The 106,677-nt window shown below is 40.8% G+C and overlaps 19 protein-coding genes across 19 annotated transcripts; 11 read left to right on the top strand and 8 right to left on the bottom strand.

Moving 5' to 3' along the window:
* Positions 1 to 8,347: 8,347 nt before the first annotated feature.
* BCR41DRAFT_287779 (hypothetical protein) lies at positions 8,348 to 9,274 on the bottom strand (the record flags this gene model as incomplete). The annotated part of the gene is made up of 2 exons (XM_022020298.1): positions 8,348 to 8,658; positions 9,001 to 9,274. Coding segments are annotated over 2 exons (585 nt in total), but the record flags the coding sequence as incomplete, so codon positions are not given.
* Positions 9,275 to 10,610: 1,336 nt separating this feature from the next.
* On the top strand, positions 10,611 to 11,977 carry BCR41DRAFT_198942 (hypothetical protein). The gene is made up of 4 exons (XM_022019869.1): positions 10,611 to 11,079; positions 11,371 to 11,414; positions 11,679 to 11,690; positions 11,779 to 11,977. Exons 1-3 carry the CDS (start codon positions 10,683 to 10,685, stop codon positions 11,685 to 11,687), a joined length of 450 nt encoding a protein of 149 aa, XP_021876462.1. The 5' UTR covers positions 10,611 to 10,682; the 3' UTR covers positions 11,688 to 11,690; positions 11,779 to 11,977.
* Positions 11,749 to 13,602, top strand: BCR41DRAFT_198951 (hypothetical protein). The gene has a single exon (XM_022019870.1). It carries the CDS (start codon positions 12,180 to 12,182, stop codon positions 13,173 to 13,175), a length of 996 nt encoding a protein of 331 aa, XP_021876461.1. The 5' UTR covers positions 11,749 to 12,179; the 3' UTR covers positions 13,176 to 13,602.
* Positions 13,603 to 15,031: 1,429 nt separating this feature from the next.
* Positions 15,032 to 17,351, bottom strand: BCR41DRAFT_425973 (Metallo-dependent phosphatase-like protein). Its single transcript, XM_022030660.1, has 7 exons — positions 16,981 to 17,351; positions 16,573 to 16,663; positions 16,389 to 16,450; positions 15,887 to 16,111; positions 15,579 to 15,728; positions 15,330 to 15,451; positions 15,032 to 15,178 (listed from the first exon to the last, which is right to left on the bottom strand). The coding sequence occupies exons 1-7, from the start codon at positions 17,122 to 17,124 to the stop codon at positions 15,040 to 15,042; spliced, it is 933 nt and encodes a 310-aa protein (XP_021876460.1). The 5' UTR covers positions 17,125 to 17,351; the 3' UTR covers positions 15,032 to 15,039.
* A 2,261-nt stretch (positions 17,352 to 19,612) lies between these two features.
* On the top strand, positions 19,613 to 22,006 carry BCR41DRAFT_425972 (ceramidase; the record flags this gene model as incomplete). The annotated part of the gene is made up of 2 exons (XM_022030659.1): positions 19,613 to 19,985; positions 21,234 to 22,006. The coding sequence occupies exons 1-2, from the start codon at positions 19,895 to 19,897 to the stop codon at positions 22,004 to 22,006; spliced, it is 864 nt and encodes a 287-aa protein (XP_021876459.1). The 5' UTR covers positions 19,613 to 19,894.
* A 216-nt stretch (positions 22,007 to 22,222) lies between these two features.
* BCR41DRAFT_362878 (hypothetical protein) lies at positions 22,223 to 24,373 on the bottom strand. Its single transcript, XM_022025794.1, has one exon. It carries the CDS (start codon positions 24,335 to 24,337, stop codon positions 22,271 to 22,273), a length of 2,067 nt encoding a protein of 688 aa, XP_021876458.1. The 5' UTR covers positions 24,338 to 24,373; the 3' UTR covers positions 22,223 to 22,270.
* Positions 24,374 to 26,338: 1,965 nt separating this feature from the next.
* Positions 26,339 to 28,016, bottom strand: BCR41DRAFT_328398 (3,4-dihydroxy-2-butanone 4-phosphate synthase). The gene is made up of 3 exons (XM_022021696.1): positions 27,853 to 28,016; positions 27,324 to 27,441; positions 26,339 to 26,822 (listed from the first exon to the last, which is right to left on the bottom strand). The coding sequence occupies exons 1-3, from the start codon at positions 27,911 to 27,913 to the stop codon at positions 26,351 to 26,353; spliced, it is 651 nt and encodes a 216-aa protein (XP_021876457.1). The 5' UTR covers positions 27,914 to 28,016; the 3' UTR covers positions 26,339 to 26,350.
* Positions 28,017 to 29,755: 1,739 nt separating this feature from the next.
* On the top strand, positions 29,756 to 33,599 carry BCR41DRAFT_342118 (P-loop containing nucleoside triphosphate hydrolase protein). The gene is made up of 7 exons (XM_022022274.1): positions 29,756 to 30,017; positions 30,154 to 30,352; positions 30,455 to 30,720; positions 30,875 to 31,249; positions 31,376 to 32,426; positions 32,557 to 32,858; positions 32,995 to 33,599. The coding sequence occupies exons 1-7, from the start codon at positions 29,810 to 29,812 to the stop codon at positions 33,567 to 33,569; spliced, it is 2,976 nt and encodes a 991-aa protein (XP_021876456.1). The 5' UTR covers positions 29,756 to 29,809; the 3' UTR covers positions 33,570 to 33,599.
* Positions 33,600 to 39,731: 6,132 nt separating this feature from the next.
* Positions 39,732 to 40,117, top strand: BCR41DRAFT_401145 (hypothetical protein; the record flags this gene model as incomplete). The annotated part of the gene is made up of 3 exons (XM_022029196.1): positions 39,732 to 39,805; positions 39,890 to 39,966; positions 40,107 to 40,117. 3 exons carry the CDS (start codon positions 39,732 to 39,734, stop codon positions 40,115 to 40,117), a joined length of 162 nt encoding a protein of 53 aa, XP_021876455.1.
* An 8,301-nt stretch (positions 40,118 to 48,418) lies between these two features.
* Positions 48,419 to 49,461, top strand: BCR41DRAFT_198744 (hypothetical protein). The gene is made up of 2 exons (XM_022019868.1): positions 48,419 to 48,707; positions 48,829 to 49,461. Exons 1-2 carry the CDS (start codon positions 48,554 to 48,556, stop codon positions 49,143 to 49,145), a joined length of 471 nt encoding a protein of 156 aa, XP_021876454.1. The 5' UTR covers positions 48,419 to 48,553; the 3' UTR covers positions 49,146 to 49,461.
* Positions 49,462 to 50,985: 1,524 nt separating this feature from the next.
* On the top strand, positions 50,986 to 52,989 carry BCR41DRAFT_374955 (hypothetical protein; the record flags this gene model as incomplete). Its single annotated transcript, XM_022026906.1, has 3 exons — positions 50,986 to 51,188; positions 51,482 to 52,256; positions 52,966 to 52,989. 3 exons carry the CDS (start codon positions 50,986 to 50,988, stop codon positions 52,987 to 52,989), a joined length of 1,002 nt encoding a protein of 333 aa, XP_021876453.1.
* Positions 52,990 to 59,889: 6,900 nt separating this feature from the next.
* On the bottom strand, positions 59,890 to 60,965 carry BCR41DRAFT_198723 (hypothetical protein). Its single transcript, XM_022019867.1, has one exon. It carries the CDS (start codon positions 60,679 to 60,681, stop codon positions 59,962 to 59,964), a length of 720 nt encoding a protein of 239 aa, XP_021876452.1. The 5' UTR covers positions 60,682 to 60,965; the 3' UTR covers positions 59,890 to 59,961.
* A 5,014-nt stretch (positions 60,966 to 65,979) lies between these two features.
* On the bottom strand, positions 65,980 to 68,116 carry BCR41DRAFT_313271 (rab-GTPase-TBC domain-containing protein; the record flags this gene model as incomplete). The annotated part of the gene is made up of 5 exons (XM_022021120.1): positions 65,980 to 66,225; positions 66,310 to 66,888; positions 67,054 to 67,377; positions 67,435 to 67,602; positions 67,811 to 68,116. Coding segments are annotated over 5 exons (1,623 nt in total), but the record flags the coding sequence as incomplete, so codon positions are not given.
* A 4,100-nt stretch (positions 68,117 to 72,216) lies between these two features.
* BCR41DRAFT_198653 (hypothetical protein) lies at positions 72,217 to 72,798 on the top strand. Its single transcript, XM_022019866.1, has one exon. The coding sequence runs from the start codon at positions 72,434 to 72,436 to the stop codon at positions 72,758 to 72,760; it is 327 nt and encodes a 108-aa protein (XP_021876450.1). The 5' UTR covers positions 72,217 to 72,433; the 3' UTR covers positions 72,761 to 72,798.
* A 116-nt stretch (positions 72,799 to 72,914) lies between these two features.
* BCR41DRAFT_362856 (hypothetical protein) lies at positions 72,915 to 73,440 on the top strand. Its single transcript, XM_022025793.1, has one exon. It carries the CDS (start codon positions 72,970 to 72,972, stop codon positions 73,225 to 73,227), a length of 258 nt encoding a protein of 85 aa, XP_021876449.1. The 5' UTR covers positions 72,915 to 72,969; the 3' UTR covers positions 73,228 to 73,440.
* A 4,822-nt stretch (positions 73,441 to 78,262) lies between these two features.
* On the bottom strand, positions 78,263 to 79,724 carry BCR41DRAFT_362849 (hypothetical protein; the record flags this gene model as incomplete). The annotated part of the gene is made up of 3 exons (XM_022025792.1): positions 78,263 to 78,558; positions 78,642 to 78,781; positions 78,920 to 79,724. Coding segments are annotated over 3 exons (1,215 nt in total), but the record flags the coding sequence as incomplete, so codon positions are not given.
* Positions 79,725 to 80,060: 336 nt separating this feature from the next.
* On the bottom strand, positions 80,061 to 81,449 carry BCR41DRAFT_425963 (hypothetical protein; the record flags this gene model as incomplete). Its single annotated transcript, XM_022030658.1, has 3 exons — positions 80,061 to 80,205; positions 80,350 to 80,814; positions 80,899 to 81,449. Coding segments are annotated over 3 exons (1,161 nt in total), but the record flags the coding sequence as incomplete, so codon positions are not given.
* Positions 81,450 to 85,447: 3,998 nt separating this feature from the next.
* On the top strand, positions 85,448 to 86,420 carry BCR41DRAFT_362844 (hypothetical protein; the record flags this gene model as incomplete). Its single annotated transcript, XM_022025791.1, has 2 exons — positions 85,448 to 86,073; positions 86,209 to 86,420. Coding segments are annotated over exons 1-2 (616 nt in total), but the record flags the coding sequence as incomplete, so codon positions are not given.
* Positions 85,938 to 87,394, top strand: BCR41DRAFT_362842 (hypothetical protein). Its single transcript, XM_022025790.1, has 4 exons — positions 85,938 to 86,073; positions 86,209 to 86,515; positions 86,603 to 86,771; positions 86,901 to 87,394. The coding sequence occupies exons 2-4, from the start codon at positions 86,379 to 86,381 to the stop codon at positions 87,180 to 87,182; spliced, it is 588 nt and encodes a 195-aa protein (XP_021876445.1). The 5' UTR covers positions 85,938 to 86,073; positions 86,209 to 86,378; the 3' UTR covers positions 87,183 to 87,394.
* Positions 87,395 to 106,677: the final 19,283 nt, after the last annotated feature.

The following is a 106,677-nucleotide window of genomic DNA, read 5'->3' as shown; positions in this document are numbered from 1 at the left end:
AGCCTTCGCTCTTTGTGTTAGCTGGTCAACCTATTATGGGTAGTGTAAAGTTAAAAAAAAATTGAGGGGAGCCGATGGGGCATCATCGCCCCTGTTCAAAAACCCAATCCTGTGGAGAACAACAAAGCCAACTCCAAAGTCTGTAAAATGAACGGATGTTAGTGCAGTGGATTGTCTCTCTTCCTTCAACTTCTTCTTACTGCCCCTCTCTCCTTCCTCCACATCTCACAAACACATGCACCTGAACACAAGAACATGCATGCAACAAAGTTTTTTTCTTTTTCTTTTTCTCAGCATATGACTGGATGGATTTCCAGCATGTTAAATCCTAGATCAGTTGCAATGACTAACCCATAATAAAATTTATTCGTCACATCAGATTAGGGGCCATAAACAACAAACAACTGTGTTGCATGTATACTTTGATCCATTTAATTTACCTCGTGCATCACCAAAATTATTCTTACATCTTACATTTTAATAAAAACCAGCAATATGAAGATGATCAAGGCAGGAACAAAGAAACACATGAAATATTTATATACTTAATTTTGCTTTTATTATTATCACTATTTTCCCTTATGATGACATCTAATAAAAAATGAACAGCAGTTCAAGATGACTGTTCGTGTCTTTTTTTTTTTTTTTTCTGTTTTAAAAATAAAACGTCGGGAGCGACATGTTTGGCTTAGTGCAAGCCTATAAAAAAAAAAAAATAAAAAAGTAAAAAGGTTGATTGAACAGGGTCCTCTCACAGTGAGATGATTCGCCAGACGGTATGCTCACGTCTTCGAAATGGGGTCTAAGCTCAAAGGAGCAAATAGAGGACCATACCTCACTTTCATCACCCTATTTTTATGAGTAAAAAGTCATGTGCTCAGCACACGAAAAGGTAATGCAAAGGATGTCAGTGAATCATGAATGCCTATTTTGGTCTTTTACTATACTCCTGCCATCGTCTTTTTTTTTTTTAAAAAAAAAAAAAAAAAAAAAAAAAAAAGGCTCCTCATGACAGCAATTGAGCACCCCCTATTGTTATACTGTGCATATTTATAATATAGAGCAAAATGATCTGTAAAGTGCCCTTTTTACTATAGGCGACTGTTCGATGCTTGTTGGTTTTCCAAATCTGCTCTGATTTCACCATAGTTTAGCAGAATTGATTAGCATCCCCTGAATAGCTGCCATCCAAAGGGATTAACTTCGAATGGACAGGATTTACTGTGTTGTTCAAAACAATAAAACTTGACTGAAAGTCTGCTAATCCTCAAACTATGAGGCAAATAATGCCTCTGAACGCTTCAATAGGATTATGGCGAGCTTTTGGGGTGCAGAAAAGACAAGATTGTCTCTTTTGAGCAATGAAGGATATAGGATTTGTTCCTTGGAGGCAAACTTTTTTAAAACCACGCTTGTTGCTAGTAAAAACACAAATGGTTCCCGTTTTCCGCATACTTTCAGCGCTTCCACAATCCAAGGGCTGTGATGTAGCCATTAAATGTTACATGTTTGTCGAAGTGTTGACACATCCCTTGCAAAAGTTCAGATGTATGCTAAGAATATTGTTTAAGGGACGTAGAGTGGTCAATAGCATGTGGCAGTATTCAGGTGTTTATACAGTATCAGATGGAGTCCGAACAGTCGCCATAATGTGGTTCATGCGCTATTTAATATACCGACACTCCTACATTTCCAACATCGCTCACATCCAAGGTACATATGGAGGAGCCGTATTTAAAAAAAAAAAAAAAAAAAAAAAAAAAAAAAAACAAGCAACCAGAGCAAGGGTTCAAAGAGGCCATTTGTAAAGAAAAAAAATATATAACATAATAAAAAAAAAGTTGCCAGGTTACCTGTGCTCTTCGAGAAGCTCTCTTCCTATTTCCTATTTTCATTCCTCAAGTTTACACATTTTGTCTCTTGATTGAATACAGGTCAATATTGATTTGCTATCCTTTTGCCCGTGACATTTCTCTCTCTATCTCTTTTTTTTTTTTTTTTAAAAAAAAATTCGGCTTAAATTATTTTATTTACCCTAGTCTTTCACGAGAACTTTTTTATGATTGTCTGCAAGGATACTCAAATACACACATGAAAGAAGTTGCTAGATCAAGATGAAACACGCCTTCTCTCTCAACCACTCGGTCTTAAAAGTCTAGGGGAAAAGCATTAGCTAAAGCAACGACCTTCATGTGCCATCTTTCACATTTATTCAGTATGAGAATAAAAATAAAAGAGTCTTGATCTTTCATGAGTAATTGTCGTCATGAACCATCGACTAAAGTACACTAACATGCATGTAATATGTGTATTGTATTGGATGCATGAGTTTTTTTTTTTTTTTTTTTTTTTTTATTTTTCCCTTAATGTGCAGCTGTCAAAACTATGTCAGAACTTTACAAAGACAGCATGTGCTATTTTGCTACTTCATCAATCAACAAGATTTTTATTGGATGACTGATTCTCTAGTGCCCTAGTTTTAGAGATCCCGTTACTGCTTGATTACTTGATTTTCCCCCCGTTTTGACGCCTTTTTTTTTTTTTTTTTTTTTTGTCCCATGATAAATCGTGTACATGTACAGTCATTGGCTTGTTTGCTTTGTCAAACAACTTTCTCGGATTGATTCGACCACCGCATAAACAATAGAGTCTGAGACCGATTTTTTTTTTTTTTTAACCTCTAGGTTTTGGTGCACAGGTAAATATCCCTAATTGCATTTGGTGTAAAACAGCCTTGGGAGGGGGTTTGAAAGCCCTCCCGCCTTTGTGCCAAGTTTTATATGGTTATCAATGTGTTCAGCCCAATAGAAACAAAAGAACAATCTCTGTGTTCATGCAATGCAATGCGAATTACCATAATCCACTCTTTTTACACCGATGTGTTTGGTTTTTTTTCCCCACCATAAAATGGAATGTCTACGAATCATCAAGTATAAATTGATCAGCATAAAAAATGATAGAAAAGAAAGAAAGGAATATTATACATTGTTGTTAAATGAAGGATTGGTTTCTTTACAAAGTATTTAAATCTCTATAGCGGAATTGGGCACTGCACCGTTGGGTGCATATTGTAGATGTACGATCGATATCAATGATCATCTTGGATAGTCTCTCGAAGGCTTTCCCTCACCATCTTTGTCCCGGCAACTGGAGGTAGAGAGAGCTGAAGGGAAGGAAAGAAAAAGAATAGAGCGAGAGAAAAAGCTGCCGCTGGATTATCTAGACAGAATAGTAAGGTGATGGCGGATGTATGGAGGAGATTGGACTCTTTTGCAATTGATGCGAGCATAGCGCGACTTCCGCTTCGGGTAAGGCAAACTGTTACAGTAGCAGTCTAGGCCATAGCAGAAATGGTTAGAGAATAAAGCCCTGCCACTGTTTTTGAGATGAAGTTGTACTTACTGTACTCGTGCCAAAGTGATGGCATCATCAGCGAGCCATTTTTCTATGGTCTCATCAAAAATACTCATTTGTCGTCCAGCAGCGGGCATGATCTTCGGGTATACTTTCAGGATATTGACATCAATCAACCCCTCCCAGTTGTGCTTTTGGGACCACGTGATAAGTTCCTTTTTGTACATGTACACAGTTAAGGGAGCACTCAGTAGTTTCGTGTAATTTGTGTAACAAAGAAAAAGCAAAAGCGCTGTTATTAATGGGTCTTGAAAAAAGTGAATTCGTGGGTGGCGTCGAGCTATAAAATGAGGATTTTTCTTTTTAACTTCCAGCCATCCACTTGACATTTTAAAATGGACTCCACTTCACACGAACAAAAGCAGCAGCAATCCTCTCAACACTCTGACCATTCTCCTTCTCCATCACCACGATCTGTTGTTGCATCACTCCGATAATCCGATAAAATCACTACCAAATTTATCTGATCAGAGTGTATCGCGTGGTGAAAAGTCATCTGAAAGAAAGTTTGATCAAAATGGGGTTTTCTGACTTTTTTTTTTTTTTTTATTTTTTTTTTTATATATTTTGAACCTCTGACAAACAGCTCATATGTGACATACATAAAGACTTCATTAACCAAGATAAAAGTCTACATTTTTGTTATTGAGGTCAATGAGAGTAACCACTGAGGTTTTTGAGCAGTACTTCCTAAGGGAAAACGGCAAGGAAAAGGATTGAAGACAGTGCTTCTCTTCATAACCATTTCAAACTTTCTTTCAGGTGGGTGTACAATAAATATAATGGATATTTAATAACTTGCTTCATTTACTTATGACCATTTGCATGAGCCGCCGTCGTTTCTCTACTCTTTGCTTTAATATTTCTCTGTGCTCGAAACCAACTTGCCCTGATGATCTTGAATGAGCTCAACTATGAAGTTGAATTGCCGAGGCGTCACTCTCATAGCACTCACAAAGTCCTTTTCGTGGAGCCCCGAAAGCGTTTCATCACGATAGACTGGCGACCGAAAGGGGGGGGGGATGTCGTCGTCTGTCGGGACATTTGGATCGACCCCCAGCATTTCTTTGGTGCACTCCTCTCTCCAGGAGTCAGCTCTCTCCGGCATATCTTTATCAAAATTTTCCTCAATCCAAGGAAAGACCAGACGCTGGAGCTCTAAGGGCGGGGTGACCAAATCACGCTCGATAAAGTAAGGCTCATTCGGTCCAAACTGAGCCATACAAAAAGCGCCCCTGGTTGGGTTTTTTGGAGCATAGAAGTTCTCCATTTGCCCCATGACCCACCTTCCCAAGTGGCGAATATCATCCAGGCTTAAGCCTCTTTCATAGGCTTCCGAGACTCCCCGCATGCCAGAGTGTGTGATGTTTGGCCGAGTGTACGTCGCAGGTACGCATTACAGCCGCCGTGCTGCTCATTTGAGTTCGGCCAGCAAGCGCTTCATTTCGGTTCTCTGACCGTTCTTGGCTTGTGCCGCCTCCTGTTAGCGCCTTGATGCTGTACCACTCGTCAGGGTCCGCGAAATTGGGGAGAGGCTCTTCGAACACCTATAATAGAAAAAAAAAGAAAAAAAGAAAAGAAAAAAAGAAAAGAAAAGAAAAGAAAAGAAAAGGAAGGATACATATCACTTGCGTAATTGAATAAGAAAAAAATCATACGTTCGCGCCAAGACTAATGGCATCACTTACCTGGAGCCGTTCTAATAAACCCGCCTACGGTGCATCTTAAGAATAGCTTATGTCGATAAGCTGTCGCGTAGAGCTCGGCGCCTTTATGGTTTGTCTTTCCACGTGTAATGCAGAAGACAAGTCCCGACGCCAGCTTTGGCCCTGGCGCCCTCCATTAGGCGCTCTTCATCGTTTATTTATATTAGTCTATTTAAGGTGTTTACTCGACCAGTTAAGGGTGTCGGGTGACGGGTCTGAATATTGAATGTGTTTGCCAGGTTCAAGTTCCGGATGTCCTCATCTCGCAGCAGCAAATGATGGTACGCAAGGAGGCCTCATATACTGAAATCGCGCAACACTGTCATATGGTCGCCTGCCGCTTACTCCGATCGTCGGAAGCATGCGCCATGTAAAGGCCGCTGGATTCAAGAGATCTTGCAATAAATGTATCAATACTTTCATTTGCTACTTTAGCGTCATGAGCTCTGAGCTCATGGCAAACAACTGCGCCCTTTATCGCGCCTCTTGTCGAGTAATAGCTGCTTCAAGAGATGCATTTTGGTGGCTGAGGCTGTTTAGGGCATCGGAGACAACATGTGTGTCAATTGGGGACCAGCTATTATAGGAGTGATCTGCAACCCAACATTTTAACAAGTTAGGAAAAGTAAATATTCTTATTCATATTTCAATTACTCAATCACTATCTTAATGGTCTTAACCACTTGTTAGCTACCCTCAAGCGAGCTTCTTTCCTTCCATCATTTTCCTTTAAGGATGAGGAATGAAGAAATGAGAAATGGAGGAATGAAGAATTGAGCATGAAGCAATGTGTTGATTTGATCAGATTGCTTTGTGAGCGGCGTGCTACGCACGCGCTGTTTTTTTTTTTTTTTTTTTTTTTGGGTGAAAAGGGCATGTGCCTGAATTTTAGTCTGTGTCTGCACGTGAAACCTATGAAACATTTGCCCATTAATGGGCATGCATCGGAATTTGATTAAGTAAACTATTACAGTATCGAGGAAGTGAGACGGTATGCAAAAGTCTCCAGCCATGTTTTCAATAGGCCCTTGGATTGATTTAGCTAGCTAACATGGGGAGGGGGGGGGGGGGGGTTCAGAAAGGATCTATGTTTCTACAACTCAAGCACCCAACAGTATTTATAACTTCTTTGAGAGGTCGGTATGACTTCTGTAGTTGGTTCACCAGGGCCAGTATAAAGGGACTGTTAATGGATATGGATGTGAAAGTGTTAGGCTTGATAATGTCTAACTGAATAGCCTATATAGTATTGTCCAAGATCAATTGGCGAATACCTTCCATCTGTCTGATATTTCCCATGGTGGCGGCCTTAGCTGTTGACACTGGGATCAATCGAGGCAATGCTGATAAAATACTCGTAAAGTATTCGAATAGCAATTTGACGCTTCGCCTCCAATATCGAAATCAGACTGACAGGCGGGTACGTCTATCCATAAGCGATATTGATAATGGTCATATTTGAGAAGGCGCTTTTTATTGACTCATCACCGTAAGAATTGGCTTTTTCACATAGCAACCAAGGACACTTGAGGGGGTCCGTCCAGGTGACAGCTGTGGTAAAAAAAATAATAATAATTCGACTGTCAAATGACATCATGCATAAAATTTTAGAACAGGGCAAGCACACCGAGTGCATATAAATGAATTAAGCTTAATAAAAATATCACAAAGCGCGGAAAAAAAATAAATGTTGCGCATTTGCGATGCTGAAACACCTTGAGGAGTATATGGTGTGAGAGCACATGTCCTTGAGCAAAACTTTTAACATGCACATGCACTTTTACCATCTTTGCTAAAAGCAGCAGCTCCAATTCATAGTGATCATTCCTACAGAAAACCTACTATCTTAATCTGAGACCCTCGGTGGGGAATTTAAGGAAACGATCTCGGGCATTACAGATTCTGGTGAGTTTTTATTTTAATTTTTTCATTGTTTTTGGCGGCAGGGATAGCGTACTTAGTATCAGAGATTAACGAACTGTCTCAAGCGGCGTCATCTAGCTGAGCTTGATAACAATTTAGACAGAGCCAGATTTAGTGATGCTAGTGATAGTGAAGACAAAGAAAGTAAGTGCTACCAGGACTCAAACTTTGTATTAAACGTCAGAGACAACGGCGAGTAAGTAACTTCTAGACAAATAAGCTCAAATAGTTTACAAGATGAAATAAATATAAGGGATCGTTTATTATTATTCCAAAACCTCGTTGAATAAAAAAAGGCATATATAAACTGGATCTTGCATAGTGCATCATGGATGTAGTTCTGATTCTGGATGAGGTGTCATCTATCTTTGGTCAGATGACAAGTGTTACCGCCATGAGAGGTTTTCACAAGGCTAATAATGATATATTACGAGACTTCATTTATTTGTTTCTGTGGAGAAAATGAACCCTGAAATCAAAACAATCTCCTTTAAGCTTGAAAAACGAACTTCACTTTGTTCCAGCTCTCTTGAGAGCTACGAGAGTTCATTTGAAGTGGATCAGATTAGGCCCGATAAGAAGTTGGTCATCATTTTGTATCATAACCAAATCATCAATTTAATCAATGTTTTTTTACAACGCTAGAATGATAAAAGGCTCGATTGTCTTATATTAATATCTAGTTACTCTCATGAAACACAAGGAAAAAAGCACTATTGATTCATTGTTTGATAACACTTTTCCATATCGCCGTATTCCATATCGTCGTCCTCATCATCCTTCTCATCCGTATCACCCTCATCAGCTTCCATCGCGTCGCCTATAGCTATATTTCCATTTGCTGCCTCATGTGGACGTCTGACTGAAGCAGTAAATGTTTGAAGGTGCTTTGTTTCTTTCAGCTTGATAAGGCCTCTTGTGAAGAGATTTTCCACAGGGCTTGCGTTAGCGGTTTGCGAGTGAGATTTTGAAGGATTTTCTTTATCATAGAGGCTCAGATTATCGAACTCCTTGAGGGTTGCGAGGATTTCATTGATATCACCGCTTGGAGGTTTTACGGCATGTTTGGTGCCTGCGTAAGAAACATCAAACGCATTTCCCATCTGCTCTCCAACTTGTCCGAGAGAGTGGATGTTGACCGACAGCGACCCATCTAGCACGTCCCAATTTGCAGCCCTTGCTCTTGCCTGGTGCATCTTTTTGATGAGCAGGTTATTATGCTCTTGATAAAGATCAGTAGGTATCCAGCGGTTTTCTTGGCCTGTAGTATTTACCAACCATGAGGACATGACAGCTTTTACTGTCTGATCGGTCCAGGTGTATTTGAGACCGCGCTGTAATCGCAAAAGCTCATACGCATAGTTCTTTGTACCCCCAACCTGACAAAAAATAGTGACCCATACTAACATCTCATGTATGCGCCCAGTGTCTCCAGCCTTGATAGCAGATGATAGCTCTATATATATAAGCATATCCCTTATGAATAGAGCAGCGTTCATAGATACGGTCCCATTGAGCTGCTCCAGTTCGCTTAGCTCCATAAGCTTGTCCAGAACAATGTCTATACGCTGCTCGAGTTTTTCTTGCAGAATATAGTCGAGCATGCCCTGTACGCCTGCTTCTAGGTCATCGCTGAAAAATATTTAGACAGTAGTTATCAGAAGCTAAGATAAGTGAGAATAAGATGTGGGTCCACACACCACATCCATGGGGTATTTATTCATTTTCTGGTAGAGAGACTCGTACCAAGTAACTACATATCTATCTAGAAGCGACATGGGATTATTCAGGAACCATGTCGGTGTTTTGTCGCGTCTCTAGTGACGCGTTATTATTATTATATTTTTCTTAGCGTATTAATTTTAGGAATTCCCCTAGTATGTTCCTAGTGTGTTTTTAGTATTTTTCTTAATCTTATAGCTGGGCCGTTATTATCTTGTATATTGAAATATACAACAATCGCATCCTAGGTCAAGCCCCCACGCGCGGATTACCATGGCATCAAACGTATGTTGAAGAAGTTCATTTGTTGCGTAGAAATCAGGCCCATCAAGGGTGACACGATTCCTCCCTAGCATTGATGCATAGAAAGCTAGTGATCCTGGCACTCCTATGTCACCATAGTGGGTACGTAAAATCGTTGTAGCAAGCATCATCTGCAGATGAAAAAGCTCTATCACAGGAATCGCCCAATCAAATCTCTCGTAGGACGAAATGTCATCGCACCGTTGCTTCTGCAGTGAATGGATTCTGCTCACCGTAAGCTGATCACCGGAAATCAGGACCCTTTCCCCATTGAACCAATCAGAGCAAATTTAGGTGTACCTTTCATCACAGTCTCCAGAACATCCCTATTTGCATCAAACGGTTATAGATCCTCAACGCAAAGAAGCCGAGCAGGATTGGTATCTCGTTCTTCTTCTGCAGTCTCCTTTGAGATAATAACCGTTGCTGCGGTTCCACTCTCAAATAAGTCGCGGTTGTCGAGCCGTTGATCATGCTTACGACAGGCCATATTGATGTTGTCATAGACAACGTGAAAGGATTCGACCTTGACTTTACCTTGGACGCTTTTGAGAGTGTCTTCGGACAATGAACCCATAGCCTTGAGGATCGATTGATGAGAGATCGACATCCCCGCCTTCGATAATAGCGTGATGAGCTTCCGTGACGCGCCCTGATGGAACAGAATAGCCCAAGCATCATTTGAAAGTAATTACAGTTGCGATTGCGGAGAAACGCAAAGATTCTGACAACTACAGGCACGACTTTCGATGGGTCCCTCGAACATGTTTCATTTGCATGCGCAATACCTGACAAGAATGCGCAAAGAACAGGAGCTTTGGCCTTGAAAATCCTGTCAATAGACTCGAGCTCAAACTTTTCAATCTTCTCCAGTGTGATATCGCTAGCCGGGAATCGCAAGGCTTTAAACTGGGATGCCTGTTGCAGCTCGTCTTTGACATAGCTGAGGACAAAATTGGTGGCGGCACGAACTTCTCTCTTGGTGTTGGGAATCTGTCATCTGACCCCAGAGAGAGATAGTTTCAGCAGGTCCTTCACTGTCGTTATAGTAACGAACTCTCGTTTTGACAACATTATCTTCCGATGAGAAACACGCTTGCAAAAAGGTCTTGAGCGATAGTCTTTGTCTTTTCATTTCATCAAAGACTCGCGTCAATTGAGTATATATATATATTTATATTGTATATTTATTTTTTAAGGAGGTAGTGGTAATCGGGTGAATAAATGAGATTGTGAAATGAGAGCAAGAAAAACAGTAGCATGCTTCACACATAGGCTATTTTCCTGTGACCTGTAGGACTTTGCTTGAACAAAAAAAAAAAAAAAAAAAAGCTATCCCCTGTAAATGACTTAGAAAAAAAGAGCCTTTCCTAGCGGTGTGTTTGACTTAGAGAAGTGTCTGTAAGAACAAGCCACATTTGCCTTTCAGCATGTGCATGTGCACATGAACTTCGAGTGACGAGCGTTAGTGCAATGCACAAAAGCCACACAGGCTGGCGACAAACCTTTTTTTTTTTTTTTACCTAATTACATCCTTTAACACTTTGTCCCATTCCAAACTTCTCCTATTTTCTGTCTTCTGTCTATCTTTGTTTTAAACAGTTTGACATCACAATGCCATCACCTCCAACTGAATCGTATGAAAAGAAAGAAGGAGCGAATGAAGTGTCTTCAAGCACCAATGAGCCTAAAAGCCCCGAGCCAGCTGAGCTAAAGATTTTTTGTATTGTTGATGGAGAAGCAACATCTTTTCCTGTAAAGATTCTTTCCAATAGTTCAGTAGGTGAACTCAAGCAAGCAATCTATCCCAATATTACTGTGGATCCAAGCGTTAAGCCCAAGGACCTCACCCTCTATAAAGTTTCCATCCCTGACGAAGGCAAGACCGTCGTCGAGTCAGAAATCGAGTCAAAAGAGGCTCTTACAGTCGCATCAAGGGAGCTTGGGGACATATTCAACTCTGAACTTCCAAAGGAAACTATCCATGTTCTTGTCAAGCCACCACAGAAAGGTATGTATTTGGCTCTTGATGGACTGATTGTTGATATTTTCAGCCGATGGAGCTTATTTTCTGTCTCACCATGGTTATGTAATACCCCCAAAGCCATCCTTCCTCCACCTTGGATTGTCACAAGTTATCCGCAGTTGCGCGCCATCAAAACATTTCCTGCACTAAAATTGGTGGCAATTACAACTGCGCAGCACAACAATCCACTTTCGTATTATTTCAACTGATCTCATCAATGCCTCTTTTCAACTTTTTATAAACACTACTCTTCTTTCCCACTCATATGTATATCAGCTTTTTCCTTTATTGTGATACTGGCTCTTCCGCTGCTGCATCAGGTACGGCTCCGCTGACAGATTGAATGGATTAGGCTTTTAAAATGATATTCATTGTGTACATACCAAGAGGTCTTGACAACTTATTCTAATTCTACTTTTTATTTTTGTTCTTGTTATTATCTGGCTTGACTTGTTTATTTATGAATCAGGTATATCATCTTTGACTTTTACTTTTATTCTCTTGCTCGTGAGTTTGTTTTAATCTGCTATTTCTTTTTTTTTTGCAAATCAATTTTCCTGTACTTCTTTGATGGTGCATTTCAGGGCCGATAACTGGTGAGTGTCGATCGAGCAGCTATTGTTGTTATTCAACATACGACTTGATGTCTAATAATCTTGTCTTATTTGGAAACTTGAAACATAGTCGAGAATATCAAAAGGATTGTAAATACTTTCCTAGCGCCTAAATCGGAAGCAGCCATCAATCTTACCAAGTTTGTGAAAGGTCATTCCGACTTTGAATTGCCTCGTACGACTGGTAATACCGCTGGGTTACCGAGGGTTTGGCTTCGAGGCGAGAATAGGCCTGCCAACAATCGGCCGAACCTACTATTTCTGGATTTACCAGATCTCTCTCAGGTCAACATATTGGCGGAGCGACCTATTTTAAAGGGAATTAAAGATCTGATTAAGAATAATACTTCAGGAATCGTCCCCATTTTCGGAGTGAGTGGATGCGGCAAGACCCGTGGCGTGCTTGAGCTATTATCTTGTCAATGGGGATTTTACTTCAACGCTTCTGGAAATGACTTGGGGTCGGGTGACATGACTTTTCTACTTAACGAGATTCCGAATCAACTTACGGAAGATCGAAGCGCCAACAACCTTACAGCTAGGGCATTAACGTTCATACTATTGCTTGCACGACTAAAGATCCTCCAATACTGCTTGCAAGTTCCGGATAGTAAGAGTACGTTTACATGTGCAAGATGGACTATACTCCAAGCTTGTCCTTACATATTCGACTTGGATGTATTTGATACACTTTTTCGAGCATTTTACGAACTAGAGTGGAAAACAGGAACAACCTTATACAACATAGTAACATTTGAATTTGATGAGACCCAGAGACTTCTTGGTCTTTTTTCGGGTGCTTCAGGATCCACAAGGTTTTTAGTAGTATACGATGAGGCGCAGGTCCTTGGTGAAGCTTGCCTTAACAAATTTGGGTTGGCAGCGGAAATGTCTGCTCGGCCGTTGCTTTATCCTATTTTGCTTGGAATTCGAAGCATCGCAGGTAAGGAGGAACTCACGGCCGTCACTACTGGGACAAGACTCTGTATTTACACTCTTACATGGGTAGAGAAGAGTGGATCTATTCAGGAGGGATACAGGAATATAATCATTTCAGAATTGCTCGAATCATTCATGGAATATCTGAAGTTTGAGTGCATGGAGTTCCCTGGATGGGTTGGTTATGAGTCAGTCAGTACTTATATCACCAATCTTAAGGGCCTACTTAAGGACGAAGCCGCGAAAACTCGCCTAGATGAACTCCTACCACCACAGGCTGTTGAGTTGATGGTGAAAAAACTTGTTGGCCGTTTTCGTCCAATCACCAAAGCGATTGAGAGGACCATCGAATTCAACACGAAAGATGGATGGAAGCGAGCAGTCGATCTTGTAGAAAAGGATCTTGTCTCATACGATTTATGTAGAGAGAAAGCCAACCTCTGCTATGAACTTATTCGGTTGGAGAGAAAATTTACTCAAAATATTAAGCTAGCCAAGGATTTTAAGAATCCGATGCTCAGCTCATGAAATTTTAAAGCTACTACTCTTTCAGCGCTATATGTATGGAGATACGAGTATAGTACTTCCAAGGGCAGAGCCTTTGTTAGTGGAACACGCTCTAGGTAGGTTCAGTATTGTCGGGAAGAAAACAACTACTGTGGTAGACGAACCATTTGTGCTGGCCGCAGTAGAAAACTATTTCAAGGCGCAGGACCCTGAATTTGTAAATAGTTTAAAAGCATGGATGGAACAAACAGACAGTCCTCAAGCCCAAGGACGTGGGTGGGAGCCGATGATGATTGGAGTTTTCATGGATGTATTTCAATCAGGATCAGAGAATAAGAATCTTTGTAACTGGGATCACAGCCCAACGATCCGTTCTATGTGCGAAGAGCTCGATGGAGATGCAGAAATAGTTGGTTTGCGCGATAACGGCAACCAGGGGATCACGCATGAGCATATTTCAATGAAGGATTTCATGTCTGCCCATGTTAACAACAACTCAAGACACGAAGATATGACTGTTCCCCCGTTTTACTTCCCGTCAAATATGCCTTCAGGGCCGGATATAGTCTTTTACATTCGAATCCAGGAAAAAATCTTCCCTGTGTTTGTGCAGCTCAAGCTTCGACATGCTCTTACGACTTTTGAAGCTAATAAGGCCGTGGATACAGTATCGGAAAAGAGTATCAAGACGCATGTTGGGGAACTCAAGAATTACTGCCCTTGTAATACTTTTGTTAGTATAGTAGTTGCGTATCCTGCCAAACTATTAGACAGCGTGAGTCGCGTACAGGGGCTTTGTCCTAAGGAGGTTGAGGATAGGGAGAATATGCTTGCAAGGTTGCGCAAATCTAAAATGCCTGAAACGGACCAGGACCTAAAACAAGTGTTGATCAGGATCGATCAGAAAAATATTCGCAAGATTTTTCCAGCGGAGCATGTTGATTTTCTGGATACAATCAAACGCAAGTTGGAAGATGAAGATGCTGAAAACCAAGGCAGCCCTTTGAAAGTTATGAAAATATGAAAAACATCTGAACAGTTGTCTAGCTCAGTAAACTCATTCGCAAAATAAAAAGAGTGTGTGTAACGAATCGATAAACAATTCTTTGCACAAAAAAAACGTCAATACTTTTTTTTAAAAACGTAATGCTGCTAGGCATATTGTATATTGTATTCGCAATATTTGTCAGAAGCGCGCAACCCATCTACTTACTATATCTCTATGGAACTGTATACATCCGAACACTGCCACATGCGTTGTCTGCAGATGAAACAAATTATAACATGAGGCAAGAAATACACACCTTGCTGTGGCGTCTTGACAAGAATGAATGTTTTAGGGCCTAGTCAGCTCATCTAGTTCGGAAAAAATCGCTGTCTCGTCCTTGAACCCCGTCTTGTCCACGGTGAGATTAAAATTTACATTATCATTGCGGTCCCTTTTGAGATTGACTGTTCGCCAGAGAATGACTGAATATTTGGAAGAAATCGCCATTGGGAAAGATGGTTTTTTTTTTTTCCCCCATGACAGCGACAGATTAATATCGTTCTTGATTCGACTGGCTGAGCAGATCTGGTGTCCTTCTCAGTCTCTCTGTTTGGTAGGGGTATAGATTAGAAGTTGCCTCAGTAAATCCTTGTTCTTGCTTTCGCTCCTCTGATTTCTTATAAAAAGTCGAGTGATTCTCGTTGAAAATTCTAATGAAGGTTTATTATGAGCCTCTTGGTTTATTTTGAATATTACAGCTAACAGAAATACATGGTATGCTCTTTTTTTTTCTTTTCTGTTTAGTTTCCTGTATATATATATTTATATATATGTTTGTTGCATTTTGTTTGTGTTTTGAGTATGCTTTTTTTTTTTTTTTTTTCTTTTTCCTTGTATTCACAAAAAGTAATCTGGTGGTCCTTCTCTTTGAGGAGTTGCTCGTGAAGCCATTGAATTACGTTCAGAATCTCTGAAGATCGTATAACTCTTGTTGAGACTAGAATCTATCTCCAATATAGCCGCTACATTGCCACATCTAGTTTTTTTTTTTTTTTTTTTTTTTTTTTAAAAAAAAAAAAAAAAAAAAAGAGACCACCAACAACGCGATATGTATTAGTTAACAATTTAAAAAAAAAAACCTTGTGGAAGATGTAAGAGTATGTTTGAACATTGTGTTCTTTTTTTACCTATAACAATAGTTGGGTGCAGACCACACAGTGACTACTGTGTCATCAAACATCAATTTGTAGCCCTCCATGACCAGCTGATGTGCGCGAGCAATAAGTTCTAATCCGTTGTTATGTAAGAACTACAGAAAACAATACAATATGTATACCATAGAATAACATTGTCAGCGTACCATTGCAACCCAAACGAACATGATAATCAAAGAAAACAAACGCTTCCTGTTTACAAAGCTGTGATGAAATCCTTACAGGTTTAGCTACGCTTTCGCCAAACAAAAATCCTGCACCACGGGGACTAAGTCCCCATCCTGTACAAGAGTCTGGATCAGGGTCTGACCAAAGCAAGTCGCACATTGCACCATTATGAGGAACTTCTTGCATTCTATCAATCGTCCGGATCTACAATCATATCATCCGAGGAAAAAAAAAAAAAAAAAAGTTCAGCAAATAGTCTCATCAAAGAAACACTCACTCCTCACTACAATGATCTTCCTATTCCTGATTCTGATTGGTTCACAAGATAGCAGTAGCAATAATAGTAATAATATGCGCTATACCTGATCAATGGTGTTGATAGACGGTGAAAGACCTCCATGTACACAAAAGATACGATCATCAATGATAGCAGACAAGCTCAGGTAGTCAAAAATTTCACAGCAATATCTCCAGACGTTGGCGGATCCGAATTTTGTAAAACACTCGTCGTAAAATCCATAGACTTTAGTGATCTGTCGTGATTCATGATTGCCCCGAATAAGCGTAATCCGATCTGGATATCTGACCTTTATATTTAGATGAGGAGGAGGAAAAAGGATAGTGTGTTGATAAAAAAGGCAAAAAAAAAAGAAAAAGAAATGTCGTCAGTTATGAGAAATCGCCGACCAATATTCAACGCAGATCGTGATTCGATTCGCAAGCTCGGAGATACAGCTGCCAAGCATTTTTTTTTTTTTTTTTTTTTTTTTTAAAAAAAATATATATCACACGACAACGTAATCAAACTGGACTTGTAACGGTCCTCATGTAAGAAATTGTATGCTATTCTTTATGGTTTTTTACCTTGAGAGCCAACAGAAGTAAAAATGTCTCTACACTGTGATGTCCTCTGTCAACAAAATCGCCTGTTGAGTGTATGAAAGGCCAGAGGAAACAAAAAGTGTTTATGAGTGTTTCAATGCTAGTGTTTTTTTTTTTTTTTTTTTTTTTTTTTTTTTTTTTTTTTTGGAACAAGTTTTCTACATACCCATGAAAAGATAGTTAGTTTTTGGGCATTCACCACCAACTTCAAAGAGTTTCTTGAGATCCCAAAACTGACCGTGGATGTCACCGCAAACCTAATAGAGCAAAATTTGTAAAAAAAAAAAAAAAAAAAAAAAAAAAGGGTTGAATTTATGAGTGTCAATGGTGGTTCATCCTTCATCCCGATCAATTTTACGCTGCGATGCTCAGTTCTTCTTTGAAGCTTTGTGATGCTTTCATGTCATCATTCATTGTTCATTCTTCATTGAGGTCCAAGCAGCGAGAATTATTGCGCAGTAAAGCTCCATGTCTCGTTATGGCTATTGCTGTTACTGCTATCATTGTCATTGTTCTCTAATTTGCTATGCTTTTGTTTTTCTTTTTTTTTTTTTTTGTTCATTCTAGAACGTACAGTCACCGGTGCATCCACGCGTTGAACATTACTCTCTTCAACAAGGATCTCCCTGGCTTTTAAGCATAACTCCTTGACTTCAGCTTCTGTGATGATTTTGCATTGAAGCAGTGTCTGGATTTGACGATCTAAATCGGATCCCATTTAAAAAGGCTCTTTTTTAAGGAGGGAAAACTTATAAGGGAAAGGGGTATAAATAAGAAAGCTAAAAGAGGGAAGGAAGTATTGAGGATAAGGACAAGAAGATATCTATGCAAGGTAAAAAAGAGAAGGACAGAATGAATGAACGAACGAACGAATGAATAAATGAATGGATGGACAGATGAATATGTTACAGTGCGATGAGGATGCAATGAAGGAATGGGCAAAAAAAAAAAAAAGAGAGAAGACCCTTCAATCTAACATTCTTTTTGTTTTTTGACTCCTCAGGCACTCTTGGAATAGGCAATCTGCTAGATTTTATCACGTGCCAAAACACGTTTTAGTGATCTGAGGAAAGGATGTTCTACGCAGTGCTTCTATTTGAACTGAAGCTTTGTCAATTATGATGTTCCAGATTAAAAAAATAAGTATCAATTGACAAAGTTTCAGTTCGAATAGGAGCACTTGGTTCTACGCTCATTATCTGCCAGGCACAAAAGTCATCACAACTGATGGAAACTTACGGAGGCAATATGAGCGTCTTTTATACCATCGGAACTCAATAACGGGTTCACCCAACCGCCAATTAAACAACTAATTTGAGTGAGTGTCTCAATCCCAAGTGCATAGGAGCCGCACGGAATCGATCGATTTGTCTCCCACAAGAACACTCAACTTGCAAAATACATGTCATGCAAATACGCCCCGTTCGCTCCCAGCACAAAACGCATTCCCGCAACTGTAGAACAATCTGGGGCCGACTATACAAATGTTCGCCACGGAACTTGATTCTAAAATCCTGGACTCTCTAAAGAGAAAACTCTCCAAGGCGACATTGACTACATCCAATTGGACAAGGGCAATATAGTATCTGACCATCGGAACGATGTCAACAACGACACCACTCACGCTAACGCGGATAGTAGTGCGCTCATTGTCACCACAGAGCCCCGAGATCTTGAACAAGAGCCAGCATGACGCTTGCTGGCCCGGAACATCGATGGTGCCAGGACTTCTTGATCCAAGGCCTCAATAACGATGCCATGAAAGTAATACTGGGCTCGGCCTCAGAGCCCATAGAGGGTCTACGCTATCATCGGTGTCAAAAGAATCATGTGGACTCTATCAGAGCCAACCCAACAGTAGGGTAGGACAAATGAGCTAAAGGATAGTTAACCCAACTGATAGCATATCGTGCGCAGATCAAAAGTCTGTACCTAGATAAAAAGTCTTTGAAGGAACCCCTGTATTCAGCAATCTATTCAAGATCCTCAAGGCCAGTCAAGTCAGGTCAGTCAAGTCAGCCCAGCCAAAGACGCAGGAATCGACATTGCGTTGTCCCATGATCATTTCAGAGTAGAGCTTTGGGAAATAATGACACTAGTAGCTCTTTCATTTTCCGTCCTGAAACCCAAGTTTTTATATAGTCCTTTCTGCTTGCCATAAATGCAAACAATCTTCGTTCTTCATCTCCGTTTTAAGACGTCTGCTTGCTTAACATTATGTAATTGTCTAAGGGTTCAAAACTATAAAGTCCCCGCCGCGCAATGTTCAACACTTAGTCTCTGTCGATTGTTTTTGTTTCAGTAAAGTTGCTACATCCAATGACAGTCTGTGCGGGAGGAAAACCTTTCTTCTGTTTGTATGCAAATGTATAACTTTTTTGCTGTCAGCAAAACCGCTTAATCGAAGTTTTTGGGACGGACCATTAAAGACAGACCTTTTTTTGGAAATTGCTATGGGCGTGTGTCACATGGTGCCGGTTTGGGGCCCAGTATTTTTTTTTCCGTGAATAAAAAATAGTTGACGTCGTCATTGTCACAGTTCATGCACTTGTATATTATATAATCACTCCCCCACGTCCAAACAGTGGACTTGAAATCATTGGTTAAGACTAACACTATTTTAAATATCGGAATAACTTTATAACATCAGTAATAATAATAATAATAATAATAGCAATTTAATGAGCATACTTTACAACTTTTACAATAGTCCCTAGTCCTTCGTCCCCAGTCCTCCACTCCCCCCGCCCTCTCCCCTTCGCCGTAACTTTTGCTATTACTGTTGCCTCGGCATTTTTTATCATTTGTTTTTATTAGGAGAGGGATGGCGCAAGAGCGAATAAAAAACAAACAACTACGTGGTTAGCATTGGCATTGATCGGCGTTGGCGTTTACGTTTGTATCTACAGTGGTATAAGCTTATTACTTGCTTTGTGTGGTTGGCCTTTTTACATTCTCAAGCCCTTGTTGCGCAAGCTCAAAAAAATGCGCAATAAAAAAATAAATAAATAAATAAAAAAAAAACCATGCATACATCATTTGCTCGATTTACAGGTCCATTGACTTTTTTTTTTTTTTTTTTTTTTTTTTTTTTTTGGCTGAACCCATGTGGCCAACATCAGGTTCAATTGATACGTGAATCAGTATAAAAACAACTTTGCTTCTTTTCTCTTTCATCTTTTTCTTCTTATTCAACTCCTCCTTCAATTCCCTTCATTTTCATCTCTTCATATTTTTTGCTTTTTTCCCACCTGGATCGTTGTCGCCCCATATTCTTTAAAAAAAAAAACAAACAAACGATAATTAGTCTTCCTTACCACTCTATTCTTTCTAAAAATCCCCACCCTTCTTCCCTATTTCTTTTTTCCTTCCTTAGAGTCGATTTCTATCCTCTCTCTCATTGTAGAACAACATTCTTATTTTAACTGGATATATATAATACATATTCTTTATCCAATTCCTTTTATTTTTTTTAAGCCTTTCAAGCCATGATTACTTCGACATCGTACCATTCATTCAATAACATTACTGACTCAGGTTTGCCCCCCTCCGGATTCTGGGGTTATCCTACAGCTTCAGGTAAAGGAAAAGAAAATTTAATTAAAAAAAAATAAAAAATAAAAATAAAAAAAATTTTTTTTTAATATGAAATGTAATAAAAACAAAAATTCTTGTAGCACCTGAACCGTGCACTAACTGCGTCAACTATTTCTTTCGTCTCTCTTTCTCTCTTTTTCTCTATCTCTCTATTTCACTTTTTTTTGGAATCTTTAGTGGGTAAGAATCTATTCATTTGAAGAAAAAAAAAAAAAAAAAAACTACGAACTGCGGAAGTCTGAAGAAGAAAAAACCAAAAAAAAAAAAAAAAAAAAAAAAAAAAAGACACGCGATATCTTCATAATTGGACTCGTGTTCCTCTAACTGATGAAAATAGAAAAAGGAAAAAAAAAAAAAGGTCATGAGAAATGATCAAGAGTTGGGGAGGAAAGAGAAAGGGGCAGGGAGTTTGAGTAAAAAGTCGAGTGGTCGACTAGGTAATGATGATGACTGACCACAACAATCATATGCAGCCGATCATGGTGGTGAAGTGGGCGGAAGGATGACTAATTATTATTATTATTTTTTTTTTATTGTTACAAAGGAAAAAGCTGCGGAAGAAAGGAAAAAAGGAAAAAAAAAAAAAAAATCAGACAGTATGAGTTCAAACAAACAACTGGCACTTTTCTTGTTGGCTGATTGATAGCAATCATTGACATCAATCATGACAGGGATGATTTATGGATGATGTGAGGGTGGTGTGGGGGTGGTGTGGGGGGTGATGGGATATCTGACATTTATCAGGAAGCATGCGCATGACTCCGTGTTGTACAGGACATGTATTTGTATAAAGAATACTTTAACATTGCATTGGACAATGTCGAATTGTGCATGATCGGCCATTGTGTAACCGTCATTTTTTTTTTTTAGTTTAGTCCTAGTCATTTGGATTGGTGGCACATGTCCAGTCCAAAAGTATTTTTTACTAATGTGGACCTGAACCTGAATTTATTCATATTCTGTCATCATGCAGCAAAGAAAACACACACAGCAAAAGGGTACATTTCGTAATTTAAAAAAGAAAAAGAGAGATAGAGAGAGAGGGGGAAAAAAAAAGAGGTAACTCGAATCAAGATGCATGGATTGGGAGGAGGAAGATGGTCACAAGGATCAAAGTTAACGAAAAGTGCGACAAGCTTGCAATACGCATTCCAATTAGACATTAGACCATGTCAATTAACCTGGTTTTTTTTTTTTTTTTTTTTTCTTTTTCTACATCCTTATCCATAGATTGGTGTGAACAAAATTATGTAAAGTCACATTACATTGCAGAGTACTTCAACTCACTCTCCTCCTTCTCAATGATCCTTGTGGGTCTCGCCGGAATGTATCTCCATGCCTCATTCGAGAAACGATTCCTGTTCGCCTTTGGTTCCATCGTGGTGGTCGGCATTGGCTCCATTGCCTTTCACGGGACCTTGCTCTTCCCTCTACAAATGCTGGATGAAGTCCCTATGGTCTATTGCGCCCTAGCCGTTGTTTACTGCTGTGTCGAGAACAAGCCCTATCGTCGTTATGGCCCTTGGTTCCCTATCGCCCTCACCCTCTACGGCGCCTTGACCACCCTCATTATGCTCTATGCCAATGGTCCTGAGCATCATCTACTCGAATTCATTGTCTTTCAATCTTCTTTTGCCTCCGTCATCCTCGTCATCCTCTCCAATATCATCAAGATCTATGCCCGTCTACAGATCCATGAAGAGCCTATCAAGAAACTTTGGTGTCTCGCCGGTATCATTGGCGCAGTCGCTTATAGTTATTGGAACATCGACTTCAGGATGTGTGATCTTATGGGAAACCTGCCCTTTGGTCTTGCTAACCCTCAATTCCATGCTTGGTGGCATGTCGGCGCCTCCGCTAGCGCTTATATCGTTTGCCTGTTGATTTGCTATGACAGAGCGTCTAATCTTAATCGTCATCCAAGTATCGAATGGAAGGCTGGATTCCTACCCTATGTCACCGTCGACAAGCCCTTGGCACCAAGCAAGGCTAAACTTCATTAAAAAAAAAAAAAAAAAAAAAAAAAAAAGGGGGTTTTAAGTTAAGTAAGGCCTTCACAAGCGTGAATGTTGGTCCCAACATTCTGTTGTATCATATTCAGATAAAGATGTAAATTTGTTATATATATATAACTCTGAGAACATCGTCCATTGGATCTTACGCACAAGAGTGTCTTTGTTCAGTGTCTCCATAAAAGAAATAAATAGTATTATATTGTACAGATGTAAAAAAAAAAAATTATTTCTCTGATTTAAAATTATATACATCTACGATGACGGTCGTACAGCCGCTTTAGAAACTGTAGTGGCGGTAGTAGTAGTAGTGGTAGTGGTAACGGTAGGTGTAGTAATAGTTGCAGAGTTCGGCATGGTAGAGACGAGAGTTGCTCCTTGGACTGAAGTGATACTCACACTGGCAGACGGCGAACTCACAACGGCCGCTGCTGCTGTTGTTGCTGTTGTTGCTGTTGTTGCTGTTGTTGTTGTTGTCGATGTTACCGTTGGTGTTGTTGCTCCAACCGCAGAAGAAGAAGATTGAGGAGTGTCTGCAGCGGTAGTTGTAGAAGCCATAGTAGTGGCGACATCTGTCCCTGCTGAGACACTATTGCGCTGCTGCTGACTGTGGCTTGCTTCTCGATGGGCATTAGAACGGTTACTACTGCCATTACCATTATTGCCACTGCTATTGCTGGGTTTACTACCATTACCCTTACGATGTCGATCATGCTTTTCATGTTTCTCATGTCGTTCATGATGGTGGTGCTGTCCCAAAGATTTCGATACTGCCGTTGATGGTGTTGATGTTGCTGTTGCTGCTGAGGTATTAGAAGCAGCGGCCGACGCTTCTGCTCCAGCCTGGTCTCGTTCAATCTCCCTATTTAGTTCTTCTAATTGCCCTAAAACGAGTCCTACAAGATGATCCTGTCGCTCAACATCCCAACTAGCTCTTTCTAGATCAAACCGGCTCTTCCTTCGTGCTTCCATGAGTCTATCCTCCTCTGTTCTTAATCGCTTCAACTCTTCGCGATATCGCTGTACTTCTTGTTCTATCTCTGGTGCCCATGATAGTTTCGTTACATCGACAACTGTACTCATGATTTGTTGTTGCTGTTGCTGTAAACGCTGCTGTGGCGTCAGTTGTGTTGAGGATCCTTGGTTGGATCCTCCAACGTTGGCTGGTCCATTTGGATTGTTGTACAACGCAGAAGATGAAGATGAAGCGTTTCCTGACGAAGTTTTGTATGGGCTTCCATTATAATTGCTGCTAGGCCCCAGGTTGGAGGACGAATGTGACAGAGGAAGGCCGGATGAGGATGAGCCTGAGGCCGCTGGAGGTGGAGGTCCAGAGGAATGTCGTCCAGGATACGGCCCCGAAATACCACTGCCTCCACGACCCATTCCAGGCATAGAGTCACGATCCCTATCACGCTCTCGGTCGCGTTCACGATCACGATCCCGATCCCGCTCTCGCTCACGTTCTCGTAGCTCTCTGTCCCTATCCCTATCTCGCTCACGTTCTCTTTCTCGATCTCTCTCCCGATCACGATCTCGGCGATAATCAAGATCATATTCTGGAATTTGTCCCGGTTCTGGAACAGGCGAGAAGCTTTTCGCTGGCACAGCACTAGGACGCTCAGATGATGAGGCCGCTGATGATGATGACGATGATGCCGCTGCTGGTGGTGGTGGAGGGCCGTTTCTCCGTGGAGAGTCAGCTGCAGATGGCGAAGCGAGTCTCGAAGTGGAAGTTCCAGACCGTGAGGTTGATGAAGATGCTGGAGGAGGAGGCAATTGATGCGGTACAGGTCTTCGTGCAGGCGGTGGAGGTGGATGGGCATGTGGTAGACGTAATTGATTGTGGGGCGATGGGGACTGATATGCGGAAGATGATCCATAGTGGCGACTAGGAGGGGGTATTCCATGTCCTAGATGTCCTGGAGAGCCTCCGCTCAGATGTCTTGAGCGGGGAGGCGGTGGTGAAGGTCGATATGGATGATAAGGATCTCCTCTGGAATAATAATCCCGCTCACTCCGATAGTACGGGTGATGATCCCTGGAAGAATAATATGAAGACGACAAATGAGGTGGTGGCGAACGATGGGAACCGCCTCCAATGCGATAATGTGCATCGCGATGGTAATCAGATGAAGACATCCCGTACGGAAGGTCTCCCATGGGTGATCGTGATCGGGTTCTGCTTGCGCCATTACCATTGCCACCGCCACTGCCTAGTCCACCGGCAGGTCCTTGTCCAGTAGAGCCACTATACCTCTCCGTCGAGGATCCGCGATGAGATTCACCTGCTGAACGTGAGTATGGGCCGTGTCTGTCCATGGCGTAACGTCAGTTTTCTGGACTCAGGCTGGAGAGGGAATGAGGTGAACTGAAAAACAAGAGCATCCAGAAAATCCCTAACTAGTTTTGCTTAACAAATGCGCTAAAACTTCTTAACGTCATACTCGTGTCGCACGTGCCTAGTCTTGGGGTTTTTGTAAGAGGCTTTAGTGCAAATAGGGAGGGTCGAAAACTATGATATGGATGAATATGGATGAGCTCTTTATATATCGCAAACTACTGGGGCCTACAGATATCTGGATGATTCATAAAGAAGCATACTTAAAAGTCAACATCCAAACACTTGGTCTTAGCCAGCTATCAAGACGATATGAAACCTATGATATCCATTTTGAAAACAATCAAGGGGAAAATACCCCTAAAATGTTGCCAGAGCTGCGTGCCTGAGGCGGTGACCTTGGGAAAGGTTCATGATACTTGTAGAACATGAAGTCCCTGGCCTTTCCATCAACAGGATCCGCCATCATGGACGACTAGAATGACTGTGGCAAGCTTTGAACGACAGTATATGATAGATACGTTGCATAGCGAGGCACAAAGTCTCGTTATTCCAGAATCGGAGCAGTATTCATAGACCATTCTTAGAATGGAAGAAAGATTCGCACCGTTTCTTTTTTTTTTATTTTTTTTATTTTTTATTTTATTTTTTTTAGTGATATTGCGACTATATTCATTAGGAAACTTTAGATTCCGTTAAAAATTCGTGTAAGGATCCTGTGTGTGTTATGTTATCCATTACTCCATTGCTCATTCTTACTGTTGGAGAATGTGTTGTTCTTCACCGTCCACTTCAGAGTGCATCCTTTTGATTTCGCATGACATCAAATGCATAATCGTCCTTATTGACCGACCGTCGCGACTGAACTGAATTTCAGTTTTTTTTTTTTTTTTTTTTTTTACTATAGTCAAGGGAGTTTTTTTTTTTTTTTTCCTCATTTTATTTAAAGAAGATCCCTGGGATCATCTATTTTTTCATTCCCATTACTTACCATGATCCTGACATGTTCCGATCTTGGCATGTATAATTTTGATTTACAGTAGCGATAACAGTACTCATGCAGTATGGGCGCAGTCATCTCTCCAGGCATCCTTACGCATGGATTCGTGAAGCGATGTTTGACAGTGAGGACCTTGGGAGAGAGAGAGTTAGGGAGCGCGTTGTACTCACCCTGTACACACAGAATCCATGTGCCATCTTTGTAGATGGTATTGCGAGGAGGAAGGAGGAAGGGGAGGGGCGTTTATGGAAATAGTTGTTCATCTTGTGTAACAAAAAAGAAAAATATTTTTTATGGACTGTTGCGCGCAACCACATTCCGCGGCTTACGAAATACATCTTCAGCTTCAAACAGGTCGCGCTCTGACCATCGTGAGAGAAAAACATGGACTTGTCTATATTTTATAGGCATAGGCATTGGTGTTTTCATTGTCAATATCTCTATTCGAGACTCGTAGAAACACATCCTCATCTACGCTCCATATTGGCAAGAGCAAAACGTGATTTAATAAAAAAAAAAGCTGTTCGAGGAGTCCTTAAGATTACCAAATATAATGGAAAAATGGAGACACAACAAGCCATTGCTTGTGACACAACATCCTCATCGCTTAGCTGCTGTCCATACTCTTTTTCTCTTTGTTGCCTATGCCTTAGCAAAAAGAACCCTCCCTATGGACAAAAAAAAAAAAAAAAAAAATGATTATGAAATGAAGTGATATCTAAAAAATGGATCTAAGAAATAGATGGTAGACTTACTTTTTTCTTGTTACCTACCGCCCCTGGATACTGCATGTACATGGAAGAAGAAAGGAGGGCTCGTTACTGGTCTGTGTGGTTTTAATGCGTGCACGAACTCTTTTTTTTTTTTTTTTTTTTTTTTACCATTTTGTCATGCTGTCATTTGTCCGTTCTACATTTCTTCAAATCGTAGGCACAAATGCTCCAGGTATATATTTTACAACTCATTTCTTTATTAATTTATTGCTCCTCCTTGTCTAGAAATTCTCGACAAGACCATGATCCTGTCTATACTTGATGAGGTCTGCGATGGTAATCAGCTTGATACCGTGCTCTTGCGCAAATCTATAGCAATCGTCCCGACGAGCCATTGATCCATCTCTATCATTGACTAACTCGCAGATCACAGCGACAGGTTGCAGCTTTGCAAGTTTACACAGATCAACTGATGCTTCAGTATGTCCGAACCGTTTGATCGTACCACCCTCAGCATAACGAAGAGGTAGGATATGTCCGGGTCGGTTAAAGTCTTTTGCAGTCTTGGTAGGATCTGCGAGTGAGCGGCAAGTGAGCGCACGGTCATGGGCAGAGATACCTGTTGTGGTTCCATGTGCATAATCAACTGAGATAGTATAGGCCGTCTTCATCAATTCTTGATTATTAGGAACCATCAATGGCAAATCTAATTCCTTTAACCTCGCAGGTGCAGTCGGCACACAAACATATCCACTATAAAGTAATAGATAAGAAATATCCCCCCATGAGATCGCCATGAAAAATATGTTAGAAATGCAATTGAGGCGACGAATAAAATGCTCCGCCCTGCTCCGTTCTATCCAAAATGGGAAAGTGAAAAGTATGTCCTGCTCCGGTGTATTAGTAAGACATAAAGGGGTTACTTCTTTTTCCTATTTTTTTTCCTCCACTCGATAAATTTTCTTTACTCGATCCACTCTTTATGTCCAATCTCCTGATTGAATTAGTCGCTTCATTAGTCAGATGTAAAAGTCTATTGATGTATAATCATTAAAAATGTCGCCCTGTGTATTGATTGTCCTTGAGGGAAAAAAAATAAAATAAAAAAAATAGACTTTCAAGTAGTTGTCATGAGCTTATGATATTCAAAATTTTGATCTGAGCATGCAAGTTGGTGATCAGAACAAGATAACAGAGAATCACTCTCTGCTTTTATTATTGTTGGTATCGTTCTCATTGCCGTTGTTTTTTTACCTTGAATAGCGAATAAGAAAGGCCATCTGCTCTGTAGTAATCTTCTCAGCAGCAATAATCAGATCACCTTCGTTCTCACGATCCTCGTTATCGACAGCAATAACAAACTTTCCATCCGCTATAGCAATTTAATGAATTAGAGGAATCCAGCAAAGCTATTAGTCTATTAGTCTCATTAACGATCCAATATAGGCAATGTTGGGAAATAAAAAGAAAGAAAGAAAGAAAGAAAGAAAGAGAAGAGAGAAAAAAAAAAAAAAAAAAAAAAAATTCCTGATCACTTTCTGCGCAGCTGCATTGTTTTTTTGAACCAAATGTGCAAAAATAAAGTTGAAATGATCCACAATGTCAATGCCATTGAATTCTTGAACAAATAAAAAAGGGCATTCTGTTGCAATGAAAACAAGCTTGTTTTCTCCCCGATGCAAATGCCTAGATCCTCCATCTGGTTGTTGTGATGAAGTAAAAAAAAAAAAAAAAGGAATTCAGATGTAAAGGTAGAATATGCATTCTTTTTTTTTTTTTTTACCAATATCCTTAATGGCATCTTCGACAGAGTCAAAGCGAACTACTGTAGGGTCCTGAACCATTGTAAAAGAAGAGTATAGTATATTTGAAGGTGAGAATGAAGAGCGGAAAGAGGAGAGAGAGAGAGAAAGGAGGAAGAAGTAAACTGGACCTAAAAGGTTTACAAAGTTTTTTTTTTTTTTTTTTCGGTTTCAAGAAATTTTATTTTCATGTGCTTGTAGATTTAGGTTGCACGGGGGAAAGGAACAGATCGAGGTTCTCCAGAATGTCTGTGGCTTGTCGATCGAATAAAAACTCTCTGTCATCCGCATTGCATTTTTAAACTAGAAGAGTGAGTGAACTGCCAGAAAAAAAAAGAGAAGAAAAAAAAAAATTATGCAAACTATCCCTTATCCTGTAGAGAAAAAAAAAAAAAATTTTCAACCAAAAATGGTTGCAAATTGAAAAAAATTAGGGTAAATTTTTACATTTGGTTCGCACAGATTTTTTTTTTGTTGTGGCTTTTTTACTTGTTACCGTAGTAAATCACATGATATATGGCTTCAATCGTCCTTTCCTTTTTGATATGTCTAGTCAATTACAGGCCTCTTACTTAATAAAATTCTTGTAATTGACTAGTGCCTAAGCCACCCTTGACATGGGTGGCCGCATTTGAATGAGCATGTTGAAAGAATCATTCACAATGAAATCTACTTTTAATACATCCACAGATTCTAGAGATCAAGCTCTTTCAACTTAGCTTAGGAATAGGGGGAGTCGCAAATAATAGAATTTTGCATAATTGGAGCTTTAAGTAAAAAAAGACGTTTTTTTTTATAAAATTGCAACCAAAAATAGTCGGAATACAGGATAAGGGATAGGAGAACCAAGCTTTGCAGGATCTGTGCCTAGGCTTTGTCTCGATAAATTCTTGTGACTTCTATGGTTCCAATGATTCTTAAAGGGGGTGGAGGGCGAAGACCTTTCAACGTGTAATCTGCCCTGATTGTTTTTTGCTATGAAACCGTTTTTGAACGAAGGGAAAAATGCACCCCCCCCTGGCAAAATTAATTTTTCACTGTGATCATATTCCATCAGACATGAAAAGTCGTTTTTAATCAAAAGGAGTAGTTGCAGCTTGTTTCTATTTCGCAGTAATGGACCGAAAAAAAAAAAAAAAAAAAAAAAAAAAAAAGTATAGAAGACCATAGATTTAAAATAAAAGGAACATAAATGATAAAACACATTCTCCAAGCAGTAAAAGATACATACTTGGAAACAAAAACTTCTATCGGCAAGAAAAGGTGCGGAGATAAAACAATATTTGTGATAGCTATCAGTCCATTTTAAACATAACATTGCAACAAGAGACAACAATGTTTTCTACAGATGCTTACCCCACGAACCACATTTTATATCTTGACAGAGATAAGGAACGTAGTGAGTACTGGACAAGGTATCACTGACCTTTGGAACTACGAGCCAGAAGATATCAAGACTTCAGATCTACATTTGGGGCAGTATTTCGTCGTCGGGGCAAGTGCGTTGTTACCAAGTATTGAGCGCGCCAGCGTGGCAACCCAGACAACCAAACCTTACAACTTGGCTATCAAGCAAAAAGCAGCGTATCCGCCCACTCTCAAATACCGACATTGGATTGAGCAGTGGAAGGCAGCAGCAGTCTACAGCTCACAGTGTATTAGTGGCATCAGGGGGTAGCTCCCCTCCTTTTTATGGGAATGAGAAGCCCAGAGACAGCAAGACAGCAAGAGAATCCACATCGAGCATTTGTAGTTCACCTAGGTTTACCATAGTTTAGACAATTGTCTGATGCTAATCTAGCGTGACTGCTTCAGTGACGTCAAATAGGGCCAAAACTGTACTGTACTCGAATCAACTATTAAATAAATCCCTTTTTTTTTAGTAATCCTCACCTCCTCTCGACACTTGAGTACAGAAGCATATTTTAATTACCAGCCATGGACGGATCATTATATGATGACTTTGGAAACTACATTGGCCCCGATCTGTCCGATGAGGAGGAGGAGGAGGAAGAGGAGGAGTTGTTACAACAGCAACAACAAGGGCAACAGAATGACCAAAGTATGGATGTAGACGACGAAGACGAGGATCAGGAAATGCAGGAAACTAATGATAGGTCAAGCACAGCATTGTCGCGTCTTGGAGGTAAATAATCCGCTTTATAAGATGGCCCATAGCCATATATCTTAATTGATCTTTTTTTTTTTTTTTTTGTATTTTTTAATTTTTTTTTTTTCATTCTCAATTTATCTGACTCGTGTATCTCTTCTCGTTGATCTAGATATTGCTCATAATCAGATCGTCCTGCATGAGGATAAAAAATATTACCCAACAGCAGAGGAAGTTTATGGCGAGGATGTCGAGGCATTGGTTGAAGAGGAAGATACCCAACCATTGACTGAACCCATTATTCAGCCTATAAAATCCAAAAAGTTCCAACTCGAGGAAAAAGATCTGCCTTTGACCCGATTCCGTAAACAGTAAGCGGCGTCACCCTTTCGTATTCCATTGCGAAAAATAATTGTGCAACGCCATTTGTGTTCTCTAATCTAGTGTCGTCTTTTTTTATTTACTTATTACAGGTATATGTATGATCTTATGACCTTCCCTCCTCGCGTACGCAACGTTGCACTTGTGGGTCACCTTCATCATGGAAAGTCATCCATAATGGATATGCTTGTCAATGAGACACATGAGAAGAATCACAGTGTCGATGTTCCGGAATGTTATACAGATACACACCCACTGGAGAGGGCTCGTGGCGTCAGCATCAAGAGCATGCCTATGACTCTTGTCATGCAAGATACAAAAGATGTCTCATATTTACTCAATGTTATTGACACGCCAGGTAAAAATGAGATTAGGACTAAGTTTATTAGTCTATTACACGTGTATCGCTAGTACAGTCTTCCTGTCTGTAGGCTCTATATCGTGAAGGGATTTTTTTTTTCTTATTTTCCTCTTCATAATTTGTTATACGTTATATTCTTGTGTTTTTTTAGGTCATGTCGACTTTATTGATGAAGTATCGGCAGCATTGCGTATTTCAGATGGAGCAGTATTGGTTGTAGATGCTGTAGAGGGTGTTATGTGCAATACTGAACGTATCATTCGACACTGCATCCAGGAGAAAGTTGCACTCACCATGGTCGTCAACAAAGTTGATCGGCTCATTCTGGAATTAAAGCTTCCTCCCACGGATGCGTACTTTAAACTAAAGCATACAATCGAAGAAGTCAACACTATCATTTCACAAACTCCTGGTGGAGAGGGCATTAGACTTTCGCCCGAGCTTGGCAATGTCAGTTTTGGGTCCTCACAGATGGGCTGGTGTTTCACTCTCAAATCATTTGCCAAGCTCTACGCTGACTCTTATCGTAGGTTTATATACATTTTTATATATCTGTATATGACATGAATATGTGTGGAGCAATCAGCAAGTTAACTTTTTTTTTTTTTTTTTTTTTTTTTTTTTTTAACTCTCTCGAATATCAATTTGACAGCTGGAGTTGATGCAGACGGATTCGCGAAGCGTCTGTGGGGCGATGTGTACTTCAACAAAGAGACAAGGAAGTTTGGACGCAATGCTCCAGATTCAACTACAAAGCGCTCATTTGTTCACTTTATTTTAGAGCCTCTGTTTAAGATCTATGGTCAGGTTGTGGCAGAGGATGCAGCAACCCTCAAAAAAACACTTTCGAGTTTAAACATTTTCCTGAAACCGAAACAATATTCATTGGATGTGAAGCCAATTCTCAAACTAGTTCTTGACCAGTTCTTTGGACCACCAACTGGGTTTGTTGATATGATTTCACAGCACATCAAATCACCCGCAGAGAATGCGGCTCAAAAAGTTGAGCACATCTATACTGGACCCGTGGATGATGAGGCTGCTGTCGCTATGAAGGCATGTAACCCCAATGGACCATTGATGATTCACATTACTAAGCTCTACAACTCAGCAGATGGCGAAAGGTTTGAGGCCTTTGGTCGCGTCATGAGCGGCACTGTGCGCACGGGTCAGCGAGTCCGAGTTCTTGGAGAGGGGTATACGGTCGATGATGATGAAGACATGACTGTTCAGACGGTAGAGAGTGTGTCAATTTTTGAGTCGCGATACAGGATTGAAGCCCAATCTGTTGTAGCTGGTAATTGGGTTCTGCTGGGAGGAGTAGAACAGTCCATTACCAAGACAGCAACCATTACAAGTGCGGACCGCACAGAGGATTTGTTTATCTTTAGACCATTGCGCTTCATGACCTCGCCAGTCATGAAGATTGCCATTGAGCCAGTCAACCCGTCCGAATTACCCAAGATGTTAGAAGGTCTGAGAAACGTCAATAAGTCCTATCCGATTTTACAGACAAGGGTGGAAGAGAGTGGAGAACACATTATCCTTGCGCCAGGAGAACTGTATATGGACTCTGCGCTTCATGACCTGCGTAAGCTGTACTCGGAAATTGACTTGAAGGTAGCCGATCCTGTCGTCAGATTCTGTGAGACTGTACTAGAGACAAGTAGCCTCAAATGCTTTGCTGAGACACCCAACAAGAAGTAAGTTTTTTTTTTTTTTTTTTTTTTTCCGTTTTTCGACTGGTTGCACAGATTGCCATGATATGATGTCCTTTGAATTCTAACTGCATTGTCTTTTTTTTTTTTTTTTTTTCTTTATTTTGATTTACAGGAACAAATTAACCATGATTGCAGAGCCTCTAGAGAAAAAGATTGTTGATGATATTGAAGGATTGAAAGTATCAACAGAGTGGACAGCACGTCAACTTGGAAATTACTTTCAACAAAACTATGATTGGGATATTTTGGCGGCACGCAACATTTGGGCGTTTGGGCCAGATATGAATGGACCTAACATCTTGGTAGACGATACGTTGCCAAGTGAGGTTGATAAGACTCGCCTAAAGCAAGTCAAGGATAGTATTCGTCAAGGATTCCAATGGGGAACAAGAGAAGGGCCCCTGTGTGATGAACGTATGTATCGGAGCTTTTTTTTTTTTATTTTTTTTTTATGTGTTTATATTTTTTTATCAGCACGATTCATGCGTTCAAGAAAAAGGTGTGATCGCTAATTATATATATATATATTTCCCCATTCTTTTTTACGCAGCAATCAGAAGCGTCAAATTCCGAATCATTGGAGCAGACCTAGCAACAGAACCTATTTATCGAGGAAGTGGACAGATTATCCCTACAGCCCGTCGTGTGTGCTACTCTTCGTTCTTGATGGCAAGCCCAAGGTTGATGGAACCTGTATATACGGTGGAAGTGCAGGCGCCTGCGGACTGTGTTGCTGCAGTGTATACAGTTCTGGCACGTCGTCGTGGACATGTTTTGAAGGATATTCCCAAAGCAGGATCACCGTTGTACATTGTCCATGCAGTCATCCCTGTGATCGAATCATTTGGCTTTGAGACCGATCTCCGTACACACACGCAGGGTCAGGCTTTTGCTCAGCAAATGTTTGACCATTGGCAAAACGTGCCTGGCGATCCGTTGAACAAGAGCATTGTTCTGCGGCCGCTCGAGCCCAGTCCAATTCAGCATTTAGCCAGGGACTTTATGATCAAGACACGTAGACGTAAAGGTCTGAGTGAAGACGTCTCTGTCAACAAGTTCTTTGATCAGGACATGCTTCTCAACCTGGCACAACTTGACTCTGAAGGCTTCGGCTTTGGTTTGTAAGGAAGGTTTTCTTTTCATTTTCATTTCAACATTTTTTTTTTTTTTTTTTTTTTTTTATCCTCTCATTGTAGACTAGAGCGCTAAAATGGATGTAATGAAGATGGGACAACACAGATATTTACCATTCATGCGAAAAGAAAGGAAAAAAAAAAAAAAAAAAAAAAAAAAAGGGATTGCTATAATATTGATATGTTTTATGGCCTCATTTGAACAAACAAAAGAGAAAAATGAAGAATGCTAGTGACAATAGTAACGGTTATGACTATGACCATGACCATGACTTTGGCTCTAACTCTGACTCTGACTCTGACTGTACCAATGAGATCTAAGGCCTCTTTTTCTCAACAGTCCACTGCGAAGAAAAAGTTGGTCACCATTGTAGTTAGAAGAATGAAGGACAAGAGTGTAGGCCCCATCCGATCATAAAGCCATTCATTACTTTTTTTTTTTTTTTTTTTTTTCCCTCATACTCTGTTCCAAGATACAACATTTCATCAAAACTCTTTTTTGTCCTCTGGAAGGAAGAGGCGCAGGGAGAAGAAGAGAGATTTAATCCATAGGGATCATATAAACGTTCAAGTTAAGATGCTGATGAAGAAGCCCAATAGCGATAGTGTCTATCGTTTGGCGCCTTTACAGCCATCTATAGGATCTTTGTTGCATCATTGTTATTGCATCAATCCAGATCATGTGGACAACTAGAATGTTGTCAATGCAAAGCAAAAATAGCTGCGCAAAAAGAAAAAGAAAAAGAAAAAAAAAAAGAAAAGAGGGACAACCATCTATCCAAATTACTGTACAGTACATGTACTGCAAATGTATAACCCTTTATTCATTGGAGAATGAAAATAAACAATTGGATGAGGTAAACCTCATTGGGGCAAAACTATTGGACAACGGAAGAAAGCTGCGCCCAAGTTCGCAAAACTTGGATCCTCGCAACTCGCAAACGCATTTATTATTATATTTATATAAATATTTTTACGCCCCCGCCTTGCCTGCTCGCAAAAAAAAAAGAGAAAAAAAAAAAAAAAAAAAAAAAAAAAAAGCGCCATGCGATGCGCGCTTCATAATCTTTTCCCCGCATTAATCATTCATCTTCCTCTTCCTCTTCGTCTCACGTGGGGATGACCTTAATATAAATATTAACCTGTATTATATACACACAAACAACAGCCTTTGTATATATAATATACGAATGTATTAACAGTATAGATGTAGATATATATATATAAACAATTAACAAAAGCCCATTCTGCAATCACTTTTATTCTTCAAGTCAAGTAAAAAGTTGTGCGGCATAGAATTAATCGAAGGATAAATATATAAAAAATAAAAAAAAATAAAAATCGAGAAAACTATAGGTATGGCCATGCTATTAATCCGATCCTTCGATCTCGACACGATGTTCACTTTAATTACAACGTGACATGATCATAACACCAATGACAAGCAACAACAAACAGCAACAAACAGCAACAAACAGCAACAACAGACCGGGGGGCAGATCATCTCGGATCAATTGGAGGGCACTTTTGTTCTCTTTTCTTTCTCTTTTCTTTGCTTGCCAATAAAAGTTTTTTTTTATTTTTTTTTTACTGAACACTATCGATATAGCTAACCATGGAGGTCCACACTTTTTTTTTTCTCTTTCAAAAGTATGTATACAACAGAATGTCTTTGCTTCATTTTTGCTCTGAATATGTAAATGAAAGAAAGATTAGAATTGCTCATACTCAATGATTCAATATATATAACAAATCAATAAACGTATGTAGTCCAATTGATTGCTGCTGCTGTTGTTGTTAGGCGTAGTTTTGTGTATAATTAATGCTTGGCCCTGTCACCATTTAAGGTGTTTACACATCAATCACCCTTTTTTTTTTTTTTTTTTTTTTTTTTTCTGTTTCCTCATAAACAAATGACAAAGAAAGAAAGAAAAAAAAAAAGAAGAGAGAAGAGAGAAGAGAGAAGAGAAAAGAGAGAGGGAGAGAGAGAGAAAGAGAGAAAATGAAGGTCTGGCCCGATTAATGTTTTTCAAATGATCAAAAAAATTTTACATTTGCGCGATTTATGGTGCGAAAATGATTTATTTTTTCTTTTTTCTTTTTTTTTTTACTTGTCCATGGGTAACGTTTATATCTTGAACCACACAGGGGACAACAATAACAACAGCCTATGATCAATCTAAACAACAACAATAACAACAACATGGACAGAAAAGGACAAGATGGATGAACAACCATTGCATTTGATCCAAGGCTTTCCACGCTCAAGTAAAATATTGGATCGGTCAGCTGTCAGGAGGACAATCATCATAGGTTGTCCAAATCCTTTTTGTATATATGTATATATATATATATATATATAAACAATCATCAATAAACACAAGAAAGCTGTTTTGAATCTACACAAAAAAGTTATGGGAAACGTTCATGACCATATTTTTTTTTTTTTTATCAATAATATTCGGAAGCTGTAGAGCTGTAACATGGGAGACATGCACATGTACACAATCATCAACAAACACGCACAAACTCTTACTTATTAAAACTGTATGTTTGTATAGATATATATCTCAATATTAAAGAATACAGAAATGTATACATGTAGAACATGTTCATTTTATATACATGTATATATATATACAATAAGTTTTTCTTTTCTTTTCTTTTTCCTTCTTTCTTTCTTTTATCATTTCCGAGTTTTTCTATCTCTCAAGGACAGAGAAATGTATACATTTGTATACAAACATGCAGTCAGAATAAGGGACTGACTAATGCTTAATGCAATATGTGGATGTTCATCTTGACAAGAAAGACGAGAGCCGATGGATATAATATATAAAATTATAAACATGGCTGTGAGGATATAAATCTGTATACTTTTTTATCAACAAGGCTCCACTCCACATAGTCTCTACTCTATACACCACAAACACTCCCCACGTAAAGTGTACACAAAATCAAAAACCAAATCGCAACTCAGTGTTTGTGTCCATTTCTGGGCCCTGATTCTTTTCTTTTATTTTTTATTTTATTTTTTTTTGGTAGTTGCCTTTGAGCATGAACAACGATTAACGAGCTGGTTTTTTTTTTTTTTTTTTTTAAAAAAAAAAAAAAAAAAAAAAAAAAAAAGGGTATGGTGGAATGGTGGAACGAACATTCCTAAAGTCTTTATTATATTTTCTAAATGTACCATTTATCTTTTTGGATTTGACGCGAGGTAAATCTATAAACCAATGTTGATTTGTATAAATGTATATATATATTATTATGATACATATAAAGTATTTCCTACTGTAAAATAGTTCCGTAATATACAAATGTATAGTTGTGTACTGTGGCTGTTCCAAATCATTGATGCTGAATAAACAAAAAACAATAGCAGAAACGCGCAATGGTCCAGACGCCTTTTTTTTTTTTAAAAAAAAAAAAAAATTTCAACTCAGTCCAGGAAGGCTGGTCAGTCTGTTTACGAGAGTTCTGCATGGTCGTATAGATGAATCATGGTATAGATATATATACATGTATATATATATTATAAATGTCATGAAGGAAGGGGAAATCTTATGACTCTCATGGTTTAGATGTCAGGCACGTCATTCAGAAAAAAAAAAGGCCCTGTCACGATGCAAGGTCGAGCGGAGCCCAAAGAATTATCTCTCATAGATCTATATCTCTCTATCCTCCTCTTATTCTTTCATTCTCTCTGTCTCTTCCTTTCTCACACAATATACACTTTTGCCCTGGCTCTACTTGACTTTTTTTTTTTGTTTCTATTATCGAATTACAAGATCATTATCTCGTTACTACTTTATTTTATTTTATTTTAGTTTAGTTTAGTTAAGTTTCACTTGATGCTTTAATAAAGCTGTTGTTTATGCGTACAGATCCTTATTGTATATATATAAATATATATATATATATACAAAATATTTATATTTATTCATATTATAATGATAATGATAATGATCATGATCATGATCATGATCATGATCAATTGGCATGGCTTTCATGGTTACAATCGAGACAGGGCTTAATGTACTCAAGCTTGAGAACTAAAAAAAAAAAAAAAAAAAAAAAAAACAATGGGGTAAAGCAAAAGGCGAAAACTATGGTTTCGAGAGAATAAATGGGATAGAAGAGAACTAGAAGGACCAATTGCTTTCACATTTGCATACGTCTTGTATATACATATACATATGCATTTGTGTATATATATTTCCTCCGCCTCACCATCCACATACGAACGTTGGCATTACATTACAAATAATATTTACTAACAAAATAAAAAATGAAAAAAAAAAAGTGAGAAATGAAACTCTATCCTTTTCCTATCCTCTCCATCGATGTGCCTTCTGCTTTTCCTTTTCCTTTTTTTTTTTTTTTTTTTTTTTTTTTTTTTGTTTCTTTATATTTGGCTCTCAATCACAAATAAATGTTTATACATGTATATAATATATATATATTCAATAAGAATATGTATTAATTATTAAAAAAAAAAAACAATAACAAAAAGGAGTGAATGAGATTGCGAGTTTGCTTTGCATCGAACGTATTGTTGTCCAACAATAATTAACTTTAACTTTGCATTGCAATGCCGGAATGTCTATCCGATATTTTTTCTTTTGACAAATGCTTACATTTATATATACTTTATGGCCTTTGTCTCAATTTCACGTTCGCGGCATATACACATAAACATATACACACACACTCTCTCTCTCTGCCTTGCCTTTCTTTCTCCTTTCTCCTCTCTCCTTTCTCTTTTCTCTTTTCTATTTTCTCTTTTCTCTTTCCTTTTCTGATACATCACACAAGTGGAGAAGGAGGAACAAGGATTTCGTCAACATTTATGCATTGTTGGTCAGGGCTTCTGTGGATAATTTTTTTTTTTTTTTTTTTTTTTTTGCCTCCTTGACGAGTACCCGTCTGGCACATCTTGGACACAGAAAGATATGTAAATATTTTCTGCCCTGGCCGCATTATGCGCCTTCCGCACTGCACGTGCATTAATTATCCCCCCCCCTCCTCCCCCCAAAATCGTATTTACGCGTACACAAACTAAAATGATAACGGTTGTTCCTGGGAAAAAAAAAAAAAAAAAAAAAAAAAAAAACTATGCGAGGACACAAATGACACAGACAGCTCCTTAAACTGATCAAGGGATACACAATCTGACTTCTTTTACTATTCTAGAGTGATCAAGCGAGGATGCCCAGAGAGAAAAAAAAAAAAAAAAAAAAAAAAAAAGTTCGTCCAACGCATCATCATCACCTATCACCGTTGTCTGTTTTTTTTCCTTTTCCTTTTCCTTTTCCTTTTCTTTTTTTCTTTTATCTATATCTTTCCCTATCTTTTGTATTTCCCCTTCGAGATATATACAATCAAGTCTTCTTTTTCTCACTTTACTTTTTAGCTGTGTATTTGGAAGGATTGATTATTAGGACTTTGGTCTTTTGAAAACAAGTTGAGACATTAAAGCATTGAGGAGCAATCATATGATATTTAGTATAAAGAAAAAAGAAAAAAAAAACAAAACAAAACAAAAAACAACAACAACAACAACAACAACAAAATATTGGTTAGAATCTAGGAAGGACTCTTACTGTCGTTGTTGGTTTTTTTATTTTTTTTTTATTTTTATTTTTTTTCCTTTTCCTTTGATCAAGGCGCTTAGATTCTTTTTACTTGCCAAAAAATACATCCAATCTAGTTCTTATCTTTTGAGCGTGTTATATATTTTTATGAATATATATATATAAAATACATTCATGAGTCTCTGGCATTGATAGATAAATAGATATATAGATACATATATATCTTCTCGTCATTTTCACTAGAAAAAATCAATAAATATTATATACAATAATATATATTTGTATACATATAATAAAGTGTTTGTGTACAAGATAGAAATGTATATGTATATGCATATGTATATGTATATGCATATGTATATGTATATGCATATGTATATGTATGTGTATGTGTATGTGTATTACACATCATTTTCTTAATGTCTTTAATGCATGTTGGGACCGTGGGATAAAAAAAATCCCATTCATGAATATCTATTGGATAAACATTTCGACAAATCAAAATAGAAAACGGCAAAAAGTCAAAAAAACAGTATACATATAATAACAATAATGCATTAATGGACCCTAAGTCAGGGACCAAGGAACAAAGGAGCAAGGGACCAAAGGAGGGGGAGCAAGGGGGTGGGGACAAGTAATGTGGGCAATACTTTAATCATAATTATGCTATTTTTTATTTTTTATTTTTTATTTTTCCTATTCACAAGCTTTGCTTTAGTAATAGTAATAGTAATAGTAATAGTAATAGTAATAGTAATAGTAATAGTAATAGTAATAGTAATAGTAATAGTAACAGTAATATATACTAATAATCTATCATCTTCTCGTTCGTGTGAATTATTACGCGTTAGCCTTTCCTCTCCCCCCTCCCCCCTTTCATCTCTTTACTGCCCAAACGGGAAGAGGCTATTTCAATATTACGATATTTTCACTAGGTACAAAGTAAAGTATACATTCAACTTGAACTTCACTCTGCTCATGAACAAGTTGCACATGTAAGCAAAGCGGAGAGAATACAGAAGAGCCAATTAAGCCAAAGCAAATAAGGAGGAAAAGAAAGAAAGAAAAAAAGAAAAGAAAAGAAAAAAAAAAAAAACAATGGAAAGAAAAGAAAGAAAGAGGCAAAAGCTCTTGATGAAAGAATAGAAAAGAAAGTTGATTAGTGCCGGTATATATCAATGCATTTCGTATTTTTCTTTCGGTCAAACGTTTAGCATAAAAAAGACCTCCATACCTACCTACCCTACCTACCTACCTACCAACGTATATATATACCGCATTCTTATTATTTTCCCTCCTATTCCGTAATAGAACATGAACGCGACTCTCACATGCACACATGCATTAACACATATCAACACGATTCTTCGCTTTCCATTTTATTATTTATTATTATTGTTATTATTATTATCATTATCATCATCATTATTATTTTATTTCCTTTCATTAATGTCTTGTCTCTAATCTGCATACCTTCTACCTTCGGGGATTCATCTTTATCAAAACAAACTGAGCATATTCACACGGTTTTATGAAGCTAGGGAAAAAAAAAAAAAAATAAAAGAGCCAAACAAAAGGGGCATAGTCCAACAGCCTTTTTTTTTTTTTTTTTTTTTTTCCCCCTTTTTATCTGGACGCTTCATCTTCCGACAGTTAATGCGTAGACAAAACGTGCAGACGTTAGGCTGGAAATGGGATTATGCAGTACATACTTCTTGTCGGACTAAATGATGAATCAAGAGAGTGAGAGAGAGAGAAGGATAGGAGGGAATGAGAGCCATGCGGTGCCATGCCATGCCAAAATCAGCGTAACCTTGGGGTCTTGGGCCAACGATCCATTCAGTGAAATTCTTCATAACGTATCCCCTATTATTTGAATTACACATGTATATATTTATATGAGATGTTTAATGGATATAAATATATATATAAATCTACCAATGCAATGTATATATGTATATATATATATATATATGTATAATATATATATTATATATATACATAAATATACATCAGACATCGGACATCGGATAACAAATGCGATGTGCTCAATATATATATATGTAACATGTAACGAACGGAAAGGAAGGGGTCCTATTCCTATTCTCTGGAATTACACAAATCCGAATTGTGGCAAGATTCTTAGAAGTATCTTTTTTTTTAATGGAACACACACATTTGTATATATATACTCAGATATACATGTACTCAATGCGGAGGGTTCGGACGCGAATATGATGCGTTTATGCAGTTACGCACATGCAAAGGAGGAAGATGTATTTATATATATATATACAGTATATACATTGTATGAATAGTATACAGCATAATTAGTGGAATAAGTAACAAAAAAAAAAAAAAAAAAAAAAAAAGACATTGATCCCTTTTGCAACGCTGTAGACGCCCTAAATGTACACTGTTGTCATAAACTGTTATTTTTACATTTTTTTTTTAAACCAATGCGTAAGCTAAGAGGCATGGTAGAGAAATATATAAATATATAAATTATATATATAAAAAAAAAAAAAAACTTACGGCATTGTAGGTGCATGTGAATATTTTTAATTCCTCTTTAATGAAAAACCCTTTTTGCATAAATGGTGAGAGAGTCAATAGACTATAACATTTAGACCCTTGCTTTTGCAGTAGCCTGGGGTTTTTTTAGATGTTCCTGTAAAAAAAAATAAAAAAAATAAAAAAAATAAAAAAGATTTGCAATGCTTCTTGTCCAGGGCGTAATGAAAATCCGGACCATTCATCACACGACACCAAGGCACGTTATTGAAGTCATAGCACTTGCATATGTGTATATATATATATATGTTTATACTCAATACATAATATATATATATATATATATTTATACATATCAGAACTCATGTAAAAGTAAGCGTGAGCAAGAGATAAAGAGAGAGAGAGAGAGAGAGAGAGAGAGAGAAATGTATAAATGTATATATGCCAATGCCATCGTCATTCTCAACCTCCAACTCACTTCTATACAACTCTTGCAAAGCAAAAAACCCAATTGTTTATATACAATTATATTTTATATAAATATACAATACATTTGATATGGTATTACACATTAATATTTATCTTTCGGGCCATGGAAAAATAATGATCGAGACTTTTTTTTTTTTTTTTTTTTTTTTTTTTCAAATGAAGTAGGATAAAAAAATAAAAAAAAAAAAAAAAAAAAAAAAAAAGGGCTCAAAAAGAAATAGCCAAATGGAGATATTTTATCTCTGAGGTAATCTACAGATTTTACTCTAGGCACTATAGGACCCACTATATGGAACAAAACAACATTTTATATTTACGGCCAAAGCGTAAAAAGCATGATGGCGTGAGCAAAAAAAAAAATAATTTAAAGGTCTAAACTCGTTCGCTTGATCAAGGAATTTGTTTCGGTGTTTTTCTTGGTAATCTTGGTCATGACATTTAGCAATCATATATAGAATCCATATACGAATGGAATGTGGGAGAAAGACAGAATAAGAGATAATAAATAATAAAGTAGTATAGGATATAGATGAGGACAAAGAGGAAAGACCTTCCACAGGTACAACGAATATGATATGTATAAATGTATATACATTGTTAGAGTATGGGAACAGTAAAACGATGAATATGGCTTTTGATATGGATGATGAAAGGACAATGGACGAATGAAGGTTTAAGGCGCGTGGATAAATTTCATCCATTCTCGTTGGGCTTTTTTTATTTTATTTTATTTATTTGAATTTAGTCAGATAGAGAGAGGGGAGGGATCGTCAATCAAAGATGAATGTTCATTATTGCACGACATGGGACAGGAATGAGCAAAGTGAGTTGACTATGAAATCCTAAGCCTATTGTCCTTTCTCTCCAAAGCACATTTACAGTTATAGTTGCTCTCTTGGGCTTTTAAAAAAAAAAAAAAAAAAAAAAAAAAAAAAAATTGAAGCACCCTAATGCTCTTAGCAAGATAACCGGTTTAGCGTTTGACAGTATATATATTTGAATATAATACGTGATTGATGTGTATAGATGTTATATATTTGTATTCAAATAAATAAAAAGCATACATTATTGTATTCATTCATTTGTTCATATTCAAATATACAAACAGGCATAAAATGGAATGGAGAAGGGTGCAGAAAGGGACAAACAGGGTAGAGTATGAAGAGCAAAAAAGAGCGAAGAGCAGGGCAAACAGTTGTTTATTTGTTTTGTCTCTTTTTTGTCTTTGCTTGTTTGTTTCTCGTCTTGCTGTACAGTAAAGTTGTTGTATAACCAAGGCTCGAATCCCTTTTTTTTTTTTTTTTTTTTTTCTGCAAGGCTAGACACTAGACACCCTTACCTCCACGCCCTACACCATGCGATGCAGGTGCACTGTTTGATTGAAAATGTATTCAAACGATTCATTTCTCTGTATGACTAAATGTTTTATGGACGGATGAATTGTTGTTTAGTCATTTTCCTATCTTCTTTCTTCTTAAACAACCCTTCAAGTGTTAACCTTGATGATGACAACTTGGGCCCACTTTTATTTTTTTTTTCCCTGCAACAACATTTGAAGCAAACCAAGAAGTCCTCTTTCATTTTGCACGCAAGGCAAGGCAAGGCAAGGCAAGGCAAGGCAAGGCAAGGGAAAATAAAAAATAAAATAAAATAAAAAATATTAAAAACAAAAAAACGGTCGGAGTAAGAGAAAGGGTGGAGAGAATTGCGCTCATTTAAAACCGTCAAAGCCATCGCAGATTTCTTTTTTGCTCCCCCATTTTTCCCTTCTTTTCCTTCTTTTCCTTTCTTCTACTCTCTATTGTTCACATCTTTGACCTTTCTTGAAGTCTTTGTCACTGGGTCTTTCTTTCTTTTTCTCTTTTTCATTCTCTTTTGTTTTTGTTTTTAACCATTCTTCAATTTCATCCGCCGTGTCCTTTCCCCATACATACACACATACACCATACACATTTATATATTTATACATTTACACACGCCATTACCAACTCAAACACCAATCCAATCTCACAGTGAGACATTTGACAGAGATTCTTACTCCCCGTCATCATCCTCACTATTTTTTTTTATTTGCAACATCAATCTTCTCTCCGTTCTTCACTGACACAGTTGTCCAACAACCAGCAACCTGGTAAGCAAGATTTTTTTCCAGTTCATCTTCAACAGAGAGGAACCCTTTCATCGCCATTACAGCCACAACCATCCAACTATATCTCTATTTCCATCTCCATCTCCACTCCCATCTCTATCGCTATCATTATCGTCGTCACCTCCCCATCCACATTATCATTATCATCAATGAATCAGATCATTATCTTTTCTTTTTCCTTTCTCATTCGACTATTCCACAATCCCTTATACACATTTTGCTTTCTTATTACTTCCCTTCTGTCGTCAAAGCTCTTCAATACAAGTAGTTTGCATACATTGTTTGCGCATGTTTCAATTTGAAAGGGAAGGGCAATTGTTTCTGCAACAATAGAGCTGTTCAGGGAAATGACCCACGTTGGCACCAGCGGAGATTTTTATGTCATTTTGTCTGAGATTTTCGATTTCCCAGGGGGGAGGCGGAGAAGGGCCCCGATAGTTGGGTCAGGAGTGGAGATGGTGGGTGGGGAAAGTGAAGGATGTTTTACTTTTATTTTTTATTTTTCTTGACATCACTCTTTTCTATCAGTTTTTTTTGCCAACAACAACAATAACAACAACAACACGTGCATTCACAGCCATGGTGATACTTGTTAGTCTTTTTATTATAATTATTATTATCTTTGTCAAACGTGAATGGTTTTTTTTTTTTTTTTTTTTTTATCCCATTCATTGAGACATTTCGGATGATTGTAATGACTGACAGGATTGCGTCGAATGTTGTTTAAAAAGGGGACTAGGGATGGTCACACCTATGGTGTCAGCAAAAGGGTCGATTGTTGTCACACTGCCACCTTGTTATGAGTTACACTTGCTTTCGGGCTTAATAATCCGCGATGGGGGGGAGGGGAGAGGGGAAGAATGTTTTTTTTTTTTATCATATTAACTTTTTTTTTTTTTTTTTTTTTTTTTTCTGTTATTATCCGCTAGGGTCTGACTTTTGTGAGAGAGTGACGGTAATCAAAGACAGATCCAATAGAAACCAGCAATCGACGGGCAAACGTCCAGTTTAAAGAAAAAGAAAAAGAAAAAAAAAAAAAAGGTTTGTGCATTTCAAACGATCATCTCCCTAGACTTGACCCTTTTTTCTTCCCCTTCCCTTCCCTTCTCTTCCCCCACCTTCTTCCATCCTATACCTTCTCCTCCACTTTCTCTTTCTCTCTCTCTCTCTCTCTCTATATATATTTGATGATCACGCTGGTGACACTACGATAGTTGGAGGTGTGTTTTCTTCAGCTGGGCTCAATGTTGTTGTGATATGCAACATTGAACCTCGACTTTGGTTGAATACCTTGTTATTATTATTATTTTATTATTTTTATTTCCTAGTTGCATGTTGTTAATAGAACACAAAAAATGTGTATTCCTTGCACATGGATCGTTTTTTTTTTTTTGTTTATTTGTTTCTTTTTCTGCTTTGCTTTTTTTTTTTCTCCTTGGTTACGGTCTGCGTTCCTCCACTCAGGCTTTGGTTTGTGAGCCTTTTGAGTCTATCTTTTTTTTACTACTGTTAAAGACGGGCGTAAATCGTTTATTCATTTTATGCATTTCTATGTTTATATATATTATCTATCAACATTTGTTGATATTTTATTATTTTATTATTACTATTATTATTATATATTATTATTTTCTACTTGATCGTTTATCTCATGTGTTTTTGTTGTTGTTGTTGTTGTTGTTGCATTGTTTAAACTTGGACCATCCCAACCCTGCGTGTGTGTAGCGCCCCTGTGTTGACAACTCGTGTTTCTGTTGGTTAATCAGGGTCTGTGTCCAACCAAAGATATCCAATCAATTCGAAGACCTTGCACGTCAAGAAAGATGGATGGATGGATGGAAGGATGGAAAGATGGGCCAGTTTACTGACGGAGAAAAAAAAAAAAAAAAAAAAAAAAAAAAAAGGAAAGAAGAGAGCAAAGCAAAGCAAAGCAAAGCAAAGCAAAAAAAAAAAAAAAAAAAAAAAAACATGTCAGATATCAGACATCAGACATCAGACATCAGACATTAAACATGGCAATGTGTATGTTTGTGTAATGGTTGAAAGGGATGGTTCAAGCCTGTATTAAAGGAGGATTAGGCCCTGAATCAATTGACTAATGAATGAATGTGAGGAATGAATAGAGGCCCTGAGTTTAGACCCACTTTTTTTTTTTTTTTTTTTTGTCCGGCTCTTCCTTTTTATCCATATCTCTCAGACTAAGTGCAACAGGACTACGCTAAGTGTGTTGAAATAAGACATATCCATAACCATCCCTAGCATTGCATTGCATCGCATTTTGAAAGGGTCAAATTCATCTTAATCCCATTTAGTTTATCTCTCTCTTTTATCCACATACACTCTTATACATAAACACAGTTGCTTTTTTACCTTTTTGGCCTGCCCAGCCCCCTTCCCATTCTTTTGCCCTCAGTTTAGTATGGCTACAGTCTGTGTTGTGCATGAGGAACTTTTTATGCAAAAAAAAAAAAAAAAAAAAAAAAAAATGTCTTTATATTTTGCCAGAAAGCCATCTGTTTTGGCGCGAACCATCTCGGACAAGGCATTTTTATTTACAATTGCACCCTGCTTTTCCTTTGCTTTTCTTTTCTTTTCTTTTTTTTTTTTCTTGTGCTCATTTCCGTTGGTGTGTGTCCGTTCCACAGGATGGCGCGTGGCTTTCAGGGAAGAAGACTTGAAGATCCCTTTTTCCATTCTCTTCCCTCTCTTCCCTTTCTTCCCTCTATCCCTCTTTCTCCTTTCTTTCTTTCTTTCTTTTTTTTCTTTTCTGTCTGCTTTGACCTTCTTCTTTTTTATGCTTCTTTCCTTTCCTCCCCTTACACTCACACAAAAACAATAGAAGGAAGCTTGTCCCATTCGCTCTAACCATTTGTATCTTTAATCTACTGTGAAATAGATATCAGAGGTACCAGCTTCTTGCAGCTGTAGAAGAAGAAAAAGAAAAAAAAAAAAAAAAAAAAAGAAAAGAAAAAAGGTACATTGTGTGTGGTGCAGATTACTCAAATCTCTCTTTTTGGTCTGGCCCGGTCCTGTTTACTCCAGTTTTATTCTTCTATTCTTCCTTATTGGCCTTCATTGTGTATATACCCTGTTATTCATGTACCTCCTAAAAAAGGCAGATCCCTTTTCTTGTACACTCTCAGTTGTATCCTTCAAAAAAAAAAAAACCTGTAACCTGAAATAATTTTTATTTCCTTGCGAAGGACAGTTGAAGGAAGGGAAGGGGACCTACACTTTATTGCTGTTGAAGATAGCTAACCTACCAAGCAATTATCTTTTCTTTTTCTTTTTTCTTTTTATTTGCTTATACATATTGCTCTTCTTTTGTGTTTCATCCATCCTCTTCTCTTCTGGGTCCTTTACTCTTTGTCTCAATCCTCTTTCACTTTTTTTTTTTTTTTTTTTTTTCCTTTTTTCCGATCTTAATCTAATTTTGGATTTTAGACGTGTTTTTTTATTTTTTGGTTCCTGCATCGTGGGTAAAAAAAAAAAAAAAAAAAAAAATCTTTTTCCTGCATTTCTCTTTTGAACACCAACGACGTATTAGTGTTTGATATTGTAATGGGCGTCCAACCGTTTATTCATTGCTACACACATCACACACACACACCCCAAAAATAACATCAGAGAGAACATTCACATTAAATGAACCAGAAAAGCTAATTGTGTGTGAAAGAGAAAAGAGAGAAAGAGAGAAAGGAAAAAAAAAAAAAAAAAAAAAAAAAAAGAAAAAAGAAAAGAGAGCTTTATGCTATGAATCGTGGATGGTACAAGGAAAGAGATGCATGCAGGTTATCAATAATTTTGCTTATAATGTTCGAGTCTGTCTAGCAAAGTTGGTAGTTTGTGAAAGAGAGAGAGAGACAGAGAGAGCTCTTTTGTGGCTCGCCCCCCCTTACCCTTGCGGTTTTTTTTTTTACTCTTTGTTCGCTCTCATACCCCTCCTTCTCTTTTCCTAGATTTTTTATAGTACAATCTCATCTGGACATTGTTGCCCTGCTCTATATTGTTCTATCTCCTGGCGAAACCACGTTTTCCTTTGCTTTGCCTTTGCTTTATACATATACATTTATACATATTGCTCAAGACCTACAATGTCGTTAATATTCTTTACTCCTTTTTTTTATTTTTTTTTTTTATACAAGTTTTCGTGATGATTGCTCATCTGTAAAGCAGATGGAGGTGTTGTGACATTGTTACGAGATTGTTACATCTCAAGGGATCAATTGAATGAAAAAAAAAGGAGACAGAACAACATTGACGCAAGGGAATATGTGGTCTGGCCTGGTCAGGCACGTATCTTCAAAGACGTTGGGCTTTTTCGAGCTTCTATCCTATGGGCGAAAAAAAAAAAAAACTCGAGGGGCATTTTTTTTTATGCGTGGTATGCCCTCCATGTGTGTGCGTTCGATGATGAAGTGCATACGCATCTATGCATGCGAGAAAAAGGGACAAAGGGTTTATTCTTTTTTTTTTTTTTTTTTTTTTTTTTTTTTGGTTGTTAGTGTTCGTTGTTGTAACCATTGCGAGTGTTCGTGGAAAGAGAATATATGTTTTTTGCACTGTCCCCCTTCGTCTATTTGCATATCTATGCTCTTTATTTGTTCTTGAACAAGTGCCTGCATTTGTCTTTGCCCAAACTGTTCAATCGTCCTGGGTTGTGGGCTTCTCGTTGGGAGGAGAGGGTCATGGCGGAAGGGGCCATTTGTTGACCCCCCCCCTTCTCCTTCCCTTTCCCTCTCTTCTCCTGCCTTGTGTTCTGCATATCTATCCTTCACATTGTTTGTTCTTCCTTTCGTTCTTTCCTCTCTTTCTCACCTGACGTCCAAAGTAGGATCTACACGCAAATGATAGCCCACTAACCACTGATCTTCTTTATCTTCTTTTTCCTTCTTTTTCTTTTTTTTTCTGTTTCCCTCTTCATTTTTATTATTCTTATATTTTTTTAGGTTGATCAGGACGATCCCCGTATTTAAAGACCCTTTTTTTTTTTTTTTTTTTTTCTTTCTTTGTTCTTCTTTTTTCCTTCTTTGTACAATCACCAAACAGTCGATTACAATCCACTTCAATTCCAACGGCCTCTTTCCAACCCTTCACTCGCTCTCTGACCTCCTCCCCCCTCCCCTGACCCTCAGTTCCCTTTCTCTGCCTTGTATGCTCTCGTCTTTCATACCTTTACCTCCACCTCCTTTTGCTCTAGTCTATTTTACTTCTCTCGCCACCGACGACTGCGCTTCTCTTGAATAGGATCTGAGCACGTTCACTCATCCGCTTTATTTATTTTCATCCATCCTCACTAGTCTCTCTTTCAGCCCCACCACCGTTTCTTAAGAGACCCTTGGTTGGTTTTATCATCTTTTCTTCCCACTACTCACAATTAGCTCTAAACTTGAACCCAAAACCTGATCCTGGATCCCTTTTTTTTTTCTTCTCTTCATTTATTGCTCGTGCATCGTCCCTTTTTTTTTTTTTTTTTTTTTTTTTTTGGTTTTTTTTCTTTTCTTACTATATATATTTTTTCCCTCTTTCGTTCTCGCTGCTCCTTTTTCGATAACACAGAATAAGAGCAGATTCATTCATACCATCCCCCCATCTAGTGTATGAACGTGTACGCCCTCGATTCGACAATAGCCTGATAGAACTGTATAAATACCCGGACCATTCTTTGAGCCATGTCCACTACTACTTCTAGCTACCCATCACAATTGTACCACCAGTCACTCTATACGCTGCCTACATCTGACCAGCCCACATCATCGCCCTATACTCCACCCCGCATCCCACCTCCGCTCGCCCGTCCAGAATCACAGCCACCACAGCTGCATCCGCCATCTTCACCATCCTTCTTGCGTAAGGATTACTATAGCGGGAAGACTCAACCTTCCTTGAACGAAGAGCGCCACCCCCAATCTCACCCTCACTCTTACAGACCTCACCACTCTCATCCCTCCTATCCATCCGCAGAGCCACCTTCACCCTCGATGACAGATTCGGCTATCAATCAACAGTCGAAGCGACTCGCTGGATTGTCAATCACCAATTCGTCTGGAAATAAAGTCAGCATCCTTAACGACAGCCCTCAGGAGGACAAAGCTTCCATTTCTACACATGAGCGTGACTATGACGTAACTCGACCCCCATCAGAGTCACAACCCATGGTGGGTGGTCATCCAGAGCATGGTTTACCACCCCTTCGCTCCCCACGGTCACCCTATCTTCGAGACCGACATAACAGCCGTGGTGATTACTTCTCCGAAGATCGCAGCCGGGGAGGAGAGCCATACTATCCATCATCCAATCATCCTCACCCTTCTCCCTCACATTATCAGCATCCACATCTTTCGCGAGACAGCAGTAGCAGCAGTCTTGGAAGCAAAGCCCATCGATATCGATCAGAGAGTTATGAAGCCGGTCGGTCAACATCCCTTACCAACGCTGCTACCCCCTTCCGTTCTGGGTTTGATTTAGCAGCCTCAGAGGCTGCAGCAAACTCTCAGAGGAGTCGAAGTCTTAGTAGTGGCGCTCAGCTCTACCCATATCGACCCATTGGTGGTGGTAGCGGCGGTAGTAGCGGTAGTAACCACAGTGGGGCCGGTGGCAATGGTAATGGTAACGGTAACGGTAACGGTAACGGTAACGGTAATGGCATGCCTTCACCCTCCATGTACGGCCCCCAAGGTGCATCATCGATTCCATACTTTATGCGTGCCTTTTCCGAGGATAATGCATCAGATGAACATGAAGCTGCATATCGTGGAATGATCAATCATTCTGGCTTGCCCGAGGGAGTTTTGGCTGGTCCAAGCTTTTCCAAACGTAAATACTCATGTACACATCCAGGATGCAACAAGCGTTTCACTACAAGGTAAACAAATGGGATTCTCCTTTTATTTTTATTTTTTTTATATTTTTTTTTTTTTATCATCATCATTGTTATTATTATTACTATACTATTACTATTACTATTACTATTACTATTACTACTATTTAATACCCTTTTGTGTTGATGAGCTTGTACGCAATCAACAATCCCATCACAACTTGTTCTGATCACACCTTGACAGAAAATAAGAAAAGTGAAGGGACATTCTCTTGATGCAAATCGCCGCTAACACTTTATTTGTATCACAAACATCTATACAACTTTTTCTTTTGTAGTGGACATCTTGCTCGACACAATCGCATTCACACAGGAGAGCGCAACTTTGCATGCTTAATGCCAGGGTGCCCCAGCAAGTTCTCAAGACAGGACAATATGATGCAACATTATCGCACTCATATCTCACCCAAGTCTCGGCGTGGAGCTGCCACATCAACAACTGCCACATCAAAGAAGCAAGATCAACAGGATGAAAATGGTGAAATTGATGAGACTGATGTGGCCAATGCAGAGGAGCGTTCTCCTGCGCTGGGAACACCAACGACAACATCGCTCACCCCTCCAGCTGCAGCCGCAGGGCCTTCACCCACATATCAGGGTTCTAGACACAGCTCACCCCCTCGTCATTACCCTCCAGAACATCACCAGCATCATCAACAACAGCAGCAGTCCGAGGATATGGACTATGACGAGCCCATGACGGATCGCACACGTCCTTCGGGTCAGCAGTCATCATCGCACCATTACCATCAGCACAATAACAGCAACCATCACTTGTCACCGACGTCAGCACGCGATCCTAAACAGCAAGATAGGAACTCGAGTCATGGAGAGTACCGACAATGGCCAACTCCAGCATCGCCTACATCGCCGATGGCACAGCCCGTGGAGCGAATGGAGGATGTGGTGTCCTCACCTCGTGACCAACAGATGTACTACTACCGACAACAGCAACAGTATGAGCAACAATATCAACATCGTCAACTGCAGAAGCAACAACAGCAGCGGGCTGCTAACCATGCATCAGCTTATTACCATGCAGCGGCCGCACATGTGAACCAGAGCAGTGGCAGCATAAATAGTAGCAGTAGTAATCATCATCATCATCATCATCAGCAGCAGCAGCATCATCAGCATCAGCATCAGCATCAGCACCACCAGAGCCATCCTAGCCACCATCAACATCAAAGTCATCAGCATCATAGTAATAGTGCACCATCTTCATCCGAGTTGCATCCACATGCATATTCGTACCCTCATTCGCACATGGCTGCAGGACACCATGGCTCTTCTTCTTCTTCTTCTTCGGGTAACCGGGCCTTTAACCGGAGCATGACCATGAATGACACGACACCTCCTTCGCCTCAGTCGACTCCTGTCACGCCTACGAAGTATCGATTTGATCCGATTCAAGATTGTCTTCAACAAGAGCGACGACAGCGTGAAGAGGCGACTCTTTAAAGACAAAAAAAAAAAAAAAAAAACCCTCGACAAACAAAACAAATGATAAATAAACAATTCTCCTTTGAATCTTTTTTCTTTTCTTTTTATTTATTTATTTATTTTTTTTTTTCATAGTAATGACCTCAAATATTTTCATCTTTCGCTGTGTATGATTTTTTTTCTTTTCTTCTTTTATTCCTTTACTCCCTACTCTCTCTCTCTCCTCTCTCTCTCTCTCTCTCTCTCTTTCTCTTTCTCTTTTTCAAAGTTTGTTTTTATTATTATTATTACTATTATTATTATTATTCATTTTCGTTAGCTCAAGTCTTTATTTAAAAAATAAAATAAAATAAAAAATAAAAAAAAAAAGTCTATTTCCTATCTCACATGTTCATTTAAAGTTTCTAAACTTTTTTTTTTATCTTTTAGAAAAAAAGAAAGCCATTATATTCCCTAAAATAGAAGTGTGGGTTAATGTGATTATAGTTATGCATACTCTTTTTAGAACACTGCTTTTTCTTTATTACTTTGAAAACTCTTTTTTCTTTTCTTTTGACGATCAATGCCCCTTTTTTTTTTTTAATTAGTTAATAACTCTTTTTTTTTATTTTTTAAAATTAGTTAATTTTAGTTAGTATAGAACTCTTTTTTTTCTTTCAACAAATAAGAAACTAAATAAAATTGAGGGTGGGTAACGAGAGAAAGAATGCGGAAAAATTAAAAAAAATTAAAAAAAAGGAGTTTGAACTTGGCAATGGAGATTCGCTTAATGAGAAGAATAGGGTTTACTTATCATGGATTGTATATAAAACAAAATTGCCGGCAGCACAGCAGCGGAAGCAGATTGCCAATGCTCTTGATTTGTTCAACATTGTAAAAAAAAAAAACTTTGAAGGTACACATGTAACATGGAACGTATATATAAATGTAACATGTAACGATATAACATGTAATTAATTTTTGTATACAACAAAAGCAGCCTATTTTTTTTTTTATTATTTTTTTTTTTTTGCTGGCTCAGATCGATAGAACGAACGACTGTACATGTACTGTACTGTCTGACTTTGGTTCACAATAGGATTGTCCTTTTTTCTTTTTTCTTTTTTCTTTTTTCTTTTTACTCTTACCCTTCCAAAGATTGATCAGGAATCTATCCTGTTAAAAAGTAGGGAAATATATTTATATGTAGATGGATGGTTAAACCATTGCCTTGATTGATCTGGTTTTATACTCTGCATTCCAAGCAAAGTATCGATTACTTTTGACGTTGGTTGTAAGATAATCAATAAGTGATGGCCCAGGTTTTATACATTTATATATATAATATAACAAACACATACCGAATGTTTGGTTCATCTATACTTTCCAATGATCCAAAACAGCATATCTCGTTTGTAAAAACGGTTGACGATTCTGTTGCACTTGTTTTTTTTTTTTTTTTTTTTTTTTTTTTTTTCCTTCCCTTCGAGCTGTTGTAAAGTTAAATAAATGTCCCCTACATGCAAGTCCTGCATGCAGTGCTTTCCTATGAATAGCCTGTTTGGGGGAAAAGGGGGGGGCGCCTTGACCTTGATGTTTATGAACCTCCTTGCATAAAATGGCGTTAAGCCTTCGGAAAATCTTGATGCTGTGCTTCCTCACTATTGAACCCCCCCTTTCCCCTCTTTCTCCCTTGCATGCCCAAGGCATTTAGATCTTTTATTTATTTATCTATTTATTTATTTTTTTTACCGTTGATGAAAGACGCGCTCTGTAAGGAAAAAAGAAAAAAAAAAATAAAAAAATAAAAAGTTCTCAGTTTTATGTCGTTTAACATCTTTTATTCTTTTTTAACCAACCAATCAACACTTTGGCTCGCTTTGCTTTGCTTTGCTTTGCTTTGCTTTGCTTTGCTTTGCTTTGCTTTGCTTTGCTTTGCTTTGCTTTGCTTTGCTTTGCTTAAAAAAAAAAAAAAAAAAAAAAAAGAAACCAACCATGCATGACCTCCATTATTTCTAACCAGAGCCTCATGCTTGTCGAAAGAAACACGACATTTTTGTTTTCCCCGACGAACCGGTCTCAAATAAAGTAAAATACTTCTTTAAATATGAGCCCAATCTTGTTGTCAACAAGTAGGTTTACTTGTTACAACAGGTCGGTTTACTTGTTGCAACAGAAGGTTACGTGGCACAACCAGTTCGCTAGCTGCAAGCAAAGACAGTTCTTTATCTTCCTCATCACCTTTCAATCTAGTGAATCATTGCCCTAGCATCATGTTAGTGCAGTTGTTTTCAGTTTGCTTGCCAGACATTTTATCTTCGTAGTTTAACCGGCTCTGATTCCGTTCTGTACAGTTGATTTCGCCTAAATGTTTTCTCAATCTAGGTCCTACCGAAAGGATTATTCGTTAATTATGGCCGCCGGTGACTGAACACTTCGCCTTTTCGTGCTTCTTTTTTTTTTTTTTTTTTTTTTTGGAGTCTCTCCACTTGTGGCGACATCAATCCCTCCTAACATTTCATGTGTGGAGTATAACAGCTTCAGCTTCATTGCCTGGGGCCAGTTAGTGGTTGGTCCTCTCTCGCCATTTTTTTTTCTTCTTTTTTTTTTCCTCAACCAAATACAACTCCGCAGTCGTCGCCCGGTCCTATCGAGTTTGCTACCCATGTTGTCCTGCCTTCCAGTTGCTCACCATGCCCTTTGGCAATGCGCCAGTAAATCTCAGTCTGTGTCGCTCCAATCTTGCCTACCGAGTCATTTTATATCCAAAATCTGTTATATCTTCTGTATATCCTTCTGGATGGTAAAAACACATCAACCATCTTGTTGAGAAACTAGTGATATATGACATATGCATTTATCTTCTAAAGACGTTTAATATCCTTCATGTATGAATACTAGGTTGATGGAGCACCTGCACACTCATTGAAGTTGTCGCACACACGATTCATAAGCGCGCTCAATCTTACATTATGATTATTCACAGGAAGGATTAGATATTATCAATAAATTCATTGAAGTTTAATTTATTAATGTGATGGATCTGGTTCCCTGGATTGATCTGGAAGTGCTACGAAGGACGCACTATCCTCATTATCAGAGTAGCCATGGTCCATATATGTGTGACCTCTTTTTATTCCTTCTGACCGAGAAAACTAAAAATAAAATAAATAAAATCTAGCGTTCGCTCTGATCTACTCTCTATCTAGTAACGAGTGAAAAGAAAAGGGAGGTGTGGGAGGGACATATGTCCCATGGCTACTCTGATAATGAGGATAGTGCGTCCTTCGTAGCACTTCCAGATCATTATCCTCGTAGCCATGGTCCATATGTGACTTCAGAGCGAACCAAAAACCGATGTCGTCAAATTTGAATGGGTTTTGCGGGAAACACGGTAGTGTTTGTTGAAAACCTTGTCAGACGACCAATTCCCTTGAACCATGATATCTTGGGTTGATACGCCAGCGATGGCTGCCAAGGTTGATCCTATAGCGCGTGGCTTTGGAGGAGGCCGTTTCGACGGAAGATTTGGAATCCGACGTGTGATTTCATTCATAAAAGTGCCTATGGTACTGACCCTAAGGACTTTGGACTTGTCTTTCACAAAACGCATAAGAGGATTGAATTTATAATCCTGATCTTTGTGGTGCTCGATTTCGAGAGGTGTGTCCGCTATCCGTCTGGTGTATTCTGTATAGGCCTCGACTGGGCAAATTTTCTTGTCGTTAGGGTGTCTACCTACGAAGATCGACTTTATGATGCGCTGCCCATCGCGCCGTTCCTTAGGGAAGACTATGGTAAGGAGAAGACCCTTTTCATTGATCTCTGACTTTGACACATCAATGCAACCGATATCATCTGGCCGGAGAAACGCACAAACGCCTAAGAGCCAGCAGAGCTTGCGAGAGAGCTTAGGCATATCAAGATCCACATTGTCCTCCATGCGGAAGTATGAAAGGATGGGTGAAATGTCGAGTGCGGATACGTGCTCCATTTGAAATACGCCAGTACTTTTCATTGCTGCCATGAACCGCTGAAAGTAGATGTTGCCTGTGATCACGGATGTGTCGTCGTAAAGCTTTAAGATGGCTGATTTTTTGTTAAGAGTGGTATTCCTACTCCAAGAATAAATAATCCGCGCATGGCATAAATAGTTAACCACAGCAATTGCATTTGGCGTACTAGGGTCGAAGCCTTCTTGTTGAGCCCATACTGCGAAAGCTTCTTGAGTTGGAAGATATTGTCGACGTGTTTTGCTGTTGGCACCCGCTGAATCTAGTAGAGTGATAGCGGATGGTGAGAGTGCTGCATCTAGATCTTTACGTCGCCTCTTATTCTCCATGCTGTCAATGACCAGAGTGGATTCTTGCTGAGGAGATCGCTTGCGCTTCCGACGGCTGGTAGGACTGCTTCCCGAGGGATCGGGATTGGTGGTGCTACTGCCATCTCCTTGATGGTTGGGAACCATATTGCACTCGGCCACCATGGGGTTATTATTGCTGCTGTCAGTTTCTGGGTCTGTATCCTCTCCAAGATGATTGATAGAAGATTCCATGGGGGGCAAATGTAAAGGTTGCCCATCTCTGTCCAGTTGTGTTGAAGGGCGTCTATCTTCAGAGCATCTGGATGGAATTTCCATGAGACAAATGCCGGTAGCTGTTTGTTCTGTGCTGACGCAAATAGGTCCACCTGATGTGGGCCCCATTGGTGTTCCAGTTGTTGAAAGAATGGGCGACTGATCCTCCATTCCAATTGCGATATCATTCGCCGTGACGGTGCATCCGCTGGGTTGAATGCAGATGGGATGTATGTCGTCCGAAGTCGAGTCCCTGTTGCTAGGCAGTGACGCCATAACGTGTCCGCTAGTGTCATTAGTTCCGGAGACCTCGTCCCTCCGAACCTGTTGATGTGTGCAATCGTCGTCGTGTTGTCGCATATGATGTTGATCATTTTGCCCTGTGTTATTGGTAGTTGAACAGCTCGAAGAACTGTCTGTAGTTCCTTCCAGTTGATGTGGTGGTCTTTCTCTTGTGGAGTCCATTTGCCACTCCATGTTTGATTGTTGATCACGATCCCCCATCCGGTGTCCGATGCATCCGTGTATATGTCAATTTGTGTCTGTTGTTGAATCCATGACAGACCATTCCATGACGTCAGTTGCTCCTTCCACCATTGAAGGTTCTCCTTGGCTGGTTCCGTGAGGGTGACCGTGTCTGACCAAGAAGCTCCCTTGGCTTTTAGTGCTGTGTTCTTGAGGTGAAGCAGATTCCGTGTCATGAATCGCGCTGGGAACACTGCCATAGATGTTGCCATTGCTTTCCCGACGAACGAAGAAAGTTCCCTTAAAGAAGTGGCGCCTTTTCGTAGCAGCTTTCCTGCCTCGCGCCGTATGTCCCTGACTTTGGATTTCGGAACTGTGACAGTCATATCCCGGGAGTTGATGGTAAAGCCTAAATGGTCTATTTTCTGTGACGGGATCAACGTAGACTTGGCTTCCTTGATGAGGAATCCTAGCGCTGCCAACTTGTCTTGCACTAGTTGAGTGAACTGGATTGATTGTTCTTTGTTCTTGGCTAGGATTATTAAATCGTCTAGGTACGCTGATATGTGAATTCCTCGTCGTCGTGCCCATTTGAGGAAAGGCTTGAGAACTTTGGTGAACACTAGCGGAGAGAGTGAGAGCCCGAAGGGAAGTGTACGGAATTGAAATTTCCGGTTCTTCCATTGGAACTGTAGATAATGACGATAATCTGGATGGATTAGTACGTGAAGAAATGCGTCTGATAGGTCGATGCTTGTCATAAAGTCGTTCTTCTGTAACATTGCGCATACTGTCGTCATCGTCTCCATTTTGAAGTGCCGCTCTGAGACGTAGGCATTCAACGGTCTTAGATTTAAGACTGGTCGAATGTCCCCGGTTTTCTTGGGGATAGTGAATATTCGGCTCTTGAAACCAGGGCCCGAAGCGACCTCTATTGCTCTTTTGGCTAAGAGTGCGATTACCTCTTGATCGATCGCCTTCTCTTCCTCCGCTGCTACTCGAGCTTGGTACGCTGTTGAACTGGATATCGGTGGCCGTTTGTGGAAAGGGATTTTGAATCCCTCGGAGACGACCGACTTGACCCATTCGTTGTCGGTTATGAGAGCCCATGCTTCTCTGTAAATCTGTAAACGGTCACCTACTGCTGGCCTGCAGTCTGTGCCTGACTTGTCTGGTTGAATTGAGGGGTTTGGTAGCCTCGGCCTCGGCCTCGTCCCCCTCTCCTTGGATTTTGGCCTCGCCCAAAAAAAGAACCATTGTCATTTTGATAGTGGGCGGTCTGAGTTTGACCCGATGGATGAGATTGGCTAGAATTAGAAGTGGGTCTGTAAGTATTTGCGCTAAAGAAACTCCGGTTTTGAGTCCTCCTGTTGTATGCCCGTTGTCTTGTCGGGTTAGTAGCCTGACGAACACTCTTTGCCAATTTGCTGGCTTCAATGAAGTCTGAAGTAGAGACAATTGGTGGATCAACTGTGTGCTTGGTGACTGAAATTTTGTGCGCTTGGTAAACAAGGTCCTCTCTGTCGCTTGACATTTGCTGTGCCAGGTGTGCAATATGTTCACGCATTGTCTGTGCGAGCTGTAAACACGCTTGTGCGACCGCAGGGTCAACTTCGTAGGAAAACATTTCCGTGGCAAATTGATCAAGTGGTCTTGTAAGGTTTGCCAATCGTGATTGATAGCGTGAGATTGTTTTGTCCATGGAACTGTGGTGAGAGGAAGAGTCGGGCCAGTCAATGAGTGCCGATTTGGGTGCAGAATAGGTTTGGGTTGTGTTTTTGGCAAAAGGCTGCATCTCTTTAGCCATTTCTGTTGCATATGCAAGATCGTCTGCACGGTTTCCAGATTTATGTTTGAAAAAATCTTTCCCGTCCATTGCTGGGTAGTGGACGAGAATGGAGTCGTCAGGGGTAATTTCGTAAGCTGGTTCCTTTGGAACCAAGTAGGGGTTCGATCGACTGGATTCAGAGCTAGTCGAGAGAGCCTCAAGCCGGCTGGTGAGTGTAGCCAGCTGGCTCTGGAGAGAATGTATAATTGGATCAGAAGTGTCATACTCGCTCATTTGGAACTTCAATACGCTGGATGTGTTCCTGAGCGAGAAAAAAGAAGATAGAGAGTAGATCAGAGCGAACGCTAGATTTTATTTATTTTATTTTTAGTTTTCTCGGTCAGAAGGAATAAAAAGAGGTCACACATATATGGACCATGGCTACGAGGATAATTAAAATTTCCAAAAGCTCTGATCAAATCATAACAATTAGATCCTCATCCTAATCTTCATTCTATTCGGCATCCTCATCGTACTCTAAGCATTATTAAAATGTCATCCCACAATTCTCGCCGTATCTCATCTGGGTCATTCACCCGTGATCCACTCGACACCCCCGTGCCGTCGTTTCCCCATATCAATTGTGTGATAGTCCCTCTCCCCCATATCATTGTGAACTTCAACCAATCGAAATAATATGGGGCGTAGTAAAAAATATGGTTGCATACAACACAACGGGATTGATGACACCTCAAGTTCTCACTGCGATGCTCGAGAAACTCTTTGTGAACCTTCCCCTCAAGGTGTTCCTCTATGCATGGAATAGGACAATTAAATTTGGCCAACAGTACCAATCGGAGGCTTCTAATCAAATCGAAGCTGCTGAAGTGGATCCCATGGTACAACACCTGTCCGAAGAACCAGAGGTCTCTGTTGGTGATATAAACGTGACAGAGGAGGAGTATGATAGGCACCTGCAGCCATTCCTTTCCAGTACTTCCCGCACTCAATGCCGTGTCATCATTGAGCCAACTGACGATGGAGATGATGAAGGAGAGGCGGGAGAGGAGGCGAGCGTCAATGGGTATTTTTAATACGATATCCCTGCGGAGGCCACAATTACCAACTATTTTGACAAGCTGGGGCCTTTGCTCTCCACCGCAATACATCACAGAAGCTCTACTTCCCAGCAACGAATGTATCCAGTAGACGAAATGATGGTTCGATTCTTTGGTCAAAGCGCACATATTGTTCGTATGAAAAGCAAGCCAATTCCCGAGGTCTCAATGTGTGTCGGCCTAGCACAAGCACGCAATTTACCCTGGGAAATTTTTCGGTATAAAAAGCATTGGGATTCTCCTAAAACTCTCGCAGTACAAAACACATTCGCACACAACACTTGGGGGACACTTTGTTGTCAATAATAACCGTGTTACTTTGTCTAAGGACGTCCTCGCTACCCTTAACACTTCGTTTGACAATCTGTTAGTATCAGCCATAAAAGCTGACAAAGCAAATATCATACAACAGTGCCAAAGAGAGCTTGATGACACACTCCCGAAACAACTTGCAGATACCCTCTCCGCGGCTCTTGTAGCTGTCGAAAATAATTCACATATGAATAATTTGGGTAAAGATTTCACCTATAAGATGCTCCGTGCTACTGCCATTGAGTTTTCAGCTCAAGTTCAGATGCTACGAGCCACTGCAGAATTCCAACAGCCGAATCTTGGTTTAAAGGTATAAGACAATTGTTTCCCTTTGGTTTGCTCCTAGATTAAAACAAATCTATTCTAAGATCAACTCTACTTCCTTTCTAGAATACCAAGAAAGAAGCCTCGAAAAAGAAGCCCAGCAAGCCCAAGCCATCTCGTCGACAGAACGAATTGAACAAGTTCAAAGGACCAAAAGGCCCCTCGATGGCAAAGAAGGACAAGAAGAAAGGTGGTACCCCGTCGCCCTCCAAGAAACCACCCATGCAAAAGAAAGGAAAAGGCCCCGCGAGAAAAGCCCTTCCCCCACAGAAAAAACAGAAAAAGTAGATTTGCATGAATTTGTAGGAGTCAACAACATGTCTTCCATACAAACCATTCCTCAGGATATTCTTCACGTTCTAAATAAAGGAGTCAATTTCAATATACATAAACCACCTAATTATGTTGTTCTATCTTCAGAACTAAAGAAATTGCGAAATCAAATTTGTAGGAATGTCAATAGACTAGATATCAACCGAGCTAATGTTCTGTTCGATGCCTACAAACCTCAGTTAATTAAAAACTTAACAAAAATTAGAGAAAATAATCCTCATAAGAAACTCCTTACTAAAATCAACAAGACCATTAAATCTATGCTTACCCATAAACTTATCATCGGCCCTGCTGATAAAAACTTAGGACTCACTATCATGGACCTAGCCTGGTATACATCCCAGACTACGAAACTACTTACAGACACATCCTGTTATGTCCCGTGCCCTTCGTTTTCCATTGATCATATGATTAGTTCACTCTTTTCTATAGTCAATCTCAGTCCTCTCAGGATTAAAAATACTTTAACCTCAGAAGCTAAACTTATAAGAGATAATGTTAGAAATAATCCTAACTTCTATAGTGTCCCGGTTATGTATCTTTTACCCAAAATACACAAGTCACCTACTGGTGCTAGACCTATAGTCCCCTCTTTCCCTTGGATAGCACACACTATTAGTCAGTTTGTCGATAGAAACTTGCGTCCTCTATTACATGAGTTCCCTAGAGATCTTCCCGACACTCCCACACTAATACGATATCTAGAAAACCTTAACCTTGACCCTGAAAGCCAATACTCATTAGCGGTTTTCGATGTCATTAATATGTATGGCAATATCGACTTTAATGAAGCCAGAAAGACCATACTCCAATACTTCTGCAATCATCCTCATAACTATGAAATTCAAGTCTGCTTGAAACTTGCAGAATGGGTTAATAAGAACTGCCTTGTCTCTGACCTCAACAACACCTACAGACAAGTCAAAGGCTTAGCTATGGGAACCCCCATGGCACCCACCATAGCTCGCCTCTTTGCATGCTGGGTTGAGAAAAAACAAAAGTTCCATGGAGTCTTTCCCGCCAACCTGCCCGTTGACGATAATTCTCCTCTTTCTCAATATAAACTCGATTTCTTTGACATCACCCTGTTCCGATATATTGATGATGGCTTGGCCATTATTCGTACATCCAAACACGACCTCCTCCCCTGGTCTACCGAGACGTTTACTCTTCTGAAACCCTATATTGACATACAACTTCATAAGATATATGCCTCAAGTCAAAGTCTTAATATAACCACCGACCATGGTAAAATTGGTCAACAAGTGGTCATGCTAGATCTTCTTATTTCCGTCGATAACAATATAAGTCCGTCTCGACTTATCATTGCCCCCTTCGATAAATCCGTTAATAAACACCTCTATACCGACCCAGATGCATACTATCCTAGGGAATATGTATTTAACTGGATCAATGGTGAAATCAAAGACTTATTAGAAATTCTAGTCAGTCTTCTTTCCACACCCATGCCAATGGCACCTGCTTCTTCTTACAACAAATTTACAATGGAACAGGTGAAGGAAGTAATGGAAAATTTTCTCGGGAGGTCCGAGAATAAAAGCCCCATTGCTTTTTTGGATTGGGGCCGTCGCCTGTACAGAGTAACTTTCCGTCAGAAGGCGGGTTTCTACAGTCTGTACAAGGCATACAGAAAAAAAACAATGAAGAGATTGAAACGTTTCTTCAAAACAAAGAGATTCGGCAGCAAGTCGATATCTATTTGTCCAACTGGCGTCAAAATGTATTGGATACTCTAATCTGTGTTAATTGGTTATTGGTTATTGGTTGGTGGTTGGATCTATATACTTACACGGAATTAAACCGACTTTAGGAGCCACGGATGAACAAACAGCACCACCATCACCAGCCGGTTAAAGCGGCCCAGTCGAGTGAAGTCAGTAAGAGCTTCGTACTCGATGGCACGAATGTTTCGGAGATCTTGATGCAGATCAGGAAGACGGTATTCGATACCCCCAACGAGCAGAAATTGGGTTACTCCGAATTCTTGTATGTATTTCGTTTTTGCTACAGTCTTCAGTTTCAACCTTTGCCTTTGTTAACCGTGGTGATTTTAATAGGGCCGCCAGTTTCATCTTCTGCAAGGAGTTGGTGTCGTCCAGCCTTCCGCCTCAGGTGACCGAGGCTCTATATTATATTCCAATAAAGGAGCAGATGACAGAAGGCGATGTGCGCTTCATACGAGATTCTGCTTCGAAAGCGAAGAAACAGGATTATGAAGTGTATCTTGACAATTTTTCTGAAGAGAAGGAAGGGATAAAGCGGTGCCTGTTCAAGGTACTCCAAAAGTGGGCTGAGCAACCCAATTTTTGGACGGGTATACAGGAATTGGGAAACGAGGCTACATATACCAACAGTGTCATCGTTCCTATGATTGATGGTATATTGTCTGGTTTTTTGTTCAATAGACTAGAGTAAGTAAGCCTTCATTCTTTGATGCAGAAAAGTAATGTTTTTATTTATTGTTATTATTAAAAAGTCGCGTTTTTTTTTTTTTTTTTTTTTTTTTTTTTTGTGCAGTGATAAAAAGCTCGTCCTTCCCAAATACTGCCAAAACGAGCTCAGACCTGATGTCGCCTGGTCTAAAGGAGGGATACCATTCATGATAGCGGAGGTCAAATGCCTCCATCTTGATAACGGATACCTTTGCAGTCGATGTCGGTACTTTGAAAGAGGAATCCATTGCAGTTAAAACTTTCTCAGCTTGCTCATCATACTGTAACAATGTAGGTGACTGAGGGATTTCAGATCGCTCCATGAAGCACGAATGTGTGAGTGATTGTGTGCGCGCGAGAAAGGCGAGAGGTACCGCCAAGGGATACTCACGAAATACGCCACCAATTCTTTCTATATCAACGGTCTCTTTGGTGACCTATTTATTTGGCCAAACGTTTATAATTGACTGAATGAAAAAAAAAAAAAAAAAAAAAAAAAAAAAACTTCAGGGCTAAAGCTTACTTGTTTAGACAGGGTGTATGCTGTACAACATGATGGAAAGGTATATACTTTTTATTACGTTTATAAATATCACAAATAAAAATAAATAACAAAATAAATGGCAATATGTAAAAAAAACTAAGGGGGGATATATGTTATTTGACAAAAAAGCAAATGCATGCATTCGTTTTTTTTTTTTTTTTTTTTTTTTTTTTTCTGGTGTTTTTTTTTTTTTTGGTTGTTGTTATTGTTGGTTTTTTTTTTTTTTTTTTTTTTTTTTTTTTTTTTTTTTAATTAGTTTGTCTCGCTGGTGGACCGACGGAAACCAAGGCTAAACATGCTAGTGCTACGTGTGGATTGGCTCCGCTTAAGCTTGTGGGCAGGGTCACCCTCCGCCGCAACCATGAACTTACGGGTGCCAAATCCATTACTGTTCGTTGGAGTTGTTGGGACAACTCCTGCACTAGCTGCCTTCTCACTTGGCCAACCTTTACGGACCAAAGCCGCTGGTCGTGGTGATGACAGGGACTCACGTCCAGAATGAGTAGAATCAAGTGTATCAGAGCTCTCACGACGGGTCAGCGTCCTTGGTGAGCTGCTTCCATCTCTTTGAGAATCACCAGAGACACGGAAATATCCTTCCCTATCTCCCAAACCTGGTGACTTTGGAATAGTCTCATAAAAGCTCATGGCTCGGGGCGAGGAAGAGCCACTTCGAGGGTTCATCATCGAGTACATCGCGGCCTCGTTCAATGATTTACGGACACTGCGATTACGGCTCAGACCCGGGTTCGCTGCTGCGAACGCAGCGCTCATCTCCAGTTCCTTGATCTTCTCTTGAAGAGATTGACGTTCAACTTGGCCCTCCAACCAGAGCTTCTTGGTCTCCTCAAACTGTTGACGCATCACATTCATATCCCTCTCAAACGTATCGCGCTCATGACGGACATTGTCGAGCTCCATAGCCATGGCCATCTTAGAGTCCTGCAAGACAATCTGTTGGTCTTGAAGCATCACCACTGCCTCCCTTGAATCCATCAAGATCTTCTCGATCGATTGAGTCTTCAGTCGCTGGGCCTCGACCTCGTTCATGGCCTCCATCACCAAAACCTTGGAGTGAACAAGCTCCGAAGTAACATGGGCCAACTCACGCTCTGCAGCCTTCAGGCGCTTAGTGAGGTCAGCATTTTGGGCTTGGACACTAACATCGGCAACAGCGATCGCATTAAGAGAGGCAACCGATGAAGCTTTGGTCTCAGTCTCGTCTTCGTTCTCATCCTCGTGTGAGTGTGTTGACCAACTCGAGCTAGCACGACGTTCCTTGTCATCTTCATTATCAGACTCATGGACGGTAGTTCGGGGCGAAGATGTCATCATGGTAGAGGCTGTATCACTCTGGCTCATGATCGAAGGCGAGATCGCACTCATCATGGATGCTCGGTTCTGTTGTCGTTCCAGTTGTATCAGCTGTCGACGCAGGTTTTCAATCTCTTCCAAGTACTGCATCTTCTCCATCTTGGCCGTCACTACTGCTTCAGTCACCTCCGCATGGTCCCTCTGCAGCGTTGATAAGGCCTTGGCCAAATCTTGGATTTGTTCATGAAGCATTGCTTCCTTTGGACTGTTGTTACCGCTATTTCCACCATTACCGGACCGTGCGTTTGAGCCTCCAGTCGAGTCGTCATCGTCGAATGTCAAGCTGACAGAGGATCCAAACGAGGCTGCGATCGAGAGACGGCTAGCACCACGCTTGGCCTTTTGGGTAGGAGAAGGGGGCGAAGGAGATGGAGATGGGGACTTCTTGGGTGCAGCAGCAGCAGCAGCAGCAGCCACTGCCGCAGCAGCCTTTGAGGCACCAAATCGATCTCTAAACCTTTTACTGGTCACTTCGCCTGCACGCTTCTGCTGATCCTCTAATTCAGCCAAGTAGGCCATAGCCAAAGCATCGAGCTTATCCTTCGAGATCTCGGACGAGAGAGCCATCGCATCCTTGATAACACTGCCTGCATTATCTTCGTAGACATCATACAGCTTCGTCGAAAGCACCTCCAACAGATCTTCAAACTCTTGAAGTTGCATCAACCTTTCCTCATTCTTCTTCAAGAATGCCACTGCCACTCTCATGATCGTCTCTGGTGCGCCCTCCGAGAAGACAACGTCATAGATCCGAAGCACTAACTGTAATGGGTATGTGTACGCAAACAGGGACAAGAACCACTGGGATGCATACATGGCTGCATGGATCGAATGGAATGACAGGTGGGCATGCAACATTGGTAGATGTTCTGACAACAAGGCCGAGAATTGATAGAGACGCAATTGAAGACCCTCCATGTTCAATGTAAACATGGTGCGCATGTCATATGTCTCCATCAGACGTACAAACACACAGAAAGCCTCTTTTTCGTCCATCTATTTAAAAAATAAAGAAGCAAAGACGTAAGCATCGCCACTTGAGTTGTATTAACTAGATTTTTTTTTTTAAAAAAAAAAAAAAAAAAAAAAATATATGTAAAATCTCCTTACGTTCATAAGCAAAGGTCCGACGAGGAATCCAAGTCCTTGACAGTAACCAACGTGTGGATCATAGAGTGAATAGGCTTTGAGGATATTGCCGAGCATCTCCTGTCCTTTGCCCCCCTCCTCCTTGAACATATCAATCTGTGGGAATGTTCTTGCAAGATCGCGCTGGATGATGCGCTCGTAGGGCGAATGCTCCTTCAGGAGCTGGGTATACATTGTCTCGAGGTACGTTGATGAGGCCTGAGACATGGATTGCCAGATCAATCCACGGAGTTTGGATGGTAAGCCCTGACGCACGCGAGCTGCCAAAAGATGTGGCAACTTGCTGGCCACTGCATTATAGTCTTGAACAAGCATTCCCCAGAACTCCCAATCGATCTCTTCATCACCCTCTTGATGCTCCATTATCTTGGAGCCTGATGACATTGGGTCAACCGTCTCTGAATTAGGGCTGTTGAGTGTGGCCGTTGAGTCTGCAATCAGCTTGTGAAGAGTGTTGAGATTGCCCTTGAGCACATTGGACTCGATACAAACCGACTTTGGGTCTGTATCTAATAGTCCATTTTGACGTTCTAGGCGAGCCAACAAAAAGGAGGTCGAGTCCTGTGGATCCAAAAAAGCATAAGCAGAAAAAATATTGCGTTATTAATAGGGCATTAGGGCAAAAGAAAAAAAAGAAAAGAAAAACTTCTTGGTTCTTTTTGTCTGTGTGTCTGTTGTGTTTATGCTGATTGGGCGTTGATGGTTGTGTTTATGTGTGTGGTGCGCGTGTGGCAATGCTATTTTTACGATTTTTTTTTTATGTGTTTACCTGTGGTGGCAGGAGACTATTCTGTTCTTCCAACTTTTGAAGCAAATCCTGATCCACAGTCGTTCCGGATGGTAGAGGATCCAAACGACCGGCCTTCAACTTTGAGAAATGGCCCTTGGGTTGGGGAAGAAGGAAACCCAATGTTGTATTGCTATTCAAACGAGCCCTGCTGACCGCAGCAGAGGGTGAGGTGAGGAAAGAAGAAGTGGAAGTAACACCACCGATTCTGCTGTGGCTGTGAAGACCGGTCTCAAGACCATGGGACAGCGTCTCGGACGAGGCATTATCTAGAATATCGTCAAGCATTCTCTTGAATGATGCTACGTGATCCTCTTCTTCAGTCGCTCCTGCTGCTGCTGTGCCTGATGGATTTGAGAGAGATAAAAAAGTAAAAAAAAAAAAAAAAAAAAAAGTATGAGAAAGGAAGCGCATTTACATGGGTAGGATGTACCTAGGTATGCGTCGTTGTAAACAACTCATCTTCCACCCCCTGCCTAACCGCCCTATCGCAACCCCTCTTTCACTCCTTGCCAGTACATTCATTGCTCCGCTCCCTAACCCTTCCCAATTGTGCCCTGCATTTCTTTTTCTTTTTTTCCAAAATGGAATGGGTAACAGGAGGGAGAGCAGCGGGATGAATGAGAAGCTGACTGAATTAGGACATATTATGAGAGTGCATCAATTGGGAAGGAGGCACATACGATTTGAGCAAACTTAAATGGAGTTAAGAGATGTGTTTCAGCTTTTGGGGAAGAAGAAATTGGAGGGGATTGGACGAATCTGAATGGTCTCAGGAACGGTACCAAAGCAATAGATAAAAATAGTAAACTAATCAATCGCTAAAACGCTTTGACTTTAAAGACTAAGCTTTGAGAAATAAAGAAAAGAGATTGATACGATAAGGATAAAGAAAAGAAAAAAAAGACAAGGAAACGGGAAGGGGAGGAGAATTAACGACGATTTGAAATAATGAAATTTATCTGTTCGATGTGTCCAATGTGTTACAAGAAACAACAAGGTGAGCAGATGAGGAAGGATGAGGACTGAGGAATGGCTGATTCCATCTTGTCTTTGACCCTTTGTCCATATTCGTCTAGCTTTCTCTTGTGGCGAATGCATTTTTTTTTTTTTTTTTTTGGACTGGGTCACCTTACTTATTAACCTATTCTGTTGTCCTAATTATTATCCTTTTTTCCTGCACACATGCACACGTAAATAAACAAATAACGAATAAGGAGGTTGTGTGCTAGGGTTGGGGGCTGTGGAAGCTTAACAGTAGAAGCAAAATAATAGGGTCAAAAAGTCAGCCCCATGGATGAATGTGAGCTTTTTTTTTTTTTTTTTTTTTTTTTTTTTGCCTGCTTACTTGCTTACTTGCTTACTCCATGAAGTTAAAAAAAAAAAACAGTAACCTTGTAACTTCTATCCTTCCAGACCCCGCTCTTTTTTCTTTCTTTTTTATGTGAGCATGTCATGCAGGCTTTTGTGACTCGTCAAGCTCTTAAAACAGGGCCCTTGTATAAAAGGAATAGGGAATGGACATGGGCATGGGCATGGAAATGAGTGAAATGAATCCCTAATCCAGTACGTTGGATTCTTCCGTACCCCTTTCTCAACCTCTTTTTGGTAACACATAATGATAGAAGCAATTGAACACAAACAAAGTGGAACATTCCCCTTCGAATATTTAAAGGAACAAATCATAGAAGAATGAACGTGTATATATTATAAAAAAAAAAAAAAAAAAAAAAAAAAAGCAATACGCGATTCACAAAGTAAAAAAAGACTTACGGAGAGAGGTTGAAGCTGTAGGCTTAGAAGGGGAAGAGGTACAAGAGACAACGGGCGAGGGAAGGAAAGCTGTATCGACAGTTTGTGTAGCCATTTTGTTGAGATATTTCGCCCACTAATAAAAAATATATATATATGTAAAAGAAGTAATAAAGAAAAGAATAAAAAAAGAATAGAAATGAAGATATGGCGTTATGATAGGATGATGGAATGAATAATACAATTTTATCTTCGTTATTGCTTTTTTTTTTTTTTCTTTAAAAAAAAGGGGTGATAGAAAAGAGGAAGAGGAGGTAGGGGAGGAGGGGAAGGAGAAAAGTTCTGAGAAATGAGAAGTGAGGAATGAGATGAGACGAGATGAGGAAGAAGAAAAAAAAAAAAAAAAAAAAAAAAAAAAAAGAAAAAGAGAAGGGGGGGAAGGGAAATTGTAGTGTTGTATAATATAGTGGATTGGTGGATTAGTGGATACAAGTTGGGACAATGAATCCAAAGGCATGGAAGGGCATGGGCATGGGCATGAATATGCATGAGTAACAAGCGACTCAGCTTTCTCGTCCAACAGTAAAGAGAGAATGTCCGTGTGTGTAACGTGTACGTGATTTAAAACATGGTCTTTGCCTCCTCCTTTTTTTCTCCTTTTCGTTTGGGTTGCAAATTAGTCCCAATGGTCAATCGAACTGGGAACTCTATGAACAGAGGCAGTTGGGAATATTGAATTTGTATTTCATTCACAGGATAGGACAAAAAAAAACTTTTGTATATTTTATAGAATGGGAAAGGGAACACAGGGGCGGGACGAACGGTTGAGGGCAAACCTTGGTTGTCCCCTTTTCCTTTCTTTGTGTATCTGCAGCAAGAATTGGAAGCGGAGAAAATAAAGAAAAAATAACAACACACAACACATGCACATAACGGCCCAGCGGGAAAAGGAAGGAGAGGAAAATAAAGAAAACTATATCTTTACTGTGTACAATTGACTGGGTCAGATCTTTAATGTGTACCCCTCCCTTCCACGCTTCATGTACAACAGTACACGAAACAGACAGCCTAAAAAAACTGACGATAACTTTAAAAGATAAAAAAAAAAAACAATGAAGCATGCAAAGCATGCAATCTAAATGGACATGGCATGGAGAAGTGAAAATCATTCCAGTGGATGATTGATGTTTGAGAATGGACGATAAACGAATAGACAAGTACAAAAATATACATGCAATATTTAGATGCTAAAAACGGTGAATCCCATCTACAATAAATCTGCATTCCTTTGTTATTGTTTTGACATGCATTCCCCTTTCCTTTCTTCAACGAATCGGGTTCATTCTATTCCAGCCAACCTCCGACGCAGGAACTTGCGCTGTACACAGTACATGGACAAAGCCATAGTCAGGAGGTCATGTATTCTCATAGTTGTAAGCGGTATACATACAACATCGAAGACAGGGCCTCTTTAGTACATGTAATGCCTGAAAGGATGGTCCTTTTTATATTTTTTATTTTTTTTTAGGGATTCAAACAAGACTGCCGAAACTCAAAATTGACATCCACCGTTTGTTCACATACTTTCTCTTTTATATTATATACATTCATAGAGAAAGATAGGACTTCCTGTTTTGTTGTTGTATTTTTTTTTTTATGAAAATTAATAAAAAAGGTACGTATCCACATTACACTGTAGTTTTCATATCTCCTTGAAGGTAATAAAAAAAACCCTTTCAGGGCAAAAAGAGCTTCTGCAATGTGGTATGTGCCAATGCTGCATGGAGACGACAGGGTTTAGTACTCTATATGCGTGTGGAGAAAGAGGAGCCATGTCAAATAGAATATCAACGCGCTGGATCGCCAAAAGAGAAAGAAAAAAGCAAAGTTAGTACCCTTGGAGCAGTGAGCAGCAAGAAAGTAAAAAGTCTTTGTTTACATGTGTAGTGATCAAAGTTTTTACTAGAGGTCTTCTTTTGTCGTACAAGCCCCTATGTATGACAATGCTGTTCGTCAATGGCTACATGGCATGAACAACTTCAAGCTGTAGCAGACCATGTGATTCAAGATTATAGAAGCCCTGCCTTTGCCTCCTAAAAAAAGCTTATCCTCTTGGTTTTTTTACTTTTTCTGCTCACAAAATTTGCCTAGGTGCACTAGCGTTGTTGCTGCGGTCACGTTAAATGTATGTTATATTATTTGTATAACATACACACACCCTTCACTAAGGACGAGATGTTGAGTATTTGTCAAGTTTTTCTATAAATCTAAAACTATGATTGGCTAAGAGCACATTTCAATAGCTCTACCCTATTATCTTTCACCATCATCGACACACGTACGTGAAGAATCTCTTGACATTCTCAATTGACACATTTGTCTAAAAAGGAAATTCTAGCCACCCCATTTGACCCACAAGTCAAATCAACTACACCATGGAAGACCAGCTATGCAATCAAACAAAACGAGTGGTCACCTCATTCTGTCTTTAAATGTAGGTGAGATATCCTCCATCATGCTACTAAGCTAATATATAGAGATGAAATCCAAAGTCGCCCCCAGTTAAATATTTTAGCCGTGATACATCTCAAAAATAAAGAACCGTGTTATTAAATTTCTATGACAAGCCTTTTTATAGGATTAAGAACTGTGACGAAAATTCTAAGTTGGGATATTTCTAAAAAGTTTCTCTTTGAGCTCGTTGAAGCTGACATGAAGAAGATCTTTGTACTTGCTGATTAATCCAGTGTGGTTTGGTGCACCAGGGGAACCACGCATGTAAACTATTTTAAATCCAGTTACTGGCTCTCCATCCTTTTTGACAACAAAATGTCCATCGTCAATTAAGGCGGAATGATTACCTCCAAATACTTCGTCCAAATATTTTTCAATCTGATTTTTGCCGTCGGGATCTCTCTTATCAAAAGCGTTCTGGATCTGCTTAGTTTCTGTCTTCTCGTGTTCGCAGAAATCACTTATGGACACCTGGATAAACATTGCGTCGAGTATGAAATCAAAGCGAGGATAACTCGAATGACAATGGCTCAGTACATGTCCATAGCCACGTCCAAGAGAAGTCATGTTTTGATGGATTGTCCCATGATCCTTAAAGTTCATTATAATCTCCGTTGGATTCTTGCCGACAAGGTTTGTTGCTCTGAGAACGATTGGCTTGGTTAAAGTCAAAAACTGGACCAACAGTGTCAACTTGAAATCATCACCTACCTCTCCAAGACTAACTTGCCTCAGAATATGCTCATGATGAGGTATGTTTGTAAACGCCTGAAAGAGTGCTTGCGAACTCCTTCTTCGATTCATCGCTGAGAGCTTCGTAGTAATCCCAAACTACAGGGCGAAGCTCGCTTGTTCTCTGAGCTACATACCCATCAATGCTATCTCTTGTGAGTGGTCTGTCCTTAATTGATCGAATGAGGCGCATAAACTCTCGCGGCACACGGTTTGTAATCCTCATTACATCCTGGACAATATCGGGTTGGTTCAGGTGGACCTCCAACCATTTTGAAAACACTGTCTCGGATAGTGGGCCAACAAAGTACAATAAGATAGCTCGAGCACTGTCTTCCATAATCTGCAATTCATATTTGGCATGGGCTGTTCCTGTAAATATCACTCTAGATCCTTTGTAATGAGACTCCCATAGATTAAGGTTCATTAGATGCTTCAGGAACGGGTATTTATCTGGCACATACGGCTCTTTTCGGAATAACTCTCCATGTTCGTCGATAATGAACAGTGTTTTGCGCTCCTTCTGTTTGAATAGGTTGAATACTGCGCGACCAGCCACAATTGAGTAATGTGCATTTCCAGGAAAGTTGAGAAGACTTTCCAGATCAGATGCCGTCAAGATATCCCTGTTGAAAGCGAAGAAGCGCCTTAACAGTGCCTTTGCCGATTTTGTATCCGAACTTTCATTTAATATCGCGGCATCTGGTATATAAAGGGTAAGCCACCCTTCCGCATATCCTTTTGCAGCAAGGAAATAGGATAGATATGACTTGCCAACCCCCATAGGACCAGAAAGGACTCGCCGAAATGGAAACCTTCGTTCAGCACTAATCTCCTTCCACAATTCCAGCATCTGATCCGTAATCATAAATTCCGAATTATATTTCTCAAATTCTTTCGGTGTGAGGCCCAAGGATGGAATGTGAACTTGATCACCAGGCTGATTGTCGCTTTTCAGATGATTAAACTTATTACGTGGATCGGGCGGGTGTTCAAGATTCTCCAGCATTGCGATCCAAGAGGGTGGTAACGTGACCATTTTGCCATCAGAAGCCCTGTATTCTCTCCACCCTTCCTCAATGCGCATCTTCTTTGAAGGTGAAATATACCGTGGATCTAATTATGATCATCGTACACATAGACAGTTGGTTAGTACCATAACATATAGTCAGTCACCAAGTCAATCTATCTATACAGCAAAAAACAAATTATTACCTTCATCCATTTTTCTCTTGAGAATCTGTTCCGATGACTCTAGAAAGATAAGAGAGCGCGGCAATGGCAGAAATGTTAGCATTTTGATCAGATCAAAGAATATATTGCTGTCAATGAGATATAAACGCCAGCTAATGGAGAGTCAGAGCATGTGTGCGAAACGCGAAACAGATTCAATCAGAAAAACTAACAATGCATCAATGTAAACAGGTCAAATAAAAATAAAAAATAAAAATGAAAACTGTGTTCTCAGACAACAGTGAGAGTCAGAGCATGCGCATGGACCATGGGGGCGACTTTTCAAATTCTTTTATAGAGATGAAATCCAAAGTCGCCCCCGGTTAAATAGTGTTGCCGAGATTCATCTCAACAACATAAAAAAGGGAGGGATACACGTGACCGTGATGAGATAGCTTCATCAATTGAAATATCATCAGTCCATCAAGAGACCTCGCTGCGGTGGCTTGACAAAAACATGGATCGTTTTCCTTGGAAGTTCGGAATTAAATATGTCCCCAAGCTTCCTTGACGCGGGTGCGAGAGCCTCTTTCGACACAATTTCTGACTCAACGACAGTCTTGCCTTCGTCAGGGATGGAGACCTTGTAGAGAGTTAGCTTCTCTGGTGGGATATCATCAAATCTAGCAGGTAAATAGATGGCTTGCTTGAGCATCCCAACCGATTTATCGGAGAAAATCTCTACTGAGAACGACGTTGCTTCCCCCTCAACAACGCAGTTCAGCTTCAGCAGCAGTGGGATGGCGCGCTTTTTTCGTTGTGGGTGTTGGTTTTCTCTTTTTCGTTTATTGAGTGTGGAGGCATCCTCAGGCTTATTTGCAGCCATGTTTTTTTGTGCTTGGCTCCTTGTCGAATCATTTGCAGCCATGTTTTTTTGTGTTGAGCTCCTTGTGCTGGCCATTGAAAATTAAGATGAGTGTGGTTGAAATGCAGGGAGAATGATGGCTAAATAGGCAAAGGTATATTCTTACTCTTTCACCCGTGGCCACGGTATGGAAACAATAATGAAAAATATGTAAGGCAAAAAAAAAAAGAAGGAAAGGAAAAGAAAGACAATAAATGAAGGCTTGGAATGAATAAAAGAGGTAAGTGATGAAATATGAAAAAAGTGAAAAAGGAGAGTGCGAAAGAAAGGAGCGACAACTGATAAATTTGTTCCTTTATTTCAAGGTTAGGCTTTGCGTGAGAATTTTTTTTTTTTCAAATCAGCCACGTGCCATTTTCTTGGTCATTGTGACGTGAAAACCAACCACAATCTTTTAGTGCACGAAGAACTCACACATTTCTCATTTTCCATGTCCCTCAGATAAACTTTTGTTCACACTCGACTTGCTCATTCCTCTGCTTACAACTGCTCCCCAGGAGGACTGAAATGATCATTGAAGGGGACATTTGAAAAGGATTATAAATTTGAATTTGCCAGATGTCAACTGATCACTTTATCCGCTTTTACTATAATACAACTTTGATTACAGTTTATGATAGCCTTAAAAGCTTCTATTGCAATTGAGCCCCTAAGAACGATGCAGGACTGTTGTTAGAATGTCCACTGAAAGTTAAGTGGACTACTATAAAGACAATCGTTAACATACAATATGTGCGGTGTTATATGGAATTCCTGCATAAAATGGCTGTTTATTATCATTGCTTGTGCAGCAGAGGCAATATACCCTGCCAATATTTGTTCATTCCTCATATAGGCCATTCAGCTTTTTGAAGGAATATTGACACATTCTCTTGAGTTGATCATGTTATTTAGATGTTGTGCCTGTGCACCATACAACCCTTTATGCTCATCACATACTCCTTGAAGATCCAAAAAACTCCCAATCTTCATACTGAAGTTATTCATCGTACGTTAAAAAAATAAAAAAATTAAAAAAAAAAGAGCTGGCAATGCAAGCCACACTTGTGCATGATAGAAGTCGTCAACTATCTAGGCCCTGAGGACGAAGTTCATGTGCTCTTCTCTCTCAGGTTGGGACCAAACTTGACATTTTGGCCGGAGGTCTCTTTTTTAAATTTGAAGTCGAGCACACTGCTCTTTTTTTTTTTAAGTCATTTGCGCCACAGGGAATAGCTTAGTTTTTCTATTTTTTTTTTTTTAAAGATGAGAATGATGATAGGTATATTTCGTAGTGATAATCGGATGAATAAATGAGATTGTGAAATGAGAGCAAGAAAAACAGTAGCATGCTTTACACGTAGGCCATTTTCCTGTGATCTGTAGGACTTTGCTTGAAAAAAAATGACTTAAAAAAAAAAGTTTGAACATAGAAAAAAAGCTATCTCCTGTGGTGTAAATGACTTGGAAAAAAAAAAGAGCCTTTCCTAGCAGTGTGTTTGACTTGGAAATTTTTTTCAAATTAAAAAAGAGACCTCCGGCCAAAATGTCAAAGTTTGGTCCCGGCCTGGGAGAGAAGAGCAAGCCACATTTGCCTTCAGCACGTGCATGTGCACATGAACTTCGTCCTTAGGCTGGTTGACGAGCCTACCAGTACCAGCTAGACTCGTAACCAGCCTATATAAATGTGGCTTGGATGTAACAACTCTAGTGTCTGATATCAACTTCGCTGGCATTCACAAGGTCATGAATAAAGAGGTGATTTTCCGAAGGATTTGTAGTACATCTGTCAGAGTCTCTCAACTGCTGAACAACCAATTTCATCCAATCTGGGCCCTTGCTTCCAACTCTTTTCGTATATTGCTCCTCCTTTTATTGTCTAAAAGGTTTTTTCCGAACCTACTTTCCTATTCTTTTAATATTAAGGATTGTTGCGAAATAATTAAATATTGCTGGGCATGTACGTACTTGGATAGCATCGCAAGAGTCGGTCTTGTTCAGATTAGGAGCCAAGGGAAGCTAACAGAATACAAGTCCACGGAAGAGCCGCCAGCCTCTCTCCCCCCTGCAAAGCGCGCACGACGCTAGACACAAGTATTTGAAAGTTCTCTTCCGTGTCTTCTTTCTGATTATTTTTTTTTTGCCCGTGAATTTCTGGGCTAATTGAGGAGTATGGGTGATCAATTGAATAATATGGATTGGAAAGTGAATGAGAAACGTTCATCCCTTTATTGATCACCTCCTACTGATATAAATAGGGTGAAGGACAATCTCTAATTGACAACTAATAATTGATAAGTGAAATAACTACTTACATGTGACTGATATGTCACACTAGACAGTTATAGGATGAATAAAAGGCATATTCAAACAGATATGGACTTTTGTACATGTTACATGTACTATAGCGGCTAGACATTACTTTCTCCAAAAAAAAAAAAAAAAAAAAAAAAAAAAAAGCGAGACGAGATGTGTTAATGTGTGTATTATTATTTTGCACAGAATAATATTAAAGCATTGAATAGAAAAAGGAAAAGGAAAAGGAAGGGGGAAGGAGAGGAAGAGAAGAAAGTGGATGTGTGTTTTGATTGGTTGTTATGCTTGGAGGAAGGGATTGACGCGCTTTGAAACAAACAAATTATAAGAAACAACTGGTGGCAAAAAGGTGATGTAACGGCTGGATTGACAGTGGCTGAAATGAAATATTTATTGGAGAGTTTTCGCAAATCGATTTTTACATCAAGTTTTCATCGGGAAGAGCAAAAATGAACCGATGAAAATTCATTTTGATTTTTTCATCAAGCAACGTATTTGACGAAATTTTCGTCAAGCCAAGGATTGAATTGATTCAATAAGAATTTTTTTTTTTTCGTTGCTGAAATATTTTATGGTAAGTCGGAAGTCAAGGAGATCAAAAGTTGTTTATTATTTTAGCTAGGTCGGAGCCTTATAATTGCTCTGATCTATGAATAAAAAGGGGAGTGCTCCATTTGGGTACACTCCCTAGCCTCAGGACGTAACAGTTGCCTCGTTCATATTTTTGCTATCTTCTTTACCTCAACTGCCATAATGATCATTTCCAATCCCCCACAAAGCACACATGTCAACTCGATGTTGTTGCACCAACAGCATAAAGAGGACAGAAAAGAGTTATTGCAACGGGAAGCCGAGGTGTATAGGACTTTTCAGAATGAACAGGAAGGACTTTTTGAAGTTGCAAGGATTCCACCAATATATTTGTGTGACTGTATACTTCTTTATCTACGGTTTTTAAAGTTAGTCCAGAAATTCAGGGGCAAAAGATTAGAGAGGATGGATACAGGAGACGAAAATAAACAGAACTTACAAATTTTTTGTGGGTGTGCCGGCACCCAAATACTTGTGTCTAGCGTCGTGCGCGCTTTGCAGCCGGAGCAGGCGACTCTTCCGTGGGCTTGTACTTTGCAGGTCTCTCTTGTCTCTCAATTTGAGCAAGACCGATTCTTGCGATGTTTTCCGCCCCTACTGCGTCACGGTCGAAGAATACCTTACATGTCCTGCAATATTTAGAGCGAGGGTACACCGTCTCTAAAAAGCTATCGCAGAGGGGTCGGGGACAGCGGGCGCTGGTGTAAAATTCGTGCGCTCCTACAGCGAAGTGTCCTCGTGCTTTGACCTAAGCGTTTCAAATGGCAGTCGTTTATTAGCAAGGCTTTTATGGCTTTCCAGCTTTGCTTACTTTTTTAAAAACAGCCATACCTGTGTGACAAGATGCCTCGTTATAGCAGTGTGCTTGCTGGGAACTCCTTTACTACTTTCAAAGGACCCTAGGCCGACGACAAGTACTCCTTTATCCCCAAGCATCTTCAACACTCGCTGTACCGCGTAGCCGAACGTAGCTCGTTGAGCCTTTCGTAGGTCCCATTTTTTTTTTCAGGTGCCATCTGGACTCGTAGAACTCTTGAAGCACATCCAAATTCGTTGATCCTGTCTGTGTCTGAGACTCCTCGTTCATCCATTGAAAGTACTCATTATACGTTCCCTTCCAAACACAGGGATGGCGCTCTCAACCTCAATCATTCCTTTTTCACGCTTCCTTTTGTTCAACAGGTGGTTGAAGCGGAGGACAGGGAGGTACAAGAACCTGCTTCTCACCTTTACCGTTTGCCGCAAGTTAGGGTTGTGAGGGTCCAGCGAGGAAAACGTAAGGGCGTTAACAATACCAGGATCACATCCGACGATAGTTGTGGTGTTTGCGGATGGGCATCGCCCTGGTTTGTTGAATGTGAGCTCAACGTTTTCAAGCAGCTTGGAGCTCCTCTTCCAGTTTATGTTTGCGTAGTCTTCATCTGTTAGGTCTTCACCGGCCGCCTTTGAACACGTCGTGTTGAGAAATCCCTGAGAAAGCTCCAGTTCTTGGCTGGGGTCTTCTTCATCTACGTCAGACTGCTGCTGTCTCTTCGTCTGGGTTGTGTCATAGGCAAGTAGATTCAGAACTAGACCGTTGGTAGAAATCGTTCCTTTGAGTTTGAACCGAGTTAGATCTTTGTCCTGTGACTGCAGGGATACTTTGTCTTGATATCCACGAACCATGCGATCACCTCCAATGTCACAAAAGAGAGCCTGTATCAAAACCCCTTTTGTTCCCTGTACACACTCATACATTGCAGTCTTGGAAGCATTATTGAGAGGCAGAATACGCTCCAGCAGCTGCTTGGTATCTTCGTTCGCCCAGAGGGTGTCAACTAGGGCGTGTTCAGACAGATACACATACCCGGGTGACCAGGGGGACGTAGGAAACTCTGAGTATTTTTTCACTCTTTTGTTCTCCCGCAAAAAAAAACTCAATGTCGCTCATATCTTCGTTTGTTTTCTCGACATCAAACTAAAAAAAAAAAAAAAAAAAAAAAAAGGTGTGAATAAAGAGCATTTGATTGCAGAATATGCATGAAAATACCCCTACACAAGCTATACCATTGCGTTCCTGCAGTGCTGCCTTAATGATGTCTGTACTTGGCCCATTAGTAAGTCTGACGCTCTTGGAAATGTGATCTTTTTGGGATCAAAGCCTTGGACGTCCCCCAATGTGATGTCTATATCCTTTATTGGGGAAAGTTCAGTGGTGGCCTTGAAATGTTCATAAGCGAGGTGATGATGGGGCGTTTCTACCGCCTTTCCTTGTTTTTTTGCCCTCGCGTAAGCTGAATTGGGGCCACCTTGACCACTCAAAAGAAGGGTGGCGAGACGGAAGGAATAATCATTGCTATCCAAGACCTCGTCCAGTGCCTTTTTCCTCGACTTTGCTGCCCCTGGTAACCGCATGATTGAAATATGCCAGGATCATAATAAGTAACGAGAACGAAAGAAAGATGTGTTTATTATGATCCGGGGATCTTCGTTAAATAAAAAGGGTAAAAATCTTTGCTATAGTAAAAACCCATGTAAATGACTGCTAATCGCAACAATGATCCTCTCAATGCCCAAGGCGATCGCCCAGTATGCATAGCGGCGTAGTCGGTTGAGGACAACAACTGCCCCTCGGACCTGGCTTGCAATACTATCCCTTTCATCTGCGTCCAGTCCGCCTTTCCTTGCCATGGAGGCCTTAAGGGACCCAATTGTTAAGGCCTTGATAGGGTGCTTACTGCTGTAGCTGTGATCAACCTTCGTAGCATCCTTCAAGTTCCTAATTGGTGCACCTTCTTTTTTAGCCCTGTGGGGCTTCTTGCCTTTGTGCTTCCGCTTTTGTTTTTTCTGTTGCTTCTTTTTTGCCTTTCTCCGACGTGGTGGATGCTTAAGGCCCGGCCTATCGTGCTGACAGCAGTTACTGATATCAACTGTGCGCCCATTCAATATGCTCGGCTTGTCAGAAAAGATGGGCCGGAACTGGTTCCTATGTGACCCTTCCGCTATATAGAATGATGGTACGCCTCTACATTATTCAAGAAAGGGACTAACGATTAGTATTGGGGACGTCTGGTTTCAAGGCCAAAAACTATAGCTTGAGCTTTCTTACGTTCTGCGGCGCTGCGGTCGCCTTTGCTGAGCCATTCTATGGCGAAGATCCTTTCCATTGAGTAGACGCTGCTTGAAGTTATCGAACTCATTGTTCGATGGTAACGCTTGGGCCGACGTTTGATGGCCGGAAGTAAAAATGCGGAGAGCTACACTGAAACGGCCTTCCTCAGAGGCTACGTTCCTTCCCAACACCTTACTAGCTTCCCTTAGGTAGGCCTGAAGCATTTTATTATAGTTCTCGTTCCACTCAACCTTTCGAATTAATCGAAGATTAGTAATCGGGCCTAACGTCTCGAGGTTCCTTGAGTAGTCATTGCCTGCGATGGCACAGAATAACACCAGATGCGCGTGTGTTGGCAGTCTTAGTGCTTGGATAATGTTGTCTACGTCGTAAACCCCAAACTTCCGTCTACGGTGCGGAAGGGGTCGCACTAGGAAGCAGACTCGTTCGTACGCAAAAAAATCAGAGTCTTGGGATATCACGATCCTATCATTCTCCTCATCATGGCACCCTATGCATGGGTCCGCTGCAATACCGACGCGTTTCATCCTTTCCTAGGGATTGTTATAACCATGGCATGATTGTGGAGTGGCCGCCAAAATAAAGTTTGTTTATTTCTTCTGGAAAACGCTTGTGTTTTGTGTTTTGGAATTGCAGAAAATAAATAAGACGCCGCGATGTAAAATGTGTTTATGCATGTACAGAAACCAAAGAGATGCTTCAGCTGCTTATTCGTGCACACAGTGATTGACGAACAAAAAAGGAAACAAGATTTGCGAAACAATTAAAAAAAAAAAAGCCCGCGATGAAAGAAGGCATGTGCAGACAACAAATAAACACAGCAGCTGTTTGCTCGCATACATTTTTTTTTCACCGTTGTGTCTGTATGTCTTTTAAGCTTTCTGTCTGGCCGTTTAACACAAGGAATCCTCAGAAAAAGAAATACCTCGCATGATTGGTGCCAGGTCTGAAAACACCAATAATGCAATGCTGTACGTGGAAGATAGGGTCTAGAAACTATACCATTGTTATGCAGACTCACCGAAATCAACTTGTGATCACAACTGCTACTCATGCCCTCTTGCCAAGGACTTGAACAGGCATACCAACCCCTTCTTCCTGGCTCTCATAACCGCTCACATCCTTTCGATGCATTCTTTCGCCGTTTATGTCCACTACATCTGAACCACACACAGTTCACCACTCACTCCAACAGAGATATTTGTATCACCTTGGGTATGATATGTTGCTGTGGTTCCCTCTGGTTTCAACAGGCCCAACAAACGCAGTGTTTACCAACCCAGATATATCAAGAAGACGAGGAAGCAAATGATGTGACAAATCAAGTCTTGCCGAGCAAGCTCTATGGTGCGGTAGAATGAATCAACTCAGATTGCCATCCTTTCAAGTCGATACTATGGCGAATATTATCACTGCTATTACACCAGTCAATAAATAAACAACACAATGGGCCCCCTAAGAGGATGCTAGTGTCATGCGAAAGCCTTCAAGAGTTTTTTTATTGGCACAAATAAAGAAGCCAGGATAGCTCCATGACAGTTTAGTTTTCGGTCATTTATTTCGACATCGAAATAAAATTTCAAGACAATGCCCATGAATTGCTGGATTTTAAGCCCATTTATAATGGCAAATTTGCCAGGTTGACTGTTTAAGGGATAGCACATACGATAAGTTGTTTACAGACTGCAATTTTTACGTCGGCGAAAGTAAGGTTCAATATCCCGATGAAAATCCTTGACGAAAAAAATATTTGCGAAAACTCTCTAGACTATTGTATAGTCGAACTTGCAATATCCAGACATCCCACTGTCAAACTTGTCCGGATAATAATTAGGTTTTACTAAATTGGGTGGTGATATTGCATTTACGGGTTCCCCGAAATGCACATCTGGTGAAATGTCCGACAAGATTTGTCTGACGAAATATCCGGACAATTCTACGCCTCCACTACGCCTCTTTGCCCAGCCCCACTACGCCCCATGACTTCCACACGGCGTCCCCGAATAGTATAAAAGCCATCATTATTGTAGCAGATTAGGGCAGACTTGAACAATAAATCATTTTTGAACCCACCACCGCTTGCTACTATTCACAACATATCACCTGTTCCCTTACATTAAACAATCGCATCCAAGCATCAAAATGGCAACTGGAAAACGCTCCACAGAGTCGGCTCTTGCTTATGAAGTGACCAAGAAGACCAAATATACAAAGTCTGAAATAAAAACGATTGAACGCAAGCGGAAGGAGAGGTACTTGGCTTCAAGATTGTGCAAGGAATTGCGATATGTATGCTCCCCTTATCCTTCCTTCAGTTGACAACCACGCCATCCCAATGGCGAAGGTGTGTTTGACTCTAGAACAAAAAATCGAGCTCCTTGATATATACGAATATCTTTTGCTTCGACAAAAAGATATCTCCCACAATGTAACCTTTAGAAGCTTCGACAACAGGCTCCGTTGTATCCAAAGGGCGCATGTTATATGACTCAGCGAAAGAATTTTCAGCTTGAGGCGGTGCTCTTAAAATGGCTGCCTGGAAGATCAGCAGAAGCGAAACAATCCAGTCAACAAAAGGATGATAAAGCAAGCGGCTAAAACCACCTATATTGTCCTCACCGACCAGAAAAATCCTTTTGACTCGGACTCCAACAACATGATGCCGTCTTTTTCAGCTTCCTGGTTCGATGCTTTCAAAAAGCGTCATAACATAACGTATTGCCAGCTCCACGGAGAAGCAGCATCGGTTGACCTTAAGGCGATTGAGCCTGAACTAGTCGAGATTCGGCGGCTATGTTCCCAAGCCTGACAACATATACAACTGCGATGAGACAGGATTTTATTTCAAGGAGCTGGAGCACAAGTCTTATACAACGCAGGTCTCGAAAGCCGGTATCAAGGCAAATAGGAGCTGCCGTGTTTCCATTCTATTTTGTATCAACGCTTCGGGCACATCGCTCCTCAAGGCAGAATCCATGAGTGCATTGAAGACACTAGTCATTGGTAAGGAGAAGCAACTACTGAAAACCTTGGTAAATATTAAATATTAGACATTAACTTGATGTGATATATTTTATATACTAGGCAAAAATATCGCCCAGGGCATTGACGAAGAGTCGGCAAGTAAGATGGTTGTGAGGAAGTCTGAATCGGGGTGGATGACAAACCATATCTTTGTGAAATGGCTGAAAGAACTCGATGACCAGCTCACGGAGCCAAGCCTACTTCTCCTAGACTCAGCTCCACAACACAAAAACATTGATATGCGCGACCCTTTTATCAATTAATCCTGGAAGCATCTCCGCGTCCGACGACTCCTGGTGAACCCAACATCTGTTACGCAGCCCCTTGACGCAGGTGTTATTAGTGTGTTCAAGCGAGCATTCCTTGAGATGCTTATCCGTGAGTCGCATCTCATCCGAACGTTTGACATGGTGAAGGCTATTTTTAATGGACACGCGTGGTCGATTATCCCATATGCATGGAATTACGTTAAAGTGACAACACTAAGGAATTGCTTTGCTGAAACGCCGGTCCTCCCTGAAGAGATGCGGCCGCCCTTCAAAACCATGTCGACTACCAATGCAGAGCAGAACCATGAGCTCCGGTACACGCGACGTCACCTTTATGAGAGGCAAGAAAGGACGTACTTCGAGCACTTGGTTGCCTCAGTGAATGAGGCAAACGGCTGGAACCTCAACCGCATTGCGGAGAAAGATGTGCAGGATGTTTTGGAGGATAAAAATGGGCCATGCCCTTCTGTAGAGGATTGTAACTTTCCTGATCTTTCCGATGGAGCCCAAGAACCCATTCCACCCCCTGTGAGCAGCATGCATAGTTCACCTCTATCGAAGGAGTCACTTCATACTTCGGTTGAGCTACTGGCCAAGTTGTCTGGTGGGCATGATATGCGCACTCCGGAGGGAATGGAGGCCATGCTGGATAATGCAAAAAAAAAGTAACATGAGTAGTGTGCGCCATTTTTTTGAAAAAGCTTGTAAGAGCTTGTGAAGACGAGAATAGGGAACAGGTATCTCCACAAAAAGATATGCAGGATGGCTCCCAACGAGACGAAGAATTCCAGAATCCTTTTAATTAAAATATAATTATTCATATTTCATTGCGATCGTTCATTGATTTTGGTCGCAGTATCTCCTTTTTTTCGCTTGCGAGTGTAGACCTAGCTCTGAACCACGCTATCGCCTCGTCCTGCCAATCCAACTTTGGCTGGGTGAATGACCTGTAGGTCCTGGCGACTCTCAAACTCCGTCAGCGCCCGTTTCAAGTGGTGCCAGACGAGGACAATGGAGACCACGTCGGCGGCCAGTTGTGTTTCGAAAAAAGCTGTCACGTAATCTTGTCCAATCAACTTCAGGTGTATTAACTGTTTAACATTAAGTAGCACTGAACTTCTTCAACTGTACTCAGCGGTTACAAGTAATACATCGTAAGGTCCGTAATTGATTTATTCATTTAGAATTATTCATTTAGAATTATTAAGTGGGCTGTAGATTTCATGAGCACATTCTTAGCGAACCTTTGCTTAGTACGCGGCGAGGCGGCGGAAAGACGAGTTGGATCGAACAATGTTATAACATCATATCCACTTAATGATTCTTTGATTTCTTTTGTTTTTGTGTAAATTGAAATTTCATTACTAATATTGAATCGTTCACGAGAATCATGAGCGTATAGAATCACAAATGCGAAGCGTATCATCAGCTCCACAGGAAAACCTACCTCCTCTTCATCCTGCCGACTCAGTTGAACCACGTGTGAATGACCCGTTGAGTTGGGCACAAAAGAAAGCTAAAAGGGGTGAAGATATAGAAATGTCGAAATTCGCCGAAGAGCTTGGGTTCCATTGTGAGGAAGATGCACATCCGCTATTTATGCAAGTTTTACAATCAACAACTGTACCGTATATCATAAGACGACGTTCGCTTAATCAGTACAAAGTGTGGAAGGCATCTAAAGGTGGTGAATTTTGGGCAGACCGAAGAATTCGCTATCAAGTCCGAATGTCCACGAAGTCGGCTGTAAGCGAGATAATCGAAGGAAGTGGGGCTGTTAGAGAACATTATATCAGCGTCAATAATTCAACTTTGATTCCACTTTTATCAAACAATTTCGAGGTGGGTCCGAAACGAGGTAAGAGTTACTACAGTATTATTTATACTTATATTTGATATTGTTTGTTATTGTTTGTTGCTCTCATTCAATATTTGCATGGCCGACGACTGATAGTGCTATTTTCGTCTGCTCGCACTCCATTATTTGACTGAGGCTCGGGCTTATCATCACCAACACTGTCGCCTCCGCGCCGTCCGCTCTTTAATATCAACAACGATGAAGGAGCTGTCACAGGAACTTTCGACAATCACGAACAGCTGTCTAGCGGAGACAAAGGTGATGAGGGTGAGGTATTTGGACGACCTTACAGTGGAACTGTAGATATGTCCTGGATTAAGGAGCGGCCAGAATTCACATTCCGTTTCCCGCTAACAAAAGACTGGGGACCTCGGATAACTGAGTCCTACAACAAGATCAGGCAGAAGACATCTTTGAACTTCAAGCAAATAGATCAGATTGCGTAAGTAAGTTTGACTCCATACAAATGAGATTCACGTTCAAGCGAAATTACACAAACTAATCGACGTGATGAAATGTATCAATCTAGGCTGCTCTCTGGTGTCCTGCATTTTGACAAAGAGCATGTTGGATTCAAGACTGCTGAGATCTCAGCTATCACAAAGGAAGTTCTCCGTCGGTTTTATACCAGCGAGCTGCAAGAGAAAGACGTAAAGCGGTCGGTAGAAGCAGCCGCACTATGGAGCGCTTGGGTTCAGGTTCGCGGATATGGCTATGGTTGTTGTTGACATTATGTTTTTTTGACTGCTTGTTTGTTTTGAGCAATGCATAATGGGCACCAATCACCTTTTTTTTTTTTTTTTTTTTTTTTTGGTTGTTGACTGCAGAATTTGGGATCAATGAATCTCTTGAGCTACCTATCCAAGGACCTTGAAACCGCCGAGGAACCCGAGATCAATCTTAGGTCGGTCGTTGACATGATAATGGGATCCTATTACACATGCCAAGAAAAAGACATATTACCTGTTTTGTTTGTGGCTCTGTATGTGTTTCGACACTACAATACATGGTGCGAGATTGAAAGTGAAAGTGATATTATGTCGTCCGTCATCGTGCCGATTTTACGTGAATTTATGAATATACCAGGCCATATCCAATTCAAATGGTAATATCATCCTGATTGTTTAGCCGTTTGCATATAGGAAGATGGGATGTTCTTTTGGTTTAATTGTCGTTATTCCTTTTAGCGGTCTTAACAGTGCATCGACTGCGGGCGAGAACAGAAAAGCTGCTTTGGCTCAGGATGGGCAAGCCAGGCAACCCGACATTGTGGGTCGAACAGAGGGAAAACGTGAGGTATATTATGGAGAAATCAAGGGTATCCACCCCACAACACAGTCAAAGAATGCGGATACCCTCCGCATTGCCATTTTTACAAAAGACAGCCTCGATGATCTACTCCCCGGTCTTGAAGAAGATCTGCCACTCATAAGCTTCCAGTCTGTCGGCCCTGAGATAGTGTTTTTCCTTGGTGCAATGATTGGCAATACTGTCATCCATGCAAGGATCTCTGAGCTTACAATGCCAACCTGTTCATCCGAACTTAAATCAATGGATCAAATCTTTTTCTTCCAATTGTTTCAGATTCAATCATTGGTCCGGATTACTAGCAAGTGCCTAAAGGGAAAGCGACAGGGGCATGTAAAAGACAACAGTCCATTTCCAACACTGAGCATGCCTCATCGAAATATGAAGCTGGGAATTCAGTCCAAATTGAAGGTGGTCAAGCGCGGGGGCAAAGATGTCATGGAGGTGAAGGAACTCAAGCGCAAAAGGAGAACAGCGGAGGCGTAAATGATATGAAGGAGGAGGAGGACTCAGTATAACTCAATGCTCTCTACACTGTTCTATTGTCGTACGTTAAGAACTAATCCCAGTTATTCCGAACTAGTGCTTGAAGGTCGTCATCATAATGGATCTGCTCTTTCAGATAGTTTTCTGTTTTTAAGTATACTTTCTTTAACACCAAAAAAAAAAAAAAAAAAAAAAAATTGTGAAGCGACATGATAAGAGAAAACTATCCAAATGCAATAAACAAAATCGTCTCAATATGTTTAGCAGATGTGAGTGAGAAAATGCAATAGGCAACGATAGAGCCAAGGGAAGGCAAGACCAAGAAACAAGGGAGGGAAAGCCGAGCCCGGAAAAAAAAGGTCTTGGAAGCCTATTCCACAATATCGAACGTGTTTCGTTCCTTTTGTAACTGAAAGGAACGCAATCGTCGGACATTTCGCCAGATGTGCATTTAGGGAACCCGTAAATGCAGTATCATCTGAGTATATATATTTTATAAAGTTTAGAATATCACCCAATTCAGTAAAACCTAATTATTATCCGGACAAGTTTGACAGTGGGATGTCCGGATATCATAGCAATATTAGTGTTTACCGATAGGTCAACACCAGCCCCAAGATTGACAGAAGTAATCAAAGACCAGACATCATCTGATCCGCGGTCATCTCGACCAGCATTGAAATAAAATCACCATGTCCATAACTGTTCGAGTCTTTCCACAGCCAGATGCTCCTAAAGTGAGCAAAAGCTGGGACTATGCGACAAAATATGTACAAGGATCTCTTTTGCCTTGTTATTAGAGTCGCAGCTCATATAAGAGCCATCCAAACCAGGAGGATCAAAGAATAGGAGTGATGGTCTATGTGTCGCCTCTCTTTTTTCTGACTGAAATCGACGCCAAGCATCTGGGAAGCCTGACATTGCGCCGTCTGTTACTGGTAATTTAACGGTGCCATAAATATAAGCCTTGATAAATCAGACCAATCCTTGGAATAAAATTCCTTCTCAATGCTGCTAAACCGTTTATTGGCTATGAGTATTTGAAATACACAAGTTAGTAAAAATGGTAAATTGATGAGTATCAAATATAAAACATAAAGGCATTTTTGCTTACGTTCTTCAAGGGGTATACGAAAACCAAACTGCGGTTAACCGCCTATGAACGCAAGACACAGAACATTTGGTGAGATTATAAATAAGCGTGGATATCCCAGATATCAAGGACCTTTTCCTCCTAATCTTTCATCCGTCTGGCATGAATTGATGTGAGAGGGATGATTCTGGCGAGATTGATGCCCTCAACAGCATGTAGCATTAATATACCGAGAACTATTAATATACTGACGACACAATCCAATGTTGTATCACATTTTACCGGTCAATCGCGTGGCAGCCTTGGCCACATTCTTGATGTTTTTTTATTCCATGTCCCTGGACGCCTAGAGATTCAAGACGCGCCGCCTTCACATACTGTAATAGTTTATTAAGTCAAATTCCAGTGTATGCCCATTAATAGGCAAAATGTTTCATAGGTTTCACGTACAGACACAGAGACACAGAGGTTAGAATTCAGGCACATGTCTTTTCACTACATCTAACTGAAAAGTAGAAACTAAAAGTATCTTTAGTTACACGCGCGTAGCGCGCTCACAAAGCGGTCTGATCTGATCAACACCTTGCTTCATACTCAATTCTTCATTCCCGCATTCCATTCCACTCATTCCACTCATTCCTCATCTGTACTCATTCCGTACTCAAAGGAAAATAACGCGCTTGAGGGAAGCTAACAATTGATCAAGCTCACTAAGATAGCGATTGAACAATTGAAATATGAGGAGAGTATATTCTTGAACTGGACTTGACAATATGAGCTAAAAGTATAAAACCATGTTCGCTTACATTTTTCTTTTTTATTCTTTTCTTTTATACATTATACATCATCGCTATTTATTACGATAACCACTACTTGCAACACTTGATCGTACTCACAAATATCTACCCAATTCCCTCAACAAAAAATATAAAGTAACCTATCAAGATGCCCCGCACTATCGCTTCTTCTTCTTCTGGCAACGCTGCCTCTTCATCAATAAACTCAGGTCCAAGCGGGACCTTCTTCGAATTTAGCGTGAAGCAAGGGAAAGAAGGAAGAAGTGGCTATGCACGAAAGGCTAAGGAAGCCAGAGATGAAAAAGAAAAAAGGAGAGAGATCCGCGAGGGCAAAAGAAGGGCCTGTTCTGTAGGCGTCCACAACGTCTCCGAGGAACACACCCCTCGCAAGCGGATCTACTCCCAAGGCACGATTATCGGTGCAACAACTGATAACTCTTCCAGCCACCTTCAGTCGCCTTTTTCGTCTGAAGAAACAGCAGAGCAGAGAAAAACCTGTGCTAACCATGTTCTCGAATCTCTCCTCGCCAACAAGAATCCCTCAAAGACATTGCTGCAGTACAAGACATACTTGAAAGCTTGGCAGGTAAGTTTATTATTTTGTTTATTTGTTTATTTTATTTTTTAGGACAGTCAAATTTTTTTTTTCATGCTTCGTAATACAAAATATGCAAATACAATATAAATGATAGGTGTTCTGCAGCACAAGAGAAAAAGCGGACTGCAGCGTTGACGCAAGAAAAATGTTAAAGTTTTTCGAGGAGGTTGTTTTCAAGCGCACAGTAAAGAAATATATTGATTCAAACGCGGGATTCAGTGGCGTCGTTGGAAAGGCTTCATCACAAGCGGCCAGATCAGTGTTAGAGGGCAAGCTGACTCGCGAAAATAAGAGAAAACCAAAGGCTTGGAAAGCAGAGACAGAGGAAAGTATTTTTCAGGATGTTGTCCATGAGCTGGAGCAAAATTATAGCCAACGTAATTCACAGCCTTATGAGACTCCGGCATTTGAGGGGTTTGAGGAAGCCTCCCAAGGTGACAAAGACGATGCAGGAAGCGAAGACGAGGAACAAAATCACTCGCAACCAGCTGAAGAAGAGGCCCTCATGTCTGCTGAACCACAAGCCCTCATGGTCTCCTCCATTGCGGAAAGAGCAAAAAGTAAATCTAGTGTAATCATGTAACCAAAATAACCTTGTTCAAAGCTGTGGCTCACTCTTAATTGACATTCTGACACTTCATTTTAATCCAAATATAGTTCTTTCGCATCCGCAAACTGATGAGACTGGCCGAAGATTCATCTATGCGCCTATCTCGATAGAAACAGTGGATTGTGCCAGGAAGGCATTAATTTATCTCTACAAGGAGCAAGCGTCATCAAAGGTGGATTGGCCAAACCCTGCACCTCATCCGCGCAAGGATATCCCGCTGAAGGAGGCTATCGAGGAATACGAGGGGAAACTAGTGTACGACACCTCATTCCAGGGATCGACGCGCACTGATACCTGTTCTATTCGCGACCCCTATAATGAGAAGCAGTTCATTCGGATGGCCCTCCATACGTGGGGTATGAAGCCAATGCTGCGGCTAAAAGGGAAGCGAGTGTACCATGCGGAAGGTAGATTTCAATATATGCGTGAGCGCCTTTGCATCTTGGCACGACACCATATGCTGCTGCGAGATGAAGACATTCGCAATCTTAACCTATCTGATGTGTTCAGTATCATGTCTTCCCATCCGGCAAGTGGGTCCCAGCCAGCTCTCGGACTTACGTTTTGCATATCTCGTGGCAAAACAAATAAAAAGGGTGTTAAGCTTTATGCAACCGCCTTTCGTCATAAAGTTTTTTACAGGTGTACTGTAGGAGCGTTTGGCTTCTACATGTTAGAACGATTTATGGTAAGAGATTTGTGCCATTCTTGTCTCTTCTTACTGCAATATAGGTTATGTACTTTCCTAGCTCGTTGTTAAATGTTGGGTCGCGTACCATTCCTATAATAGCTGGATAAGGAGGATGTCCCAAACTTCGCTGATCCTGACGATTGGTACAACATCAAGCTTTTGGTCGCGGCTAGTACGATCGAGAAGCGCAACGCAGGCCTTCGCAAGAATGCTGTTGCACCAAAGACTCAAATCGATGCCACAGCTTCTGTGATGCGAACCTGTGGCATTTATTCGACCAAGGTCACTCACGCCGGTCGACACGCAGGAACATCAGATGCGTACCGTCTGGGCTTAGGCTTGGAGCATATCCGTCACCTTGGGCGTTGGGTAATGGGACAGATGGAGAGTTTCTATGCTCCAAAGAACCCCACCACTGGCGCGTTTTATATGGCTCATTTCAACAAGGAACAGGAACCTTATATCCTTGAGCGTAATCTCGTTATCCCTGACTTGGAGCTGCAGAGGAAAATTTTCCCTTGGATCGAAGGGAACTTTAACAGCAGCGTTAGAGAGAATGAGGAATGGGTCAAGGATTGTAATGATGCTATGACAGATGTAAACCCGGATCTCATCACGGAGGACGACCTGCACTGGGGAGGCTGGCAGGAGCGTATGCGCCATTCGACAGCGGCTAGGGATCAAGATGAAGAAACTACGGGAAGCTCCGCCGCAACGGCCAATAAGCTCATGAACAGCGCAATGATTGATCGAAGAGCTTTCCTACTATTGCTGGTACAAATGAGGAGAGTTATCCTTCAAGACGCCGTGCTGTACCTGAAGCCTGACAGCAAAGGAAGGACTCTGAGCAATAAGCTTTTAGAATCACTTCCAGAAATCTTTGAGAGTCAGCTGTTCCTTGACTTTCAGAGAGAGCTCCTTCGTGCGATCGAAGTGCATCAGCAGAGCGCCAATGTTGTCAATCCATTAGTCCCAGTTGACAAACATGTGGTCTCCAACGCGCTAAACAGCCTTAGTCACCAGAATGCATCTCTTGAAGCAGCTATTGCTCGGCAAGGAGCACAAATGGCACAGCAAGAAGCACAACAAAGGGCGCAGTTGTCTGCCATGAGCTCAGAGCTCGCGACGCTAAAGCAGCAAATGGAGATAGTGATACATTTATTGCAGGATCCGTCAGCTCGCCAAGCTCCAGCGCATCCCTTGAATTCAGCCGGTCTTCTTGGGCCATATCCCCATACTATGCCAAGCTATCCTGCTCTGCGCAGAGTCCCTCAACAGCAGCCGTTTGCGACGCGTCCCCCACAGGTACCTCAACAGCACTCATCGCTGGTTCAAGCTCCTCTACATTGCTTCCAACGAGCGCCAGAGCCATCGCATCACTCGTCCCCAGGCCCCAGCTCATCAAGCGCCACTTTCAAATGGAAAGCAGACCGCGGAAAGCTCACAGTGGCAGATGCTTGGGATGAGTTTCATGGGCCCCTTGCAGCATTTAAAAGATTGAACCCGAGTTGGCCAGTGAATACATCAGACCAAAGGGCCTACAATCGACGATATGAGTTAATTAGGCTGATCAACGAAGCAGCACGAAGGGAAGGTCGCAATCCTGAAGACATTGTTGCTGAGTGGTCACAGGCAAATGAGGGAAAGACTATTAACTCACTGTTGATATCCATGAAAGCTAGGGAGCAAGAGGATCCTGAAGATGACCAATAAATGACAATACACTTCCCAGGTAGGTAACAATAGCATATATAGAAGCATGTACGATAGTAACATATATAATAATAGATATAGTAATAAAATACTAAATGCATTAATTGCTTTGCCAAAAAAATAAAATAAAAAGAAATTGGTATGTTTGTGAGTCGCGCGTTTGCGATCCGTTTGGCGTTTGGTAGCGTCTAAACGCACTTTCTCCTCATTTCCGTTGAGGGAAATAAATGGCGAATAGTATGGAGTATGGATAAAGGGAATGTTAGTTTAGATTAACTTGACCAGATGTGGTCTGTAAAAAGTCAAATAATACCAGAATAGCAAGGTATCTGAAATACTAATGATTGAAAAGGAAGGAATATACGCCGTTTTCACTACATTTTACGCATTCTGTGGTTTATATTGACTACATTATACGCACTTTGACTTAAATATACGCCAAAATGGTTACACAAACAAGACACAGAGCAGTGACAGTCACATTTCAAGACACAGAGCACTCCCTGTCTTAATATTGATTCAGATTCGCTCTATATACTGTAATAGTTTATTAAGTCAAATTCCAGTGTATGCCCATTAATAGGCAAAATGTTTCATAGGTTTCACGTACAGACACAGAGACACAGAGGTTAGAATTCAGGCACATGTCTTTTCACTACATCTAACTGAAAAGTAGAAACTAAAAGTATCTTTAGTTACACGCGCGTAGCGCGCTCACAAAGCGGTCTGATCTGATCAACACCTTGCTTCATACTCAATTCTTCATTCCCGCATTCCATTCCACTCATTCCACTCATTCCTCATCTGTACTCATTCCGTACTCAAAGGAAAATAACGCGCTTGAGGGAAGCTAACAATTGATCAAGCTCACTAAGATAGCGATTGAACAATTGAAATATGAGGAGAGTATATTCTTGAACTGGACTTGACAATATGAGCTAAAAGTATAAAACCATGTTCGCTTACATTTTTCTTTTTTATTCTTTTCTTTTATACATTATACATCATCGCTATTTATTACGATAACCACTACTTGCAACACTTGATCGTACTCACAAATATCTACCCAATTCCCTCAACAAAAAATATAAAGTAACCTATCAAGATGCCCCGCACTATCGCTTCTTCTTCTTCTGGCAACGCTGCCTCTTCATCAATAAACTCAGGTCCAAGCGGGACCTTCTTCGAATTTAGCGTGAAGCAAGGGAAAGAAGGAAGAAGTGGCTATGCACGAAAGGCTAAGGAAGCCAGAGATGAAAAAGAAAAAAGGAGAGAGATCCGCGAGGGCAAAAGAAGGGCCTGTTCTGTAGGCGTCCACAACGTCTCCGAGGAACACACCCCTCGCAAGCGGATCTACTCCCAAGGCACGATTATCGGTGCAACAACTGATAACTCTTCCAGCCACCTTCAGTCGCCTTTTTCGTCTGAAGAAACAGCAGAGCAGAGAAAAACCTGTGCTAACCATGTTCTCGAATCTCTCCTCGCCAACAAGAATCCCTCAAAGACATTGCTGCAGTACAAGACATACTTGAAAGCTTGGCAGGTAAGTTTATTATTTTGTTTATTTGTTTATTTTATTTTTTAGGACAGTCAAATTTTTTTTTTCATGCTTCGTAATACAAAATATGCAAATACAATATAAATGATAGGTGTTCTGCAGCACAAGAGAAAAAGCGGACTGCAGCGTTGACGCAAGAAAAATGTTAAAGTTTTTCGAGGAGGTTGTTTTCAAGCGCACAGTAAAGAAATATATTGATTCAAACGCGGGATTCAGTGGCGTCGTTGGAAAGGCTTCATCACAAGCGGCCAGATCAGTGTTAGAGGGCAAGCTGACTCGCGAAAATAAGAGAAAACCAAAGGCTTGGAAAGCAGAGACAGAGGAAAGTATTTTTCAGGATGTTGTCCATGAGCTGGAGCAAAATTATAGCCAACGTAATTCACAGCCTTATGAGACTCCGGCATTTGAGGGGTTTGAGGAAGCCTCCCAAGGTGACAAAGACGATGCAGGAAGCGAAGACGAGGAACAAAATCACTCGCAACCAGCTGAAGAAGAGGCCCTCATGTCTGCTGAACCACAAGCCCTCATGGTCTCCTCCATTGCGGAAAGAGCAAAAAGTAAATCTAGTGTAATCATGTAACCAAAATAACCTTGTTCAAAGCTGTGGCTCACTCTTAATTGACATTCTGACACTTCATTTTAATCCAAATATAGTTCTTTCGCATCCGCAAACTGATGAGACTGGCCGAAGATTCATCTATGCGCCTATCTCGATAGAAACAGTGGATTGTGCCAGGAAGGCATTAATTTATCTCTACAAGGAGCAAGCGTCATCAAAGGTGGATTGGCCAAACCCTGCACCTCATCCGCGCAAGGATATCCCGCTGAAGGAGGCTATCGAGGAATACGAGGGGAAACTAGTGTACGACACCTCATTCCAGGGATCGACGCGCACTGATACCTGTTCTATTCGCGACCCCTATAATGAGAAGCAGTTCATTCGGATGGCCCTCCATACGTGGGGTATGAAGCCAATGCTGCGGCTAAAAGGGAAGCGAGTGTACCATGCGGAAGGTAGATTTCAATATATGCGTGAGCGCCTTTGCATCTTGGCACGACACCATATGCTGCTGCGAGATGAAGACATTCGCAATCTTAACCTATCTGATGTGTTCAGTATCATGTCCTCCCATCCGGCAAGTGGGTCCCAGCCAGCTCTCGGACTTACGTTTTGCATATCTCGTGGCAAAACAAATAAAAAGGGTGTTAAGCTTTATGCAACCGCCTTTCGTCATAAAGTTTTTTACAGGTGTACTGTAGGAGCGTTTGGCTTCTACATGTTAGAACGATTTATGGTAAGAGATTTGTGCCATTCTTGTCTCTTCTTACTGCAATATAGGTTATGTACTTTCCTAGCTCGTTGTTAAATGTTGGGTCGCGTACCATTCCTATAATAGCTGGATAAGGAGGATGTCCCAAACTTCGCTGATCCTGACGATTGGTACAACATCAAGCTTTTGGTCGCGGCTAGTACGATCGAGAAGCGCAACGCAGGCCTTCGCAAGAATGCTGTTGCACCAAAGACTCAAATCGATGCCACAGCTTCTGTGATGCGAACCTGTGGCATTTATTCGACCAAGGTCACTCACGCCGGTCGACACGCAGGAACATCAGATGCGTACCGTCTGGGCTTAGGCTTGGAGCATATCCGTCACCTTGGGCGTTGGGTAATGGGACAGATGGAGAGTTTCTATGCTCCAAAGAACCCCACCACTGGCGCGTTTTATATGGCTCATTTCAACAAGGAACAGGAACCTTATATCCTTGAGCGTAATCTCGTTATCCCTGACTTGGAGCTGCAGAGGAAAATTTTCCCTTGGATCGAAGGGAACTTTAACAGCAGCGTTAGAGAGAATGAGGAATGGGTCAAGGATTGTAATGATGCTATGACAGATGTAAACCCGGATCTCATCACGGAGGACGACCTGCACTGGGGAGGCTGGCAGGAGCGTATGCGCCATTCGACAGCGGCTAGGGATCAAGATGAAGAAACTACGGGAAGCTCCGCCGCAACGGCCAATAAGCTCATGAACAGCGCAATGATTGATCGAAGAGCTTTCCTACTATTGCTGGTACAAATGAGGAGAGTTATCCTTCAAGACGCCGTGCTGTACCTGAAGCCTGACAGCAAAGGAAGGACTCTGAGCAATAAGCTTTTAGAATCACTTCCAGAAATCTTTGAGAGTCAGCTGTTCCTTGACTTTCAGAGAGAGCTCCTTCGTGCGATCGAAGTGCATCAGCAGAGCGCCAATGTTGTCAATCCATTAGTCCCAGTTGACAAACATGTGGTCTCCAACGCGCTAAACAGCCTTAGTCACCAGAATGCATCTCTTGAAGCAGCTATTGCTCGGCAAGGAGCACAAATGGCACAGCAAGAAGCACAACAAAGGGCGCAGTTGTCTGCCATGAGCTCAGAGCTCGCGACGCTAAAGCAGCAAATGGAGATAGTGATACATTTATTGCAGGATCCGTCAGCTCGCCAAGCTCCAGCGCATCCCTTGAATTCAGCCGGTCTTCTTGGGCCATATCCCCATACTATGCCAAGCTATCCTGCTCTGCGCAGAGTCCCTCAACAGCAGCCGTTTGCGACGCGTCCCCCACAGGTACCTCAACAGCACTCATCGCTGGTTCAAGCTCCTCTACATTGCTTCCAACGAGCGCCAGAGCCATCGCATCACTCGTCCCCAGGCCCCAGCTCATCAAGCGCCACTTTCAAATGGAAAGCAGACCGCGGAAAGCTCACAGTGGCAGATGCTTGGGATGAGTTTCATGGGCCCCTTGCAGCATTTAAAAGATTGAACCCGAGTTGGCCAGTGAATACATCAGACCAAAGGGCCTACAATCGACGATATGAGTTAATTAGGCTGATCAACGAAGCAGCACGAAGGGAAGGTCGCAATCCTGAAGACATTGTTGCTGAGTGGTCACAGGCAAATGAGGGAAAGACTATTAACTCACTGTTGATATCCATGAAAGCTAGGGAGCAAGAGGATCCTGAAGATGACCAATAAATGACAATACACTTCCCAGGTAGGTAACAATAGCATATATAGAAGCATGTACGATAGTAACATATATAATAATAGATATAGTAATAAAATACTAAATGCATTAATTGCTTTGCCAAAAAAATAAAATAAAAAGAAATTGGTATGTTTGTGAGTCGCGCGTTTGCGATCCGTTTGGCGTTTGGTAGCGTCTAAACGCACTTTCTCCTCATTTCCGTTGAGGGAAATAAATGGCGAATAGTATGGAGTATGGATAAAGGGAATGTTAGTTTAGATTAACTTGACCAGATGTGGTCTGTAAAAAGTCAAATAATACCAGAATAGCAAGGTATCTGAAATACTAATGATTGAAAAGGAAGGAATATACGCCGTTTTCACTACATTTTACGCATTCTGTGGTTTATATTGACTACATTATACGCACTTTGACTTAAATATACGCCAAAATGGTTACACAAACAAGACACAGAGCAGTGACAGTCACATTTCAAGACACAGAGCACTCCCTGTCTTAATATTGATTCAGATTCGCTCTATATACTGTAATAGTTTATTAAGTCAAATTCCAGTGTATGCCCATTAATAGGCAAAATGTTTCATAGGTTTCACGTACAGACACAGAGACACAGAGGTTAGAATTCAGGCACATGTCTTTTCACTACATCTAACTGAAAAGTAGAAACTAAAAGTATCTTTAGTTACACGCGCGTAGCGCGCTCACAAAGCGGTCTGATCTGATCAACACCTTGCTTCATACTCAATTCTTCATTCCCGCATTCCATTCCACTCATTCCACTCATTCCTCATCTGTACTCATTCCGTACTCAAAGGAAAATAACGCGCTTGAGGGAAGCTAACAATTGATCAAGCTCACTAAGATAGCGATTGAACAATTGAAATATGAGGAGAGTATATTCTTGAACTGGACTTGACAATATGAGCTAAAAGTATAAAACCATGTTCGCTTACATTTTTCTTTTTTATTCTTTTCTTTTATACATTATACATCATCGCTATTTATTACGATAACCACTACTTGCAACACTTGATCGTACTCACAAATATCTACCCAATTCCCTCAACAAAAAATATAAAGTAACCTATCAAGATGCCCCGCACTATCGCTTCTTCTTCTTCTGGCAACGCTGCCTCTTCATCAATAAACTCAGGTCCAAGCGGGACCTTCTTCGAATTTAGCGTGAAGCAAGGGAAAGAAGGAAGAAGTGGCTATGCACGAAAGGCTAAGGAAGCCAGAGATGAAAAAGAAAAAAGGAGAGAGATCCGCGAGGGCAAAAGAAGGGCCTGTTCTGTAGGCGTCCACAACGTCTCCGAGGAACACACCCCTCGCAAGCGGATCTACTCCCAAGGCACGATTATCGGTGCAACAACTGATAACTCTTCCAGCCACCTTCAGTCGCCTTTTTCGTCTGAAGAAACAGCAGAGCAGAGAAAAACCTGTGCTAACCATGTTCTCGAATCTCTCCTCGCCAACAAGAATCCCTCAAAGACATTGCTGCAGTACAAGACATACTTGAAAGCTTGGCAGGTAAGTTTATTATTTTGTTTATTTGTTTATTTTATTTTTTAGGACAGTCAAATTTTTTTTTTTCATGCTTCGTAATACAAAATATGCAAATACAATATAAATGATAGGTGTTCTGCAGCACAAGAGAAAAAGCGGACTGCAGCGTTGACGCAAGAAAAATGTTAAAGTTTTCGAGGAGGTTGTTTTTCAAGCGCACAGTAAAGAAATATATTGATTCAAACGCGGGATTCAGTGGCGTCGTTGGAAAGGCTTCATCACAAGCGGCCAGATCAGTGTTAGAGGGCAAGCTGACTCGCGAAAATAAGAGAAAACCAAAGGCTTGGAAAGCAGAGACAGAGGAAAGTATTTTTCAGGATTTGTCCATGAGCTGGAGCAAAATTATAGCCAACGTAATTCACAGCCTTATGAGACTCCGGCATTTGAGGGGTTTGAGAAGCCTCCCAAGGTGACAAAGACGATGCAGGAAGCGAAGACGAGGAACAAAATCACTCGCAACCAGCTTGAAGAAGAGGCCCTCATGTCTGCTGAACCACAAGCCCTCATGGTCTCCTCCATTGCGGAAAGAGCAAAAAGTAATCTAGTGTAATCATGTAACCAAAATAACCTTGTTCAAAGCTGTGGCTCACTCTTAATTGACATTCTGACACTTCATTTTAATCCAAATATAGTTCTTTCGCATCCGCAAACTGATGAGACTGGGCCCGAAGATTCATCTATGCGCCTATCTCGATAGAAAACAGTGGATTGTGCCAGGAAGGCATTAATTTATCTCTACAAGGAGCAAGCGTCATCAAAGGTGGATTGGCAACCTGACATCATCCGCGCAAGGATTCCCGCTGAAGGAGGCTATCGAGGATACGAGGGAAACTAGTGTACGACACCTCATTCCAGGGATCGACGCGCACTGATACCTGTTCTATTCGCGACCCTATAATGAGAAGCAGTTCATTCGGATGGCCCTCCATACGTGGGGTATGAAGCCAATGCTGCGGCTAAAAGGGAAGCGAGTGTACCATGCGGAGGTAGATTTCAATATATGCGTGAGCGCCTTTGCATCTTGGCACGACACCATATGCTGCTGCGAGATGAAGACATTCGCAATCTTAACCTATCTGATGTGTTCAGTTATCATGTCCTCCCATCCGGCAAGTGGGTCCCAGCCAGCTCTCGGACTTACGTTTGCATATCTCGTGGCAAAACAAATAAAAAGGGTGTTAAGCTTTATGCAACCGCCTTTCGTCATAAAGTTTTTTACAGGTGTACTGTAGGAGCGTTTGGCTTCTACATGTTAGAACGATTTATGGTAAGAGATTTGTGCCATTCTTGTCTCTTCTTACTGCAATATAGGTTATGTACTTTCCTAGCTCGTTGTTAAATGTTGGGTCGCGTACCATTCCTATAATAGCTGGATAAGGAGGATGTCCCAAACTTCGCTGATCCTGACGATTGGTACAACATCAAGCTTTTGGTCGCGGCTAGTACGATCGAGAAGCGCAACGCAGGCCTTCGCAAGAATGCTGTTGCACCAAAGACTCAAATCGATGCCACAGCTTCTGTGATGCGAACCTGTGGCATTTATTCGACCAAGGTCACTCACGCCGGTCGACACGCAGGAACATCAGATGCGTACCGTCTGGGCTTAGGCTTGGAGCCATATCCGTCACCTTGGGCGTTGGGTAATGGGACAGATGGAGAGTTTCTATGCTCCAAAGAACCCCACCACTGGCGCGTTTTATATGGCTCATTTCAACAAGGAACAGGAACCTTATATCCTTGAGCGTAATCTCGTTATCCCTGACTTGGAGCTGCAGAGGAAAATTTTCCCTGGATCGAAGGGTTATAACAGCAGCTTGAGAGAAATGAGGAATGGTAATTGTAATGATGCTATGACAGATGTAAACCCGGATCTCATCACGGAGGACGACCTGCACTGGGGAGGCTGGCAGGAGCGTATGCGCCATTCGACAGCGGCTAGGGATCAAGATGAAGAAACTACGGGAAGCTCCGCCGCAACGGCCAATAAGCTCATGAACAGCGCAATGATTGATCGAAGAGCTTTCCTACTATTGCTGGTACAAATGAGGAGAGTTATCCTTCAAGACGCCGTGCTGTACCTGAAGCCTGACAGCAAAGGAAGGACTCTGAGCAATAAGCTTTTAGAATCACTTCCAGAAATCTTTGAGAGTCAGCTGTTCCTTGACTTTCAGAGAGAGCTCCTTCGTGCGATCGAAGTGCATCAGCAGAGCGCCAATGTTGTCAATCCATTAGTCCCAGTTGACAAACATGTGGTCTCCAACGCGCTAAACAGCCTTAGTCACCAGAATGCATCTCTTGAAGCAGCTATTGCTCGGCAAGGAGCACAAATGGCACAGCAAGAAGCACAACAAAGGGCGCAGTTGTCTGCCATGAGCTCAGAGCTCGCGACGCTAAAGCAGCAAATGGAGATAGTGATACATTTATTGCAGGATCCGTCAGCTCGCCAAGCTCCAGCGCATCCCTTGAATTCAGCCGGTCTTCTTGGGCCATATCCCCATACTATGCCAAGCTATCCTGCTCTGCGCAGAGTCCCTCAACAGCAGCCGTTTGCGACGCGTCCCCCACAGGTACCTCAACAGCACTCATCGCTGGTTCAAGCTCCTCTACATTGCTTCCAACGAGCGCCAGAGCCATCGCATCACTCGTCCCCAGGCCCCAGCTCATCAAGCGCCACTTTCAAATGGAAAGCAGACCGCGGAAAGCTCACAGTGGCAGATGCTTGGGATGAGTTTCATGGGCCCCTTGCAGCATTTAAAAGATTGAACCCGAGTTGGCCAGTGAATACATCAGACCAAAGGGCCTACAATCGACGATATGAGTTAATTAGGCTGATCAACGAAGCAGCACGAAGGGAAGGTCGCAATCCTGAAGACATTGTTGCTGAGTGGTCACAGGCAAATGAGGGAAAGACTATTAACTCACTGTTGATATCCATGAAAGCTAGGGAGCAAGAGGATCCTGAAGATGACCAATAAATGACAATACACTTCCCAGGTAGGTAACAATAGCATATATAGAAGCATGTACGATAGTAACATATATAATAATAGATATAGTAATAAAATACTAAATGCATTAATTGCTTTGCCAAAAAAATAAAATAAAAAGAAATTGGTATGTTTGTGAGTCGCGCGTTTGCGATCCGTTTGGCGTTTGGTAGCGTCTAAACGCACTTTCTCCTCATTTCCGTTGAGGGAAATAAATGGCGAATAGTATGGAGTATGGATAAAGGGAATGTTAGTTTAGATTAACTTGACCAGATGTGGTCTGTAAAAAGTCAAATAATACCAGAATAGCAAGGTATCTGAAATACTAATGATTGAAAAGGAAGGAATATACGCCGTTTTCACTACATTTTACGCATTCTGTGGTTTATATTGACTACATTATACGCACTTTGACTTAAATATACGCCAAAATGGTTACACAAACAAGACACAGAGCAGTGACAGTCACATTTCAAGACACAGAGCACTCCCTGTCTTAATATTGATTCAGATTCGCTCTATATACTGTAATAGTTTATTAAGTCAAATTCCAGTGTATGCCCATTAATAGGCAAAATGTTTCATAGGTTTCACGTACAGACACAGAGACACAGAGGTTAGAATTCAGGCACATGTCTTTTCACTACATCTAACTGAAAAGTAGAAACTAAAAGTATCTTTAGTTACACGCGCGTAGCGCGCTCACAAAGCGGTCTGATCTGATCAACACCTTGCTTCATACTCAATTCTTCATTCCCGCATTCCATTCCACTCATTCCACTCATTCCTCATCTGTACTCATTCCGTACTCAAAGGAAAATAACGCGCTTGAGGGAAGCTAACAATTGATCAAGCTCACTAAGATAGCGATTGAACAATTGAAATATGAGGAGAGTATATTCTTGAACTGGACTTGACAATATGAGCTAAAAGTATAAAACCATGTTCGCTTACATTTTTCTTTTTTATTCTTTTCTTTTATACATTATACATCATCGCTATTTATTACGATAACCACTACTTGCAACACTTGATCGTACTCACAAATATCTACCCAATTCCCTCAACAAAAAATATAAAGTAACCTATCAAGATGCCCCGCACTATCGCTTCTTCTTCTTCTGGCAACGCTGCCTCTTCATCAATAAACTCAGGTCCAAGCGGGACCTTCTTCGAATTTAGCGTGAAGCAAGGGAAAGAAGGAAGAAGTGGCTATGCACGAAAGGCTAAGGAAGCCAGAGATGAAAAAGAAAAAAGGAGAGAGATCCGCGAGGGCAAAAGAAGGGCCTGTTCTGTAGGCGTCCACAACGTCTCCGAGGAACACACCCCTCGCAAGCGGATCTACTCCCAAGGCACGATTATCGGTGCAACAACTGATAACTCTTCCAGCCACCTTCAGTCGCCTTTTTCGTCTGAAGAAACAGCAGAGCAGAGAAAAACCTGTGCTAACCATGTTCTCGAATCTCTCCTCGCCAACAAGAATCCCTCAAAGACATTGCTGCAGTACAAGACATACTTGAAAGCTTGGCAGGTAAGTTTATTATTTTGTTTATTTGTTTATTTTATTTTTTAGGACAGTCAAATTTTTTTTTTCATGCTTCGTAATACAAAATATGCAAATACAATATAAATGATAGGTGTTCTGCAGCACAAGAGAAAAAGCGGACTGCAGCGTTGACGCAAGAAAAATGTTAAAGTTTTTCGAGGAGGTTGTTTTCAAGCGCACAGTAAAGAAATATATTGATTCAAACGCGGGATTCAGTGGCGTCGTTGGAAAGGCTTCATCACAAGCGGCCAGATCAGTGTTAGAGGGCAAGCTGACTCGCGAAAATAAGAGAAAACCAAAGGCTTGGAAAGCAGAGACAGAGGAAAGTATTTTTCAGGATGTTGTCCATGAGCTGGAGCAAAATTATAGCCAACGTAATTCACAGCCTTATGAGACTCCGGCATTTGAGGGGTTTGAGGAAGCCTCCCAAGGTGACAAAGACGATGCAGGAAGCGAAGACGAGGAACAAAATCACTCGCAACCAGCTGAAGAAGAGGCCCTCATGTCTGCTGAACCACAAGCCCTCATGGTCTCCTCCATTGCGGAAAGAGCAAAAAGTAAATCTAGTGTAATCATGTAACCAAAATAACCTTGTTCAAAGCTGTGGCTCACTCTTAATTGACATTCTGACACTTCATTTTAATCCAAATATAGTTCTTTCGCATCCGCAAACTGATGAGACTGGCCGAAGATTCATCTATGCGCCTATCTCGATAGAAACAGTGGATTGTGCCAGGAAGGCATTAATTTATCTCTACAAGGAGCAAGCGTCATCAAAGGTGGATTGGCCAAACCCTGCACCTCATCCGCGCAAGGATATCCCGCTGAAGGAGGCTATCGAGGAATACGAGGGGAAACTAGTGTACGACACCTCATTCCAGGGATCGACGCGCACTGATACCTGTTCTATTCGCGACCCCTATAATGAGAAGCAGTTCATTCGGATGGCCCTCCATACGTGGGGTATGAAGCCAATGCTGCGGCTAAAAGGGAAGCGAGTGTACCATGCGGAAGGTAGATTTCAATATATGCGTGAGCGCCTTTGCATCTTGGCACGACACCATATGCTGCTGCGAGATGAAGACATTCGCAATCTTAACCTATCTGATGTGTTCAGTATCATGTCTCCCATCCGGCAAGTGGGTCCCAGCCAGCTCTCGGACTTACGTTTTGCATATCTCGTGGCAAAACAAATAAAAAGGGTGTTAAGCTTTATGCAACCGCCTTTCGTCATAAAGTTTTTTACAGGTGTACTGTAGGAGCGTTTGGCTTCTACATGTTAGAACGATTTATGGTAAGAGATTTGTGCCATTCTTGTCTCTTCTTACTGCAATATAGGTTATGTACTTTCCTAGCTCGTTGTTAAATGTTGGGTCGCGTACCATTCCTATAATAGCTGGATAAGGAGGATGTCCCAAACTTCGCTGATCCTGACGATTGGTACAACATCAAGCTTTTGGTCGCGGCTAGTACGATCGAGAAGCGCAACGCAGGCCTTCGCAAGAATGCTGTTGCACCAAAGACTCAAATCGATGCCACAGCTTCTGTGATGCGAACCTGTGGCATTTATTCGACCAAGGTCACTCACGCCGGTCGACACGCAGGAACATCAGATGCGTACCGTCTGGGCTTAGGCTTGGAGCATATCCGTCACCTTGGGCGTTGGGTAATGGGACAGATGGAGAGTTTCTATGCTCCAAAGAACCCCACCACTGGCGCGTTTTATATGGCTCATTTCAACAAGGAACAGGAACCTTATATCCTTGAGCGTAATCTCGTTATCCCTGACTTGGAGCTGCAGAGGAAAATTTTCCCTTGGATCGAAGGGAACTTTAACAGCAGCGTTAGAGAGAATGAGGAATGGGTCAAGGATTGTAATGATGCTATGACAGATGTAAACCCGGATCTCATCACGGAGGACGACCTGCACTGGGGAGGCTGGCAGGAGCGTATGCGCCATTCGACAGCGGCTAGGGATCAAGATGAAGAAACTACGGGAAGCTCCGCCGCAACGGCCAATAAGCTCATGAACAGCGCAATGATTGATCGAAGAGCTTTCCTACTATTGCTGGTACAAATGAGGAGAGTTATCCTTCAAGACGCCGTGCTGTACCTGAAGCCTGACAGCAAAGGAAGGACTCTGAGCAATAAGCTTTTAGAATCACTTCCAGAAATCTTTGAGAGTCAGCTGTTCCTTGACTTTCAGAGAGAGCTCCTTCGTGCGATCGAAGTGCATCAGCAGAGCGCCAATGTTGTCAATCCATTAGTCCCAGTTGACAAACATGTGGTCTCCAACGCGCTAAACAGCCTTAGTCACCAGAATGCATCTCTTGAAGCAGCTATTGCTCGGCAAGGAGCACAAATGGCACAGCAAGAAGCACAACAAAGGGCGCAGTTGTCTGCCATGAGCTCAGAGCTCGCGACGCTAAAGCAGCAAATGGAGATAGTGATACATTTATTGCAGGATCCGTCAGCTCGCCAAGCTCCAGCGCATCCCTTGAATTCAGCCGGTCTTCTTGGGCCATATCCCCATACTATGCCAAGCTATCCTGCTCTGCGCAGAGTCCCTCAACAGCAGCCGTTTGCGACGCGTCCCCCACAGGTACCTCAACAGCACTCATCGCTGG

Source organism: Lobosporangium transversale (assembly GCF_002105155.1).
Source record: "Lobosporangium transversale strain NRRL 3116 chromosome Unknown BCR41scaffold_58, whole genome shotgun sequence".
In the NCBI taxonomy this organism is placed as follows: Eukaryota; Fungi; Mortierellomycota; class Mortierellomycetes; order Mortierellales; family Mortierellaceae; genus Lobosporangium; species Lobosporangium transversale.
The sequence above is the reverse complement of the archived record's forward strand: the minus strand, read 5'-3'. Positions and strand labels throughout refer to the sequence as shown.

What these genes read in the sequence shown, in the direction of transcription:
- BCR41DRAFT_198942 (XM_022019869.1), top strand. Translation starts at nt 10,683, where the DNA reads ATGCCATCACCTCCAACTGAATCGTATGAAAAGAAAGAAGGAGCGAAT. An exon ending in TGTCAAGCCACCACAGAAAG is followed by an intron (nt 11,080 to 11,370) that starts GTATGTATTTGG and finishes TATGTATATCAG; the next exon opens with CTTTTTCCTTTATTGTGATA.
- BCR41DRAFT_198951 (XM_022019870.1), top strand. Translation starts at nt 12,180, where the DNA reads ATGACTTTTCTACTTAACGAGATTCCGAATCAACTTACGGAAGATCGA.
- BCR41DRAFT_425973 (XM_022030660.1), bottom strand. Translation starts at nt 17,124, where the DNA reads ATGGGATCCGATTTAGATCGTCAAATCCAGACACTGCTTCAATGCAAA. An exon ending in GCGTGGATGCACCGGTGACT is followed by an intron (nt 16,664 to 16,980) that starts GTACGTTCTAGA and finishes TTGCTCTATTAG; the next exon opens with GTTTGCGGTGACATCCACGG. An exon ending in AACTAACTATCTTTTCATGG is followed by an intron (nt 16,451 to 16,572) that starts GTATGTAGAAAA and finishes TACACTCAACAG; the next exon opens with GCGATTTTGTTGACAGAGGA.
- BCR41DRAFT_362878 (XM_022025794.1), bottom strand. Translation starts at nt 24,337, where the DNA reads ATGGACAGACACGGCCCATACTCACGTTCAGCAGGTGAATCTCATCGC.
- BCR41DRAFT_328398 (XM_022021696.1), bottom strand. Translation starts at nt 27,913, where the DNA reads ATGGTTCAGGACCCTACAGTAGTTCGCTTTGACTCTGTCGAAGATGCC. An exon ending in AGATGCCATTAAGGATATTG is followed by an intron (nt 27,442 to 27,852) that starts GTAAAAAAAAAA and finishes AAATTGCTATAG; the next exon opens with CGGATGGAAAGTTTGTTATT. An exon ending in TTTCTTATTCGCTATTCAAG is followed by an intron (nt 26,823 to 27,323) that starts GTAAAAAAACAA and finishes ATTACTTTATAG; the next exon opens with TGGATATGTTTGTGTGCCGA.
- BCR41DRAFT_342118 (XM_022022274.1), top strand. Translation starts at nt 29,810, where the DNA reads ATGGACGGATCATTATATGATGACTTTGGAAACTACATTGGCCCCGAT. An exon ending in AGCATTGTCGCGTCTTGGAG is followed by an intron (nt 30,018 to 30,153) that starts GTAAATAATCCG and finishes TCGTTGATCTAG; the next exon opens with ATATTGCTCATAATCAGATC. An exon ending in CAATGTTATTGACACGCCAG is followed by an intron (nt 30,721 to 30,874) that starts GTAAAAATGAGA and finishes GTGTTTTTTTAG; the next exon opens with GTCATGTCGACTTTATTGAT.
- BCR41DRAFT_198744 (XM_022019868.1), top strand. Translation starts at nt 48,554, where the DNA reads ATGAAAAAAAAAGGAGACAGAACAACATTGACGCAAGGGAATATGTGG. An exon ending in GGCATTTTTTTTTATGCGTG is followed by an intron (nt 48,708 to 48,828) that starts GTATGCCCTCCA and finishes TTTGGTTGTTAG; the next exon opens with TGTTCGTTGTTGTAACCATT.
- BCR41DRAFT_198723 (XM_022019867.1), bottom strand. Translation starts at nt 60,681, where the DNA reads ATGTGCGCTTTGACCAAAGAATCGAACCATCATTTCGTCTACTGGATA.
- BCR41DRAFT_198653 (XM_022019866.1), top strand. Translation starts at nt 72,434, where the DNA reads ATGATTACCTCCAAATACTTCGTCCAAATATTTTTCAATCTGATTTTT.
- BCR41DRAFT_362856 (XM_022025793.1), top strand. Translation starts at nt 72,970, where the DNA reads ATGCTATCTCTTGTGAGTGGTCTGTCCTTAATTGATCGAATGAGGCGC.
- BCR41DRAFT_362842 (XM_022025790.1), top strand. Translation starts at nt 86,379, where the DNA reads ATGTCCTGGATTAAGGAGCGGCCAGAATTCACATTCCGTTTCCCGCTA. An exon ending in AAGCAAATAGATCAGATTGC is followed by an intron (nt 86,516 to 86,602) that starts GTAAGTAAGTTT and finishes GTATCAATCTAG; the next exon opens with GCTGCTCTCTGGTGTCCTGC. An exon ending in TATGGAGCGCTTGGGTTCAG is followed by an intron (nt 86,772 to 86,900) that starts GTTCGCGGATAT and finishes TGTTGACTGCAG; the next exon opens with AATTTGGGATCAATGAATCT.